General features: G+C 43.4%; 3 protein-coding genes across 3 annotated transcripts; 2 read left to right on the forward strand and 1 right to left on the reverse strand.

Annotated features, from left to right (window-relative positions):
- The first annotated feature begins 6460 nt into the window (after positions 1-6460).
- hk1 (hexokinase 1) lies at positions 6461-39599 on the forward strand. The gene is made up of 18 exons (XM_063191785.1): positions 6461-6921; positions 11492-11654; positions 21240-21388; positions 22791-22910; positions 23264-23359; positions 23782-23881; positions 26328-26511; positions 27600-27755; positions 28419-28652; positions 30124-30428; positions 31525-31673; positions 31840-31959; positions 32255-32350; positions 33216-33315; positions 33637-33820; positions 35190-35345; positions 35628-35861; positions 36534-39599. Exons 1-18 carry the CDS (start codon positions 6859-6861, stop codon positions 36676-36678), a joined length of 2754 nt encoding a protein of 917 aa, XP_063047855.1. The 5' UTR covers positions 6461-6858; the 3' UTR covers positions 36679-39599.
- Positions 39600-42128: 2529 nt separating this feature from the next.
- On the reverse strand, positions 42129-53873 carry tacr2 (tachykinin receptor 2). Its single transcript, XM_063191789.1, has 5 exons — positions 53240-53873; positions 48891-49085; positions 47354-47504; positions 44278-44474; positions 42129-42725 (listed from the first exon to the last, which is right to left on the reverse strand). The coding sequence occupies exons 1-5, from the start codon at positions 53632-53634 to the stop codon at positions 42404-42406; spliced, it is 1260 nt and encodes a 419-aa protein (XP_063047859.1). The 5' UTR covers positions 53635-53873; the 3' UTR covers positions 42129-42403.
- A 5757-nt stretch (positions 53874-59630) lies between these two features.
- Positions 59631-118565, forward strand: tspan15 (tetraspanin 15). The gene is made up of 9 exons (XM_063191788.1): positions 59631-59966; positions 72855-73040; positions 81138-81212; positions 83845-83940; positions 89161-89277; positions 105114-105164; positions 106053-106169; positions 114704-115968; positions 116416-118565. The coding sequence occupies exons 1-8, from the start codon at positions 59886-59888 to the stop codon at positions 114857-114859; spliced, it is 879 nt and encodes a 292-aa protein (XP_063047858.1). The 5' UTR covers positions 59631-59885; the 3' UTR covers positions 114860-115968; positions 116416-118565.
- The last annotated feature ends 24856 nt before the right edge of the window (positions 118566-143421 follow it).

The raw sequence follows: 143421 nt of genomic DNA on the forward strand, positions 1-143421 counted from the left end.
CTGTCTCTGGACACTCACCTTTCTTCCTTCAGTTTCTGTTTGCGTGCACACACACACACACACACACACACACACACACACACACACACACACACACACACACACACACACACACACACACACACACACACACACACACACACACACACACACATATGTTGCCACATGACTTGTTTAGGTCATCAGAGAGTAAAAGAGACCAAGAACATTCTTTCATTGGAGAACTCTCTCTCTCTCCATCTCTCCCTCTCTGTCTCGTTTTTTCTCTCTCATTCTATCTTCTTCTGTCTCTCTCTCTCTCTTCTATATCCACCCATTCATCTCACCCTCCCCTTCTCTCTCTCTCTCTCTCTCTCTCTCTCTCTCTCTCTCTCTCTCTCTCTCTCTCTCTCTCTCTCTCTATCCTCCAGGTATGTGGATGTGCTGCGTGCAGGAGATCAGCTCAGCTATAGGAGGGTGGGGCTGGGGAGGGGAGAGGAGGGGAGAGGAGGGGAGGGGAGGGGCTGGGGAGGGCACATGATGAGTGGAGCTGCTGTGTGGTGGCACGTATGCATCACAGATGCACACTCTTACACATACGTGTACATGCATGTACTCGCACACACGCACGCACGCACACACACACACACACACGCATGCATGCACGTACATGCGTACGCACACACAGTCACACATATATATGTATACACATGCACACACACACACACACACACACACACACACACACACACACACACACACACACACACACACACACACACACACACACACACACATACAGTGTCCTACATAAATTCTCACACACAGCTATGCGTATATACACACGTACATGCACACATACACAGTGGCTGCACTGTGTGCAGTAAGTACTGTCCAGTGCTCTTGAATGGCATAACTGCAGAAACAGTACAGTGCATGCACACAGGCGATGCAACATAACTACACACATGCACAGAGGAAGGCAGCGTGAACCCGGAAGCTCCATATGCCCCACGCACCCCCCTCGAGCACCTGCCCCTCAAAATGTCTGTGCACACCACTGGTCTGAAATGTGCCTTTACTGTACCTGTCTTTATAGTGAATAGGCTAATGACCTGCTATCTATTTTTATCCTTTTGCAACGCATTACCCAGTGACTAATACCTTATCCTATTCACCTGTCCAGCTGCTGTATAATGCACAGTGGCCTAATTCAACTTCCTCAGTAGCATTCGCCTTCTTCTGTCTGTATGCGTACGGGAGCCAGACTGCTGTGCATGAATGAGAAGTACATTGTTTATTCTGACATGTTGAATTGTTATGTCATTGGGTTGAAAGGGGAGAAAAAAAGAATGTTTCTTCAGTAGCATTCTGCAACCTTTTTGTTGTTGACTAACAATAAGAGCTTTCATTCAGACAATATCACAAGGCGCCAGCAGAAGAAAGACTTCTCAAGACACAAGAGAGAGAGAGAGAGAGAGAGAGAGAGAGAGAGAGAGAGAGAGAGAGAGAGAGAAAGAGAAAGAAAAGATCCAAGAACCAACTGTACAAGTATGATGTCCTGGTCACGGTTCCATTACGTAAGCACACTCGTAATTTAAATCCCTAAGGAATCCAATCTGGAAAAGATAACTTGACTGACTTTGGGATTACCTAATCTGCTTGGGGTTGAAGTGGCTGCACAGTCTTCAGCTATGGAGAGCGGCGACGAGGAGGATGTTAAGTTGCTTCCACACGTATGTAAACGTTAAGCTCTAGTAGTGGACTGGTAATGAGATCTGTGTGTGAGTGCGTGTGTGTGTGTGTGTGTGTGTGTGTGTGTGTGTGTGTGTGTGTGTGTGTGTGTGTGTGTGTGTGTGTGTGTGTGTGTGTGTGTGTGTGTGTGTGTGTGTGTGTGTGTGTGTGTGTGTGTGTGATGGGTCGTGTGGAGGGATGACTTGCATGTGTGTGTGTGTGTGTGTGTGTGTGTGTGTGTGTGTGATGGGACATGTGGAGTCATGACTTGCATGTTTAAAAGGGGCTACTTTTAGCACGGAGTGTGTGTGAGAGAGAGGCCTATAATGGGCTATAGTGTTTGCATGGGTGCACACCTCTGCTCAGCTCTGCTCTGCTCGGCATCACGCTGCTTCTTTGAAAGCGGGCCAAGAAGACATCCTCTCGCTGAACTCGCTTAGTAGCTCAGCTGATTTGATTAAATTGGTACAATTAATGAGGATAAATTTAGAATGTGTGTACTACTTGCATAAAAATAAAAATAGAACACTTATTCAAACATTGAAAATGTTGAAAATGTATATTGGGTTATTAAATTAGCCTCTGAGAAATACTTTTGAAAAAAACTATTTTTTTGAATGTATAGCATTCCATTTTTTTGGGTCCCACAAGATGTAGGCCCATAGTTAATTTGTTGGACTAAACTTGTAGGAACAGTAATATTTTCCTAAACTGTCATTTGTGTTGATAAATGCACACGGGGAGAATGTCATCCGACAGTAACGTAATTCATTCCTATGCTGTGAGTCACTGACACCATACAGCTTACTGATTTCCTACGTCATATAATGTTACATTAAAATCCCCAAATGTCTCTCTAACCCTGACTCATTGTTTAGACAATTGCAAAGTGTGTTTTACCTTTCCTACTTCCTGGACAAGGGGAAATTATAATCTTAATGAAGACAAAATACCAACAAGTTCACATGGTTGTTATGGACTTTATTAGTATACAGTTGCTATCTGAAAAACATGTCTCCATGTTTGCTGTGAGGTGATGTTCATGGTTCACTTGCTCATCACATGGGCCCGGGGTGAGAGAATAAATTATAATAATTAATTTTTATTTATAGCCCCATTTTTATGTGACAATACCAAAGGGAACAAGAAAAAATGGGGGAAATGGGGACTGCCAATGGGGATTTACAGAGAATACAATATTATGTTGAAACAAAATGTCTCAAGACCTTTAAAAACAGTCAGCTGATTGTTGTGACACGCTAGCGATGAGATGAGAGATCTGACTGCTCATTCGTCCACAGTGCGTCTCTTCTGACGTTGTCCATTGTGTTTGATGGAAACAATGTGGTGACCACGTCAGTACTGTGGTATGCTGAGAGACACATAATGCTATTTCCTTATTATGCTTTACCATTTCAATGCTAACAGAGAAGGATTAGTGTTACTGTATATACAGCTCCAGGCCTTTTTATTAGAATACCATGAAAAAGTTGATTTATTTCCATAATTCCATCAATACTGTTAAACTGTCATGGATTGTAGATTCATGGCCCAGTTTTTTAACTATTCCAATCATTATTTTTTTTTCTTTTTATATACGTTGGCCTTCCAGCTCAAAAAATCCATGAATTGGGGAATTCGCATTATTAGAATATTGTTATAAAATCACATTTTTCTTCATCAAAATTCGGGTCACATTAAATCAGTTGAAATTTGGTACTTTCTACATAACATGCAATGGTCAATACTTGGTTAGGACATTCTCTGTCTTCATAATGGCCATGATGCGTTTAACATTGAAGTCAATGGCAAAAACAGTGCATGGGAGTTATGGAAGCCCAGATATCCTTGATGCTTTGCTGTCAGCTGTTCTTGTTTGTTGACCTGGTGCCCCACACTTCACTCTTCAATATACCCTGTAGATTTCCATGCCACGTTTTGGTGTTAACTCACCAGTTTAATTCTAACTCAACAGAAATAAAACCCCATTCATTTTCAATGGGGTTTCATTTCTGGTTATTTAGAATTAAACTGGTGAGTTAGCGCCAAAGCGTGGCATGGAAATCTACAGGGTATATTGAAGAGTGAAGTGTGGGACACCAGGTCAGCTATACAAAAACAGCTGACGGCAAAGCATCAAGGATATCTGGCCTTCCATTACTCCCATGCACTGTTTCTGCCATTGACTTCAATGTTAAACGCATCATGGCCGTTATTATTAATAATATTAAGACAGAGAGAGTCCTAACCAAGTATTGAACATTGCATGTTGTGTAGAAAGTACCAAAGTTCAACTGAAATTTTGATGAAGAAAATTGTGATTTTATTACAATATTCTAATGATGTGAATTCCCCAATTCATGTTTTTTTTTGAGCTGGAAGACCAAAATGTGTAAAAATAAACAATTTAATGATTAGAATAGTTTAAAAAAACTGGGCCATGAATTTACAATCCATGAAAATGTAACATTATTGATGGAATTATGGAAATAAATCGACTTTTTCATGGTATTCTAATAAAAAGTAAATAATACTACATGACACAGCATGTAGATATACTGAAAAAAATATATGTTTTTATAGCATTCAGAGTTGTTGCAGTGTATGTATTAATAACTTTCCCCTACTCCACTTTACCAAAGCTGCTGCACGAGCATGCATGTGCGTTTGTGCTTGTGAGTGTGTGTAGGTGTGAGGGTGTGTGTGTGTGTCAACACAGGTGAATAAAGGTGTTAGAGCGTGTGTGTTCGTGCGTGCACATGTGTGCGCGCGTGTGTGTGTGACATGCCCAGCCCGTACATGCGTTGTTGTGTCATCATTGTCACCATGTGGCATGTGCTTGCGATGAATGGAGAAAGAGCACACTGGCGTCAGTGGCAGCTACCACTGTACAGCAGCACAGTACATCTTGCAGTGTTAATTCAACACCCAGAGAGAAAGACCAACTATACCCGTGTTAAATATACTATTCTGAAAGACCAACTATACCAGTGTTAAATACTACGCCTGAAATGTTGAATTATTGCTTTTTGATTTACTGTGCGGCCGTCATTCACACCCTGATGGCAGAAGGAATACATCTTTGCCTCTCTCTCTCTCTCTCTCCGTCTCTCTTATTTCCTCTCACCCTCCCCTTCTCTCTTATTCTCTCTCTCTCTCTCTCTGTCTGTCTGTCTCTCTCCCTCTCACTCTCACACACACCCTGATGACAGAAGGTAGGCCTATACACAATGTGTTTTCCAGTGTTAAATTCAACTCTTCAGGAGTGGAAGGAGTGTTATTTCAACACTTGGAGTTTGGAGAGAATATTGGTTCCTGAGTCTGGAAGGGTTGGATAAACACTGTGAAATGTACTGTGTACGTAGAGACGCTCACTCACGTACAAGTGTAAATGTTTACAATCACATGTCAGAGAGACGACCATGCGCACATTTGCGTCTGTCAGAGAAGTGTGCCACTGCCTCCCTCCCATGACATCATTTCCTCCAAGCTGTGAGTGTTCTGTAGCCCTCTCTAGCTGCTGTGGTGGTGGCTGTGGCAGTGAGGGTGAGGGTGAGGGTGGTGTGTGGATTAACTGTAGGTGACAGGACACACGTACGCCCCATGCCATGTCAGTTGTTCTTTCCTCCTGCTATGAAATTCCATGTCAAAATTGCCTCAGACACTCCAAAGGGTCATTTCCTCGAAGTTACTATCAGAGGGGTCCACTCAGTACAGTACAGTACTACTGAGTCAGAGAGTCAGATGATACATTTCCTGTTTCTTTCTCTCTCTCTCTCTCTCACTCTCTCTCCATCTTTGTATCTCTGTCTGTCTCTTCGTATCTCATTCTCTCTCTCTCTCTTTGTATCTCAGTCTCTCTCTCTCTCTCTCTCTCTCTCTCTCTCTCTCTCTCTCTCTCTCCATCTATGTGAATCTCTCTTCCTCATTCTCCATGTCCTTTTATGACTGTACGTCCTACTGTCCTTCCTTTTTCCGCAGAAGAGAGGAGGTGGGTTTGGCTGTTACTCAGCAGTTTCCCTCCTTTAACCAGCCTGCTCACATTTCTGGGGTAATGCCCTTCGCCGCAGGGGAGTGTGCATGTGCGTGTGCGTGTGCATGTGCGTGCGTGCGTATGTGTGTGTGTGTGTGTATTATATGTGTGTGCATGTGTGTGTGTGTGTGTGTGTGTAGAGAGGGGATAATGCGACATAGCCCCGCTGCCTCTAGAACCCCCCCATCCCAGTTTAACTCCTCCTCTCTCAGCATGTGTGTGTGTGTGTGTGTGTGTGGGGGGGGGGTGGGTTTCATATGGGGGAGGTGCCTGAGAGTAGCATGCCGTACGTGCTTCTCTGCGCATCACCGGCGTAAAACGAGCCGCCGGCACTCTGAATGGCACTGTAACACCACGTGCAGTTCCATGAACCACTCCCCTACCCACACACACACACGCACATAGACACACACACACACACACACACACACACACACACACACACACACACACACACACACACACACACACACACACACACACACACACACTGATGTGGCACACAGACAGGATGAGCATGTGTGTGAATGAGCATGTGAGATAGGGGGGGAGGGAGAGGGAGAGGGAGGGGGGAGTGATTGAGCAGAGGGGGGAGGAGGGGGAGGAGGGGGGAGGGGCAGGAGAGAGATGCCTGAGCGTCATCTGTGCTCAGCCTTCAGGAACCAGCTCGGCCCCTCTGAGCCAATCCGCTTGCAGCTCGGTCCCTCTGAGCCAATCAGCTTGCAGAGAGTGGGCAGGGCCCCAGCCAGTCCCCCGGCCCCTCCCCTTCTGCATCATGCGAGTTTGACTTCCTGAGGCTGGAGAGAGAGGGAGATAGAGAGAGAGAGTGAGAGAGAGAGGGAGATAGAGAGAGAGAGAGAGTCAGAACCAGGAACAGACCTCCAAGTGCTGGCAGTGGAGGCGAAACTTGTGCGCATGCTGGCATCTTCTGACATTAGTTTGTGACCGAGGACAAAGTTGGTGGTTTTCTTTTTTACTCTTTTGCAAATTTTTTTCTGAGAAACGGATTTTAAAAGGAGCTTTTCCTGCCACACTTTTTTTCCCCTTCCTTCTCTATTTTTTTGTGGGGCTTGCTGTTTTCTCTGGCTGGTTGACCACAGCGGCCGAGCAGGATGATAGCCGCTCAGCTCCTGGCGTACTACTTCACAGAGCTGAAGGATGACCAGGTCAAAAAGGTGAGTCCTCCCTCTCACCGCTCTCGTCTCATCTCTTCTCAGCTCATCTCCGGGCCGAGCTCGCCGTTTCCATTTCCCCACTTCGCCAAACCTTGACGAGAAGTAAGAGAGAAAAGAAAAAGGAAATTAGGTGTTAGGTTGGAGAGATCGAGAGGTAGATAGAGAGAGAGAGAAGGGAGAAGGGAGAGGCAGCAACTCACCCTGCACTCCCCTCCCAAAAATAGATAAGCTTTGTGGCTTGAGAGCTCTCAGGCACCCATGTGACAACAGGTACCACGTGCTGTTGTTTAGGGCTTAGAGAGGGGCAGCCAGCCGCAGCCGCGGTGGTGTGGTGTCATCTCTCTCTCTCTCTCTCTCTCTCTCTCTCCGGTGCTCACGTTCAGCCGGCATTTTGGGGGGGGGACTGGGCCCCGGGATTTACAACTCCATGGGCTTGTGTGCGGTGGGTTTTGTGGAGGGAGGGAGGCAAGGTTGTGTGAGGACAGGACAGGACAGGACAGGGCATCCCGGCTTGCCTGCTGGAGGCTTGCTGGAGGTTGGCTGGCTGCTGGCTGCTGCTGCTGCTGCAATGTCCTTGAGAACCAGGAAGAGAACAGAACAGTGTGCGGCATGCGAGGAGGAGTGCCTGTCTGTCTGTGACTCTCAGAGTATTCCTTTCAGTCCTCTGGCTCCTACCTCGACCTCTCTTCTCTCTCTCTCTCTCTCTCTCTCTCTCTCTCTCTCTCTCTCTCTCTCTCTCTCTACTTTATTCAGACTTTCTCCTTTCTCCTTCTGTGTGTAAATCTCTTCCTACCTATTCCTGCCTCTCTCTCTCTCTCTCTCTACCTTATTCATGCTTTCTCCTCAGCGTTGGGGCCACAGCAGGGGAGGTGGCGATGATGCCAGAGGGTAGTAAGCTTGCTGTGTCGGGGGTTGGTGAGGTTGTTTGGGGTGGGTGAGGGGTGGTGGGTGTGTGTGTGGGGGGGTCTTTTTCCAGGGAGCGAGGGAATCAAGTTGCGCTGGCTGGGCTGCCTAGATGGCTAGATGAAAGCCCCGCCCCTTCCCGGTTGTGGGCCTGTTTCTGCTGGTGGAGCTTTTTCTCCAACCGTGTCATCCATATGAAAAGAAGGAATGCAAACAGAGGAGTGTGTTTGAATGTGTGTGTGGATGGGGGGGTGTAATTGGGCAAGCGTGTACATGTGTGTAATTTTATGTTAGGCAAGAGGGAGAGAGAGAGGTGGGTGGGGAGAGAGAGCCGGTTGGCACTTGGCAGTCTTTACAACTTCCTCATGTTTTGCATGCGGTCAACCAGTAGGAACTGGCTAGAGGGATAGTAAGAGCCACAGCAAACGAACAGAACTGGAGACTTACAGGGGAATAGTATAGGCCCTAGGTATAGGTAGCCTGTCTTACTCACCAACTGATCTCTGACTACAATTGATCTACTTGTGTAGCACTGTATATTACCAAATGGTCGTAGGCAAGCCAACAAAATGAAAAAGGAAGACATCATTAAATCAATGTGTGTGTGTGTGTGTGTGTAAAATACCTGTGGTGTGCTCTTACTACGAGACGCACTGTATTCTTGTCATGCCAGCAAGCAACGAATGGTCCCTGCATAACTCTGGCCAAAATCAGACTGTCTAATACATTTGTTAATATTGCACAACGGTTACAACAAAAGGAGAACATTGTGAAACTAATGTTTATTGTGTGTAACAAAAAATACCAGTCACTTACTCTAACTATAGGCTACTCGACATATTGTACTCTTGTCATGCCAAGAAACAACACATTGGCCCCTGAATAACTTTGACCAAAAGCAACTATAGTAAGTTTGTCTATTCCACTATGGTTGTAGGCATGGCTCTAACTTAACAGCAGCCAACCGGCCAAATGCTGGTGAAATCTTAGTTTGGCTGGTAGAAAATACCAACTCACTAGCCACTTTGACCCATGATTGAGTGTATGTTTGGCTAGTGAGATTGACATCTACAAGCCATTTTGGCTGATGGCGAAATAAAGAGTTTATTTACAGCCCTGGTTGTAGGCTACAGAAAGAAAAAAGGATCTTGGCATGCCAGCAACACATGCTCCCTGAATAACTCTGACTATAATATAAGTTACCCCCCCCCCTCTCTTGGCCTCCTCGCGTGACCTCTTTGCCCGCCAGTGGCAGCAGGGGGTCTGCTGCTGCGGATGCTGCTGCGATGGTGGACATGACAGACGTGCCGTAGGTCCCAGCAGGGAACCGACCACGCAGCCACGAGGTGCAGCCGTCAAGAGATGTGACACGTGTGACGTCACCGCCACCGTTGCCGCGGCAGTAGCTGAGGCTGTGGCACACACGCTCCCACACGCAGCACACAGCACACTCATACATACTACACACACTCAGCAGGGAAGAGTCTAGAGGAGTGCAGACGTGCCGGTAGACCACCAATCTCGTTTAGAGCAGATTTAACCTGACGCAGCAGAGACGTGAGAACATCCTAAGCCCAGCCGGGGTCAGACAGGTCCCTCTCAAATGATTGATGAACTTGCTATATGGCTATCTTCAATTTCTCTTTTCTTTTGAGGTTAATACATTGATTCATGTTTAATTTTTGATATCACCCTTGCAATGCTAGCGTCATTGTTGGTTGAAATGTCCACCAAACAGTGTTTGCTGTTACCAAAATCATTAATTACACACCTTTTGTGTAAACATGGTTTTGTCCCTTTGTTTGCCTACCACACAGTAATGAATAGTTGAGAGTGAAGTCTATTCATCGTGAAACAGCAGAAAATCATGATGACCAACCCACAGCACGTCCGCTAAACGTTCCACTTCTTAAACAGACGTTGCTTAAAGCTTTACCCCCTCTATAACCTCCTTGTGTAATGCCTTACATGACACTCCCTCTTAAGCACACAGTGAATTTGAATCAAGGGAGTGATGTTGCGGTGACACAGTGTGGCTAAATGCAATAACCCAGCCAATGGGTGTGTGGTGACTCAAAATGAAATACAACGTCTGGTGCAATACTCAAACATCTTACAGTTCACGAGGACCCATATCTGAAATGAGTTCAGATGAGTGCAGAGGAGGGAAATGCAGCCTACGGGGAACAATGAGTCCTGAAGATATGATGCAAAAGTGTAGAAGTGCAAGTGATGAAATTGTGAAACGTCCAAGCGGCCGCCTTAGCAAACGGTATTTGCACAAAACAGGAAGTACATCCACCCAACAGGATATCTGGCCACTCAAAGCTCATGGCCATGCTATACACACAGTCAGTGTAAATGTTCAATGTCAAAAGTACACAGTCTAGGCATTGAAATCTCTCCTGTTCTTGATTCTGTCTGGACTTTCGTCTTTCTTTTCCCTCAATAGTTCTGTCTTTTTCTCCCTCTCTCCCTCTCCCTTTCTTTTTCTCTTTCTCTTTCTCTGTCTCGATCTCTCTCTCTCTGACTCTCTCTCTCTCTTTCTCTTCATCTTAGTTTCTTTTTTTCCCCTGTCCTCTGTGCCATGTCTGCTCTTGGCCAACATCTCAAGTCACTGCCCCAACCAGAGAACACTTGCCAACCAACTGTTGGAAAAAAGACAAAGTTTCACTTGTTGTTCCCCCTCTCTGCATGGTGACTCTGTGTGAGACAATAGTCCTGGATGGCAGACAGGGCTCCACCGCCAAACTTATGGAGACGTCTGCAATTGTGGCACCGGAAGGACACCAGCCAAAGAATACTGAAGAATCTTTCTATGTTTTCTATCTTTCTTTTCCATCATCTTTTTGTTGTTGAATGAATTGAAGTAGGCCTATCCAGCAGAGTGTTTTGGCTGTCCTCATTGCACCCCTCCTTCTGGATGCTGTTCATGTGTCCGCACTGCTCAGCAGATGGTGAAAGGGGTGTACAGTAGCCTATGCAGCATGGCTCCCTCCCGGCTCACCCCAATCAAAATGTATCATCAGCTGCTGTGCTTATCACCACATTACAGCCATGCTGTGTGGTGTGATGCCCTGTCAAATTAATCCATAGACATTTGGTTTTCTTGGGTTTTGTGTTTTTCTTAAGATTTTTCTTTTCATCTTAAAATATATATCTTAAAAGATACGTTTCATCTTAGAATATGTAATATGGTCTGATTTGAGTAGGCTATGTTATTATTGCATGTGCGATATTGCATGTTGAACACAACGATCACAGTACTGTAGACCACTAACTGAATAGCAAAATACCTTAAATTACAGGGTATGACTCGAGCCATTTACCTGACACTAATGTTGAACACCAAACAAACATGGGACCAAATGCTACAACTTGGCAGTGGCTAGTAACAATTTCAGTCTCACAGTAGTTGTATCAATTGGTTTCATTTAAATGCACGAGTATTGTTAAAAAAAAAAAAATCCTGACAAAATTCTGGTTAGCAGAAAAGGTAAATGGCTAGTGGGGGGGTGGAAACAAGTTTTTCTTGTTTTGTCTCAACTTGTGTTCGTTTCACCTTGTCATGGTTGATCTGTTTCATCTCATATGGTCTCGTCTCCTCTAGTGGTCAGTCAGTGTGTCTCACCTTACCTCTTCTCCTCTCGTGATGGGTGTGTTGCAGATCGACAAGTACCTGTACGCCATGCGCTACTCGGACGAGACGCTGCGGGACATCATGACGCGGTTCGGCCAGGAGATGGACAAGGGTCTAGCCAGAGACACCAACCCCACCGCCACCGTCAAGATGCTGCCCACCTTCGTCAGGTCCATCCCAGACGGATCTGGTAAGTAAGGCCACATCTGCAGCATGATTAGCCAGGGCGCGCCCTCCTAGTGACGCAACACCTTCAGCGTTGCAACTGTCAGGTCAAGAGCAGTGCAAGTACTTTCTGAGTTCCCACAAATACGGCAACTCCTTTCACTTTGTCGGGAAGCAAACAACCATAAGCAAACCAAGAGGGGCAGGTCAACCATGCCGTTAGGGAAATGTTAATTGTTATGCTCTTGGTCAGACCAAGTCTCGAAGAGATTTGAATGTCGATGATAATCAGGCTACTGCATGGGTCCCTTCACTCTGGAGCCAGCTACTAAAGTCTACATAAAACCCCCCAAAATGTTGACAGAAAGTGCTGATGCAAGGTGTTTATACAAAGTGTTTTTTTTATCTTTTGGGATTTCCAGAATTGGGAGTTAGAATCTCCAGAGTAGGCCTGACGTTTGGCACATTCAGTCTGTATATGAGGATCATTAATTAACACCAGCTAACCAGGGCTTGACACTGGCACCAGAAAACCGGCCAAATGCTGGTAAAACTTGGCTGTGGCTAGTAATACTTTCAGTGTCACTAGCCAATTTGGCTGGCAGCTTATTCCTTGGTATGACATACGCATCATAGTAGATATTCTATTGTTCGCCCCTTGTGTATCAATTGTTTGTATTTAAGTTCAAGAAAAATCTCAGTGACTCAGTTTTTACTTGCTTGGCATATACAGTATTTCCATGTAGAATGCTATACACTCCTCTTGCTTCAGCACCTCATCTTCTGAGAGGTTAGACGTACACTATCATGATGGGAAAAAAAACCAATATCAAATCTGTGGCTAGTGGAATACCTGAATGGCTAGTGACTCGGGAGAACCACTTGCCACAGTGGCCGGTGGGTGAAAAAAGTTAATGTCAAGCCCTGCAGCTAACCGGTCAAATGTGACTGCATGGTAGAAAAGAAAACAATAGGACTTGTAATAAGTCCCCGGTTCTTTGAGTGATGTCGAGGTTGTCAGCCAATGAGTGACTCCCATCGAGATGACTAGTGAATCGAATGAAAAAGAACTTACAAGCCTCTTTGACTGATAGTGAGTGTATGTTTGGCTAGTACGTAGACACCTACTCTAGCCAAATTGGCTGTTGATAAGAAAGTTCATTTATTGTCCTGATGAGGACCTATGGAAAAGGTCAAAAGTGTTTAAAAAACACGTTTTTGCCATGTAAAAGGTATTGAAGGCACACAGCCCTGCTCAAGAACAGCCTCAAGAAGAAGGTCAAAGAGGTCATTAACTCATTACAAAGCATGAACAGAAGGTCTGACTGGCCGGACTGGTCTGGTCTGGACTGATATATGATTCAAAGCAGGTATTAATTCCATTCTAGTTGGTGGTGTGTGTGTGTGTGTGTGTGTGTGTGTGTGTGTGTGTGTGTGTGTGTGTGTGTGTGTGTGTGTGTGTGTGTGTGTGTGTGTGTGTGTGTGTGTGTGTGTGTGTGTGTGTGTGTGTGTGTGTGTGTGTGTGTGTGTGTGTGTGTGTGTGTGTGTGTGTGTGTGTTGGGGTGCCAATGCTCTTCTGTCTCCTCCCATGACCAAGGTGGCCTTGAGCAAGCAAGTCACCTGACCTCTAGGGCACTCAACCCTTTACCTAGAAAACTGTGCTTTGATAAGAGCATCAATTAAGTGCTAGAAATGTCTAGAAACACTTTTGAGGTTAATGAGTCATGAAGTCTATAGATGGTTGAATAACTCGGGTGAAATATAGTTCCCTTGACAATTTAAACCAAGATACAAGATACACAGAACCTACAGCACCAGTTAAAATGGGTCTCAATTGGTAATAGTAGCACTTCTTGAAGGTAGTGGAATTAGTTGACAACAGCTCCCATTATCCCAAGAAGGGGCTTTGTTTGTGTCCTAGTCGTGCGTATGCAGGGAACCAGTCTGACTGGCGGAGTGAGGTCTCATGTTATCCTAGTCTTTAGAATACGTAGAATGTCAAAGAGGAGAAGGCCAGGCTGAAACCAGCCCTGCCACAAAAGTAAAGCAAGAGACAGATACAAGCTCTTATCTCGCTAAATGTCTCCATTACCCAATTGTCCCTCTACTCTGCACCAAAGCGTAAATGCCATTGGCTATATTGTGACCAATCGTGCTGAGAGGTTCGCAGATAGTATCTCAGCTACAAGAGAGAGGAGCACAGCTCAGCTCCACTGAAGCTGAGGCAAATGTTTCGAGTGACTGAACTTCCATGAATGACCATGGCGTGTATGTGTACTGTATGTGTGTGCCCAGACTTGCTGGTCTTGCTAGCTGTATGTGTGCAAGCCTCATGGGACTGATCTCTCTGACTTAATCAGGTCACACATGGGGTTGTGGTGGATATCCATCACATGGTCTCTAAGTAATGAGAGTATTGCGGGGCTATATATTGTTCCACAGATGATGATGCACCACATGATTGATGCTATTCATAGCTGTTATGTATTGGAATGTATTGGAACAGGGTTGGCAGGGGGTGAGAGAGGTGGGTGCTATTGAGCGGTGATGCCACTGCTGCTGCTGCTGCTGATGATGATGATGATGATGATGATGGCAGAGGGTGAGAGAGGTGGGCGCTATTGAATAGTGACGCCACTGCTGCTGCTGCTGATGATGATGATGATGATGATGATGCTGATGATGATCACAGATGGGGTTTTTTATCAATAAGCAGAGTAGGCTGTTGCCTAGGACCCCATCAAATTTGTCCTTTGCAGGGGGCCCTTAACCGTGAGCCCCACCATGGTAAATACCAGAGAAAGTAGTTCAAGAGGGCCCCATATCAGTATTTTGCCTAGGGCCCCCAAATGGGTAGAACCACTACTGCTGCTGGTGATGATGATGATGAGGATGATGATGATGATGATGATGAGGAGGAGGAGGATGATGATGATGATGGTGATGGTGAACGCTGCCTTGCGCTTGCCTCGCTGGCGTGTGAGCGAGCAGGCGAGCGGACTCTCGCCCATGTCCTCTGGTATTGCACGGCATGCAGGACACGCGGTTAGTTACGTCACAATTGCTACCCACAATCCCTCACTCTCTTATTGTTGATACAATAGATAACATGCAGTTCAATCAGCAGCCTACTGAGGTTGAACTCAATGCATGTACTCCGTCCACTGTACTCTCCTTATTTTGGGAGGGGAAAAGATGGAAGGGGTGCACGTGCTTTGTGCAATGGGCAATCTGGATGTTTTTGGTTTTACGAGAAGGAGAGGATTAACATTTAGCTCTGGTATCCCGATATAATTTTGTCATTTTACAAACGCACACGAAACACACACAATCATGCACACACATACACAAACGGACACACAAACGGACACACACACACACACACACACACACACACACACACACACACACACACACGCACGCACGCACGCACGCACACACACACACACACACACACATACTGCAGCCTCCACTGTTCCCAAAAGCCATCTGACTCATCTCGATTATCATTTTATCTTTTCTTCCCTCCTCAATGTCTTTCATCCAAAGTGCCACCTCTCTCTCTCTCTCTCTCCTTCTCCTGAGTGTGCCATTGTTTCCTGTGCCCGTCGTTCACCCACAACTGCATCCAAACAATGTGCAGGGGCAGAGGGCCAGCCTGTCAGGGGAGCCACAAAGCCCTCTTTCTGTGGCAGGGTAGAGACACACACACACACACACACACACACACACACACACACACACACACACACACACACACACACACACACACACACACACACACACACACACACACACACACACACACACACACACACACACACACACACACACACACTCCTCCAACAGCATCCCGCTGCCAGTGCGGGGCTGAGGGGCAAGTGCCTGTACTAGAGAAACACTTGTTTTAAAGGGGGCCAACCTGAGAGGCTCTTGTTTTGGTGCATTGGGTTGTGTTGGTGATGGTGACACTCTGGGTTGTGTGCACTCCAAACACCAGTAACCCACCAGTGCATGCACAAGAGAAGCACTTGTTTAGTTTTTTTCACTTGCTAACAAGCGCTTACCCATATTTTGGACACTTTTTTCTAAACTCTTCACACAGACTACCACCTACCAAACACAATTCGCCAAATGGTTTATTTTCTTCTCAAAAACACATGCTGTTAAATGTACACTAAGTGTGCATTTCAAAATGGAACATATCTTTTTCCTGTACATACTTACTTAACCAAAACACTAGAAATATGGCTCAAAATGAAACATGTCTTTTCATTTCACAAGGTACATGGAGTCAAAGTACACAAGATTTGAAAACACTGGCTATTGTCAACATTACAGAAGCTGTATAGACTTGTAGGTTTCACTTTTACAGGTAGCCTATTGCATGCATTCAAATCATGCAATTCACTGTTTGCACTAAATTTCCTTTGTAGGCAACAGGACTATGACCTCATGTGTTGTTGACATTGAAGATGCTTCCAGTAAGAAGCATTACTTTTTTACTGTTGACTACAGGAGGTACAGTACAAATAGGCCTACTGTTTACAGTATGATAGAACATAGAAAGTTTTGCAATATTACTTATTGGGTAGTGTTGGGTGTGACCCTTGTATTGGGCTGTACCCTTGTACTTCCCTTATATTGGGTCGTTTTGGTGGTGACCGTTGTATTGGACTGCACCCTTGTATTACCCTTGTATTGGGTTGTACCCTTGTATTCCCCTTGCATTTGGTCGTGTTGGTGGTGACCCTTGTATTGGGTCGTGTTGATGATGACCCTTGTATTGGGTCGCCTTGGTGGTGACCCTTGTATTGGGTTGTACCCTTGTATTGGGTCGTCTTGGTGGTGACCCTTGTATTGGGTTGTACCCTTGTATTGGGTCGTCTTGGTGGTGACCCTTGTATTGGGTCATTTTGGTGGTGACACTTGTATTGGGTTGTGTTGGTGGTGACCCTTGAGTGGCACGCGTGCATTGCAGACACATGCTGCCGCATGTAACCCACCAAGTGTGTGAGCGAGCGAGCGAGCGAGAGCTATTATTGACCTGACAGCTCTGACTCTTTTACTACCGGCCATGATATCCATCCCCACCCCTACTGCCCCCTCACTCCCTTGCATTGTTCCTCTGGCCCCCATTGTGTTGCCTGCAGCCACACAGTCAGCCAGCCAGCCATGCAGCAAGCTAGCAAGCAAGCAAGGCTGTGCAGTAAATTATGTAGTGTTCATTCAACACTTACACTGTAAAACATTACAAGCCAATGAAACGTAAAATAAATAAGTTCCCCTGCTGCCTCAAGTTTGTAAGTTAACTCAACTCAAGACTTAACTCAATTCGAGGCTTTCTCAAGTTGAGTTAACTTGCAAACTTAAGGCAGCAGGGCAGCTTACTTTTTACGTTGAACTTGCTGCAATGTTTTACAGTGTAGGACCAACTGGAAGAGTTTTAAAGTCGACTCTCGAGTCTAAGTGTTGAATTCACACGGCGAGATTTACTGCGTGGCTGCTAAATAAAGCCCCTGCTGGCCTTTGGGTTCAAGTTAACAAGGTACGGGGTCGGGTCATTAAATACATTAAATGCATGCTGTGGGGAATTACTACAAGTTGACCAGGGAGTCATACCGTATGTACTTGTATATCACGCTAAGACACGGCGTTATAAATTTGCTGTTACCAGAATGGCAATGACAATGAATGGCATTACTAAAGGCCCTGTGTTATGTCATGGTATTGTAGCACTGTGGTAGTTAACTTTTCAATGACTATTACAGCATGCCACTGGAGGTACGGCGTGCATTAAGGGGCTACAGTATAACATAACTTGAAGTACCGTAGTTCAAAAGAAAGAAGTCTACCGCACACTTTCTTGACTTTATGCTCGTTTATTTAGAGCGAACAACGCGTGCCGCCTCAGTGCGTCATCAGGCTCGCTCAGGTAGCGCACGAACATCCACGCACACTCACACACCTCCACGCACTGTCACACTCACCCATGCACACACACACGCACGCATGCACCTGAGCAAACCTGATGACGCACTAAGGCGAAACGCGTTGTGCGCTCTAAATAGACGAGCATAAAGTCTAGAATGTGTGCGGTAGACTTCTTTCTTTTGAAGTATTGAACACTCCTGCGTTTACCAGCACCTAGGCGCTGTGCATGGAGCTTTGAACTGTTGAATATAACTTGAAGTACTTTGTAGCTTCAGGTACTGTGTCCTCAATCAGCTGCATTTTATTTCCCACGTTGTGCATTATGAATTGGCTCTTGGAATTGTTGCCAGGTTTATTTTGGTACAATTGCAGCTCACTCTTTTTTTGGGTATGTTTTCTTTTAATAATTTATACCACCATTGGCCTCAGCTCACCTCTCCCTCTCTCTCTTGTGTGCTGCTGTTTAAAAGGGCTTCGCTGCAGCAGCAGCCTCTGCCCTGTGTCTGTCAGTCTGCCGTTTGTGTGCGCACAGAATAATGCTGTCGTATCAGGTGACAGCCGACTTGCAGAGCAAAAGAGAGGCATGCACACACCCCTGTCCCCACCCCTCTGCGTGCTTGTACACACACACAGACACACATACAAACACACACACACACACACACACACACACACACACACACACACACACACACACACACACACACACACACACACACACACACACACACACACACACACACACACACACGCGTTTGCCAACACAGGCGCACCCTCCCTCCCTCCCTGCCACACATACAGTATGCTGCTGTAATAGCAGCATTTGCGTGCGTGCCCACAGTGACTAGGCATATTTGGATTCTGATAGCCGAGGATTTAGGGCAGGGACATCTGGCAACCCTTACACACTGTGTGGGATTCTTCTTATAATACAATTACTCTTACTAATACAATGGAGGAAATGCTGGATAAGGGGAAAGTACGTACATTTGGCTGTGAGGGATTCACCGTTACACAATCTTGATGCAATCTCTCCTTCCTGCTAGAGCTCTATGGTTGCGTAATCTGTCTCTTCCGTGACCACACTTCAAGAAGAAGGAATTTATTCAGCAGGAATAGCTAACTATATTTCTATATCTTACTGCATGTAAATGTCACAACACACATGACAACACAACACAGTAACTCAGCGCACAATCAATGTCATAATGACAGTAAAAGTCCATTATGAAATACAATTATGATGCTTTGATAAATGATAAAGTTACATTCTGTCAGGAGCTGTCATAATCAACTCAAGGTCATGGCTGTGCAGAATGACCTGTGCATACCATGACCCATGTGCAGAATGACCCATGCTGTGTGATGCAGCGTCATCACCTCATCCTCCTTGCAGAGGTGGCCAACGGGTGACTGTGGCCAACGGGTGATTGTCCTTCAGCTCTTGAGCTGTGATGTGACTGTAAAACGGCTAAATTATAGACTTTGTTGCAGAGCCAGGATGGCTGACGAGAGGGGGTGGCAGAGAGAGGGAGAGAGGGAGAGTCACAGACAGAGTGATAGAGACAACGGGAGAGAGTGAGAGCGAGAGAGAGACAGACAGACAGACAGGCAGACAGGCAGGCAGGAAGGTAGGCGGATAGACAGACAGGCAAGCAGGCAGGTGGATGGACAGACAGACAGGCAGATGACAGACAGACAGACAGGCAGACAGAGAGACAGACAGAGAGACAGATGAACAGACAGGCAAGCAAACGGATGGACAGACAGACAAATGGAAATGCGGACAGACAGATCTGTCTGGCTCGAGCCGCTATGGTCACCGTGTCCTGGTGTGCTGTTTAGGGGGGGCAGTCTCAGGAGAGGGAAGACAGACAGCAGTTCACAGGCACTTAATTACAGCCAAATACAGATTCCAGACATACTGGGGAAGGAAGGGAAGGGCGGTGTGTGCACATAGTAATAGTTAGCCACAAGAATAGGATAGCTATTAGAGCTGAAGAATACAGGAACAACGCCAGGTGTGTGTGTGTGTGTGTGTGTGTGTGTGTGTGTGTGTGTGTGTGTGTGTGTGTGTGTGTGTGTGTGTGTGTGTGTGTGTGTGTGTGTGTGTGTGTGTGTGTGTGTGTGTGTGTGTGTGTGTGTGTGTTTCGCGTGTGTGTTTCGTGTGTGTGTGCGCGCATGTGCGCGTGCGTGCGTGCGTGCATGTGTGGGGGGGAAGTAGGAGAGATAAAGATGTAGACAGATCCTTGTTGTTACATTGTTGAATGGTGAAAGCATCATCCCTCAGACTGACTCTTTTGTCCAGATATCTAACCTTTTCTCTTTGATCACGAGTGCTGCCTCTCTCTCTCTCTCTCTCTCTCTCTCTCTCTCTCTCCCTCTCTCTCTCAGAGGAGGTGACGGTTACTGCTAATGAGAACTCTGTGGCTCCTTGTGTGTGTGAAAAGTCACATGAAGGCATCTCGGTGGCTAGCTCTTTCACACTACCCCTCTGCACTCCCTACAAAGACGTGAAAGTCAAACTCACTTCACTTTACTTGGCAGCTCTCTCTTTCCCCCTCCGACCTGACGAAATAAGGGATAATAATTATGTAATAATTAAATGTAATTGAAGCTGCACAGAATTGCAATAATGAACGAGACGTTGGATGTTTGTGATGTTGTCTCTTTTTCCCTGACTTGTAACACGCCATGCCATGACTTAACATTTCTAGTGGGATGCTTTTAAACATTCTCAATTTATCTCTACTTTCGCATTTGGCTGAGCGGGAACTGGGGAAAAATGTGAAGGCTTTATCAGTTTTTTTCTGTTGTATTATTATGTCACCTTGACCGCCAAACAAACACCGCTGTGTGCAGAGATTACAAATAACAAGGACATCACTGTCAATTTGATTAGGAAGCACTCTGTCAATTCTGCACTTACTCTGTCATTGTCACAAGCTCGCCATTGTGGACAGATTGAAATGGAGGGAGCCATACATGGTGTTCATTTGTGAATTGTCCCGCAGTCATAAACCATCGTGACAGCTCCCCAAGCCAGTTTATGGCACCCAGACAATGGCGGAATAATTGCAAACAGGGCCCCAGAGTAAGGCACTTATACAGCAGGGCCCCCATACTGCCTGCCAAGGTCGCAATTGGGCCCCCAGCATGAATGCGGGAGGGCCCAGGGGCGAATGCCCTGCTCCCCCTCCCTATAGCTCCGGCCCTGCACCCAAAGTATATCACTGCCTCACAAGGAACTCACCAAATTAAGATAACCAGATGAGCCACATCATCACCTTTTATTATAGCTGTTTGATTTCCTCACTCCTTATCAATCCACTCGAAGCAGTAGGAGTAGGAGTAATTACATGTTGTAAAGGTGTGCCAGATAGCTTGTGACTTCTTGGCATCTGAGTGGACGCTAAAATGAATGTCACTTTACCTCCTCATAGAGTGCGGTTCCTGAAAAGAGCTTAATTTATGCATCCCCTGTACAATACATCGGAAGCGCTGAGTGATGATGTTGCACAGTGTTATTTACCTGTTGGACAGGATGGACAGAAACTATAGGCCTAACATATTATAAATTCTGTCATTACATATGCAGAATAGTTCCTTGTGCTATTTATTATATAATCTGCTGTTTAAAATTAAACCTTTGTGTTCCTTTTTTATGTGATTACAGAGAAGGGAGATTTCATCGCGGTGGATCTGGGTGGTTCTAACTTCCGCATCCTGCGTGTGAAGGTGTCCCATGAGAAGAAGCAGACCGTCCAGATCGAGACGCAGAACTACGACACACCGGAGGACATCATGCACGGCAGTGGAACCAGGGTATGCAGTCCTGCTGTTATATTATTAGTTAGTAGTAGAGGTGCACCGTGTAATCATTTTAGTAGTTAATTTCTGGAATTCTTGCTGCCCGTTCACAAATGTTACCTTTTTCATGACTACCTCCCACCATCATCAAATTTTAAATATTCATTATGACTGGGAAATTTGCACTTTTCATACATAAAAGCCAAACTTACCGTCCTTTGGTCATAATAGTAAATATTGGTTTATTATTTATTAACATTCATGAAATGATCAAATTTGGCAATAGGCAGCACATTTCAATGAGCATCGTCGTTGCCATACCTATTCTGGCCACAATCGTACACGGTGCACCTTTTAGTATTTATCATGTCTTACATTTATCATAAAGAACATGCATGTGTGGGGAGCCAGGGTACGCAGTCGTGTAGTCAAATATTATATTAGGAATTTATCATTGATTTGATCTATTATAGCATGATAAAGCATGCGTGGCAGTGGAGCCAGGGTATATAGCACTGAGTCCCCTCTACTCCACACAGCACTTTACATTACACTTAGATGGTCCTCTTATCCAAAGCGACTTGCACTTCTTTAGAGGGTATTGGTTACAGTCCCTGGGGCATTGTGGGGTTAGGTGCCTTGCTCAAGGGCACTTCAGCCATGGGATGGAGGTGTAGGGAGAGGCCAGGTGGGATTCGAACATATCACCCTCTGATCTTAAGACCGTCTTTACCACGGCTGATCACAAACTTTTCAACACAAACATGGGGGGTTGTGGCATTCTACACACAGCACTTTACAGCCCAAAAGGGAGGATTGTGGCAGTACTGGCAATAGTTTAAATATAAACAAATGCACTTTAGTCGTAATGTTATATTAGGAATTTATCGTGTCCTACTCTTAGCTGTCATAAAGAACCCGATTAAGTATCTATTGTTTAAAATGGGAATGAGAGGACGTTTTGTGGCTTGATATTTATCTTATCATTAGCTATCACACATCATGACAGACATGAGTTGATATGCAGTGATTAAAAGTCACAAGACAAATTACGTCAGGTCATGGCGCCGTTCCATGGCGACTCGGCATTACTCCCTTCACTTTAACCTTAATGCACTTTATTATCTCAGCATAAGCTGTACTACTGTGTAACTGTTTACTCTTTGTGTCTTCCAATTGCTATATTTAGTGTATGTGCTTTGCAGCTGTCTGTCTTGTCCATTGTTTCTATTTGATTTGTTTTTGATGTTGGGGGAGATGCTACAAAAAAATCCTATCAACTTTGTTGACTTGACAAATAAACTCTTGAACTTGAACGTATGGGCCTACCATGTATATCATGTATGAAGTTCATCATGTTTTTAAGTACAGTCAGCTGACAACAGCGTATCTACATGACCTTCATGTTGTCTTACAGCTGTTTGACCACGTGGCTGAATGTCTGGGCGACTTCATGGAGAAGCAAAACATCAAGGACAAGAAACTGCCTGTTGGGTTCACCTTCTCCTTTCCTTGTGGACAAACCAAACTAAACGAGGTGAGCGCAATAACAATGCATTCAGCAGTGTAATGTACTGTAAATAAGTCTTGACTTCACCACAGTGACAACACTTCGCTTCTTACACCCTGACCCTACTACCACCGATGATCTGCTACACAATGAATATCAACATGTCTGAGAAAATCCTCAGTTATCTACGTATGTTATCCAAAGAGTTTAGCTGGGCAATTGGACTTCACTTACAAAATTTCAAGCTCAAAGAACAAGCCCAGTTGCCTCCAGTTTGGACACAGTCCCTACTACTGATGATCTGCCACAGTGTAGCCTACTGTAGGCCTATTATATATTTTGCGACGTTCACCGTGCTGCATTGTTTGTTTTTCCGCAAGGCTATTTTGCTGACCTGGACCAAACGATTCAAAGCCAGTGGAGTAGAGGGTCTGGACGTGGTCCAGCTTCTGAACAGGGCCATCAAAAAGCGAGGGGTGAGTAACCTCAATCATCAACATGCACCTCTGTCACATCACCACAGCCCTGAAACGACTGTACAACTGTTTTTCATTCAAAAGGCCACTTCAACTTTGATAAAGCCCTCCAAGGGCCGTACTATGAACACAAACCAAGATCTCCCCCTGCACTTTAGGCCTATGTTCTACAACAGAATCCACCTTAACTAGGTTTCCTGAAATATCTACAGTATATAACTAGGTTTCCTTATTGTATTGCAAATGTAATTTCTAACATTTATGTAAAAAACACGCCATATTTCATGTGAAACTGCATAACATTAAAATTATATCAATCAGGGGCCGGATCCAGCGGCCTCAAGGGCCGTAAATGGCCCTCGAGACATAGGTTCCCCACCCCTACTGTAAGGTAATTTCCTAAACAAGCATGTCATCTGCAGGACTATGAAGCCGATATTATGGCCGTTGTGAACGACACAGTTGGTACCATGATGACCTGTGGATTTGATGACCATCGCTGTGAAGTTGGAATAATCATTGGTAAGAAAGTGCTTGAAGCACTTATGCACGCACGTTTGCACGCGCACACACACACACACACACACACACACACACACACACACACACACACACACACACACACACACACACACACACACACACACACACACACACACACACACACACAAATATAGTATGTCATCACTGATTCTTGAAAGTTTGGCAAAAACATGTCCCTGCAGTAAAATATTAATTCTGTGGAAAATCAACTACATTTTCACAAACAAAATGAACCCAGGTAATGGCCAAGGGGTCTGTCACACGAATACACAGTTGTTTGAAATATTTAAGTGTAATTTTATTACTTTTCATGGCTATAAACCTGTCCACACCCTGTAAAAACGCCTGTCCCAAGGACTGGCATCATCATTTCAATTGACTTAAAATACAAAAATCACTAACAGAATTGAACAATATCACCATGATGTGGAAGACCATATTAAAGTGGTTCTACAGATGTGCACATAGTGGATGTAAAACAATATTTACTATTATTTACTGATTGCTCAAAATGTGTCCAGCATATTGGTCACCACCGTCAGATTTTTTCTAAAAGACAATAAAATCAGGTATGCACAAGGTAATTTTCATTACTGAGGACCCCTTTTCAAACCTTCAGCTCTACTGCCTACTTCACCATCACTGAAGCTCCTGTAAGTTTATTATTTTGTCCTCAATTTGTTAATTTGTTTGGACACTGGTACTGTCCCAACCATAAACTGTCAACACCGTCGGGGGTTTTAATACTATTGTATTACATTAATGTTAATAAATATATTTTTTTTCAGAAAAGGTATGAAGCACCCAAGAAACAGAGCGAAAATGAAATGGCTAATGTGAACAAACAATGCATAATATTTAAAAGAGTGTTTTTTTGTCTCACACCGTCAGATGTCACCACCGTCAGATTTTGTTCTGCTCATCATGTTGTTCCATATTTTGCTAAATTGTGCTGGTTAATGAAACATTACTAGGCATGTTAGTAATAATTGTGATCCAAAATGATACTCTAGCCACCACTGAGGTGCATTTGGAGGTTTTTTTGTCAGAAAACCTGACGGTGGTGACATCTGATGGAGTTCACCAAAAAACACATGTTTTACGTGTTTTTGACATGTTTTAAGAATATGCATACAATAACTATCTACAGTTATGTTGAATTGTTAAAGTAATTCACTTTAATACAGTAAACATGTGTTTTTACTTCTAATTCTGTCTGCCGCTGTTGACAAAACAAGAAAGGGCCCATTTTATAAAAAACGTTAAACATGGGGAGCTTGGCCAATGCATTCACTGCACAGCCAAGACCTACATCTATGATACTACACCTCTATATTTTGGATTTGAACAACTTAAAAGCTGTTTTTACCACGTTTTCAACAACCAGTGGCTTACTTCCTAGATAATCTAACTAATGAAGTAAAAAGACATGCTCATACTGTGCACACACAAAAATAAAGTGTTTATGCAAGATGCCATTGACTTGAGAGGGCTATTTATTTTGCTAAATGCAGGTACTAATTAGGCCACTTTCACCACTCTCAGATTACTGTCACCACCGTCAGTTCTTAAGTCACCACCGTAAGAAGGAGTTTTGGACATTTTAAAGGAATGTGCTTACAACATTTTCCTTAGGAGTTGTTGAAATATCAAAGTAATAGCCAATTTAAGCCTACACGAATATTTGTGAAATTACAAAAAATTGTTTGTTGTATTTAGGCGTTAAGTAAGCATCGTTTGACGGTACATATTTTAAAATTAGAACACATGAAACAGTATTAAAATAGAACAGAAGTGAATTTTCAACATTTAAAGGCATATGTGTGAACCAAAAAATACACATAATCACTTAAAAACTCCAGATACATATGCAACCAAATCAATACAATTTTAATAACTTTTAATTGTGTCTGACGGTGTTGACAAAAAACAAGCTATGGTCGGAGAAAAGCCTGATTTCTGAAGAAAATACATGATGGGGAGATTGGCCTTGTGCATTTCTGAAAAGCCAAGACCTTAGTCTACAAGGATATACCATATAATTTTGTAATTCACTTTGTTTTTTTCTGTCAACATTACAACCTGTTTTAGCCACTTTCTCAAGAATCAGTGATTTACATTCGGGAGTGGAACTTTTCACTTCTTCACTGGCACCAGTGCATCATATTACCTTGAAAGTGAAAGACCATTGGAAAACTCCAACTCCCATTGTCATTGTGACACAGCACTCCACAGCACACAAGTGAACACTGCACACTGCACACAACAAAATTGCATTTATGCCTCACCCGTGCAAGGGGGCAGCCCTCTGGTAGATTACTCTCCCCACCAACCTGGCGGGTCGGGAGTCGAACCGGCAACCTTTGGGCTACAAGTCGCCCTAACCGCTTACCCATGACTGCCCATCCTTCCTTCCTGTCTTCAGGTACTGGTACTAACGCGTGCTACATGGAGGAGTTGCGCCACATCGACCTGGTGGAGGGGGACGAGGGACGCATGTGCATCAACACCGAGTGGGGCGCCTTCGGAGACGACGGGACGCTCGAGGACATACGCACCGAGTTCGACAGAGAGATCGACCGCGGGTCCCTCAACCCCGGCAAGCAACTGTAAGTCCTATTGTACACATGGTCACCCGATCCTTTAATCAAATTGCCAAATAGGGAGACGTGGCCACTTGCCAAAGCGTTGCCTACTCGAACACGGCAAGCACCTGTAAGTCCTATTGTACACATGGTCATCCTTTTATCAAATAGCCAAATAGGGAGACGTGACCATTTGCCTAGGGCTTGTCGACTCAACCACGACGAGAAACTGTAATTCTTTAGCAAAGAGAGATATCCTCCGCGCTCCTGCACTTCACAATCTGGTGCGTCACGGGAAAGGACTTGGTAAATGCTGGGAAAGAAAGGAATCACCGGAGCATCTTCAGATGTGGAAATGAACTTGTTTTATTGGGCAAGCGCCAAGACTAACATTTACTGTAAGTCCTATTGCACGCATGGTCATTATTTTATGAAATAGACAAAAAAAGGGTGGCTAAAGGCACTGGACTAGGGCTTGCCTTCCCACTCTATTAAAAATGCCCACCCAAACAGAAGCTGAAATGTTCAAGGCATACAGTACCAATATGTTCAAATAGGGTTGTATATAGGACTAAAGCATGTGCTTGAGGTAGGCCCACCACACACTGTTTCGAGCTATGCCTCTGTTTAATAGTAATTCATTAATCATTACCATGTTAGATTCAATGTACAAAATGTAGACATGTGAGGGGGATGTATGCCAATGAAATGACTCAGAATCAGCTTAGGCCACATTGCTGTCTAAGTATACTAGTGTACTTTTCCATGTACATTCAGGTACATTTGAAAACTGAAAGAAAAGTCTGTGACACCAAGCTCCCATTTCTCTTATTTTAATGTGACGTTTCGGACCGCATGGCCTTCATCAGACTGATCTGATGAAGGGCATGCTGCCCGCAACGTAACATTAAAATAAGAGAAACAGGAGCTTGGTGTCGCAGACTTTTCTTTCAGTTTTCATGGTATTTTTGCTAGTCCTGCTGCAGGACTCCTGCACCCAAACGTTTTTGAGACTGATGTGCGTGTTTTTCTTTTTTTGACATTCAGGTACATTTATTTCCCATTCATCTAGCTTGGTAAACTAACGCCCTGCTATTATAACTTATTGGCAGCTTTGAGAAGATGGTGAGTGGCATGTACATGGGCGAGCTGGTGAGGCTGATCCTGGTCAAGATGGCCAAGGAGGGGCTGCTGTTCGAGGGACGCATCACCGCCGAGCTGCTGACCCGGGGGACCATCGAAACCAAACACGTCTCAGCCATGGAGAAGTAAGTAACAGGCAGGGCTGGCCTGGGACCACTAAACGGCCCAGGCACTCCCCACCCCCATACTACACCTGTGATGGGCTCAGTCCTCTGTATATTGCTGTAATGATGCACCGATGGGCCACTCCATCTAAATTGTGGTCCTGTTTCTAAGGGAAACTTTGAAACAAAAACAAACAAAAGTATAGGCCCCTGAGGACTTGTTGTCCCACCAAGAAAATGCTCTGTATGCTAGATTACCAGTCCAGCCCTGAGTACAGGCTATCTACAACAGTAGAAAGGAAACACTGCACTATCAGAGATTACTGACCACTGAAGGGTATCATTACACTTAGAGGCATAACCTTTGAAAACATTTTGTAGAAGGTCTGTAGCCTGTTGTTAATGATCTCTCATCTCTGGTTATTGACTTAATAACCTTACTTGCCTTACTCATGGTCCATGGTCTTGAAATCTCTTGAATGTGCATTAGTCAGCAATATTATCACTACAATATATTTGACTAGGCTGAATGATAACTTTGAAGGTATTGTTCCTAGTTTCAATGATTGCTATTCTGCCCTTTGCCTACAATAAGCCTACTATGTAAAGAATGACACTGCTGCTCTTTTTATACTTTCAAAGTGACTAACACAAACACACACGCACACATGTTTGCTTTGTCAGGAGCAAGGAGGGCCTGAGCAAGACCAAAGAGATCCTGAACCGGCTGTGCGTGGAGCCGTCGATGGACGACTGCATCGCGGTGCAGCACGTGTGTGGCATCGTGTCCCACCGCTCGGCCTACCTGGTGGCCGCCACGCTGGGCGCCATCCTGCTGAGGCTGAAGGAGAACAAGCACGTTGCCCGCCTCCGCACCACCGTGGGCATCGACGGATCCCTCTACAAGATGCACCCACAGTGAGTACCAACTTGCGGTAGTTACGGTCAGGGGCGCTGACAGCTTTTGTTGGGCCCAGGACAAAGTCATCTGAAAGGGTCCCCTACCCAATACATATAATGTAATGGGGACCCAATTCTGGGCCCCCTGTCTCCCTGGGCCTGGGGCAACATACCCTTTTGTCCCCTTCTGTCGGCGGGCCTGGTTACGGTAGCTATCGGTAGTTATTGGTAGTTACGGTAGTTATCTGGCCGTTTTGTTACTCTCTAAGGACAGTTTGTGTTTTAGACAGTAGGCTACAGAGTAAATCTTGGTCCTGCTCTCCAGGTGTTGCCTACAAGTGCAAGAAAGTGCAGAATCTAGTCCATTGGTCTGTAGAGGTTGCAGTGTCCCCTGGCCCCCATTACAGCATGGTATGGCAACTCTCTGTGTTTGTGTGTAATCACAGCACTAAAGACTTCCATAGATTGACTAAACAGTACTGAGAGAGAGAGAGAGAGAGAGAGAGAGAGAGAGAGAGAGAGAGAGAGAGAGAGAGAGAGAGAGAGAGAGAGAGAGAGAGAGAGAGAGATGGGAGGCGTGGTGATATGTAGAAGTTCTGGTATTTGACATAACAAGCTGCAATGTACTTTAAAAAGTAAACCGTTTGATGTCATGAGAAATAGTAACATAAACAGTTCCTCTGCACTGTATGGGTGTCTGGACATCTCTGCTATGCAAGAAGCCATCCTTGACTACTTGTTTATAGACACGATGAGCAAAGCCAGAACTGTCTCAGCTTAGTGAATACATTTTCTGGCAGTGGCCTGAACATGATGAGTCATGGATAGTGCAATAGTTTGCTTTTTAGAAGACCAAGGGAGTAATGAAAGTACTGCTTCACATTATTATTTTATAGCTCTCGATAATGTGAATTATTCATAGATGTGCGGTACAATTCTGTTGTGATGGTCCTTCTGTTGTTTGAGTTTTATAAGGTGTATAAGTAAAAATGTTTTGTTTAGGTTCACATATTAAACTGTGACACAGTCCCCAAGGGTTAGGATTATGGGTAGTTAGGGTTCTGAAAAAAAACAAAGTGGAAAGCAATAGTCAAGCACAGAAATAATATTTAACCTTGAAGATGCATTAGGCCTATTGAATCAATTCCATTATGGGAGTTACAGTTATCCCTAACCCTAACCCTAATTCATATTAAAAATACTGAAGTGCTCACCCTCCCTGGTGACAAAGATAGGCCTATTTAATCTAAATACCCCAAGATGTCACAGGATACTGTATCTTGTGTTCAACAGCAGTATCCACTTGCCTACTCATTGCACCACACCATAATATTGAAGTGTAAGGAATTACTTTGAAAAGGCAGTAACATGTAATCAGTAATGCATAATGTAGTAAATATGTAATTAATGTAGTAATTAGTAATGAATTATGCATTACAGTTTTTGAGTAACTCGCCTAACACTCTTCCCTTCGCTGCCCGTAAAACAGGTACTCGCGTCGCCTCCACAAGACCGTGCGGCGGCTGATTCCCGACTCCGACGTGCGCTTCCTGCTCTCGGAGAGCGGCAGCGGCAAGGGGGCCGCCATGGTGACGGCCTGGGCCTACCGGCTGGCGGACCAGACCCGGCAGATCGAGGAGACACTGGAGCTGTTCCGGCTGACCAAGACGCAGCTGCTGGAGGTGAAGAAGAGGATGCGGATCGAGATGGAGGTCGGCCTGGGCAAGGACACGCAGGACAAGGCCACCGTTAAGATGCTGCCCACATACGTGAGGCAGGTCCCCGACGGCACGGGTGAGACAGCAAACGCACCTACAGTATAACATAAATGCACCCAGGGCCACTGACAGCTTTGACTGGGGCCAGGACCAAGTCATCTGAAAGGTCCCCTTCGCCTAATACGGTACATGCAATGTAATGGGGACCCAATTCTGCCTTCCCATGGACTGACACACCATAAAAGCCTAACGGGACTAGAAAGATCCACCGGTTGTTTTTGTAATACAGTACACTCACAATATGAACAAAAACAGAGTTGAGTCCTTTTGCTGTTGGATAACTTTTTGGTCCACTTAAAGAGGACTGAGTTCGGTTCACTTAAAGAGGACTAGGTGTGAAAATGCCCATAGTCATTTTTAGTAGAAATATATTTGTGACACATTGAACATTGTTATTTGGTCGGTAGATGGCACATATGAGGATTTGCTGCGCAAAATATTCTTTGAATCATGGTTTAAATGTTACATGAATATGACACCATATTGTGAGAAATGTTCCCTCCTGAGATTCTGATCAAAGGCCGTTTTAATGCTTCAGCACTCCATTACGTGTGTCTTGCAATCAGCAAGCACCTGTGCAGCTGTGCTGTAGTAGAGCTCACACGAATGGACAGATTTAAAGCTTGCTATTACCGGCTAGTAATCCATGACTTACTCCGCGCTACCAGATGACGTTATGTATTTTAAGACCTCGGGGATTTTTGCTGATGACCCCTGCTTGAGATTATCAGGGATGTCTGCACGCCTCTTTGCTGCCAATAACCCGAATTAAGATGATTCCATTACATTACACGTAGCTGATGCTATTATATAATAACGAAGTTTACAGTTATTGAGATACAGGGTATTGGTTACAGTCCCTGGAGCAATGTTGGGTTAGGTGCCTTGCTCAAGGGCACTTCAGCCATGGAGGAATGGGAGGGATTGGTAAAGGGTGGGGATTTCAGCTGCAACCCTGTAATCTACAATCCAACTCCTAACCATTACCCCACGTCTGATTTAATCATAAAATGGTGTAGAATTCTTTAGATGTCTCCAATGATCTTTGAAAGGGCCACTTATCCCTGATCTGTGCCTAAAGGACTATGGTTCTCTATATGTATACGTTACAGAGAATGGAGACTTCTTGGCTTTGGACCTGGGTGGGACCAACTTCAGGGTGCTGCTGGTGAAGATTCGCAGCGGCAAGAGGAGGACGGTGGAGATGCACAACAAGATCTACGCCATTCCACATGAGATCATGCAGGGCACTGGAGAGGAGGTGAGACATCTTAGACCCGATTCTCCTAACATGCCCATAACACAAACCTGATGTGGAGGAAAAAATGTTGTCATTACAAACAGCGAATCAGTTCTTATGTGTGTCTTGTGTGTTCCTGGATGCACTTGTTAGACAAGTTTTTTTTTTTTCCCCTTGACCTTTCTAGCTTTTCGATCACATTGTTCACTGCATATCTGATTTCCTGGACTACATGGGGATGAAGAATGCCCGCCTCCCACTGGGATTCACATTCTCCTTCCCCTGCCAGCAGAAGAGCCTGGATGCGGTAAGCACACAGCAGCAGTCAGCACTAAGGCCTATTGTTTGGCTGAGCAATACTGAATTATGCGAAGAGAAGAGTACTTTTTTAAAAATTGTAGCCTCTAAGTGTTAACCTAGTTGTAAAACATATGATCCAGTTTTATTGTATGGTCGGTCTCTTTGAAATTGCAATTTACAATTTGGAAGTCCATTTTACCAACTTCTCTGGAGGAGACTTTGACTAGATTGTGGTGTTCAGACAGAGTGTTTGAAATGAGATATTTCTTGAGTTTGTGTGTTTTTTCCCGTGTGGGCCGCAGGGCATCCTGGTGACCTGGACGAAGGGTTTCAAAGCCACAGACTGCGAGGGGGAGGATGTCGTCGGGCTGCTGAGGGAGGGAATTAAGAGGCGAGAGGTGAGGCATTGCACAACACCCTCATTTCCTGAAAATGACAGTGGAAGGGGGCCAAGAGATGGGGGGAAGTGGAGGAGGAGAAGGAAGGGGGAGGCAGTAATCTTCCATTACACTACAGCAGCATAGCTAGCTCCATTCACTGCTAATCTGTTCTCTTGAGAGAGCATGGCTTGGCCAAATATTTCTCTGTCTGTTGAAGTTTCATAGCACTGTAAAACATTGCAGCAAGTTACTGTTAACGTAAAAAGGTAAGTTGCCCTGCTGACTTAAGTTTGTAAGTTAACTCAACTTGAGAAAGCCTTGAGTTGAGTTAGGCCTTGAGTTGAGTTAACTTACAAACTTACGGCAGCAAGGCAACTTACCTTTTTATGTTTAACTAGCTTGCAATGTTTTTACAGTGTAGTCTGGTCTGTTGAGAGAGCATGGCTTGGCCAAATATTGCTGTCTCTTGTGGTTTCGCTATGAGATTTCAATACTGATATATAATACTTTCTGTATCTGTAACTTGAGTTTCTGTATTATCCACTTGTCTTGTTTGAATTAACTTGCTGTCTGGCTGTAAAGCTCATGAACAGTAATCTGGTGATGTTATCAGTATGATACTCCACTAGGCATTTTTTATAGATTACCATGAATTGTAGGACTTCTAAATGTCACTGTAGACAAGATAGATTTTCTCAAGTTAAGATAAGTTGACAAAAGACAAAGGTTGGCAATATGTTTATACTGATATCTTTATATGTTGCATGGTAGAGCCTGCCAAGTGCAAAGTGTGCTCTGCAACTATAATATAACAATTCTCCAGTAGGTTACATTTCCCTCCCCATGTAACAGTATACTCTGCTCTGCTCTGTGTGTTTAACAGGAGTTTGACCTTGATGTGGTGGCCATAGTGAATGACACGGTTGGCACAATGATGACATGCGCATATGAGGAGCCCACGTGCGAAGTCGGACTGATCGCAGGTCAGTTTCATGATATTCTTTCACACAAATATCACTACCAGCTCCCTGTGTAGATCAGTAGGCCAGGTTACTTTTTCGAGTTTTTTTAAAATGTCATGTCCTGTCATTTTTCCAATGTATTAATGATTTAAATGATTGAAAATAATTCTCATAGCTAAAAAAAATATTCACAGCATTTTTTTGTAAAGACACATTTTAAAAAAGAAAACCAATGCCACAATGTTGACTGGCGCCTCGAAGCCACAAGAAACGGATCATATTCCTGGGTGTTGCGCAATCCTGAAAAGTTGTCTGTCTGGTGGTGACATCATGGCATTGCAGGGACTGGCAGCAACGCGTGCTACATGGAGGAGGCGCGGAACATCGACCTGGTGGACGGGGACGAGGGCAAGATGTGCATCAACATGGAGTGGGGCGCCTTCGGAGACAACGGCTGCCTGGACGACATCAGGACGGAGTACGACAGGGCCGTGGATGAGCTGTCCCTCAACCCAGGCCACCAGAGGTCAGTCTGACACCAAGGACGTAGTAGTAGTAAATCCATCTTGCTTTGATGTGTGCATTCCAATATGTGACCTTGCGTCCTCCACTTGTGCATGTGGCCTCACGTTTTGCTGATGCCCCGCCTCCGTGGAGAAAACAATTAAGTTTCGCCGCTGTCAGCCCAGCCACAACAATTTTTGGGGGACTGTTCTTCATTCACCATCCAGTTTGCGAATGAGAAAATGACTTTACAATTGAGCTTTTGCGAGATATTGAAATATAATGCTGTTGTCAGTGATGTCATTACTACGCATTACTTCCTGGTACGAGGCCACAAGCACAAGACGCAAGGTCACATATCGGAACGCACCCTAAGTCTTCAGTCGTGCGGCACATAACGTTCTCCCAACTTGTTTAACCTGAAACCAAAGACGTGTGACGTGTGATGGTTTGATTTGTGACGTGTTCTTACTTGACATTTTGGGATGGGGGAGAGGGAGGAAGGGAGTGGGAGAGAGAGAGAGAGAGAGAGAGAGAGAGAGAGAGAGAGAGAGAGAGAGAGAGAGAGAGAGAGAGAGAGAGAGAGAGAGAGAGAGAGATTTCCTCATCTGACCTTGAAAGAGGGGCCTGTATTTGAAGACTTAAATAAAAGGTCAAGGGTCGCAACCTACTGTATGACCTTTGAGCAGTAAGGACACACTAGTACACTACAGTTTAGTAATACACTAGTAGCCTGCAACTGTACACACATTCACAAAAAGCCACTGCAAGCTTTTTTTTTTGAGGAAGCATGCTCAGGATTAGGGTATTTTTTTGTAAGTTTACTGACAGAATGACAAGGTAGTGTATACACGGGACAGTTATTTAAAAGGAGCCCCCACCCAATGCAATGTAATGGGACCCAATTCTGGGGCCCCATATCTCTGCACCCAGGACAAGTGACCTGTTTGTCACCTCCTGTCACCTTCCCTGCATGCAGTTGTATTCAATATATAGACTCATACTTGTTTATTGTTTGTTTATTTGTTAGGTCCCCATTAGCTGTGACAAATTCCTGGTCGTCCACTTATTCAATAAAATCGGTTCATCAAAGTAATGTCAACACCTTGCTTATCTAATGATGTAATCCAGCTAATCATATATCTGGCATGTGTCTGTAGCTACGTTTACATGGGACATTTAATACCGAATGAACTCACTTTGATTCTGAATAAAGCTTAATTCCGCTTTGAAAACGTCATGTAAACACCTTACACACGTAAATTCGGAATTAAATGAAAGATTAAAGTAAACTCAGTGTAACTATTTAGTTGTGAATAATTCATCGTCATGTAAACGTAGTGTGCGTCTCAGCGCATCATGTTCTAATCGTATCTGTGTGGAACGTGCAGGTATGAGAAGATGTGCAGTGGCATGTACCTGGGGGAGATCGTGCGGAACATCCTGATCGACCTGACCAAGCGCGGCTTCCTCTTCCGAGGCCAAATCTCAGAGACCCTGAAAACGAGAGGAATCTTTGAGACCAAGTTCCTTTCTCAAATTGAGAGGTACGGTAGGCCTTTGTTGTTTTATAAACTGCTGCGTCACTCCCAAGTGCTACAGTATGCCCTCATGTTCCATGCTATTTGTAGGCCTACATGTGCTGTGTCATTGATTCTTCAGGCCGTTATATTTTATACATTTAAGTAATTTCAATTATAGTTAATGCCTAGAATGAATATTGTTTATAGTATTAAGTGGCCACATAGCAAAGCATAACAGTGGAAATGGTAGTAAAAACACCACCTCAGCAGTTTCAGTGTGAAGTAAGGTGCTCTATCCCTCTCTAGTGACCGACTGGCTCTACTGCAAGTGAGGTCCATCCTGCAGCATCTGGGTCTGGACAGCACCTGTGACGACAGTATCATCGTCAAGGAGGTGTGCGGCACGGTGTCCCGTCGCGCCGCTCAGATCTGCGGAGCCGGAATGGCTGCCGTGGTGGATAAGATCCGTGAGAACCGAGGACAGGAACACCTCAACGTCACCGTGGGAGTCGATGGCACTCTCTACAAACTCCACCCACAGTATGTTTTTTTAGTATTTATAATAGTATAGTAGGCCTATTAGTATAAGTATTTTAGGCCTTTTTCAATTTTGATTAGACAGTATGAGAGATGCGGCGCACGTGTACATCACATAGGAAATATTTTGTCATGTTTGGCTAGGTTGAAAATTTGAGAAGGCTTTGGAATAAAGGAACACCAGGTTGGTGAACAGTGTTACTCTGGCAGGTTGAATGTTGTTCAGCACAACAATTTGAGGACTTTTTGAGGTGCAGCCGTGGCCTAGTGGTTAAGGAGACGTGCTTTAGATTAGAGAGTTGCAGGTTCGATTATCCCACCCTTCCACTCCCTATCTCACTCCATTGCGATGACTGAGGTGCCCTTGACCAAGATTACTCTAGGGACTGTAACCAATACCCTGTACTTAAAAACCCCAAAAAACTATAAGTTGCTTTGGATAAAAGTGTCAGCTTAGTGTAATGTAATGTAATGTAATGTTAGATGCCACTATACCACGTTACATTACATTTAGCAGACATTTTTGACCAAAGCAATTTACAAGGAGGACACTCAAGCTAGTACTGAGTGTGGGGTCAGTACAGCAGTATACAGTACAAGTAATGTAAAACAGATAGAGAGCCGAAAAATAGACAGTAACATGTTTTTAATACGCCACCTCCTTTCCCTTTGCAGTTTCTCGCGCATCATGCAGCAGACGGTGAAGGAGCTGGCCCCCAAGTGCAACGTGTCCTTCGTGCTGTCGGAGGACGGCAGTGGTAAGGGGGCCGCGCTCATCACGGCGGTGGGCTGTCGTATGCGCGAGAATGGGCAGAGCTGAGACATCATCACAGCCCAGAGCGCAGAGAGAGGTCACGCCGCGCCGCCACAGCCCTAGAGGTCACGCCAGGATGATGACCTCTGACATTTCCCACCCCTTTCTCCCCTCGGCTGATGACCTTTTGACCTTTAGGCAACCCCTCCTCTCTCCTGTGTCTCTCCCTCGTCCTCACCCCACCTGCTTTTAAAGGGTGTGGCTTCCTGCAGTATTGGATGCCACAGCCTGTGCTCTCCTCTCTGCTTATCTGCTTTATTCCTCCTCCTACTCTTACTATTCATTCTACTACTCCTCTTCCTCCTTCTTCTCTTCTTCCTCTTCCTCCTCCTCTTCCTCCTCCTCCTCTTCTTCCTCCTCCTACTCTCAGTCGTTCTGTTCCCTGCTTGGTCCACACCCAGAGGGTGAGGGAAAGGCGGCTTGAGAACTATAATCCTGAGCTCTCCATTCATTTACTCCATTCATTTGTTTCCCTCACCACCAGCGCCACTTGAAAGCAAAGTTATTTGTCACAAACACCATTATTCCACCTTTAGCAGCCTCTGTCACTTTGTTTATACATTGTGTATTTCTGTTTGACTCTTTGTATGTGTGTTTGTGTGTGTGTGTGTGTGTGTGTGTGTGTGTGTGTGTGTGTGTGTGTGTGTGTGTGTGTGTGTGTGTGTGTGTGTGTGTGTGTGCGTGCGTGCGTGCGTGCGTGCGTGTGTGTGCGTCTGTGCGTGTGTGTTTGTGCGGGGATGTACCTACTGTATGTAGGAGGCGGGCTATCCTATGTGACTTGGTGTCTATTTTCATATAATTTTAAAGTCGTATGTATTGTTTGGCTGCTGTAAACCTGATTGTGTGGCTGTACAGTATACTATATGAAGCAAAAGGGAAAACAAGATGTCTAGACAGAGAGAGAGAGAGAGAAGTGAATATCTTTGACTCAATATGTATATTATTTATTTGATTTATTTTCTCTTTTTTTGTATTTGATGGAAATGTTTGATGTTGTCAGGGTTTAAGTCAGTCATTGCAAAAGGTGTGAGATGGGATTTTGGAGTTTCAACTCAGTAACAAAAATCCCCCTTTTCAGTAATACACGTACAGGCAGTCTCCTTAATTCTACTGAGTTTAGATGAGAAGATATGCCCTGTTAGGCTGGGACTGGGCAGAGTGATACTGTTTCTCCCCTCTTATGATAATCAGCATCCATTTCATTGCATTTCATTACATTCTATTTTATTTCATTTCATTTCGTTTTATTTTTTTACAAGGTGAATGAATGTTCTCGTCCAACAATCCCCCTCCGCACCTGCCCCCCTAACTCCCCATGTAAAATAGCCAAGACCCACTCAGGCTTCCTTGCCTCATTTGCACAAGTGATAATTAAAAAAACACAAAAAGACGCAGCCATGCACCAAAGCAGATAGGATCCAAATACTTTTGGATATATTTCAAGCCTTTGCACACAGCCAGACTCTTATAGTAAAAGTCACTCCTCACTGCAGATCAACGAGTATTTACCACAAGTCTTGACATACCTATATGGTACATAATATATAACATATGCATATATAACATATATGCATATTCATATATATACAGTATAAGATGTGTATTTTGCTACAATTACTTGAGGAAGCACCGTGTGTTTCCTGATGACTGTATGCTACCGATTTCTGTTTTGCAGTGAAGTACTGTAGATGAGAACAGGCCCAGGCTTCCCAGTACTGTAATCCTTCTGCTTTATTTGGGCTTGGCAGTGAAACGGTTAATTTGTACTTTTGATGGGTGTGAGTGTGGCAAAGATACATTTGTGAGTTCTACCACCACGAGAGAAATACCTGTACAGTATATTTTAGCCCCAGATATTAATGATGAATGCATGCCTTATTTGGTAAACAGAGGTTTTAGCAGGCATTTATTTTGTACAATTACATAGATGCTCTATAGTTGCTCCAGAAAGAAATGAACCATGGAGAAAATATGATAAAAACTTTATTTTGGTGAGCAACCAAAGAACATTGTGTCATGTGTGAATTACTTCATTGCACAAGTACAGTATGTTTTTTTAAAAGACTTTCAGTCAAATAACAAGGAAAACAAATTAACACAATGGTATTAACACACACACACACACACACACACACACACACACACACACACACACACACACACACACACTTTATAATTAGCTACATCCAGGCTTGAATGTCCGTCAATTCAGTCACATTCACATGGTGTTCAAACAGCAGTAGCAAACCCTTCACAAAGTGGCTTCATCATGAGTTGCATTTGCAAACCTCAGCATGCCACTAACAACACCCCAGCACCTGGGTGCAACATACTCATATACTGTAATACCATTACCAGCACATGACATGCTATTATGCACATAAATATTTACAGCCTCACATATTTGAAAATGAAGTATATCAAACACAATCACAATATATGATCACACAATCTGATCAAACGTTAAGTTACATCGATAATAAGGATAGCTGTTTGCAGCGGACCAGGGCTCTCTTTTCTCTTAATGGTGTCGTATTAATGTTGATGGATTTTTTTATGACCTATTTCCAATATGACATTAATCAGACAACTACACAATGGCTTTGCATCACAGACACCTAGTGGAACACACATTTAGTAGGTTATGGCCATCAAAGTGGTTTATGGGTAACTACTGCTCTGTGGGTGACTGCATTATTTCCTTTCAAAAGTCAACAATTATTTCACAAAGGGCCATCCGTCAACTCCATAGCAACAAAGATGAACTTATCAAAGTGTAAGCCTGTGTGTTACATGACACTGAAAACCAGCAAGCAGGCTACATTACACAGGTTGGTAGTAGCTGTGTATGAGTCATATGATATTGTGGGTAACAACTTTGTACTTGATTCACTAGATTTGTGAAGCACCACACTATTAACAGTAGAGCACATTTTGTATTCATTTACAATGTTACTTTTGGATCAACATGTAGGCCTACAGATAAAACATAGTGGTGAGTGTTCAGGTAGTGGAAATGATTCAAATGTTATGACTGGATCTTTAGTAACGATGGAACAAAGGAACTCTTCTCTGTCCAAAATCTATTTAAGCAAATGCTATCTGGCTATTCTATCAAAGTTAAAAGTTAAAAATATCAAGACTGTTGTCACCTGCTGCAAATGAAAAAAGTAAATGTTATTGATACCTTGGTATAAAAAAATTGATATGCAGAGAAAAAAATGATTCACAGAGATCACATACCGACTTTAACTAATTTAACAAATTTAAGCTATATTTTCAGCCCATCATGATTATCAGTGAAGGCAGTATAGACCTCCTCTATCTAAAACAATTGTGATGAGGTCTATTTCGTCCAGTGATTTTTGCGTGGAATGTATTCAGCTCCCATCTGTCGTCTGCAGGTGAAGCCTTTCAAACAGATTGGGAGAGGCAATGTTACCAAACTAGTGCAAAAAAACAAAACAATTAACGGTTGACTGGGTTTTGTCTTGCTGGCAAGCAAAGCAGGGTGATGCAGCCTTGTGGCAACAGAAAAAACATGGAAGTGATCACTAGTATTGCAGCGAGGCATGTCTAGTTGCCATCCAGTCCAGTGATTTATGTGGACTTCCTTTATGTCCCACTCCCTCAGACCCCAGCTGCTGCGTCTTCTGCAGGTGAAGCCAATTGCATACAGAGCTGAAAAGCAATGGTACAAAAAGTAGGCTATGTACAAGAAAAACATTCAAGGCTCCAATTAAAGGGTGTATGTACACATGAGACATAGGCCTACATTATGTGCATTATGAACATAATTAACCCAGGCGTACTTTTGGTCTCTGACCTCCAACTAATATACAAGTGATGCCAGTGCACTAGCAGCAAGTGGAAATAGGTGATATCAGTATTATCAAAACAGAATGAATTTGTGGCGTTCTGACTGCAAAGGTCTGTGGCTCTTTCATCAATCTGACACATAGGAATGTTGCTACCAAAACCAATTTCCGTTTGCTACCATATTGGTTGAGCCAGTTTTTTAATCCTGTGGAGGATCTCTGCAAACCCCATCACCATATTCATGCCACCCTGCTGTTTTTTTGTTGTTTTTGTTTTGTTTTTTGAGGTTTGCTGTTCTCAAAATTGAAACATCTTTCTTCCCCCCTCTTGATTCAAATCATCCTCTTCAGAAAAATCCAAAGTGACTTTGGGGTAAAGTCCAATGCACTTTACCTCACCATGTCACAGACAAAAAAAAGGCTTCTGAATCTCTGTGGATATTGTTATATGTAGGTAAGTCAGACAATAATTTTGTCACCACTCAAACTATGTATTACTTCTGCATGTCCATTGACCAGTGGCTTGACTCTTACATCCACAGGACAAACTATACTTTTCCTCTGATAATCACTACCAGGTCCACTTTTCCAAATATCTTCTTCCTTGCCTAAAGCGTTTCAGACCATAGTGCCCAACAGCCCAGGTGATAAAAGCTTAGGAGGAGTATGAGATCACATAGACCTGTGGCTCTCAACATTTTTTGAACAAATGCCCCCTTGACCTCATCATAAGCCTTACACCACCTTGACCTCATCATAAGCCTTCCAACGCCCCCTTGACCTCATCATAAGCCTTCCAACGCCCCCTTGACCTCATCATAGACCTTCCAACACCGCTTTAACACCCCTTATCATACAGTAAGCCTGCCAATGACCCCCTTAGTGTTAAAAGAATAAAAGACTATTGCCCCCCATTTGCAACTGCCCACAGTCTCAAATGTCTCCCTATCTATGCCCCTGGAGGGTGTGATCCCTTGTCTACTTTGGTCTACCTGCTGAGCAGGAAAGTCGTCTTTGTGGGTGAGACCGAATTGTTTTCCCTAGCATTGCAGTCACAGGCGTAGGAGATAGAGAAGCTTGTTAAGTTGCTACAAGCAACGTTTCAGTACTGGATCTATATTTGCCGCAACAATGACTTCCGATGACATTCAATATAATATTACAATATAGTACAAAATGTGGGACTTAAAGCTAAGTAGAGCGAGGGGTGGAAACACACGCACATCACATGGTCATGACTGGCCAGAGAGTAAGGCTTGGTGCATATGCCATTGGGGCACAGGTCAATCCACACCCCGTGTATTGTACACAAACTCAAACTCAACACTGAGGTATACCGCACAACGATTGATGGACATAGCCACTGAAAAACGAGTAATCACTTCACAAAGTTTGGTGAATACAGTCACTGAAAGAGAAATAATCATACAACAATCCATCTTCTACTTTGTCATGTCAACTTTTTGTTTTGTGGGCACGCAAAGGTGCTTCAACCTCCTGACTAGTTTGTAAGTGTCTTGTTTGTTTTGTTTTTTTAAACAGGATCCCAGACAGTGGAGACGATAGTCTAACTCTCCTGCCTAAATAAAGCTTTAACTTTAAAAATAAATAAACAATCCAACAGTTTGTTCCCAGGTGTTGGTGTGGGCATCAGGGGGCATTTTATTTGTTTATCCTTCTGTCTCGAAGATCTGAGATGGTTGCTTGGCAACCCGTACTAACAGAACACTTTCCCCTTTTTAAAGGAAACCTTTATCGGATCCGAGGTAAACGAATGCAGAATCAGTCCATCATGAGTCTGAAAATGGTGTCCTCCATCTTGGCACATCAGTCCTTGATGAGTTTGGAGAGGGAGATGTGGCATCAGCATGACATCCTTCTTTGATGAATTTGGAGATGGTGTCACCATGGCATCAGTCCTTGATGATGAATTTAGAGATGGTGTCTTCCGGTTGGTCCCCATGGCAATGGTTGCGCGGCATGCTGTTGGCGTTATCGTGGTTACGCAGCATGTAGTTGGTGTTGTCGTGGTTACGCAGTATGGTGTTGGTGTTGTCGTGGTTACGCAGCATGGTGTTGGTGTTGTCGTGGTTGCGCAGCGTGGTGTTGGTGGTCTCTGTGCGGTAGCTGCGGGTGGTGCGGAAGGTTCGCATGGCCTGGAGCTCCATGTTGTCCTCCTCCGACACCCTGATGAAGGGACACCAGCGGAACGCCTTGCGGAACCCCGAGCGGAACCTGCCACGAAGAGACAACATGAGGCAGTTGTTTCCAAACTTTTTCAGCGAAGACCCCCTTTTGGACTTTATGACCCCCCCACCCACCATAGTCTTAGCCTAGCAATGGATTTCCAGCAATATTAGAGGACAAACTGTTGTTCATTAATATTGCTAGATATTCCATTATAGTTTGTCCTCTAATATTGCTTGAAATCCGCAGGACAGCAAATATTAACCATGAACCATTGAATACTGTTATTAACTGTTCCTATGGAATTTAGCTGTTAATCTGTGGATTTCCTGTTTTTATGCAATGTCCCTTTTGTTCGTGAGCCCCCTTCAGTACCTCCACAACCCTAAGTTTGGGAACCAATCACATAAGGGAGTCAGAGTCATCAGGGTCACCAAGACTGCTTGACAGGAAGCATAGTAACCCCAGGTGGACAGGATGGAGTTGTGCCCTCCTGCCTGCCAGTCAAGTGAACACAATCGGTTTCATTTGCTATTTTTGCACTGTAGGCCTAAATGACATGTGTATGTGTGTTTGTTTTGAGCTTAACACCTCTGACTTACCACTGGAAGTTTCCTTTGACTGTACACAATGGTTTAAAAAAATATTTTTTAGGGCTTTTTTGCCCTTATTTGATAGGCCACGGCAGGGTCACCTGTATGCAATATTGATTAGATTAGTGATGGATAATGTGATTGTCATCATTGGCTGAATGTCAGTGGTCCTGATATGCTCATTTAGTGTTCTAAAGTTTTGTTGTGGATATTATATACCCATAAAATAATAAAAAGGCACAAAAGTAAATCCAAGACATAACCAAAACTTTAAACATCACATTACTCCAACTCATTACTTTGATCTAACTCATTGCTTTGTTCCACCTCATTGCTTTGTTCCAGCTCAAATATTATTATCATGCAAATTATGTAACTTACAATGTCAATCAAATCTGACAGCATTTAATAGCCTTGTTGATATCCCGTCAAACTAAGGTCATTAATATACGCTACAAATACATGTATAAACAGCTAATGCATTATGCATGCAAATGCAACTAGGCACAGGCTTGTATTGTTTGTCGACAGTAAAAAAAAAAAAAATCTCTTTGGCTGTAATTAAACCATCAATTTACTCATAAATGCTTAATGATTTCATGTTTGACATTGCAGGGGTCGCTGATCTGATGTGGGTTGACAATCTGTCAGTCAACACTGTGAGACATGCGTGCGTGCGCGTGTGTATCGGTACCTCCAGTTGAGACAGCTGTATATGATTGGATTGTACATGGTGGAGCCAGTGGTGTAGTCTACGTAGAACGCGGGTATACGGAGTATACCCACTTCTAAATTTCAGGGATTTCAGTATACCCACTTAAAATTGATTGATCCATTGTTTTGAATAGCACAAATATATACAGTATACCCACTTCAAAAATGCTCAAATATACAGTATACCCACTACAAAAAAGTAGACTACACCACTGGGTGGAGCTCATGGCGAGACAGGTGTGTGGGCGTTTGTGCGTGCGAGCATTTGCGTGCGCGTGTGTGTTTATCAGTACCTCTGGTTGAGACAGCAGTATATGATGGGGTTGTACATGGTGGAGCTCATGGCCAGCCAGAAGATAGCCAAGTAGACCTGTTGGATGAAGCGCTGCTTGTAGATGTCCCTGTTGAAGCTGCCCAGGATGAAGTAGATGTGATAGGGCAGCCAGCAGATAGCAAACGTCACCACCACCACGATCATCATCTTCACCACCTGATGAACGGTAAAATGGTAAATGGACTGCATTATACAGTATATCACTCTTCCACTCCTTCGAGCACTCAAAGCACTTTTCATTTATGCCTTACATTCACACACTTGTGGTGGCCATGGCTTCCACACAGGGTAGCACCCTGCCAACAAGGAGCACTTTGGGGTAAAGTATCTTGCTCAAGGACACATCGAACGGGGTCAGGTACAGCGGGGCTTGAACCGGCAACTTTCTGGTTGCAAAACAGGCTCCTCTACCATCTGAGCCACTACCAGCTACTGATGAAGATATAATGATATAATCATAGATTACTAGACTACATAGATTAGTAGACTACATAATAATATTTAAGTAGATGTGGTATGACAGCCAACAAGTAGCAAAGGTCACCACCACCACAATTTACATCTTCACCACCTGATGAAGATATAATGACATAATCATAAACACACTGTATATAATAATATTTAACTAGATGTGGTACAGAAGCCAGCGGATAGCAAATGTCACCACCACCACGATCATCACTTCACCACCTAATGAACATATAATGATTCGTAAATACACTGTATATAATATGTAATATTTAAGTAAGATGTGGTACGGAAGCCAACAGGTAGCCAATGTCACCACCACCATGGTCATCATCTTCACAGCCTGATAATAATTACATGTAATACATTTATAAACATATACAGTTGAGTGTAATAATATTGAAGCACAAGTAGATGGAAGGCAACCGGTGCGGTGCCAAATATTAAACCACCACAATCATAATATTCCAACCTGATATATACCGTAGGCTATAGGCCCAATAAATAATATATAACAATAAACTATTGACAATATACAGTATATCACGAAAGTGAATACACCCCTCACAGTTTTGCAGATTTTTGAGTATATCTTTTCATAGGAAAGCATTACAGAAATGTAACTTTGACACAATGATTAGTGACCTTTTAACAACATATTTAACCGCTTGAATTTCTTGTTCACTCAGAAAAAAAAACAAAATACAGCCATTAATGTTTGAACATGTACTCACAAAAGTGAGTACACCCCAGATTAAAATCCGGTAGAGAAGGGGCTATGTTGGCTCGAATCGTCTCGAAATGAAACGAAATGAAAAGGGATGACAAGGGAGGTCATCAGTGAGCGTTTCAACCTTTCTTTGCATTGAACTTTTAAATTTTGAGTCTTTATCTGGCTTAAATAGATTGGTGTGAGATTTGAATGCAATCCTATGGAGAATATCATGATCTGCTTCAGTAGTCACAGTGCATGTTGACATGCATGTTTCTTTTAGGTGTATTTCAGATTGCCAATGTTAACAGCATTCATGCATCCCCAAACCATGTCAGTCCCACTACCATGCTTGGCTTATGAGAGGATACACCTTTTTTGTAAAACTCACTTGTTTACCACCACACATGCTTGACACCATCTAAAGCAAATTTGTTTATCTTGGTCTCTTCAGATCACACAACATGGTTCCAGTGATCCATATCCTTGGTCTGTTCATCTCTCCTGAGACCAAGATAAACAAATTTGCTTTAGATGGTGTCAAGCATGTGTGGTGGTAAACAAGTGAGTTTTACAAAAAAGGTGTATCCTCTCATAAGCCAAGCATGGTAGTGGGACTGACATGGTTTCGGGATGCATGAATGCTGTTAACATTGGCAATCTGAAATACACCTAAAAGAAACATACATGTCAACATGCACTGTGACTACTGAAGCAGATCATGACATTCTCCATAGGATTGCATTCAAATCTCACACCAATCTATTTAAGCCAGATGCAGACTCAAAATGTAATAGTTCAATGCAAAGAAAGGTTGAAACGCACACTGATGACCTCCCTTGTCATCCCTTTTCATTTCGTTTCATTTCGAGACGATTCGAGCCAACATAGCCCCTTCTCTACCGGATTTTAATCTGGGGTGTACTCACTTTTGTGAGTACATGTTCAAACATTAATGGCTGTATTTTGTTTTTTTCTGAGTGAACAAGAAATTTAAGCAGTTAAATATGTTGTTAAAAGGTCACTAATCATTGTGTCAAAGTTACATTTCTGTAATGCTTTCCTATGAAAAGATATACTCAAAAATCAGCAAAACTGTGAGGGGTGTATTCACTTTCGTGATATACTGTATAGGCTAATAATGTGATACAGTAAGCAGCAGGTGGCAAAGGTCACAACCACCAGGATCATCATCGTCACTAGCTGCCATGAGAGGAGAAGATATGCCACACTGTAGGCATGTTGAGGCCTTGGTTGGCTGGAGAAGGGAAGGCATATGCCTTTCTTTAAAGTGTATTTTCTTCACATTTTTTCATCCAACAAAAGGCTTCAATAAAACCTTTAAGATTTTGATGAAATGATAGTGACCTCTCCTATCATTCTCTTCATCACATGGGCTGCTTGAAGATGGTAAGATGCAGTAGGCCTATGCACGTTTTAGGTCATTTTAGTGATCTTTCAATGCAGCTACATGAAACTAGGTAAAACTAGTGATAGTGTTGCATATAATGTGTATTAATCAGAGAAGAAATCTGGTAAAAATTGAGAAACCACTGTGTATTCATACTGTATCAGGCCTTGCATTGTTTCTGTGACTAACTGATTTGAATGTAATTCAAATGCCCCACATTTGTTCAGTTCCAATTAAGTTCGAATGTATATAGTTCATCAGCTTGCAAATGCCTTTACATAAATGTGTTGACAATACATTTAAAATAAAGTCCAAATAAAGTGCTCATTTGTATGTATGTTTCTGTGTATGTAGTTCATCAACGCAATGGAGGCCTTCACATATAGCTGTTGACCATACATAATGTGTTTAACACAACTCATAAAGTCGCTGTGCTCTGCTTACCTTGCGCTTGGCCTGAATTTGGTTTTGGTAGTGTTCCGTTGCCTCCCCCGGGATCTCCCCACCCCACAGCCGGTATCCAACCAGACTGTAGGTCACTAACATGACCAGCAGAGGGAGCAAGTAGATCAGCACAATCACAGATGTATGGTATCTGGGAAATGGGAAATAATAATTATTCTGAGGAAAATATATCAACAAGTCAGAATCCAGTGTGACACTCATACTCATCTAACAGCCAATAGAATGTACTGGCTAAATCAGGTTGAATAAATCGTATACATGATTGTATACATGATGTACATACATACACAAAATGTAGGCCTAAGCACGCTCTACTGTAGTGTATATATAGCAGTCTTCTGGGGTGTTGTGGTGCCATGGATGGGCAAGTTGCCTATGGGGTTTGAATCTGGCCTGGGTCATTTCCTTACCCTACTCCATCTCTCTCTTCCACTAAATAAAGGCACAAAATACTCTAAATATACTATGTCTAAAAGAGCAGCTCTCAGCTCAATACACTTCACTCTACCAACAATCTGAACAATACACTGCACATAAACACTGGATATGACATATACAGGGGCTCCGGTAGCTCAGGTGGTAGAGGAGCCATTCGGCAACCCAAAGGTTGCACGTTCGAGCCCTATTCGGCCTGACTCCATTGTTGTGTCCTTGAGCAAGATACTTAACCCCAAGTTGATCCTGGTGGCAGGGTGGTACCCTGCGTGGCAGCCACGGACACCAGTGTGTGAATGTGAGTGTGAATGGGTAAATGTGAGGCAAACAATGTAAAGCGCTTTGAGTGCTCGAAGGAGTGGAAAGGCGCTATATAAATGCAGTCCATTTACCATTTTATACAGTATTAAGCATGCAACACATAGCTAAAATAAACAGTTGACTGAGTCCATAGTGAGTGAGTGAGTGAGTGAGTGAGTGAGTTATCTCGCACCCAAAGACTTTCGGTTTTCCAAGAAGTTGAGCGCGTCCTCTGCCAATACTTGAGTGAGTGAGTGACATTGCCTACTTGAGCTGGTGCAGCCACTGCATTTAGTCGATGTGACATATTCAGCATGCAATAGAACAGTGTTTCTCAAACTTTTTCAGACCGAGGACCACTTTGTCCCCCCAAAAAATGTTCAGGGACCACCTGTCAACTGAATTGACAGTTGACCTGCTAATTGGACACTGCTCATTTTGATGCAGATCACTTACTTTTTATTCACATGACAAGCCTGTCTTATTGTGGTGAAAATATGACATCAGCTAGATTTAGCTTTGCAATGAAATTACAAATATAGCCTACTGCTAGCTCATCTTGGAAAAGTAGAAATCTCCTCACGGACCACCTGAGCTCTGTTGCGGACTCCCAGTGGTCCCCGGACCACACTTTGAGAATCACTGCAATAGGAGCTAATACCGTCCTCCGAATGGCCTACTATACGTACATGAGCTGGGCAGTAATAGAGTCAATATGACATATTCAGCATGCCGTGAAAGGTAATACAGTACAGTGTTCTGAATGGCCTACTACACGTACATGAGCTGGTGTAGCCCCTGTTCCTCCTCGGGCCACTCCACCATGCAGACGGTGCGCGGGGGGTAGAACTTGGTGCTGGCGTAGAAGCACTGGGGGAAGGCCAGCGAGCAGGCCACCACCCAGATCAGCACGATCACCACCCGGGTGGTGGTGGAGGACAGGCGCGGCTTCAGGGGGTGGATGATGGCCAAGTACCTGCACAAATGACAAAAACCAACAAAGGTCGGCGTCTGCGCCTGCACTTTAGACCCGTGTGTTGCTTGATGCGTCCACTCCCAAAAACCTACTGGAGACATTGAGAATGGACAAGGTCCGAAACGTCTGTTGCTCCAGTTAACCTCTGACGTCTGTTGTAAATTTTCAGCTTCAATATACATTTTTCACACAAGCCTTGTGTGCGCCTCCTTTTTTCATTATCTCACATGTACCTGCACAAGCACAACAGTGTTTATCTGCAGTGTTTAGTGAAAGCCCAACTGGAAAACTCCAACTCCCATTGCCATTGTGACTGACACAGCACTCCACAGCACACAACACTGCACACTGCACACAATGAAATTGCATGTATGCCTCACCCGTACAAGGGTGTTTAAACAGTGGAGCCCAGTGGAACAGTATACAGTATACACAGTGTTCTACTAGGGATGCCGGTTTACAATATCATCCGCAGTGTTGAATGATGGCCATGTTCTGTCCCTGCACAAGCACAGCAGTGTTTTAATAGAAGTGCCAGAGCACAACAGTACTGTATCTGCAGTGTTTAAAATGGGGTACATGGAACTGGGTCCACAGGGAACTCCTTTGTGTATCTGCACAAACACAACAGTATACTCAATGTTTTAAACAGGGGTGCCAGGGCCCAACAGCATCTGCAGTGTTTTAATAGGGGGGCAAGGGATGGTTGCACATGGAGGGAGCTATGTATGTACCTGCACAAGCACAACAGCATACACAGTGTTTTAACAGGGGTGCCAGGGCACAACAGCCTCTGCAGTGTTTTAAACAGGGTACATGTAACTGGGTACACAGATCACAGTATTTTAATAGAGGGATGCCAGAACTGGGTACAAAGACAATTATGTTGGCTACATAAGCATGTGAGAAGGCCTATATGCAGAATGCTTTACAATATGTGACCTTGCCTCCTCCACTTGTGCTTGTCTCCTCGTACCAGAAAGTAATATGTCATGATGACATCACTGACAACAGCATTATATTTCAATATCTTGCAAAAGCTCAATTGTAGAGCCTTTTTCTCATTTGCAATTGGGATGGTGAATGAAAAGCAGTCCCTCAAAAGTTGTTGTGGCTAGGCTGACAGCTGGGAAACTTTATCGTTTTCTCCACGGAGGAGGGGCCAGGAGGCGGGACGAGGAGACAAGCACAAGTGGAGGAGGCAAGGTCACATATTGTAACGCACTCGCAGTATTTTAATTGAAGGATGCCAGTGCTGGGTACACAGGGAATATAGCCGACCTTTGCAAGCACAACAGCATACGCAGAGAGAAGTGTACAGGAATTTAGCTATATAGGTATCTATGTGGTGCAGTTGGAGATGGCTATGTGATTTAAGGGGTGTGGCTATGTGATGAAGTGGGGGAGGGGTGTGGCTATGTGATGAAGTGGGGTAGGGGGTGTGGCTATGTGATGAAGGGTAGGGGTGGGAGACAGTAGGTTAAACGGTCAGGGCACAGTATTGTGCAGTGGTGGTTCCAGGCCCGTCCACAGGAGTGGACAACGGGGTTGTCCCAGGCCCAGAGAGATAAGGGGCCCAGAATTGGGTCCTCATTACATTGTATGCCTTGGATAGGGGGCCCTTTCAGATGACTTTGTCCTGGGCCCAGCAAAAGCTGTTGGCGGCCCTGGGTGGTTCTACCTATTTCAGACAGGGCCCTTGGCAAAATGGAAACAGATGGGACCCTTGTTCAATTTCTTTTCTTCTGCTATTTTCCAAGGCAGGGCTGAGTGGTGGGATACAGAGGGTATTTTTTTCTTGGGGCCCTAGAAAATCGCCCAGTCTGCTTGATGGTAAAACCGGCCCTGTATTGTATAGTGGACACGTAGCGCTGACACTGTGCGTAGTGTAGTGATGAGCAAAATGTATTCATTCGTTACAATCCACTTCCACATATTCCAAAAGACTGTCCAATTCAGCCAGGTGATTGGTGGGTTGAATGATCACCTGGTTGAATTGGACAGGTAAAATCAAGATCATTTGGAATATGTGGCCCTAATGACCCCCTTTTGCCCATCACTGACTGTACGGGGCAGGGGGGGGGGGGGGGGGTGCAGCGCAGTGGATAAATTATTATTATTGATTATTATTATTATTATTAGGGCTGCACGATTATGGAAAAAATCATAATCACGATTATTTGGGTCAAAATCATAATCACGATTATGAATCACGATGATTGATTGTTTACTGTTTTTTTTTATTTCAACAAAATAAAATATAACTAAGAATTCATTATATACGGGACGAGCAAAATAAAATGAATTGTTATAATTGTGGAAAGGCAATAGCATGAAACTTAGGTGGACAGATTTCTGACCAGAAACACCAGCCTGTCAGTATGTTCTGGCTTCAAGGGCGCAGGTCACTATTGCCATGATTAAATCCTGACTGAAATCACGATTTCGATATCACGATTTATCAGGATTTTCGATTATTTTCGATTAATTGTGCAGCCCTAATTATTATTATTATTATTATAATGAATTATAAGTAAATAAAGTCTAGTCTACACAGGGAGACTGTGCACAGCACGGGGGGCACTGGAGGCATATGGATAAGCATCCCTGATGAGCGGTACTGTGCCCCCTGCTGACCTGTGATCTGAGCTCCCAAGTTATTTCATTTCAGCTGTTTCATCCAATTATGTCCTGACTTCCGCTCAGTAACAGTCTGGCAGACGTGTGGCTAAAACGCACAACTTTGACCCGAAGCACTTTATGTTCAGAAGACTGCTCTTTCATAATTAAGGGGTGTGAGCAAAGACGTCATCGCAAGACATTGCAGCGTCTGGAGCAATTCATTATGAAACATTAAGAGTGAAATCCTCCAGTTTGTGCAACCCCCTTAAACACCCTCAGGGCATGGCTGGACTGGCCATAAGGCAGACAGGGCATTTGCCCGGTGGACTGTTAATGATTTTAGCCTGGTCCCCCCCTCATTAGGGAGTAGGGGTACCAGTCCTAACAGCTGACCTCTCTGAGCCAGATTAAAATAATCATTTTGGCTGTTGTGGTCAAAATAGCTTGTAAAAGATGACTAAAAATGTTGTCACAGGCGTCATTGTCTCTCTCAATGACTGGTGGACCAGTCTTGGCTGAAAATGCCCGGCCTGATTTTTCATTCCAGTCCAGGCCTGCCTCAGGAATACTGAAGGTCATAGACATGCTAATATATACATGGGTATTTGATAATGATTACTAATGGGATGTGGTTACATGTTTCCTTAGTTTAAATAGACAGACGGGCTGAACAGGTAATCTGGCATACATTTAAATTCAAGGTGGGCGAACAGTCCTTAGAAGCTGATGCTGTTGGCTTTTAGAACATTTTTTAAATTGGTCCAAGATGTGGAGGGGAGGTGCCTTTTTTGTTCCCTGTCCAGTCCTGATGAACAGGTGCCCAAATTTATTTTTCATATCAGAATATGAAATCGTGTAAAATATTGAATTAGCACCATTAATTTTTAATAACTGGCGAAAATGTTTTGTACACCTTTCACGTCATCTTGGAGAGATTTGAAGATCCTTATGTGTATGAATAGATTAGAGCTGAGATGGCATGTTCTAACATGCACACTATGGAGCCCAGCGCATCTAATGTATATTACCACACCTCAGACATCATAAATCCAAATGCCTACACATGACTGAAGCACATTTTTCCTTAGGAAAAAATCTTCTAAAGTACTGAGACCAGAAATAATTGTGGTGTGAACATCATTTGATCAGGCATATATGTACATGGGCAATCTATATTCATTATTGGTGACCAAATATTATATGAATTACGCAAAACGAGTGGCTATAACTGACAGAAGCTGCTCCTTAACTCCACGCGCAACAGAATAGGCGAGGAAGACAAAAGTTGACAGGGATGGTTCAGACTGAAAATAAGATGTCTGCAAATGATCATGGAGTTCATGCCTGAGCCTCCATTCATCGGGGAAACAGACGCGCTCTCCCATCTGGGTTTTCTTTTTGCGCCCAGTGCGCGCACCACATCCTACAACTTCCCCGGTACATAGGTCGCGCCTCAGCGGAATTTTAGATGTTAACATTACATATTTGGACATGTGGAGGAGAGTGAAGTACTTTTGCGTGAGGTGTCTTACCTGTCAACCGCTATCGCAGCCATGGAGTATATACTGGAGAACATCGCAGTGATGGGGAAAAAGTTGTGAAATTTGCAATACCCCAATCCAAAGTACCAGTCGTTGTGTAGAGCGTACACGAAGTTAAACGCAGTGTTAAATGTTGCCATAGATACATCCGAAAACGCCAAGTTGACAATAAAATAGTTGGTCACGGTCCGCATTCTTTTGTGCGCCAAGATTATCCAGATGACAGTGACATTCCCCACGACCGACACGAACACGATTAGAGAGTAGGCAATCGCCCATAGTGCCACTTGCCAGTCTGGCTGTTCAAATAGATTTATAGTGGTGTCATTGCCTTCATCTTCGTAATAAACACTTGTCACCAAGAGTGGGTTCAAAGTTGTATCCATGTCAGCATGTGCCACCGCCTGTGGATATTTCTTTTACGTGCGTAAAGCGTCAACGAATCACATTTTTCACATCAGGTAGCATCCTTTACTTTGTCAAGGTTCCACTCTAATGCCAACGGTCTGATACATGCTCATCATTACAGGGCAGGTCAATACAAGATTCATTGTGTAAATGGCAAAGAAAGGTCACCATCTGTCCGGTCTTAACAGCCTCTCTCTCCAAAGGAATAGATGCAGGACTGTCGCCTGTGCTGCGATGCGCCGTCGGCCAGCCGGAGTGAAGCTCTTTGGCGAGGTTCGGCTGAGCGCGGGCGCGAAATCTATCTGAGGTGTAGGGGGTGTGTCAACTTCGAGGCTATGACGTTAGAATGAGAAATAGCTTGCACTCTTGAGGTGGGGATATCAAAGTGCAAATTTATTTTGCCGCAGCTTTCTCCGTGAAGAGAAAAAAAAACTCTGGTTCAATTGTCTTAGTCCAAAGAGATTCTCTACATTTCAGGATAACCCAGATTAGCAAACTTCAAAAAAGCATTGTTTGTATTAAAGTAGATACACAATTTACGCTTGACTGTATATGACTGGGAAATTATATGTTATACAGAGACCAAATAAATTACACTCAGTAGAATAATAGTAGTAGAATACACACATATAGGTCTTCCATGCCTTTTCCTCAGGATTTTCTTGCAAGTTGATAAGTAATGCCAAGCTGTCTGACTTTTGATCTTTCATCAAAAAAGGAATGAACATACTTACACACACATACACACTGCTTAACGCAGGGATGAGGAACCTTTTTCATTCGAAGGGCCACTTCAAAATTCATCCGAGGGCCGTAAAAGTTCTCAGAGGGCCGTACTATGAACACCAGGATTTCCCCCTTCACTTTAGCCTATGTTGAAGGCAGCCACCTTTTAAACATACATCACCTTCTCTAGGTTCCCTGAATATAACTTAATTGTATTGCAAATGCATTTTCTAAGATTCCTTTACAAAATATGTCATATTTCATGTGAAGCTGAATAACGGCCTCAAGGGCTGCAAACGGGCCCTCGAAACATAGGTTCCCCACCCCTTGGCTTAAAGGAATACCTGGCAGGCTTTGCAATGTCAGTGAGTGCATGTGATGGAAGGAGGAGACATGGGAAATCAACAGGCAGTGAAAACAGCTGCCATGGGCCCCCAGTCCACTAAAGACTGTTGAGAAGCCCCAGTACATGTCTTCCTTCATTTAAATGAGTGCTGAGAAACCATGGGTACATCCTATTACATCAGGGATGGGGAACCTTTTTCATTCAAGGGGCCACTTCAAATTCATCCCAGGGCCGTAAAAGTCCTCTGAGGGCCGTACTATGAACACAAACCAGGATTTCCCCATGCACTTTAGGCCTATATTGAAGACAGCCTTTAAAACAGACCCCACCTTCTCTAGGTCCCCTGAATATAACTTAATTGTATTGCAAATGTATTTTCTAAGATTGCATTACAAAATATGTCCTTGCCTCCTTGATTCCTTGTTTCCTCCGATATTGCCCATCCTCCCATGGAGGAACCAAAGAAGGAATCGAGAGAGACTGGAGATAAGTGTCAATCACCTGCTGCCTTGCTTCCACTGGGCTACCACACCCTAACTCAGTGTTTTTCAACACGGGGGTCGGGACCCCATTTAGGGTCGCCTGGAATTCAAATGGGGTCACCTGAAATGTCTAAAAGTTCGTGAAAAAAAGAATACTGATAAATAGTAGTTAATATAACGTACCTGTTCTTTAATATTCTCGCAATTTACAATCTTAGACTGCCATATATGTCTATAGCTTTAATACCCTTCAACTTATGCAGCTCAGTCATGTTCTCATTTTTGTCGTGAAAAACTGTGCATGGGGTCCCCAGAAATTTGGGATGTCAAAATGGGGTCCCATGCCACAAATGGTTGGGAACCTTATCCTCCTCCATTTTCTTGTATTGAGAAGTTGTGTATGATCCAGAGCCTCCAGGCATAAGGCCAGAGGACGTGAGAAGAACTGAAGGAGGGATATTGAGTAAGTTCCTCTCAATGTCTTACCAGCAAAGACTCTATTTTCACTGTTTTTCATGTCATATGGAGTTATGAGTTGTTTAATACCCCTTGGCGCAGAGCCTCTCTTATAACCTTGTGGTCACCCAGCCGGCCCAAGTCTTTATGGAGCCCTAAGCAAAATGTCATCCATGGGCCCCCCGTTAAAGAGAAGAAAGCTCCCGCACACTGTTCACATTTTTCGACGTTTTCCGTCACAGTAAGCATTGCAGTAAACCTTGCAAATGTGAACAGCGTGCAGAAGCTTTCTTCTCTTTAACGTTGGTGACCCAGGGGTTTCACTCCTACGCACCTGACAAAAGGAGGTGTGCAAGAATTCTACGCAAACAATCCATGCCCCACCTCCCCCCCTCCCCTTACCCCTACTCAGCATCAGATCACGAAGGAGTATCTCAGTTTTGATTCAAAACTATTACTCTTCCTTACATTCTGCATTTATTGTAGGGTTTTACAATTAAAGGTGGTAGGTGAAAATGGTGGAGAGTGAAAGAGTGAATAGGCCAGTCGAATGGCCCGTCTGCAGTTAGAGGCTATGTATATGTACACAAGTCCAATTCCATTTCTGTCCTAGCAAGGCACAAGCTAATGAGTTCTGTAGTGGCCATGTGAGCCTCTCTTTCATCTTCTCAACAACGCCGAGTACCAGGGCCAGATTAACGCACAGGCTGGATATGGCTGCAGCCTAGGGCCCCCCACCTACCAGGGGCCCCCTGATTGCCCAAAAGTGAAAAATTGCAGAATTGGGACATGATGCAATATTGAAAAAATTGATCCACCATGTTGAGAACAGTTGGCAGACATGTTATCCTGAATTTCTAGCTCGTAATCATGACACTGTCTACATACCAAGTTTGCCATCTGGGGGGCCCAACAGCAACCTGTAACCTAGGGCCCCCGGGCCATCTTAATCCGGACCTGCCGAGGACGTTTCCAAGAGCAGCAGGTGCTGTGTAGCCTATTGTCTGGAGGAGTGCAGGAAACTGGCTATGAGTGTGCCGCATCACCTGAGCTATTCTGACTATTCTGAATAAACTGATATCCACACACACACGCACGCATGCACACGCACGCATGCACACGCACGCATGCACACACCCAGACACACACACATATCAGACACACCCAGATACACAGACACACAGACACAGACACAGACACAGACACACACACACACACACACACACACACACACACACACACACACACACAGACACACAGACACACACACACACACACACACACACACACACACACACACACACACACACACACACACACACACAGGGTTATTACCTGTTTAATAATTCAATCTGTTGTCGCACCACCTCTCTACAACACTGCCACTCCAGAATGCAGATGGAAATGGCATTAAGTCAGAAGTGTTAAGAATGTTATGATGGCATATAGGGCTGCTGACAGCTTTGGCTGGGCCCGGGACAAAGTCATCTGAAAGGGCCCCACACCTAATACATACAATGTAATGAGAACCCAATTCTGGGGCCCCTCTGGTCCTGGGCCCGGGACAACAGTTCCCCTTTGTCCACCCCTTTTGGCTTCCCTGATGGCATATAATACGGTGGAAAGGAAACTCTGAAGCATCCGGGATGCATCTGAGATTTACTAAGCTCTCAATATGTGATTAAAGTTTCATATTTCCATCCATACTTATGTTGAATCTCTTTCTATCAATCTAGCTGCACACACACATGTATTCACACACACACACACACACACAGGCGATTCTAGGGTCAGGAGGGGCCCCAAGCGAAAATGCAAAAGAATGCACATTTGAACCAAAACCGCCACTACTGTGGTAAAGTGTGTTATTCACTATCTAGGGGCTTTGGGGGCCCCAAGCGGCTGCCTGCCTTGCCTGGTGGCAAGATGCGCCTCTGCACACACACACACACACACACACACACACACACACACACACACACGCACACGCACACGCACACACACACACACACACACACACACACACACAAAACATATTTTTGGGCTGCTTGAATGGTGTCCTCCAGTAACTTTTCCCAACTTTACTTCCCAACGAATCACAGACAAATTGTCCCAAAAGCCTGAAACAGCCACAGAGAAAAGCACATGTGAAGGTGTGTGGAGGACAACTAAACAGCAGACAGTCATGCACCACAGGATGAGTGTTTGATAAACTGGAAATAGAAACGGACTGAACTGAAATATGACTCATCCCAGTTTTCACACATTTGCATATTGTGCATAATATCAACATATTACACATGTGATGCTTTTTATGTAGCCTAATAAAAAATAGGCCTACCTCATGCTTTGCACGCTATTGCCTGCATTAACATGTATGCCAATTACATATGGTGCTTTTAAAATAAAGAAAGTGTGTCACAATGTACTGGAAGCTTCCAGCTTATGTTTTACAATGCAACATATGGTTAGATCTGTATGCATGTACAGTATACTGTATGTAGGCTATGTATTGGTGCCTCTGGAAAAAAACACATTAGGGAGTGCCCATAAATAAACCCAGCTATGTTCTCTTGAACTCTTCCCTCTCAAAACGATTGCATGTTTGTCAGTTTTTTTGTCCACCAGATGTAGCCTACTGATTGAGCATTTCACATTTTCATCATCCCTTGTATGCAGGCTGGTGCATCTCTGAAAATAAGTAGAATGAAATGCTTGAAATTCAGAAACATAAAAAACCCGTTGGATTGTATACCTCTCATTTGGTTTTATTTTCTGTGAGAATTCAAATGTTTTATCCACAGATAGACAACAGCTCTTTCCAAGACAATGTGCATACTATAGTATATTGTACTGTTTAGCTTAGCCCAGTGGTTTTCAAAGTAGGGACCAGGGACCCCCTGGGGGACACGAGGGGGTGTTAGGGGCCAAGGCAGGTTGGCATGAAAAGTATAGAAAAATTAAATAAATAATTGAATAAATCATATAACCAATACACACCAAAATAAATAAAAAATAAGCTAAACAATGCTCCTATTGTTTGAGAACCTCATAATAATCTATTGCATCACTGAACATTACAACTGAACATTACTACTTTACGTTATCCCAGTGGAGCACTGACTCACAGACCCACAGGTGCTCAAGGGGGGATGGAGGGCATGTGGAATTTCTGGCTTTACTAGTCTATAGAGGCTATATGTTATAGGCTATCTGACCATTATTGTCACCTGAGTAGCCTAACAGTCAAGTATTAGATGATCATGTCAACACATGAACCACACATCGTGACAAAAAAAACGTTCAAAAAGGTTTTTTTTGTCCAGTTGGGCAAAGGGGCAGGTGCTTTAGCACCACCTTGTCCCTATCTATGCGCAGTCTTTGGTACCATGTGTTACCCAATATAGCCCACTGCACAGTATAGATATAGGACCAACAATTAGAATGAACCTCTATCTTTCCCAGTAGGCGACCTTACAAAAAGTATTGTTCAATTTTCTAGCAACTAACCCACATTAAAGCATTGCAGTAATTGGGTGGCATTTTGTTTTAAATGTTTTAAATATTTTGGTAAGTGTTTGGTAGCCTATATTTCTGCTAATTGACACAATTTCCTCGTTATCTCCCTAAACAAAATGTCATCAAAGTGAAGGGCAAGGTGTCCTGGGTCATTGTAGAGATGTGTCATTCTGATATGTGTCTGTCATTGTAGGCCTACATGGCTGTGGTCAACAAAGGGGGCGAGGGCGAGAGAAAGAGGGAGCGGGTCAAGTAGAGCGTTTGAGTTTCTCTTCTCTGTGTGATGTGTTGTTTATCCCCGTCGCTGTGGCGTGTTTACTTTCGCCACTGTGCGTTTACTTTCGTTCTGTCTGTTTGTCAGGAGGATGTGACTGTGGACACTTCCATTGGCCCAATAGAGCAATGTGTTTACAATATGGTTTATTATTAGCACAAACCGAATTATCCCCTCGTGCCACACTCTGATCAGGACTTAAACGAACGTCGCAAAGAGTAGGCTACAAGCCATTTTTTAACCACGGATATTAAGTGAGGCAAACCAGACACCACATCCGAGTCCACAAACTTTTTTTTCCTAAAGCGGCGGTCTTCTTGCGCGAGTGCGTGACCAAAAGCTCCAGGTAAGATCCTGGAACCAGGAAGTGCAGGCTACAGGGGATCTCCGGTGTGGAGTGAGCGCGGCGGTCGGTGCGCATCAGACATGTCTGATGTTAGGTACTGCGAGAGGTGCTCCTACCTCTTTCTGAAGGTCTTTCTCATCATATACGCGACGATTTTTTGGGTGAGTAACTGATTTCTCTCCCAGTTCTGTTGTGTGACTCGCTCTGGTGGAATTGTCTGGTTCCCTCACCGGTGAATTGCGAGCGTGTCGCGAGAGACAGAAGCTTGCTTTGCATGTTGGGCAGAGATAGTTGGGTGTTCACAGTGCGCGCAATGATACTAAGTTCTTTTGCCAAATAATAGTGACCAAAATAAAATTCGTTTCTATCTTTCCTCTGATATTTCGTCTCTCATCGACCTGTTGCTTAGTTTTGCTGTTTTGAAGTGGCCTTCCCACGAAACCACACCCTCATTCCCTGATAAGATAATTGAGCCTGCTACTACTACCTTTGTACTTGTCATTTGTTTTAGGCAATAAATAGGCTCTGTACAATGCGCCTGTGTGCAACCACGATGCAATGTATTCACTCTGTATTGTAGGCTAATACATCAAATTTAAGTGGTCAATACTGTACAGTGTGCTCTGTGTTTGTTAATTCTTCACACTAGTAGGCCTACGTCTGCATGTGCTATTAGAATTTGTTTTTGAACTTTCAGCCTGCCACAATACACTGATAACCCAGCATTACACAATGTGTGTAGTGTGACATTTCAGTATGACTTTACTGAACCTGGCATTGCTCGTCCTCAGAATGTTGAGGTTCATATTCTGAATAGAACAATAGGCCTATAATGAATGAATGAATGAATGAATGAAAAACAACTTCACCAATATCTTTAGTCCTCAAAATGCTTTGGTAATGTCATATGATGGTGGACTAATCAGCACTCACGAGATTGCATGCGTGAGTGTGTGTGGTTTGTTTGGGGAACCATGTTTGGTGCGCCATCATGTAGAGTCGACTACTGTATCATGTGACCACCACCCCTGTGGTAACCCTGGCTGTGGTCTGTGTACACACACCACAAAGGCCTGAAAGATGTTCCAAGACTTGTGGCAGTTTTTCTGCTGATAAGACCAGCTGCACCTGATACAGGAGGCTCGTCTAGTTAGCCATTAACACCAGTCTGTGTCACATACATGTCTGCAGGGGGACTCACTGGAAGAATTCAGGGTGGTGCAGTCAATAGGTACGATTGTGATGAAGCAGTCCTGCATTTGCTAGGCAGTGGGCATGCACACTTTGCCAGTTTGATGCATTGTGGTTAGAAAATTCTTACCAGAATGCATTAAACTAGCAAAGTGTGCATGCCCACTGCCTAGCAAAAGCAGGACTGCTTCATCACAATCGTGCCCAGTGTGTTAAATGTGAATGTCACATATCACATGCCACCTGGACTGTCTAATAACCTGCACAGGTGATGCAAGGAAACTCGACAACGTGATTATTTGGTGGGACGAGTGTCTTGATATGCTCTGTATATTTCGGTGACTTGTTAGTTATAATAATTACTTTGACACTGATGCAGCATACTGTAATAGAGTCTGGACTTGCTTTCATTGGCTGTTTCCTCAGTATCTTGAAGTGTGTGTGTGTGTGTGTGTGTGTGTGTGTGTGTGTGTGTGTGTGTGTGTGTGTGTGTGTGTGTGTGTGTGTGTGTGTGTGTGTGTGTGTGTGTGTGTGTGTGTGTGTGTGTGTGTGTGTGTGTGTGTGTTCTCTCTCCCTAATTCAGTGGTGTGAATTAGAATGCACACTGGTACATTGATAAATGCTTTGTGTGAATGATGTATGGTTTTGTCAAGTAGAACAACAACAGTCTATTGCTCTTAGGGGGGTTGTTGCCTGTCATTCCCGTGAGAAAATCCATTAAATATGCTGTCAACAACAGATTTGTCAGTCATAAGCAAAAAAGATGCATAGTGATACAAAACAGAAGTTTATTTGTTTATTCACTGAACTCAATGCACTTCCATTTCCTCTTGGAAACTGATTTTAATTTTGTTGACATGAAGAGAAGTCAGTTGGCAAGCTTGTCAATATCTCGTCAGTTGTGTCCTTTACCAAAAAATAAACCAAGATGGTTGTACTTAGGGCTGCATGATTTTGGGGAAAAAAATCATAATCACGATTATTTTGGTCAAAATCGTAATCACGATTATTAAGCTTAATCACGATTATTGATTTTTTGCAGATTTTTTTGAAAATTATAACAAGATGAAATATAACCAAGAATGAATTATATACAGCTAAATAAAATGACTTGTAATGATTATGTAAAGGCAATAACATGAAAATTAATTGTGCAGCCCTAGTAGTGATTGTATTGATCACAGTAAAACAGTAGAATATGTGAATGCATTAGATGCCCGTGAGACGTATTAACAAACAGGAGCCACGAGTATGCTGTTACTGAGGGTAACCCTACAGTAGTTGTCCTGGGTCCTACTACAGCAGCGGTTCTCTACCTTTTTTTGAATAAACACCCCCTTGACCTCATCATACGCCTCCCAACACCCCTTTGACCTCATCATACGCCTTCCAGCGCACCCCCCCCCCCTTAGTTTTAGGAAATAAAATAGACTAATGCCCCAATGGCGATTAAGCACCACCTACTCGTAGCTGTATCCTTCTCAACGCCACCCTAGGACTCCCTGATGCCCCAAGTCTTTCAGCAAGTTTGCACCATTAACATACAGTTCAGAAGTTCAGCTCTGCTTCTTTCCTGAAGGCTGAGAAAGTCAGCTGTGTGGTGTTTACAGCTGTTAGGCTCAGGAGGAGACTGCTTCAGTTTAATTTGCATCCATTTGCATGATTGCATACATACACACTCGCTTCTTTCTGTTATTTTGTTCTGTCACTCACTGACTGAATCACTCGTTCCGCCAAAGATTGCCACTCTCTAATGTCAGACTCATCTGTTTGGCTCTTTATCGCTCTTGTTTTCCCATTTTCCCGGAAATGATGATAACGCATCCTGTTTCTGCTTCCTATGCTGTGAGGATGCATCCCGGGGATAATGGGGAGGAGATGCCGGCATTCCTTTTTCCCCATCACAGCAACTCCTGACATCAGTTTGGGCAACAATGTGGATGATTGGATTGAGATCAAACTGTTCATTTTCAACTTTTATGCAGAGTGAGTGGGGGTTATCTTTGTTAGATTCTCTACAGCACATCTCTCCCTTAATAACACACACCCCATCTCTCTCTCTCTCTCTCTCTCCCCCTCTCATTCTGTCTGTCTCTCCTCTCATCTCCCCCATCTCTCTCTCTCTCTCTCTCTCTCTCTCTCTCTCTCTCTCTCTCTCTCTCTCTCTCTCTCTCTCTCGCTCTCTCTCTCTCTCTCTCTCTCTCTCTCTCTCTCTCTCTCTCTCTCTCTCTTTTGCACACTCACTCACTCACTCACTGCCTCCTCACCCACATAGCCACACAGCTCTGAAGAGAAATGACACTCCACATGCCCAGACAGACCCATTGCATGCAATGTAAACAATAGCTCTTAGAGACCTCCCACACACTCCCATTGTCCCTGTAATGAACACTGTGTGAGCAGAATTACTTCGGATTTTTGTGGCCTTGGTCAGAGACACAGAGCACACAATCTTGTGATTTTGTTGACCCTGCACTCCATGTCGATTGCTTTCCGCTCCTTTAATAACTTCACTCATGGCTGACCTCTCACAGATGACACGCCGAGCTTATTTTGTAACACACCCATGCCAATATTCCACCTTAGACCCCATCGCGATCCTCTATGTCTAGCTTTAGCGCTAGCTCAATCTCTATCTCTGTCTCTGTTTCTTTTTTGGGGGCGGGGGTTCACGCCTTTTTTATTTATACGAGATAGGACAGTGAAGGTGGTGATAGGAAGCGAGTTGGGGAAGGGTTGGCAAAGGGCGGGTTGGAATCGAACCCGTGTCGGCCGCGTAGTAGACGTAGTAGCACCACTCTCCTCTCTCTCTCTCTCTCTCTCTCTCTCTCTCTCTCTCTCTCTCTCTCTCTCTCTCTCTCTCTCTCTCTCTCTCTCTCTCTGTGTCTGCTTCTGTCCATTAACTGCCTTGCTCATCTCATCTGCTCATTAGGGAAGTGCCACAGTAATAACTGCACCCGACGCAGGCCCAAGTCAACACATCCAAATCACTTTCTGGAGCATCTTTGCAACTGTTGCATTAACGGCGGCAACGGCTGGCTTAAAAAGGTTCAACATTCATACAGTATTTAGTCCAGGCATTAGCATGAGCATTCTTTCTGCTGCTTTAATGGATCAGTGTTTTTTTACCGCCCACACACACATATCCACACACACATATCTACACACACACACATATCCACATTGTAAGTTGGTCTCCTAGTAAGTAGACATGCAGGAGTAGGGTGGTCACATACAGCAAACCATCCATATTTGGCGAAAAGTCTTTTAAAGCAGTCGGCTCACTGCTGTTTTCTTGTGTGAACCTTTCTTTGACGAATGGCTACCTCTTTGTAGATTAAGAAATAAGTTAAGTGGCTTGAAATAAGAAACAACTCCAGTGGCTTGCCAATGCCGTGGGCATGTGATAAATCTTAGGCCATTTGCTCAGGGTTGTTTTCGTCCGAAAAGACCCCAAATGAAACGGTGTTTCATCTGATTTATCTGATTGGCCTCGGTTTGGAGATTTAATCTTTCCATTAGCAGTGCTGGTTTGTGTAATTTTTTGCAAACAACAGTTTGGACATAAACGCAGAGAAGATAACATTGGCACAATCCTATTAAACATATGGTTTAGATTAGTCTATAGATTTCTTTAGAAGTGATGCCCCCACTTAAAATTCAGGGAACTTGTTATGGTATCGGAGAACACACTCCAACGTAAGCCATATCCAGGCTGCAGTCCAGCCATGAAGTGTATTCATTTAGAGAAGAAAGAAGAAGAAAGCGCAACTGAGAAACTCCAACTCCCATTGTCATTGTGACACAGTACTCCAAAGCACACAAGTGCACATTGCACACAACGCAATTGCATGTATGCCTCAACCGCGCAAGGGGGCAGCCCCTAATGGCGCCTCAAGGGAGTGGTGTGACAGGACGGTACCATGCTCAGGGTACCTCAGTCATGGAGGAGGATGGGAGAGAGCACTGGTTAATTACTGGTTATATCCAGTTTCTGTGCATTCACAGGCCTGTCATACAGGTTCGAACTGGTGACTGTGAAGCTGCTGTGAAGAATACACACAGCCTCAAAATACTGGCCATTATGTTTGCACCACAAAAAAAAAAACTTGCAAAAAATAGCATTCTCTGGCCTTTTAGAAGTGGAGTGGACCAGCCTGAATAACCAAGTCTATAGTCATGGATTGCGACCACAAAGGCTTTGAGAGCGAGCATCCTCCTCATTTCATGCTCCAGTGCTGAACTTAATATAGATCTATTGATTGAGGCAGACACAACAGACACAGAAATGCTCTCATTGAGTTGCCACCCTAAAAAGACCTGCCACCCCGCAACAAAGCACCCAAACTGCAGTCTGCATGGTTGTCCAAGTGAAGAAGTTCCTTAGCTACGAGAATACATTGCATAGGTACCTAATTGATAATTATTCAGTTTTTATGATTGGAAAGAGCCAATTAAAAAAAGCCAGCAACGTCTGTACCACCTCAGACGATTGAGGAAGTTTGGGATGAGACCCAAGATCCTGAGGTCGTTTTACAGAGGCACCATCGAGAGCATTCTGACGGGGACCATTACTGCATGGTATGGGAACTGCTCTCAAGCCAACAGGAGAGCTCTACAGAGGGTTGTGCGTACAGCTCAGAATATATGCGGCTGTGACTTACCCTCCATACTGGAGCTATTTGAGGGAAGGAGCATCAGGAAGGCAAAGAAAATCTTGGTTGATCCTAGTCACCCCAACCATGGACTGTTTACTATGTTACCATCTGGGAAACGGTACAGAAGCCTGAAATCTCATACTACCAGACTCCAAAGTAGTTTCTTCCACCAAGCAATAAGATTACTGAATTCATGCTGAAGACAACAAGGCACTTTCTTTGCACTTTTTTTCCCCCCCCCCCCCCTCTTTTTTATTTTTATTTTTAAAATCTTTTTGAGGACATAAGAAAAACACAACAATTTTTACTCTTTATAGGCTTCAAACCTATAATAAGACGTAATAAACTAATCTTGAATCTTGAATCTTGAATCTTGAGATAAGAATAATTGGAAATATCTGAATAGTTGTTTTTTATAATATAAGTAGAATGGAGGAGGTGGCCTGCACACCTTGAATCTTTGTTTGCAGGTGCAGCTATCTCAATGGAAATCACTTGAGTTATAGAATAAGCACTGCTACAATTACGGTCAAGGTGTTGACGTGAAAGCTGACGTTTTGGTCAGTCAGACCCTCATCAGAGTGAAGGTCTGAGGAAGGTCTAACTGCCCGAAACATCAGCTTTCACATTAAAACCTTGACCGTAATTGTAGCAGTGTTGCGCTTATTCTATAATTTTCATGGTATTTATAATAAGAACAAGTTGATTCCCAGTCCACTGTGCAGTCATAGTTTGGTTATTACTCATTTACATACATTTGTAAATGCTTTGTTAAATGTTATCACACTACGCCTTTGTTATCACACTACGCACACATGTGTTATTGGAGTTGTATTGTATAGGGCGATATGATCACTCAGTACATAAGTGCTATAGTGCTATATAGGTTGCAATGGTGACTATTTGTATGCCGCTGGACATGACGGGTCCTGTCTGCGCACCTAAAAAAAGGCATATGTGAAAAAAAAGCATTTCAGTGCTGTGCCTATCAGGCGCGCGAGCGTTGTATCATTTAAGATTAGCGGTTAACCGGTTAACCACCGCTTAAAGAGGCTTCGTAGCCGGTTAAGATGTTTTTGACATTTTCGCCATCCCTGCCTCCTACCCCATGGTGGATTGCTACTGCACACAAGTCATTGTGCACAATGCAGTCCTGAATGCAAAGCCATTTCTTTAACACCAGGATGGAGGCAATTTGAGGAGTTCGGAAATGAGCTCCGGAAGCAAATCCTGCATCAATCTCTCTCTCTCTCTCTCTCTCTCCCTGGATCACACACACACACACAGGTTCTCTCTCTCTCTCACACACACACACACACACACACACACACACACACACACACACACACACACACACACACACACACACACACACACACACACACACACACACACACAGGCATCATGCTGAATATTCAATTCTTCACTTGTAGTGATTTATCATGCACTTGTTGTTTTCTTTTCTTACTTGCTTGTAATTGAGGATCGACTGTCTGTGTTCAGGAATGTAAGTGATCTTCATTACTTAGACAGAATATATCAGCTTGTTGTGTTTTGGTCCCGGCAGGCGTGCCTCTATAAATCAGATGTTGTGTTGTCTTACGTGGCTCCTCACTCTCTCCCGTTCTTACATGAAATCAAATTACCTCACTAAATAAATCAGAGCCTCCATGACGATACTATTCAATATCGATCTCTTATTATTCAATGCAATGCGATTCGATTATTTTCGATACTTAAAAATGCCCCACAATACAATACGATTCGATTAGATTTTTCCAATAACTTTTCTACTTCTATTATGTTATGGAGCAAGGGCATTGGACAGGGGCCAGCGATTCGATTATTTTCGATACTAAAGAATGCCCACAATACGATGCGAATCTATTCAATTGTCAGATTATCTCGATATATCGATACATTTCGATTATTATTTACACCCCCTCTCACTATCTTGTGAGCACTAGAGCAATAGAACCAGGCAGATGTGGACAACCTTAGGACCCTAACCCTAACCCAAAACCCCAGTCGTTGACATCAATTTCGAAGTTGACACTGATGACAATAAAAGGGTATTCTGAGTCAGCCTGTTCAGCAGATTTAATTGCTGAGCAGAAATTAGCACCAGAAAGGGAAGAGGCTGTGTGTGTGTGTGTGTGTGTGTGTGTGTGTGTGTGTGTGTGTGTGTGTGTGTGTGTGTGTGTGTGTGTGTGTGTGTGTGTGTGTGTGTGTGTGTGTGTGTGTGTGTGTGTGTGTGTGTGTGTGTGTGTGTGTGTGTGTGTGTGTGTGTGTGTGTGTGTGTGTGTGTGTGTGTGTGATCACAGCCTGTAATGTGCTTAACTGTACTGGTAATGAATTCAGAGTCCTCAAGCTGAAATAGAATATAAGTGAGAGTGATACCTCGGTGATGCTCAATAAAGCCCCATCACAGTGTGGTGGCACACCTCCAAATATGTTTCTGGAGGTGCCAAATAGCAAAAAAACATACTGAAGAAAAACACACACACAGAGCGTCTTTGAACGCGCTCTCTACGGTGGAAATTTAGTACATTGTTATAAGAAGTAGCCTTAGGTCAGCCATATAAAAGTTAGTCCTTTTCCCTACATTAACGCTGGCAGTTACAATGGGTGCAGTCGCTCGATGTGCGTGCAGGTAACCCTGACGTGCTCCACCGTGGCCATGTTGCGTGCGCACACACACACCCGCACACACACACTGTGGAAGGAATATTGGCCACAGGTGGCACTGACCGGCTAATGGTTTTCCTTACTTTTAAATAGGCCTACCTTTCTACATTACAAGACAATGTTCCCCTACCTCTGTGGACAGTCATGTGACAGTGAAGGACACAATGACAATGGTTTCTTTCCCAGTAGGATGAAGGACATAGCAGGCAAAATCTACCCATGTATTCCAAAGTCAACCTGTGTACTCGTTTACCTACCGTTATCTTTGGAAAACTATGCTGTCTGGTTCCAGTGATTGTTGTACAAATTGTACAGTATTAATCCTGTTCAAAAGAGGAAGAAAGTTGCTTAAGAGACCAGATGCAGATGTCAATTACCAATTACACACACTGTGTGTGTGTGTGTGTGTGTGTGTGTGTGTGTGTGTGTGTGTGTGTGTGTGTGTGTGTGTGTGTGTGTGTGTGTGTGTGTGTGTGTGTGTGTGTGTGTGTGTGTGTGTGTGTGTGTGTGTGTGTGTGTGTGTGAACTACCAGCTTTATAGGCCTGTTTGCAAAATCACTCAGCGACCAGTTGCTCTTCCTAAAGACTGACCATTATAATAATTAGACCAGTGTTTCTCAACGGGGGCACTACAGCCCCCCAGGGGGCGTTAAGGAGCCCTAGGGGGTATTGAGAAGGATGCAGCTGAGTCGACTTATGATGTGGTGGTCAAGGGGGCGTTGGGGGGCTCATCATGATGTCAAGGGGGCGTTTGTTCAGAAAAGGTTGAGAACCACTGAATTAGAGCCTCTCTGCGTGCCCAGTGGCTAATTGCTGAATTGGGCTCGGTCGGCCATGAGTCAGCTAATGCCTGCTCGTGTCCTAGTTTGAATGAGGGCCTGTTTCCGGCATAAAATTATTTTGCAAAATAATAACAATATACTGCTAAAAGAATTTTCGGATGCCGCCATTACTCAGCTAATGCATCTGACCTAGTGTAGTTTGTGTGTGAAGGACGGTTTCAGGTATAAAATAAAACAAATATTAAGTAAATAAAAAGTTATATAACATCATTCAAAAATTTATTTCAGCATTTTTGGTGTCCATCTGTCCATGTGCTGAGTGAAATGTAAGAGGGTAAGAGAGGCGAGGGGAGGGGCGGGGCGNGGGAGGGGAGGGGAGGGAGTAGAGGAGAGGAGAGGGCAGGAGAGGGGATTGCTGCTGCTGCTGCTGTATAATCTTGGGATTTTGCCCGTCAGCAGACCATATGCTGTCCATATTTAGCTGCTAATAAATGTATGCAGGTCCTTCATTCGGCCAGCCACCACGTCTGTAGTGCATGGGTACCCTTCATTACTTGGCCCACAGTATGCTAATATATTATAGACGCTGGCTTGACCAGTATACAGTATGACCAAATAGCAATACATGTGTTTCACAGATTAAACCTGACTTTATTTATACTTACTTGTATGTTTACACTCCATTAATGTTTGTCTTGAGATGAATGTGCACTTTTATACAAACCCCAACTCCGATGAAGTTGGGACGTTTGGTAAACAGTGAATAAAATCAAAATGCTATCATTTTCAAAACATCCAATCTATTCATTAGATGGAGAATAGTGAAAAGACAACATATTAAGTGTTAAAACCGAGAAAAAATATTGTTTTGGGGGACATATGTACTCATTTCTAATTTGATAAATCCAACACGTCTCAAAAGAGTTGGGACGGGGACAATAAATGGCAGCAAATGTCGAGGAAGACTAAAAACAAAACAAAAGACAACACTTAACAGTTAAATACATTAACCGATGAGATGATTTTATATAAAAAACAGTGTTAATTCCTATATTGGACATGATTTCACCAGCTTAAATGGTCGGTGTATTCCTTGTCATGTTTTGCAATGTTTTTCTTCCTGTAGTGCTTACAGTGTGACAGGTCTTGACCAAAAACCCACCATTTTATCACCTGCTGGTCCTTATGATGGAGCCAAGCTGTTAAAACATAGTAGAGAATGCAATTTGACCTTACTATGTGGCAGTAATCGAAGATCTCCCTTCAAAATATAATGCATGAGTGGCTTTTCATGCTGTTTAAAACCCATTTATACCATTCAGCACTGTATTTAACTCTACAGATGATGCCATCATGGAGGCTGACTTTTGAAGCTAGCACTAACACAAGTTGGATGGTCCATTTTCACTGTAGCACAGGATGTGCAATGCTCTATTATTGTCAAAAAGAATGGACTTCTACAACTTCTGCTGACTTCTGTAAGCAAAGGACAGTTTCCCATGTCTTCTGGGTCTATTTCAAGTGAGCTCAGGTGCTTAGGAGAATGTTACACCCCTGTATCATGTTCATGCATTAAACATTCTTAATATGGTCAATTTTCAATAGCTCTAATTCCTGGAGTGCTAGAGTGAGACTACAGTCAATATATATTTCATGATGTCATGAACCTATACAATGATTTTATTAACAAAAATATGTCTTATATACACTCAATCGTGGTAAATCAAAGGGAATTCAAAAATGTATGTAATAACTATAGTAATTATTCCCTTTGCATCTTTAATTCTGAGTGACTCAGCCTCTCTGTGATGATCTTATACCTGGACACCTATATTGTCCGTCAGTATAATTCATTTTGAAATGTTCTTCTTTGTTTTATCTTATTTGGATGTTTACTAAATTTCACTGATCCCCGTCCCAACTCTTTTGAGACGTGTTGGATTTATCAAATTAGAAATGAGTACACGTCCCCCAAAACAATATTTTTTCTCGGTTTTAACACTTAATATGTTGTCTTTTCACTATTCTCCATCTAATGAATAGATTGGATGTTTTGAAAATGATAGCATTTTGATTTTATTCACTGTTTACCAAACGTCCCAACTTCATCGGAGTTGGGGTTTGTACTATTGTGTGCCATGCCATCACAGACAGCCATTACACACTCATGTCAGTCCTCCGTTACCATGTATCTTACAAATCCAAAAGCGAATTGCCATCCACATTGATCCAGACATACAGTATGCTATCTTTCAGCACTCAGCCCCAGCACTCAGCCCCATGGCGAGTTAGCCAGGCCGGGCCCTTCTAGTGACGCTACACCTTCAGCGTTGCTACTAGTCAGGTCAAGAGCAATGCAAGTACTTTCTGAGCTCCTGGAAAATCGGGAACTCCTCCCACTTTGTCTGGAAGCAAATAACCATAGCAAACCAAGGGAGGCGGGTCAACCATGCCATTTGGGAAATGTTAATTATTATGCTCAGCCTACGGCGAGTAGCCTTTCTGAATAGTCTTAAAGCTGTGCCTGGCAGTCCCCAGGGTGTCTGACAAGATCCCTGTCTAAAAATCCACACTTGTCATAATTTTTCCCCCCTCATGCTTGCAATGTTTTTCATCCCAGGACGTCCAGTACAAGTTGATTAAAAACATCAACATGTCTACTGCGATACATCATGTATGATTTTCAAGTTATGGCAAGTTTATTTTGTGTTCAGAGCTGTCAATCAGATTTTGTAAGGCTTTTTTTTCTGCCCACGGTTAGGAGAATCATCATTTTTCTGTTTAATGAGTCATTTAAGCATCATCTAATGCATAAACAGTGATTGATTCACTTGAAAATATTTTCTAGTTTAGGCCCTCGCCGTGGTTCAAACGGCTAGGGCACTGACTGTTATGCCAGAGCTGTTTCCTGATCCTCCCTGTCCCTCTCTCTGCCATTGCTTTCCTGTCTCTTCTCTATCCTTCCTGTTCAATAAAGGCAAGAAAATCCCAAAAAATAAATGTAAAAGATAAAATATTGCTTTATCTCATGCTTTTCATTTTCTTTGTTTGTCCACTAAACCAGCTGATTGGTGGCCTGATCCTAGCCATTGGCATTTCTGGCCACAGTTGGAAAATAGTCTCTAATGTTTATTTTTTTGGTGATTGCGGTGATTGTCTGTTTGTCCATTAACCCATTGATGCCTGATGTTGCATTTCGCAACATTGGCCCTGGCGCCTGGAGCTGCATTACGCAACATTCAGGCTCACGAGTTTTTAGACAACTTTATTAAAAATCTCTGTTTGTTTGAGATCAATGAACACATTCTAATGAAAGATGAGGGTCTTAGCGTTTAAATGCAACTTAGTGCATATTTGTATGTGCTTCAGAAGCTGAGATATTTAGGTCTTTATTGGCTGAGGGCAGCTTTCCTTAAAAAGGGCTCAGGCATTCAGCACCCTTTTTTGCAGGTGCCTTAGGCGTCAATGGGTTAAAGTAGCTGAGTGGTGGTCTGATGGTCTCTAATGTTTGTTTGTTTGTTTGTTTGTTTGTTTGTTTGTTTGTTTGTTTGTTTGTTTGTTTGTTTGTCCAAAACAGCTGATTGGTAGTCTGATGGTCTGTAATATTTCTTACAATTGTTTGTCTGATAAAGGCAGGAAAAGCCCCCCCCCCCCCAAAAAAAATAAACAAAATAGAGAAAATGCTCTAATTCTCTATTATGTTTTTCATTTGTTTGTTTGTCCATAACAGCTGATCGGAGGTCTAATCCTGGCGATCGGCATCTATGCGGAGGTGGAGCGTCAGCGCTACAAGACCCTGGAGGGTGTCTTCCTGGCCCCCGCCATCATCCTCATCGTGCTGGGGGTCGTCATGTTCATCGTCTCCTTCATAGGGGTACTCGCCTCCCTCAGGGACAACCTGTGCCTCCTCAAAGTGGTGAGACGCTCTCTCTCTCTCTCTCTCTCTCTCTCTCTCTCTCTCTCTCTCTCTCTCTCTCTCTCTCTCTCTCTCTCTCTCTCTCTCTCTCTCTCTCTCTCTCTCTCTCAAAGGGACTTACAGATATTGCAGGGTATTGGTTACAGTCCCTGGAGCAACTTGGGGATAGGTGCCTTGCTCAAGGACACTTCAGCCAGAGAGGGAGGAAGGGATTGGTAAGGGTGGGGATTGAACCTGCAACCCTGTGGCCTCCAGTCCAACTCCCTGACCGTTACTCCACGGCTGCCCATCGTGTTTTTCTCCCTCATTGTGCTGTTGCATGCAGACATGCATTTGCAGGCCCTACCGTGGTTCAGTTGGTAGGGCACTGCTCCGCTATGCTGGCGACCCGGGTTCGACTCTCGACCCAAAGTCATATCTCGATCCTCACCCGACTCTCTCCCACTCATTTCCTGTCGCATACTTCACTGTCCTGTCCAAATAAAGTTGACCCCCCCCCCCCCCAAAATAGACATGCATACAGATACAGAGCTGCTACCTGTGTTTTGTCTCCCTTGTTTTACTGATGCATGCACACGTGCATACATACGCATACGCATACGCATAAGCATACGCATACACAGTAAAAAACACAGTGTAAACACATATGGAGTACTGTGGGACCAATTACACTCTAGAAGATGTTAAAATGCTCTCTCTGAGTGTTGGATTAACAACACAGAATTTACTGTGTATAGGCCTACATACACATACACACACACACACACACACACACACACACACACACACACACACACACACACAGTTTTCTGTGTGATGCATGCTCTATTAGCTCTATTAGGTTGATTATGCAACTGAGGCAGTTGCAAAGTTGCTCAGCCGTGAAGGTGTCAAGGACAACCTCTTCCTCTTCGTCTTCCTCAGCCTCTGCATTTTGTCTCACAGGTTTTACTGGAAAATACTAACACGCGCGCACGCGCGCACACGCACACGTGCACGCACACACACACACACACACACACACACACACACACACACACACACACACACACACACACACACACACACACACACACACACACACACACGTCACCGAGGTAAGACATTCGCAGTATGCAAGTGACTGCTGCTTGTTAGCACATATACAGTCCTAGCGTATAGGTGTTGAGACGAAAGTAACTGGAATTATATCCTGCCTGAAGAGAAATCTTCTCTAGCTGACAGATTTGCAGTGTTCTTTATTGTAATGTTCAGTTCCTCATAGACCATGGCATATTCACTCCAAATAGACAGTCACACCTGCACACTGACCTTAGAACAGTGTTTCTCAACAGGGGTGCCGGGGCACCCTGGGGTGCCGCGGGCCCCCCTCAGGGGTGCCCTGGAAACCTGACTGATAAATAAATTATGTCATATAATACATATTTGTCTAAATTGATAAGTTAATGCTAGTCAGTGGAATCTTTCATCTGCCATTTATGCACAATAAAGTAAATATAGGTCGCCTCAGTCATGTCGTGTGTCATCTCCAAATGTGTTACTTTTCTAAACTTGTGTGGTATCGGATGCGATGTCATGTTACGGCTTGTTGGTTTGGGGTGCCTTGAAACTTTTCATGAATTGAAAGGGTGCCTTGCCTAGAAAAAGGTTGAGAAACACTGCCTTAGAACACACACTAGTGCATTCTGTCTATACTTCCTTAATTCTGTTCTTCCTTAATTCCTTAACTCTCTCTCTCTCTCTCTCTCTCTCTCTCTCTCTCTCTCTCTCTCTCTCTCTCTCTCTCTCTCTCTCTCTCTCTCTCTCTCTCTCTCCCTGTCACTCACTCACACCCTCAAGCTGTCACATGATGAAGACATCTCAGCTCTCATTTTGTCAGTCACCATTTTCTCAGACACGCTACACTACAGTACATTACACTACACTTTTTCACCAACGGGACCGATCAAAATGTCCTCTCAGCAATGTTGAAAATTTCAAGTTGTAGTCTTCACAATGGTGGTCTCCTCCCCTCTCTCTCTCTCCCTGTCACTCACTCACACCCTCAAGCTGTCACATGATGAAGACATCTCAGCTCTCATTTTGTCAGTCACCATTTTCTCAGACACGCTACACTACATTACACTACACTTTTTCACCAACGGGACCGATTAAAATGTCCTCTCAGCAATGTTGAAAATTTCAAGTTGTAGTCTTCACAGTGGTGGTTTAATAGGTATTCCCTCTCTTTTTTTTGAGAAGAAACAGGTTAGCTTGAAGAAACAGGTTAGGCTACTTTCTTTACAAAAGCAAGTCTCAGAATGTTCATGTCTGATGACAGAAATCAGAAATTTAGTGTACAATTCATGAGAGCGAAGTATAAGTCCTTGTTGAAGATCTAAGACATTTTTTTGCAGAGCTAATTTTGCAGATCTAACTTTGGTAAAAAAAAATATTTTGTCAGACAAAAGATTATAACCATTTGTGTTCCATTTGACCACATATGTGGAAAAATACAGGACATGACCTTAGCTTTTAACAGAACAAGTGAAAATCAATAAGAGGCCAGAGGAGAGGAGAGGGAGATTTGCTACTCTGGAACACAGCACACATAGCACAACAGTTGTAGATGGATGGATTTTTTTTAACCCTGCACTTAATAGTTTGTCCTGCGGTATCTGTTGTCTATATGTTGTTGACTTGCTGCACATTTAATTGTCTCTTTTGGGGACAATAAAATTGAAACTTGAAACTTGGAATGTGTAATGAAGGCTTTAGATGTCCTTGCTAAGGCTCAGCCAATTTCACTTTTGCTGTGTTAATTTGGTGTTCCACTTGGAGAGTTGGACCAAAATAAAAGAGTGTTTAATTTTTTTCTCTATGTGCTGAATACAATACAATACAATACAACATGTATTTACCTATATAGGTATCACAGTATATATATAGTATCACAACTATGAAGTTGAATTCAAAGCGCTTTCAAAATAGACATACAATCACATGCACATTCCCACATTCACACATAAGCTCTGGAGGCTGCCGCACGGCGCTAATTGTCCGGGGTTCACGTGACAGTGCACACACATACACAAACGCACGTACATAAACAAAGACAATAGTAAAAGTCCTCGAAAAAAATTAAGCTGGAAATGATCCCAACAATAATCAACAGTGCAGAACGTTCTGGGTGACGCTGATGGCTATAATAAGTCTTCCTCCGACTCATCCAGAGCCTTTTGTTTGCGTGAACATCATTGCTTTTAAGGTGCTCTCACACCAGTCAAGTTCAAAAGGCCAGGCCGTGAACCCTCCACCTGCTGTTTCATTCACACCTCACATCTTGTCAACAGCAAAGGTTTTCATCTGCACTATAACCCTTGAAGGCTCTTGAAGTGCGTCTCTGAGGGGGATTGGGCGGTAAAATGGCCCAGGTAATGGCAGCAGGTGTTAAGACCTTGGTGTCACAGAAGCCTCCGATGATGTCCGTGGCTAGTGGCAGTGCGCACTCCTTCAAAGAGTCAGACAGACAGACTGACTGTCACTGACCTTTTTCTACATGATGATGACGGGGATGGCTGGCTCTCTGCTGCTTTTTTCAAGGGGCCACCTGATGGGGTTTATGCTTGAGTCCACATCTCCGCACTACATCTCTGCCAGGTCCAGGGCTGGACTGCGGGAGGAATAGGGCCCAGGCACTTTTGGCCTAAAGGGGCTCCTCATAATTAGCGGCGCAGAACTAACTCACCCAGTGGGCCCCTATGTTCAGAAATGTTACAATTTTATTTTATTTTTTAGCTGAAAGTAGGGGTCCATGAGGGTGCGGGGCCCACTGGGAAATGCCCGCTGTGCCAGATGGCCAGTCCAGCCCTGTGTAAAGTCCCTCAGTATTCCAGAGAGACTAGCTCTACCCTGCTGGTGTTTAGAGTGACATTAAAGCCTGGCCCGCCGTCTTGATGTTTTTTGTACTTGTGTGACAACATTTTCATGGCCCCTCTCGCTTGATCCTCCATGGGCAGCAGAGTGAAGTGTACACGTCTGGAGTCTGCTGGAGTCTGGAAGGGTTTTTATTTGTTGTGTTTATGTTTTTTTTATATTTGTTTTTGGGTGGGAGACGTGACGCCTTGTTTTTTCGTAACATTGGTTAAAAACCTACAAAACTGTTATTTTTCCTTTAAAAAACATATGTCAATGATGGAAGATGTGGTACATTATGTTTCATATTAGTCTTAGATGAGAAGAAACATTTTTGTTAAGATTTATGTAAAGGTTTATATGTCAAATATCCTGTGGTGTGACTGTAACATTAATGAAACCTGGAATATAATATATAAATAAATTAACCAACAACATTTTGAATAATGTATGAAGCTTTTGGCATGATTGCATAAATATTAACTTTATATTAAGATATGTGAATGTGAAAAAACTCAAGACAGTAATATTAACCACAAGTTAAATTTCGTAACACAAATTGCGTCCTGTGGGGTGACATGGGCAGCTGCAAGGCCAACTACAAGGGTCTTAAAGACTGGCTCCTAACCTGTCAGTACCTCAGTTATTGGAGAGTGCTGTGGAAGTTTAAGGTTACTCTTAACCTCTTAATATGTCTTCATATTGCAATCTTTCTGTCACGCAATGCTTTTATGCATTTTATGGTGTCCTGTGGCGTGACTGCTCTTATAGGAGGATTTTTTTTATATATATAAATGAAAACACATTAAGATTAAACACAATATCATTATCAAGTTAGCATGAGCTCAGATGTCAGTCATGTATACAAAATGATTAGAATGGCAATAATGCAGTGAATTCCCTGTGGTGTGACTCCATTTTCCTGCGGTGTGACATGCCTATGCAATGTGTTGATGCAAGACACATTTTCCCAAAAATGGCAAAAATAAGGTGAAATTCCACAGACCACTAGGTGCTTTTTTTCTATTTTTTCCCAATTTTTATCCATAATTTTTTTAAGGAATTTGAAAAACTTTTTTTTTTTGCGTTACGCCCTTAAACTTCAACCACCCTTTTACTTTGACTGAAAGCTACAGCCAGGGGTGCCGATGGGGGGGACAAAGGGGACAGTTGTCCTGGGCCCAGGGAGAGAGGGGCCCCATAATTGGCATCTCATTACATTTTATGTATTGGGCTGGGGGGCCCTTTCAGACGACTTTGACCTGGGCACAGCCAAAGCTGTCAGCGGCTCTGATTCTTGCAATATAAATAAATGACAGTGGAAGAATTACACTGGGTGCAAGCTAATCGTAATGCATTTAAATCTGATTGTTATCAAAACATTTAATTTAATCCGGTTGATTGGGTTTAACATTATCCTCATTTTGTCTGCATTTGTGTATTTACCTAATTTGATACGGTTGTTAAACATCTATCATTGTTAATCTAATTCATGTCATTTGCAATTACAAAATGTAATTGGTAAATTACCATGGTGACCCATGATTCCATAAATATATATAGAAAAGAGAGAAGTAATTTATTATTTGGCTCCTCATGTAGCTGCACCTGCTTAGTTTAGTTAAAAAAACAAATACCAACTGACTAGTGAAGCATTTCATTGAGGCAAAAGAGCTGATCAGTTGTTAATGAAGCTTTCTGATACAGCATGTCTAAAGGCCAATGTAAGAAGCAAATGGTAGGACAGTGGTTCCCACTTCCCAAAGTGGGGGTCGGGACCCCTAGGGGACTTTGTGGAGGTACTGTGGGCTACAGTTGACCTCTCCGAGTCAGATTTAAATATTCATTTTCGCTGTGAAGTCAAAATAGCTTGTAATAAATTACTAAAGCTGCTGTCACAAGCTTCATTGTCTCTCTCAATGCCTCATGGACTGGTCTTCACTGAAAACCCCCTGCCTGCTTTTCATGCCAGTCCAGTCCTGGTATGCTGTAATGTAGGCAGGCTGAGGGTCAGCTGCACAGCTGGCAGAGTTGTGCCCTCCCTGGGGCCACTTTGAAAGCAGCCGTCGCTAAAGGTCACCTCCATTAGGGACTGTGCCTTTGCTTCAGCGTGTGCCCTCGAAGGCTGTTGATTATGGCCCTTTCAGACCACTGGACCATGTTTTTGAAACTACAGCAAATGTATTTTTTGCAACAAGCAAAAGAGATGTAATGAGTTCTGGTCAGAATGGAATTGTGTTTTACTTCACAAACCTGTGAAAAGCATGTTATTCCATGGATCCGGAAGAAGCTGAGACAATTGTTTGTCTTTTGGCTTGGTGTTATGGTTTACGGTACCTGTCTTTTCCCAAGTGAAAGGTCTAGACATTTGGGATCTGTGTGAGTGGTCACATTCCTTCCAGATCTATCCCCTTAAAACTCTCCTGCCAAAAGGGAACGCTTGGGTTATTATTACTCTTTAACGGTATCCGCTATCCGGTAGATGTTTACCGGAAAGGAATCAAATGCTTACAGCGAGAAATAAATCACTCTGAAGCGTAGCGTGTCTGTTGTGGATATCGTACAGTGGTCACTTTCCACTCACTCTTTTCCCGCTCACCTTTTAGCCTTTGCCCTCTAATCCGTGTTGCCGTCTGTGCGGTGGTGGGTAGGTGGATGAGGTTTCTGTCTTTTTTTGGGGGGGGGGGTGCCTTTAATTGACAGGATAGTGAAGGTTATGACAGGAAGTGAGTGGGGAGGAAGGGTCAGCAAAGGACCCGGGCCCGAAAGGGAGCAGTGTGGCGGGACGATACCATGCTCAGGGTACCTCAGTCATGGAGGAGGATGGCGGCAACCTCTGTACTACAAGTCTGACGCCCTAACTGCTTGCCCATGACTTAATTAATTGCCACTGTTGCCTTTTTGAAATGTGCCAAATCTCTGGAAAGCAGAACAGGAATTAGTGGCTACACATTTACACACTCGATCCCTCAAAAGTCTCATGCCACCAGTTCGCAATTGGCATTTGTTTCCCCTCTCTCTCTCTCTCTCTCTCTCTCTCTCTCTCTCTCTCTCTCTCTCTCTCTCTCTCTCTCTCGCACTCTCTCTCTTGTCTCTCTCTCTCTCTCTCTCTCTCTCTCGCTCTCTCTCTCGCTCTCTCTCTCTCTATCGCATTACATCACCTGTGTAGGATTTCAGTGTTGCATCAAAGTGGCCTGTAATATGTGATCTCTCTGTGACAAGTATAATAGCAGCAAGAACACAAGCCATAGCCTTCAACATGCCTTGCATGACATGTTGTATTAAAATGATGCCTCTGATATGTATTCACCTGTACAATGCACAGTACAATGCCACACTCTTGACATGGCAAGTGGCAATTGTTTAGGAATAGGTTGTGGTCCATCTACAATTGTCTGGCAGCAGGGCGGTACATTAACAAACGCCAACCAGCCAAATGCTAGTGAAAATTCAGTTTCAGATGTAAGAAAAGAAAACTTACTAGCCACTTTGACGGATAGTGAATGTATGTTTTGGATGAAAATTATGAATTCATAACCCTGTCTGACAGGATTGCTGTAGTCTATGAATGAGTGTTTCAAAAACATCAAATGTTATTTTAAATATTCTCTGTCATGCACTGCGTTTGCAGCACTTGAAGACAGGCAGGGGTGCCGACGGGGGAGGGGAACGGACAAAGGGGACCGTTGTCCCCGGCCCCGGGAGAGGGGGAGGCGGAATTCGGTCCTCATTATATTGTATGTATTGGGCTGGGGCCCCATTCAGATGACTTTGTCCTGGGCCCAGCCAAAACAGTCAGTAGGCCTGAAGACAGGCAGGCAAAATGTGCGCTGACTTAATGACCCTTAAGAGCAATGCAGAAGTATGACACCGTCTTGGAGGAAGGCATGCATTAGCCTGAAAGAGATGTCATTAGACTTGCATTGTCCACTCGTTCCATATGGACCTGCTCCATGTATGACCTCTTTGCATTTTAAGAGAATCATTATGGAAATGTTCTGTTACCTCCTATTGTATTTCCATTTTTCCATTGCCATTCCATTTTTTGTAATGACCTATTGTGATCCCACTGCTAGGGACAGAACATTTTGAAAGATAAAATGCATAGATGACAGTTCTATCTTTTAAGATGGCTTTTTAGATGATTGCATAGTTTGACCATATGTGCACTTTTACTGAGATGTGAATATCTTTGCATTTCAGTTTCTCTACATGCTCAGCGTGTGCCTGATCCTGGAGCTCCTGGGAGGAATACTGGCCCTCGTGTTCCGGAACCAGGTAAGACCAACTGTCGGAATACCAAAGATTTCCGTAGTTCTAACATACTGGCCCTGGTGTTCTGGAACCAGGTAAGACCACCTGTTGGAATACTGAATCTCGTGTTCCGGAATCAGGTAAGACCACCTGTTGGAATACTGGCTCTCGTGTTCTGGAATCAGGTAAAACCACCTGTCGGAATACTGGCTCTCGTGTTCCGGAATCAGGTAAGACCACCTGGATCTCCATGTGTTCTGGAACCAGTTAAGATCACCTGGATCTTACATGGAGGGAGACTGTGCGCAAACAGGAAAAAGTCAAAGTTTCTATGAATAAGAAGTTCACTCAGTCCTAAGAAATTCTCTTTTGATTATCTTTTCCTGAGTTTATTTTTCTCATTTGGCATGTAGCTTTGAGACATTTGAAACCTGATATCCCTGCAAAAAGAGAAAATAAAAATGGCTATCTGAAGAGAGCTCTAAGGAGTATTCAAACGAAACGTTCACCTAAAACGGGGGTGTCAAACGTACGGCCCGCGGGCCGCATCCGGCCCGCCAGAGGGTTCCATCCAGCCCGGATGTTAAAAAAATATATATATATTTATTATTATTATTTTTTTTATTTTTTATTTTTTTTTTATGAAATAACCGAAATGCGCAATTACGCCCCTCGGGGCAAAATCGAGACCTGCATGACATTAACCCAATGGTCCCTCTGTTATAGGCCTACTGTATATATGTAGTAAAGTGCACATCACATTTCTATTATAAATGGTGAATTTGTACTGTAACAGGCATTTGATAAAGCTCATATATTATAGACCTCATATATAGAGATAAAATGTTAATACTTCTTATTTGTATTGTATTGGTATAGGTTGTAATTAAATAATAAATATAATTGGATTTGTATTGGTTCCTATTAAGCTGAAACTGGAAATGGGATGTTAGAATGTGTGAAAATGCAGGAAATTACATCTAAGAAATACAACATTTTCTGGGGGAAAACCCCCAGACCCCTGCCTAAATTAACTGTCCAATATTTAATTGATGGTTGGCAATGTATGAATGAAGTCCAGGAAATGTTGCATAGGATTACCAATATTGCATTGCTTTCTACATATTCAACACACTTAAAATGTGATAGTACGGAACACTAATCCTCTGCTTTGCGTTTTTTTTGCAATGATGTTACTAATGCGGCCCACTTGAGGTCCCCATGGGTTGTATGCGGCCCCCGGACTAAAATGAGTTTGACACCCCTGACCTAAAATAAGAAAATAAACTTGCAAAGATTATCGAAAGGCAATTCCAAGGGGTGTGTGAACTCTCAGCATCCTATTTCCCCATACCCCCAGAGTATGTACTTATGAAGCTTCTTAAGATGGAGATTTGAACTAAGATACGATTTCCCAACCTTTTGCAACCAACTTGGGGCCCACTTTAAATTTACAGAAATATTCGGGGCCCGCCTCTGACCCATTAAGCAATACAGCGCAAATGAAAAGTGAACAGTAAACACTAATATTATTTTGACTTTTAGAAAATGATTTCAAGGCCCACTTGGAATACCTTTGCAGGGAGCATTATTTTGCATTCTAATGCTGGTAAAAATGTATTTCTTTATTTTGTTGTGGAATTTTTTGAGAGCATTTCAATTTGCACCTAGCAGTAATTGCTAGTTTTCAGGGCCATGTTATGCACATTTTTGTTTTGGTTAAGGATGTCCCTCAGCATCTCTCTGGGAAATTACATTACATTACATTAGCATTTAGTAGACGCCTTTGGCCAAAGCGACTTCCAACGAGAAATTTAAACAAGAACAGGGTAAGGCACAGTGTACAGTTGCAACACTGATAGCATTGTCCTACACAGAGTAAAGAAGAAGACAATGCATTAAAAAGTGGCAGAAAGTAAACAAAGACATCAAGGTTCCCCCAGCAGTAAGCACTGCCAAGGCCCCAGGGTAAACTGTCTCCTTAATCCTAGGAGTTCAGGGCCCTGGTCAGTTTATCCGTTGTATATGCTTTTGTCAATCCTCCAGTGTCTCTCCCAACTAAGCCCCCCTCGCACTGAGCCCCCTCCTCACACTCGCCTCCTCATCCTCGTCCTCGTCCTACCCTCAAATATTCATGAGGGCAAAGTGGTCCAGACTGCTTCATCCAGCCTCATCCCCTCTCTCTGTCGGCTGTGATCCCGCCACCACTCAAGTCGAGGAGTGGATACATGTCTGTGGTCAGACATAAGCCACGGCCTTTGGGAACTGGCTGGCTAGGCTCATAGTTGAGTGTTTTCTTGAGCTACAAGTGGGGCGGTGAGAGGAAAGGGAAATGTCGGTGTGTATGTTTGCCCGGTGGTGCACAAACAAGGCGCGTCGTTGGTCAAATGTTGCTGGTTGATTTACTTTGGTAGGGCAAAGGGAGGGCAGTCTTGGTGTTTTGGTCATTCACACATCAGAGAAAAACAAACTTTGCCAAGCCAAGTATACATGGGTGCACCGTGTCATCTTGAAAGAAACAACTTTCCTTTTAACACTGATGGACACAAGGCTGTGGCGATGACTCAGCCAAAGTAAATTACAGTACCGTACAAATGATGATTTGAAACATCTCTATCCTCATGTCCTATTCTTGTTTTTCCTCACCCCTGTACAGACAAAAGAGCTGCTGAACAAGAACATTCGAAAGGGCATGGTGAACTATTACGATGATCTAGACTTCAAGAACATCATGGATTTTGTCCAAAGAAAGGTGAGGTGTTTTTTAATGCAGAAATATGATTTTAAGTAAAGCATATTTTAGGCTGTATTTGAAGACGGTGACCACAGCAATCATTCATGTTTATTTCGGTCACAGAACATCTACTGTTGTTGCATCCATTTGTTATGTAATGGTAATGGTGTACTTTTAGGATTAACAAAAAACACATTAACACCTGAATGTGGACTAATATTAATACCAAATCCCTATTTAATCATTGGAGAAACCTTTGGAGCATTTCAGAGAAGGCACTTTGGAAATAAACATGTAAATGTCTTGATGTGCCTAAAGCCATGGAGCCCTATCATGACTAATGACATTTTAAATGCATTTCATTCCAATTGGATAGTCCCTGATTAGACTTGTATATGTGGCATTTCCTGTTATTTTGTTGTCAGGTTGTGAAAATTGGCCTTGACGTTTTTTGAATGTCAGACTAATCGGTTTCTCAAAGTTCACATTTGTGATGGCAACACAAAAAATGAAAATCTCTTCTTCTTTAAGCTCCACTATTCAAGCCATTCTGAAAAAAACCCTGTCTGATGCTTAATTGTGCTTCCTGTTTTAATTCCTCATTAATTATGTAAACATGTGTCAGACGCTAAACACAAAATGGTACTTGGAGCTAGCTGTACAGAATGTGAAATTGGAATGGAACAGTTGGAACACAAGATCCACTTGTTGTGGAACACTAAAATGGCAACAGAGCTGCAATTCCCAGTCAAATGAAAATGGATATTGGACACCCACTGGGAGAAGTAAAGTCCCCCCACACCTCCACATCCACCTCCCATAATTTTGGGCTGTTATCGTGTTGAGTAGTGCCTTGAACATGCATCACTTTTATCCACTCTGAAATGGCTCTGGTGGTAATCAGGTGAAAAGTGGTGCAGGAAATGAAATGACAACAGGCCTCTTTACGCACTCACTCCACCAGCCCTCTCCTACTGTTTCCAAACGCTTTGTCCTTTTCAGGGCTCAGAATACTGCTTTCTTCTTCATCAGACATGACTTGGGTTCTATAGTTCATCGCTTGTTGATATTACAAAAAAATAGTATCAGGACACTGAGGGGCCGCGCTAAGCATAGGCAGACAAGGCGATTGGCTAGGGCACAACATTTCTTGGGGGCACCAGTAATATATATATATAAAAAGTGAAAGTCCCACAGAATTAGAATGTCAAGTGAAATAAGACATGAAACTTTCTTCTTCATCAGACATGACTTGCGTATGTTCTATAGTTCATCATCACTTGTTGATATTACAAAAAAACAGATTTTGAAGGAGAAAGCCAATGCACACCAGAAGTTTTGAGGTGCAGATAGGTGCAGTTCACTTCAGAGGGGAAGATACCGCGCACTCTTGTCCACACACTCAATGCTTGTCCACACACTCAATTTTATCAAACAAACTATGTTTTGGCCTGTGTGGCCTTTCTCAAGTTTTTACAGATTGCAAAAGATTACAAGATTACAAAAGACTGGATCATTGGAGATGCTGTGATGTAGTGCATCAGGACAGGCAGGGCCGGCGCTAAGCATATGGCAGACAAGGCGATTGCCTAGGGTGCTAAATGTATTGGGGTCAGGCCAGGAGCAATACAAATATCGTTTCTGAGCTCCTGAGAAATTGGTAACTCCACCCACTTTGTGAGGAAGCAATCAACGCTGGATAGAGCCGTGTTCAAGGCAGTGATGTGGTTTAAGCAGAGACGTTCTATTGGGACTAAACACATTTTTTTGGTTTAAACTTCGGCACCGCCTTTTCAGGCCTTGACCAGTAGCAAACCGAGGGAGGCGCGTTAACCAGGCCATTTGGGAAATATTATTTGTTATCTTCTTGGTCAGGCGAACATCTCGGTATGAGATTTGAAAGTCGATGATAATCAGGCAACCATGGATGGACAAGTTGCCCATGGGGACCTGGGGTCGAGTCCTTCCTGACCCGGGACATTTCTCAACCCCACATAGTGCAGTGAGTTGGTCATAGAACTCAAAATGAAAAACTAACACCACAGATTTGATCCTTGACGTATTAGTGTGATGATCCCATAGAAGACCTAATCCCATCATTTTGTGAGTGAGTGAGTGAGTGAGTGAGTGAGTGAGTGAGTGAGTGAGTGAGTGAGTGAGTGAGTGAGTGAGTGAGTGAGTGAGTGAGTGAGTGAGTGAGTGAGTGAGTGAGTGAGTGAGTGAGTGAGTGAGTGAGTGAGTGAGTGAGTGAGTGAGTGAGTGAGTGAGTGAGTGAGTGTGCGTGCGTGCCGACATGGCGTCTGTGCTTTGTCAAGCCAAGTGACAACTCTGCTTCCGCACCCGCTGTAGTTGCCGCTGTTAATGCAACAGTTGCAAAGATGCTCCAGAAAGTGATTTGGATGTGTTGACTTGGGCCTGCGTGGGGTGCAGTTGTTACTGTGGCACTTCCCTAATGAGCAGATGAGATGAGCATGGCAGTTAATGGACAGAAGCACGCTGAGATGAGCACTGCATGAGAGAGAGAGAGAGAGAGAGAGAGAGAGAGATACAGTGAGAGAGAGAGAGAGTCGAGAGTAGAGAATGAAAGTGTTTGTGTGCTGACTACCTCTCAATCCTGATCCAAACAGGGACAGAAGAAAGAGCAGGATTTATATGTGCTCGATGGGCTAGTAGGATTTGGCAGCTCTCTAAGCTCTCTGGGACTCCTCTCCTGCCCCTATTTGAACACTGAAACTTCAAAAATGAATGAATAAAGAGGCTCTCATCAGATTTCTTTGTGGTTTTTTGGGAAGAAATACAGTAGAGAGCGCAAGATCTTTCACCAGCATTTTAGCAGACGGGGAGAGATACTTGCCGCCTACCCAAAAGCTACCTGATTAATTGTGTGTGTGCATCTCTGTGTGTTTTTTTGTGTATCTGTGTCTGTACGCCCCTGTGTCTATGTATGAACGAGACAGACAGAGAGAGAAAAAGAGATTGAGATTCCTTCTTTGTCATCTCACACAGAGAAGGGTTGCATCAGTGCATGGTGTGTGGACAATCCCCTCATATCCGTATTTTTGCATTTATCTATTGTTGTGTTGTGTTGTCCTGATGTTCCTTGTTCCTGAGGCAGATGTCTGTTTTGTATTCACAAGGATGCTTTGCATAATGAGACGGTTTAAAGTGGCATCACCCGTGCCTTCATTTTAATGCCATTTACAACAACCCCATTCAGATCGGGTCTAGTACCTTGTTTCTGGCACTCAACATTTGTACATTCATTTCTATGATTGGCAAATTGATTGTTTCTATTTTCCTTTTCAAATTGAGATGGCAGATGTGTGTTCTTATTCGTAAATTATGCATGCGCAAGTGTTGGTTAGTAGAAATGCATGGATGCCTAATCCTTTGCCATTCATTTCATTGGCGTGAATGTTGGCTAATATAAATGCATGACGAATTCCAAGGTTTACAGTGCATTTGTTATGCTTTGTTATGTGCTTAAGTTACAGCAACACCACATCATAATTTTTTGGCCTTAGGTTGCTCTAAAGATTAAAAAAAGGATTTGATGATCACTGGACAAAAATGTTGCTGAGATGCTGTTCACCTGTTTCTTTATGTCATCAGAATCATCATGATTTTACCCCAGCACTTCCAAGTGATGTATCCAAGTATTACCATGGTACTAAAAAAACATCTGCATTGAAAAACACTGTTGACGGCTTCATTTGCAAAATCCCCCTGAGAATTGACGGATGGTTGCTATATTTTTGCTGCTTCAGTACACTTCATGTACTTCTTGAACACTTGAGAATCTCCTTTTCAGATAAATAACTATACGGAAGGAGAAAAAAATCGAAGACATGTCATTCATATGAAGGGCTCTTCTTGACATTTTCTAGCCTCTGCCAATCTCGGTAAAACACCCTCAATATGCATGTGCATGCTGAATGGAATTATTTATGTGCACATTTTACGAACAACAACGTAAATTTGCAACATTTTCACCCATGCTACATACTTGAAGATGCTTGTTGTGGTCGTCTGTCGTGTGAGGCATTGCTATTGCTGCCGCTGTGACATGTGTACTGCATGTTAATGTGAAGACTGGTGCGAAGACTAGAGTCATCTACTGTATTTCACCATTCAAAAAGATAGGAAAGACCCTTCTATATGGCGGTTTTCCTTCATTAATTATAAGTAACTCTGGTCTAATCAGAGTTGTATAGTAACGAAGTAAAAGTAACGAAGTACTGTACTTAAGTACTAAACTGCAGTATCTGTACTTTTTTGAGTAATATTTTTTTCCTCATACTTGTACTTTTACTGCACTACATTTTTCTGATGAAATTAATACTTTTACTCTAATATATTTTCCATGTGCTGCTTTCGTTACTCGTTACTCGGTTCTATGCCCGAGCGCTAGATGGCTCTGTCATCACCAGATATGATGGAACGTGTTCACGGTCAGTGGGCGATGCAATGGTAGGGAAATAAAAGCATTCAAAATGAATTCAAAATGAATGCTCGTCTTGGGCTAAAGACTAATCCTGCAATGCTGAAAAGCCTCTCGCAGGCTGCTGATGCTGGGAGGGGAGTGTTTAATCGGACAGACATCTTACACACAGCTGGAAATGACTTTAGCAAGTCCAAGTTGAACTTGAAGCACAACGAGCTGGTTGGAAGCACTGTTTTAAGCAGTAAAACTACTGCCCTACGTTTTCTTAAAAACTGAACTTGTGTTACAAAGCTGTTTTAATAACAAACCATAATGGTATTTGCACTTCATAAGAGACTTATTGTACAGAGCTCTAATAAACTAAATGGTATTCAAACTTTTGACTGACTTTTTTTTCCCCCATTTTTTTTAATGCAGTACTTTTACTTCTACTTCTACTTTTTACTCAAGTAGCAAAACTTGCAATACATCTACTTGCTTTTCTTAAGTACAACACATTTTGAATACTTTTGTCCTTCTACTTGAGTAAGGTAAGGAAAGGTTACTTTTGACTTTTACTCAAGTCATTTGACACGATGATACTGGTACTTCTACTCCACTACTTTTCTCCAGTACTTTATACATCTCTGGGTCTAATGCACCAGCTCTACTGGCTGTGTACCATATACTCTGCATTTCCCTGCTTACTGTATTCTCTTCTGTTATATCCTCGTCTGTTAGTCCCTTTGGTTAAACTGTCTGCTGTATGTAACGTTACATAACATACAGTAATGTAATTACTTGTGTGTCTCCAGTTCAAGTGCTGTGGGAGCGAGGAGTTCTCGGACTGGAAGGTGAACATGTACCACAACTGCAGCGCTCCCGGACCCCTGGCCTGTGGAGTTCCCTACACCTGCTGCATGGAGCTAGAGGTGAGTGGGCGACACTTCCTCTATACATAGGTTTTTCGTTTACAAATGTTGTGTGGAGGGGCAAGATGCTAAACGGCCACCACGTGAGCTCATTTTTTCACCGACAGCAGTTTCCAACAATCAGAAGTTGAACAGTGCGCAGCCAGGGTCGTGCAGCCAGGGATTGTTTACAAACGGTAAACCCATGTATGGAGACGCAGGTTACTGTGCTGTATGATACACGGGTGACTGTCGTACACCTGCTGTATGGAGACCCAAGTGAGTGGGCTACACCTGCTGTACTGAGGCAGAGGTGATTGGGCTCTATGGCGACCCAGGTGAGTGTTCTGCACCTGCTGTATGGAGTCACAGGTGCACATGGGTGAAAGACATTTTTTGGACTCAGACGTTAGGTGGAGTAACAGCATTTAATGCCCATAAATTAATTCGTAATAGGTGTTTGATATGCTGCAATGAATATGCTTCTTAGACTTTCCAATTTGCTTCCCAATTTGCTTCCACCAGGCAGCAAGTTTCCTCTATTTACATGTGTGTGCCAGTCATGACCAATATTTCTGCTCTCTTCTGGCTCAAGCTGTCAATACACTAACATGGCACTTAAACACGCCTTATTTTGAGAAGTCATTTCCATTTGTCAAGGGTGTGAAAACGAATGGCAGATCAAGTGCTATTGTAATTATAAAGTAGTCAAGTGTGAAAATGGAAACTGAAAGGTTTGTCTGAAACTGTCATCCTATATTAGTCTACTGTATTTTGGAAGCCATAGTTCTGTTCCATATCCCCTTTGCCTTTCTTAAATCATACTATGGAGGGTTATTCTGCGTAGGCTACATGAATAGCCTGCTGCTGTGCTGTAATGCATATCAGTCGGTGAACAGAGACAAGGCAATTCTGCTACAAGGTCTTATCACACAACTAAATCACACTGGTGGCATAAAAAAGCACCAGATAACATTCCCCCATCCCATCTCGGAAGTTACCTTGATGTATAATATGCTCTTGTGGCTCATCCCTTAAAGGTCGAAACATTTGCAGAAACTAAAGGCACCAGAAGGCCTGCAGAATGTCGTTCTGGAATGAGGGTCACCGGAGGTCATGGAGATGGGTAGATAGCCAAAGGACATCATCAGCATTGTGCTGTCCTCAGCAGTGTAGAGTGTACTACCAAACACGGCTGGATTGGCTGGTTTGGCTGCATACTGTAGGGCATACAGGGCATTTGCCCGGTGGACTGTTGATGATTTTGGCCTGGTCCTCTCCTCCCCTGTAGTGGTATCAGTCCTCATGTCGCTACAGCAGACCTCTCTGAGTCAGATATACGCATGCCTTTTAACTGTTCTTGGTGAAAAAGATTGTAATAGATGACTAAAACTGTTGTCAAAGGTTTCATTGGCTACGTTTACACAAGAGTTTAATCTAATTCTGAATTTTATTCAGAATTAACTCAATTTAATTCTGAATAAAGCTTAATTCCGCTTTGAAAAGGCTTAAATAAATACTGTAAATACTTCAAAATTTGGAATTAAATGAAAGATCAAATCAAACTCGGCAGAACTATTTAATTCTGAATGATTAATTCTGAACTAAAAGCCTCATGTAAACATAGCCATAGTCTCTCTCAATGCCTCACGGACTGGTCTTTTGATTTGTTTGCTCTAGTCCAGCCCTGCTACCCAGTGACCCACAGTCCACTATTATTCCTCAGCAGTGTGGAGACTAGAGAGTAGCCCATATCCCACCATTCATCCTCACAAGCGTAAAGTGTTACCTATGTTTAATGTTGCTCTATGTGTTGCTCACAATTTGTTGCATAAAATGACAAGATCTACTTCCTGAATGTTAACTATGCTCTTGGCTGTTTGGATGCTCTTTTTAGGTAGCAAAAGCACTGAGAAGCAGTGATGTCACATGTATGGTCCAAGAAATGTGTGTTCTTTGCAGAAAATAAGCAAAAGCATAGTACAGTTTGATAGAGTACATTTTTATCAGTTATTACAAGTCTCGTAAAAGCCCAAGATTAGGATTTGCAGGAGCGAGGCAAAAACAAGAACTGAAATGTATTGATTTCCATTGAGTTGAATATTTCCAGAAGAATGTCTTAAATGGCCATTTATTGCACCACACAAAGGCACATGATTACTTTACCCCTACTCTCTATACTGAGAGGTACTTCTTCGTTATTCCATCTTCAGCATGTATTTGTTCTTGGACCCAGAGCTTTGAGACAAAGAACTGCATCCGGGACTTTCGTTTTCGTTCCATCTCTGAACTAGTTTTGATATCTGTTCAGACTACCGTTTCATCACATCCAACGGCAGCACTGTCTCTGTGTCGTCATAATAAATACACACCATGGTAATTACAGCGCCTCAAGACATCCATCAGTTTCTTAAAAAATTGAATGTAGTGTGTCAAGACATTCATAGGTTTCTTAAAAATTTGATTTTTAAAAAATTATATTAGCTAATTTTCAAGACACTGATGGATGTCTTGACTCACTGTAATACCACGGTGTTTATCTCAGGGTTAGTAAATGAATGTGTTTTCAGAGTTTTCATTTTTTTGTGATTTCTTCTACTCCCAAATAGAATGTTTTCAAATGGATGCCAAAGTAAAGGGGGCATTTTTAAGAAATTGATGGATGTCTTGACTCACTGTAGTTACCATGGTGTTTATCTCAGAGTTGGTAAATTAATGTGTTTCCAGAGTTCATTTTTTTGTGGTTTCTTCTAATTTACCTACAAATAGAATGTTTTCAAATGTATGCCAAAGTAAAGTGAGTTGCAGAGCCAATCAGTATCATAACCAAGGACCCCTGGGAGCTCTCTGGCGCGCTCAGCGTAGACACACACATCACTTCACACTCCCACACAACAGACGTTGTCCCCGTCCCCGTCCTGGTACCCGTCTATGCTCGCACACTCGCTCAGTGTTTCTCACCACTATTTTCAGCCGTTGTGCGTCTTCATGTCTTGCCAGTTCCGTCGCGGCCGGCCAGAACACCATCGTGCAATTAGCAGTTCTGTGCAGAGTGAGGATGGCATGCGTAATTGCGTGTACAGTGCCGTCAGAGCTCGCACGTGATTTGCGTGCACATATGATGCAGGAGACACGCAGGGGAGGAGCTAGAGGAGGGGCGAGCAGGGCATTTGCCCCGGGGCCCAGGGCCTTCCCGTATTGTTGGTGGGGGCCCTATTATGACTTTGGCAGGCCGTATGGAGGGCCCTGGTAGTATTTTGCCCTGGGGCCCCATGTACAATTGTTCCCCCTCTGGAGACACGGTACCGGTGGGAGCTCGCGTCTGAATCATTCTCTCTAATGAGGTCATCCCTCAGCATGTGTGACATGGAGACTCAACATGTTCTGACGAATTCCCCTTGCATAGTGTATTCTCCCCACGCATTATGCTTTATGTTGTTGTTGTTCTTGTTTATTATTATCTATCTCTTTGGTAATTTAATCTGGATGAAGACGTGTTGCATGCTGTTGATTATTTTCACTGGGTGTAAGTCGATTTGGATATAAGCATCTGCTGAATGTAATGAATGTGCCGCTGATAGGCCCATGAATGGATTTTAGTGCTTCTTTTCAGTGAAATATACAGTTGATAATCACAGTTGTCACAGAAGGGATAATGTTCAACCTCACTGTGGAAGAAATGAGCTGTCTACCTTAGTTCAGCAGGTGCTTTCTTCACCATAATAAAACAGTTAGGAACACACACCGCGGCGCGCTCTTCCGTCTTGTTGGTGCATCTCTGAAGTAATCAAGTAGTTAGGAAATGGATCGCACTCAGTTTTTTCTTCTTTCTTATTCTTTTCTTTTTATTCAAACATTGCAGGGCAATGAATAAGAATAAGAAAGAAGAAAAAACTGAGTGCGATCCATTTCCTAACTACTTGATGACTTCAGAGATGCACCAACAAGACGGAAGAGCGCGCCGCGGTGTGTGGAAGATAACTCTCCATAATAAACCAAAAGCCACCACAGCCCCTGCTTGATATTGAGAAGCAGACACTTCAGATAACCTTTCATATATTTAAATAATAATGTATAATCCTGACTGTCTGAGGTGTATAGAAATCTAAGTCTATGTTCTTTGCAGTCCTTTTTTTCAATTTCAGTGCCATGAGAGCACAGGCTCGGTTTGTTTATTGGATGCAGTGTGACAACCACCAGGTAGACTCGAAATGAAATGAAATCCCCATTGCCAGCTCTCTATTGTCTGTCTGTGCAATGGGAATGTGAATAACACATCATTTCCTGTGGCAATCTCTGTGAGCACTCTGTGAAAACTCTTGTACTGAATGTATTTTTTTTTTTAGATCGATAGTCTTTAACTACACTTTTTCATGCTCTGAGTGTCCAGTCCATGGCTGGACTGGGGGAGAAATAGGGCCCGGGCACTTTTGGCTAAAAGGGCCCCCTCATAATTAGCGGCGCAGAACTGACTCATCGGTGGGCCCCGCACCCTCGTGGGCCCCTATTTTCAGAAATATTAAAAAAAAAACCTTTCTGAAAATAGGGGCCAACGAGGGTGCAGGTCCCACCGGGAAATGCCTGCTGTGCCAGATGGCCAATCCAGCCCTGATAGTCTTGAACCGCAGTTACTTCTTTCACGCTCTGAGTGTCCAGTCTCCAGTGTCATCTCTGAAGAGACAGTATGGTGTACTGATAGAAATACTTTGACCCTAAAGGCCATTGTTGGTGGTGATGAATGGAAAATGTGTATATACCGTATGCTTTATCTGTAAGCTTCAATCCTGGGGGCTTAAGTGCAAATACTCAAAACGGGAATTAATCACCATGATCATAAAAAAATAGATCTTATCTCCATACTATTCATGGAATCTGATGAAAGTGGTTTGACCATCAAAACGTTATTCCCTATATTGTGCACTTGATTAAAAAAAAACAAATAAGAATTGTATCTGCCCTGCTCCGGCTTTTTCTCCTCGGCATACAAAATAGGCCAATACAGAGAACAGAGAAGCAGGCTTGTCAGACTCTGATCTCTTGCTCTCAGCCAGATCCGAAAAAGACACAAAAATCAATTTCCTGTTGAACAGTTTGTCATGTCATCTGTGAGGAAGGGCGAGGCATGAGGTGTTTTATTTCTGCGGTAAGCGTGTTGAAGGGACTGCTGTGCTCAGCACCTGATAAAAGCATATCAGGGATAAGTCACTTGTTGAATTGTTCAACTGTCAACTGTCTTTTATTTTAAAAAATAACGTTCACAAAGTGTCCGGCATTACTAAGGTTAAGGTTCAGGCTCTGAGGAAGAGATTGTTTTGTCGCAACGTGTACACCCATCAAATGAAGACGTTTTTAGTTTACTAATAAATAGTGCGCCTTTGTGACGCTTTGGTAAGACTTGGCCTGTAGTGCCAAGGTTAAGGCTGAATCCCATTTAATTCCTTAGCCCTACGCCTTTCCCCTTCCCCTCCATTTTGCATGTTCACGTGTAGGGGTAGTGGCGTCCCAATTCACGTTAAGACCGAGGGGTAGGGGTAAGGGGAAGGAAGGGCTTTATACCCCTCCAAATGGAGATTTTCCTAGGGCAGACTCCAAACAGAGGGCTACGACAAATAGAAATTAGAAATGGGATTCAGCCTAAGTCATAGTCTAACCAGATGCCCAATATTACAGTAAGAATAATTTCAACCACACATTATTAAATGATCCAATATGAACTACATTGTATAGGGCAGTTCTCAATATGAGCAAGTTTTTTTTCTTTTTCTTTCTGTAATCTATGTGTCAGGTCAGAGATTAGGTCAAGGTCATGGAAGGTTAATGTGGAGTGGCCTGTCAGGAATTGAACAGACCATCTGTAAGTTTGCCCACGGGCAGGCTCAGATCAACCAGATAAATTGTTACCAGTAAACCCATTTCAGATGACCTGCACGAACCCTAAAACAAATCACCGCTCTTTCAGATAAGGGTGTTATTTTTCTGTGAAGTAATTCCGTTCACATTTCTGGATCTCTGGAAGAAAATCCCTCTCGGAGGCACACAGACAGATGCAGTACATCCCTTCAGGGATGATGGGCTGACGCAGTCGGCCATCAAAACCACAGCTGCCCACCGTATACAGGAATGAAAAGATACCTTTGAAACCCAGCGTTGAGGCCTGATTGGGCCGTCGCTTGTTTTTATTATTGTGTCTTGTGAAGGCTTTACTTGAAAGTGGCAGCAGGGGACAAAAGAGCTTACAAGTGACAGCACACCAAACCCCAGATTACTTTTCTGTGCTGTGTGCACTCTTGTTTTTTTAGACTTTTCTTCATGTTTGTTTATTCTTTATTGTTTGTTTTCCTCTGAATTATTTCAAAAGTGTGTTTAGAACTTTGAATGTGGACATATCAATTGCCTGAAATGCTTGCTTGAACTATAAATAGACATTAAAACTTCAACTTCACGTGGAACTTGAAAATAAGAAAACGCATAAACTGAACATGAAATAACGTCGCCAACTCTCAATCTTAATGTTTGCTGTGGCAGAACAAAAGCAAATCTGTCAGTGAGGAGGAACTGCGTCTCCCCAGGGAGATCTGCTGAAATGAACTCAGAACTCACTCATATCTCCAAACTGCATGGGATTTACTTTTGACAATCCTACATCAACAAATCGTGAAGCCGGAGCTGGACTGGCCATCTGGCATAGCGGGCATTTCCCGATGGGCCACGCACCCTCGCCCACAAGGGTGTGTCAGTTCTGCGCCGCTAATTATGAGGGGCCCCTTTGTGCCTGGGCACTATTTCTTTTTTGAGATGAGATGAGATGACGTTTTTATTCAATATCATTGCAGGTGAGAAAGACATTCAGCGATTGATTGCTTTATTTCTCCCCCACCATACAGCCACAATGACTGGATGTCTCCCTCCGGTGATATATCATGTTAGCAGTCTAAATTCAACATGGAGAGAGTAGGAATAACTAGAAGAGCGTTGGGATCTGACTCCGATAGTGTCGAATTAACACAGTAAACTCTACTGTGTACACAGACGTGGGAGCTTTTGGATTAATCTGGCAGAGCTGTGCTATTGGTCTCCTGCTGCCACATCTGGATGCACAGTGTGGAGGGTTGGGGGCTGTTTTTGGGGCCTCCTATTGATACCTGCCCGGCCCCCATGTGATTGTAGATGTGTATATGTGATATCTGTTACAGGTTTTTGTAACCATGTTGGAAATATAAGTGTTTCTCCGCTTTCACATGTAATCCCTTGGATACCCTTTGTCTTCCTATATCCATAAATAAACTAAACCAAACCACACCATCCCTCATCATACAACTCCACATTCAGGGGGACAGATTCATCAGAGCTTTGAGCAGAAAATCAAAATGGCGCAGCATGGGGACAATTATCGACACAGGCTGATTGTCACAGCAGCAATTACTTAAACTCAGCCCCCGCTTAGAGATGCACCGTGAATGCTTGAATGTCCCTTTGAGCGCATGGAGACTACGGCTAGATATTGATGCAAATGACAGAGTTGCATGCCTGCTTTCACCAACTGGTCTTGCGTTCCTTTCATTGAATTTTTCTTGCGTACGCACACCGACTTGAAATGAAATGAAATGAATGGAAATATACTGCAATTGTGTTGTGTTTTGGGGGGCTTTTGATAATGTGAATCCGTTCTAATTTTGCAATGCGGGTTTTTCAGTGTTATTGTTGTGTAATGCAGGTTTTCAGTGTAATGGTTTTGTAATGCGAGATTTAAGTGGGAAGTTTTCTGAATGGGTCGAGTGCCTTTGAGAGCCTGGGGACGTGTTGCAAGAGGGGTTTTGCTGACCTTCACTTGATTTCTTCTTTTCTGTGTTCAATAGCCACCAATGAATATTCAGACCATGTGCACTGTGCACAGTGGCTCAGATCATGTTTTTGATTTGTCTGGTATTTCCCAGAATGCTTTACCAATGTGTTGAGGTGAGGTGTGCAGACTTTCTCTGGCTGCTACACATGGCATCGATTTGTCCTTGACTCTGAAGTAAATTGAGTTGCCTCTTGTGTTGCTAGAAATTTGCATCACAGACAGAGACGGTGTATGCTCACGGTAGTCACTTTAGATTGAAACCTACTGTACCGTAACTAACATCCCATACCGTATATGCAGCGCTTGTTGATGATTGTCCCAGAACTTAGAGAGAAGTGCATCTTCTCACAGTGAGGGTTACGTGTTGTAGTGTAGAGTGTTGGTGTGTTTCTCAGTGAAGGGTACGTGTTGTACTGTAGTGTAGAGTGATAGTGTGTGGCTCAGGAGTGTTGTAGTGTATAGTAGTGATTCTCAACCCGTGGGCCGGGGGTCATTGGTCATACCGGCCTTGGAGGTATTCTAAGTGGGCCTTGAAATCGTTTTCTAAAAATCAAATTAATATTTGCTTTGTAATGGCATTTTAGCATACTACTGTCTTAGCATACTACTGTCTTACTACTGTCTCAATATGATGCATGTATTGGGCATAAACCTTTCTTATTGAGTCTTAATGTGCTCAAAACGATGTTTGCTCTGAAACGGCTACAAATTTAGTAGGCCTAATGCAACTTTACCTGTGTGATTTTTTCATTGAAATAGCTTTTGATTTAATTTCAGACCTCTAAATTTCCTAATTTCATAGATGATGATTTTCAGTTATTTACCAGACGGAAAGGCTTTGAAACTCTGTTTTGCATAATATTCTGGAACAGGCCATTTTAAGGTTTTTTTTTTTGTTAATGGAAGATTCATTCAAAACATTTGATTTGTACTATAATGGTTGATGACTTGAACAAAACATGATGACTGGTTTATATTGAACAATTACTAATTGGGAAAGTCTGTGAAAAAAAAATAATTTGCATAATAACTTGGAACACGGTGTAGAGTGTTGGTGTTTCTAAGTGAGGGTGTAGTGAAGGGGAAACAGCTCGTTGTCAGGACAAAGTGCACCCACAACCCTGGTGATGGTCAGTGTAGAGTGTTTGTGCATGGCTCAGTGAAGGTTACGTGTTGTAGTGCAGAGTGTTGGCGTGTTGTAGTGTAGCTCAGTGAAGGTTTTATGTTGTCGTGCAGAATATTAGTGTGTTGTAGTGTAGAGTGTTGGTGTGTTGTGGCTCAGTGAGGGTTACATGTTGTAGTGTAGAGTGTTGATGTGTTGTGACTCAGTGAGGGTTACATGTTGTAGTGTAGAGTGTTGGTGTGTTGTGGCTCAGTGAGGGTTACATGTTGTAGTGTAGAGTGTTGGTGTGTTGTTCAGTGAGGGTTACATGTTGTAGTGTACAGTGTTGATGTGTTGTAGTGTAGTTTTGGTGTTTCTGCGTGGCTCAGTGAAGGTTACGTGTTGTAGTGTACTGTGTTACTGTGTTGTAGTGTAGAGTGTTGGTGTGTGGCTCAGTGAGGGTTATGTTTTGTAGTTTAGTGTTGGTGTGTTGTAGTGTTGCTCAGTTGAGGGTTACGTGTTGTAGTGTAGGGGAGACCGGGTATGAACGTAACAAAGGGATAGTTGTAACAGCCTCAATTCCAACAATCAGGGATAAGATATGAGTCATGTGACACCATCAGTTCCCTCAGACTGTCATTGTGATAGTCCATGGAAGATTTCAAGCCACAGACATAATTTCTCTTGGAGCTACGGGGAAAAGTCATGTTTTGAGGTATGAAAGTAACATTTTTTTTTAATTTTTGGTCTGGTGCCTTTCCTGTTGTAGATAATGTTGTATGTGTTATATCAGGTGAAACTACAGTTTCTCAAGTCATGAATGGTGTAACTGTCCCTTGCTATTGTTAGTACACCATGCTAAAACAGCTATCTAAACAATGAACGACTGTGCTGGGGTAGGTTGTAACAGGAGTGTCTGAAAATGTCATAACCATCCTTGGGCAGTAACATAAGATGTTTTTTGTGATTCAGTTCCCTCAGACTGTCACTGTGATCGTCCGTGTAAGATTTCAAGCCACAGATATCATTTCTCTTGGAGCTATGGGGAAAAGTCCAGTTTTTGGGGTATGAAAGTAACAAAAAAAATGTATTCTTATTTTTTGACATTGAAAATTAATTTCTATAGGACTACATTAATGTGAGCAATTGTTCTGTTCTCATGATGTTTGTAAGGAGTAAATAAATTGCCATATCGTATTGAGTCCCATTAATTTATATGCTGTTACAACCTACCCCGATAGGCGTTACAACCCACCCCAGTAGGTTTCTATGCTGTTACATCCTACCCCAGTAGTGCACACTTTGCATTTGGCATGATTTCAGATGTTATGTCACGTAATAGAGGACATTTAAATTGTTGTCATTTGTAGTAGACATATGTGTGTGCTTTGCTAAAAGTTATAGAAGTGTAGCGTTTAAATAAATAGTTTTAGAGAGTAATTTAGAGTGCTCTCAAAACAATGTTACTTTCATACCCGGTCTCCCCTACACATGTGTTGGTGTGTTGAAATGTAGAGTGTAGAGTGTTGGTGTTGGTGTGTGTGGCTCAGTGCAGAGCGTTGGTGTTTGTGTTGCCACCCCTGAGTCATCAAGGCAGAGTGAGTTTGACTGAGACGCCACTCCAACTGACTGACTCACTCCCATTACACGGCCCCGCTTCTGCTTTCCGCTCGCCGATATAGCTGGAGAGGATAAAATAAGCTGCCTCAACACCTGTGGTTAAAAAGCTGAAAATGAGGCTTTTAACGAGCTCTTGCCCTCTATCTTTCCCTCTCTCTCTCGCTGTCTTTTTCTCTCCCTCTCACTCGCGCTCTCTACCTCCCTCTCTCTCTTTCCCTCCCTTTTTCTCTCTCACTCTCTTTCCCTCCTCTCTCCCTCTCTCCCTCTCCCTCCCTCTCTGTCTGTCTGTCTCTCTCTCTCTCTCTCTCTCTCTCTCTCAACCCTGCCCTCTCTCACCCTGCCTCTCTCACCCTGCCCCTCCTCTCTCCCTCTCTCCCTCTCCCTCCCTCTCTGTCTGTCTGTCTCTCTCTCTCTCTCTCTCTCTCTCTCTCTCTCTCTCTCTCTCCCCCTGACCTGTGGTGGTAGTAGTGCTGTTTGAAAGGGCCTCATGCTGGGGCAAGTGATGTGGTGATGGCCGCACAGCTCTTCGTCTGCTGTTGTCATTTAAATAAATGATGATGCTCCTGTTGTGCGCTCCACTCAACTGCCTGCTGGCCTCCTCCTCCTCCTCTTCCTCCTCCCCTTCCTCTCCCTCTTCCTCCTCTCCTCCTCCTCTACCCCTACAATCTCCCTTCTCCCCCTCCTCCTCCTCCTCCTCCTCCTTTCCTCTTCTCCTCTACCCCTACAATCTCCCCCTTATCCTCTTCCCCCTTATCCTTCCCCTACTCCTCCTTTCCCTACTCGTCCTCTCCTGTCCTCTCCTGTTCCTGTTCTCCCTCTCTCTTTTCTCCTGCGTGCCTCCTCCTCCTGCTCCTCCTCTTCTCCTCTACAATCTCCCTTCTCCCCCTCATCCTCTTCCCCCTTATCCTATCCCTACTCCTCCTCTACCCCTTCTCCTTTTCCTTGCCATCCTCTTCATAATTGTCATCTCCTGTCGTCCCCTATTCTTGTTCCCTCTCTCCTTTCTCCTCCTCCTCCTCCTTCTTCTTCTACTCCTTCTAAAAAATCAAATTAATATTTGCTTTGTAATGGCATTTTAGCATACTACTGTCTTAGCATACTACTGTCTTACTACTGTCTCAATATGATGCATGTATTGGGCATAAACCTTTCTTATTGAGTCTTAATGTGCTCAAAACGATGTTTGCTCTGAAACGGCTACAAATTTAGTAGGCCTAATGCAACTTTACCTGTGTGATTTTTTCATTGAAATAGCTTTTGATTTAATTTCAGACCTCTAAATTTCCTAATTTCATAGATGATGATTTTCAGTTATTTACCAGACGGAAAGGCTTTGAAACTCTGTTTTGCATAATATTCTGGAACAGGCCATTTTAAGGTTTTTTTTTTTGGTAATGAAAGATTCATTCAAAACATTTGATTTGTACTATAATGGTTGATGACTTGAACAAAGCATGATGACTGGTTTATATTGAACAATTACTAATTGGGAAAATCTGTGAAAAAAAAATAATTTGCATAATAACTTGGAACACGGTGTAGAGTGTTGGTGTTTCTCTAAGTGAGGGTGTAGTGAAGGGGAAACAGCTCGTTGGCAGGACAAAGTGCACCCACAACCCTGGTGATGGTCAGTGTACTAGAGTGTTTGTGCATGGCTCAGTGAAGGTTACGTGTTGTTGTACAGAGTGTTGGCGTGTTGTAGTGTAGCTCAGTGAGAGTTATATGTTGTCGTGCAGAATATTAGTGTGTTGTAGTGTAGAGTGTTGGTGTGTTGTGACTCAGTGAGGGTTACATGTTGTAGTGTAGAGTGTTGGTGTGTTGTGGCTCAGTGAGGGTTACATGTTGTAGTGTAGAGTGTTGGTGTGTTGTGGCTCAGTGAGGGTTACATGTTGTAGTGTAGAGTGTTGGTGTGTTGTTCAGTGAGGGTTACATGTTGTAGTGTACAGTGTTGATGTGTTGTAGTGTAGTTTTGGTGTTTCTGCGTGGCTCAGTGAAGGTTACGTGTTGTAGTGTACTGTGTTACTGTGTTGTAGTGTAGGAGGAGTGTTGGTGTGTGGCTCAGTGAGGGTTATGTTTTGTAGTTTAGTGTTGGTGTGTTGTAGTGTTGCTCAGTTGAGGGTTACGTGTTGTAGTGTAGGGGAGACCGGGTATGAACGTAACAAAGGGATAGTTGTAACAGCCTCAATTCCAACAATCAGGGATAAGATATGAGTCATGTGACACCATCAGTTCCCTCAGACTGTCATTGTGATAGTCCATGGAAGATTTCAAGCCACAGACATAATTTCTCTTGGAGCTACGGGGAAAAGTCTAGTTTTGAGGGATGAAAGTAAAAATTTTTTTTTTTTTAATTTTTGGTCTGGTGCCTTTCCTGTTGTAGATAATGTTGTATGTGTTATATCAGGTGAAACTACAGTTTCTCAAGTCATGAATGGTGTAACTGTCCCTTGCTATTGTTAGTACACCATGCTAAAACAGCTATCTAAACAATGAACGACTGTGCTGGGGTAGGTTGTAACAGGAGTGTGTCTGAAAATGTCACAACCATCCTTGGGCAGTAACATAAGATGTTTTTTGTGATTCAGTTCCCTCAGACGGTCATGTGATAGTCCATGTAAGATTTCAAGCCACAGATATAATTTCTCTTGGAGCTATGGGGAAAAGTCCAGTTTTTGGGGTATGAAAGTAACAAAAAAAAATGTATTCTTATTTTTTGACATTTAAAATTAATCTCTATAGGACTACATTAATGTGAGCAATTGTTCTGTTCTCATGATGTTTGTAAGGAGTAAATAAATTGCCATATCGTATTGAGTCCCATTAATTTATATGCTGTTACAACCTACCCCGATAGGCGTTACAACCCACCCCAGTAGGTTTCTATGCTGTTACATCCTACCCCAGTAGTGCACACTTTGCATTTGGCATGATTTCAGATGTTATGTCACGTAATAGAGGACATTTAAATTGTTGTCATTTGTAGTAGACATATGTGTGTGCTTTGCTAAAAGTTATAGAAGTGTAGCGTTTAAATAAATAGTTTTAGAGAGTAATTTAGAGTGCTCTCAAAACAATGTTACTTTCATACCCGGTCTCCCCTACACAGTGTTAGTGTGTTGAAGTGTAGAGTGTAGAGTGTTGGTGTTGGTGTGTGTGGCTCAGTGCAGAGCGTTGGTGTTTGTGTTGCCACCCCTGAGTCATCAAGGCAGAGTGAGTTTGACTGAGACGCCACTCCAACTGACTGACTCACTCCCATTACACGGCCCCGCTTCTGCTTTCCGCTCGCCGATATAGCTGGAGAGGATAAAATAAGCTGCCTCAACACCTGTGGTTAAAAAGCTGAAAATGAGGCTTTTAACGAGCTCTTGCCCTCTATCTTTCCCTCTCTCTCTCGCTGTCTTTTTCTCTCCCTCTCACTCGCGCTCTCTACCTCCCTCTCTCTCTTTCCCTCCCTTTTTCTCTCTCATGCTCTTTCCCTCCTCTCTCCCTCTCTCCCTCTCCCTCCCTCTCTGTCTGTCTGTCTGTCTATCTCTCACTGTCTCTCTCACCCTGCCTCTCTCACCCTGCCCCTCTCTCTCTCTCTCTCTCTCTCTCTTTCTCTCTCTCTCTCTCTCTCTCTCTCTCTCTCTCTCTCTCTCTCTCTCTCTCTCTCTCTCCTCCCTGACCTGTGGTGGTAGTAGTGCTGTTTGAAAGGGCCTCATGCTGGGGCAAGTGATGTGGTGATGGCCGCACAGCTCTTCGTCTGCTGTTGTCATTTAAATAAATGATGATGCTCCTGTTGTGCGCTCCACTCAACTGCCTGCTGGCCTCCTCCTCCTCCTCTTCCTCCTCCCCTTCCTCTCCCTCTTCCTCCTCTCCTCCTCCTCTACCCCTACAATCTCCCTTCTCCCCCTCCTCCTCCTCCTCCTCCTTTCCTCTTCTCCTCTACCCCTACAATCTCCCCCTTATCCTCTTCCCCCTTATCCTTCCCCTACTCCTCCTTTCCCTACTCGTCCTCTCCTACCCTCTCCTGTTCCTGTTCTCCCTCTCTCTTTTCTCCTCCTCCTCCTCCTCTTCTCCTCTACCCCTCTAAATCTCCCTTCTCCCCGTCATCCTCTTCCCCCTTATCCTATCCCTACTCCTCCTCTACCCCTTCTCCTTTTCCTTGCCATCCTCTTCATAATTGTCATCTCCTGTCGTCTCCTATCCTTGTTCCCTCTCTCCTTTCTCCTCCTCCTCCTCCTTCTTCTTCTACTCCTCCTCCTCTCCCTCCATTCCTTTGCCCTCCTTCCTCCATCATAACCTCCTCATATGATTGCGTTCTGACATCTCTCCAGACGCCTCCGTAGCCAGGATCCGTTGCTCGGATCCGTTGCTCGGATAGGTTGACACCATATTACTGACCCGGTGCCCTTAGTAATGTAATGTAATACCGGAAGGCCAAGTGATGCAGACTGATGCAGACAGTACAAACAGCCCTCCTTGATAATGTCTGTCTGTCCTTCCGCAAGTGCCAATAACCAGCCCAGCTGAGGAGAACCAGACATGCGACACGAGAGGTTGTTGTAGACCAGTGTTTCTCAACCTTTTTTGAGCAAACGCCCCTTGACCTCATCATAAGCATTCCAACGCCCCCTTGACCTCATCATAAGCATGCCAACACCCCCCCCCCTCCCCACCACTCCCCTTATCATTAAACACTAAAATAGACCAATTCCCCACAATGACAACTGAGCCATGCCCACTCTCCCCTTCATCTGTATCCTTATCAGCACCCCCCTAGGGCTTCCTAGTGCCCCCTGGGGGCTGTAGAGCCCCCGCTGAGAAACACTCGAGCGTTGAAGTGAATCTGAAATGCTGCCGGTGGTAGTTGTCTGTGGGAGCAAGTGTGCCATCACTGGAGTAAATAATGAGGCGTGAGAGCGGAGGGAATGTTCTTACTCCAGGGCCCATTACACTTTAAAACATCCACTTCAACTCCGCTGTGGTGCTGCTTTGGATCATGCCATTTTGGGTGATTGCTGAAGATGATGCCAAGAGCCTGCATAAAAATGATGCCTATTGAGTACTTCAGAAGGCATTTTCGGCGAGTTGTCATTTGGACTGCTCTGAAATGTTTCCTCTTAAGTTTTTTTGCAATATTTAGCTCACTTGTTCTTAGCTTACGCCTACAACACTGAACTCATCTGGAAAGTGAATTTCTGTTTGACGTGCAAGCCACTGTATATTTTTGTGAAACTAAAAGCTCTCTCTCTCTCCCTCTCTCTCTCTCTCTCTCCCTCTCTCTCTCTCTCTCTCTCTCCCCTCTTTTAGCCTGGTCAAGTTGTCAATACACTGTGTGGATCTGGAGTGCTGAATAAAGACGTGAGTACCTGTTTGATCTCCCATAAACTATCATGTTAATCATTTAATGGGTGGCAGGCTTGTTTAAAATTAAATGTCAGGCTTAAAGGAATGCACTCTGGACTTGAAACAGTGACATTTTTGGACAATCTCCTCCGAACATCATCAGGAAAACCATCATCCTTAGAGGTGTTTTTTGGGGGTGGGTGGGCACCAAAATAGTTCTTGCATACCCCCCCAGAAATGAGTAGTTGCGCCCCTGCTGCCACTTTTTCAATGCATGAAATGGTTCCAATTACATCAACATTTGCAACCATCCAAGATAATCTGTGCACAGTAATCATTATAATTAAGTGTAGATAAAATAGTGTACCAAGTAACATGCACAGACATTTAACTGTTTACTGAAACTGGGCTGTTTTTACTTCTCAGCATATCAGCTTATGAGCAAAATTAAGTTGTTTTGAGATGATGGCTCTTTCATTCAGATAAGATTGCTGGCTATTACTATTTCCTGAAAAAGCTTACCGGTTACTACATTCAGGGCCGGATTAATGCACAGGGTGGCTGCAGCCTAGGGACCCCCATCTGCCAGGAATTGCAGAATTGTGACAAGATGCAATATTGGTAAAATTCAGCTGGTGTGTTGAGTACAATTGGTAAACATGTTATCCTTAATTCCTAACTCGTAATTATGACACTGTCTATATAAATTTGTCGCAGAACTTGTCTTCCAGGTGGGCCCACAACAACCTGTAGCCTGGAAACCCCAGGCCATCTTAATCCGGCCCTGACTACATCATAACACCATTGCAATGACAATGCAATGCAATGTTTTAACCCCTTAGTGCAGAGCTAAGCAGAGCTGTCTAACCTTTCTCTCACCAAAATTGTTGCAAATTGCAACAGCGGCAGGGAGCCGGGCAGGTGATCCATGCTCGAGGCTGCACCAGTGCCATCCTCATCTGGTTCATGGATAACTACAAGATCATGGCTGGGCTGCTCCTCGGCATCCTGCTGCCACAGGTGAGTGTCCACCATTTGAGATATTTAGATACAAAGCGGATTCCAAAAAAGTTGGGACACTTTGTATTTTGTGAATAAAATCAAAATGCTGTCATTTTCAAAACATCTAATATGTTAATAAGGTAGAGCATTATGTACAGACAACATATCAGTTGTTAAAGTCGAGCAGAATTATTGTTTTGAGGTAATTATGTGATCATTTAAAATTTGACCCATGCAACAAATCTCAAAAAAGTTGGGACAGGGCCAAAACATGTTGTAATAGTTGGATAATTCTAAAAATAACACAAGGAAGAATATTTTAAAAGGAACTATATTGACTGCCAACATTAATGCACAACTAAAATACCATCACAGAAAGGCTGTGGCACTCAGCAGTGAAGATTTTGAGGGACTAATTACTTATCTATTACACAGAAAGATTGAATTATCAAAATTGCAGGCATATAAGGCCTATTTCCGTAATATAGAGTTCTGTGTTATCATTGCATGAGTTATGAGATCATGAAATACTTGTGGTCAATAAGCAAACTATGACACTCCAACAATGACAGCTCTCGAAAAAATGACCATAAACACAACACTTGATTAATGCACATGATGCAGACATTAAACAGTGTTACATGCAGAAAAGCTCATTCTATGGACCTAGGAGACATGTGAAACTGTCCTCTGATTACAGGATGGAAAATAGTTAATCCTGTTTGAAAATTATGGAGTCATGCACCCTCCAGGTTATATAGAAAATGAATACTTCATCTTGATTTAGTGGTCAGTCTGAAAGACAGCATATACGATGGTAAGGGGGTGCAGAGGTGACTTGGTTAGGGTCTTCTTACTCATGTAGAGCATTAAAATGAATGTTAAATGATGCATACAGACTTTAAACAGCAAAACATAGCTACCAAGGCATTATATTTTGGAGCACCGCCTTTAGGTATTGTCCCCTAATGGTGGCAAATTTAAATCTCTACTATGTTCCAACAGTGTGGTTCCATCATAAGAGTAAACAGGTCACAAAATTGTTTTCTTGCAGTCAGGATATGCCCATATTAAGCATAACAAAAAGGTAAACAAGTTGAAGAACACACCTATCAGTTGAGCTGCTGAAATAATGTCTCGCACATCAAAATATCTAATTTTTGAATAAAATTATGCCATCAGTCAAAGTATTTAACTGTTCAGTCTCATCCCTTGTGTTGTGTTTAGTCTTATCTAATATAAAATGCATTTTATTGGCCCTGTCCCAACTTTTTTGGGATTTGTTGCAAGGGTGAAATTTTAAATGATCACATAATTACCTCAAAACAATAATTCTGCTTCACTTTAACAACTGATTTGTTGTCTGTACATAATGTTCTACCTTGTTAACATATTATTTGTTTTGAAAATGCCAGCGTTTTGATTTTATTCACAAAATACAAAGTGTCCCAACTTTTTTGGATTCCGCTTTGTATTTATTTTAGATATTTAATTGGGTAACCGTGGCCTTGTGGTTATGGAGTCGGTTTTGGAATCAGAGTCAGAAGGGTTTTTTTGGCCGTGCCATGGCTCAAGCGGTAGGGCACGGCACTGTTACACCGGGGACCCGGGTTCGATTCCCGACCCGAGGTCATCTCCCGATCCTTCCCTGTTTGTCTCTCCCACTCGTTTCCTGTCCCACTCTTCACTGTCCTGTCCGAGTAAAGGTGAAAAAAATATATATTAAAAAGGTCCTACCATGGCTTTAACTGTCCTGCCCTTAATAAAAGCAAAAAGCCCCAAAAATATATTTTAAAAAGGTTGTTTTTGCTATTATTGTTATTCCACTATACCTAATGTGTAAGTACACTGTAATTAAAGGAGTAGTGTTACCTTAAACTCTACTACTACAGTATTTTAAGCTACACACTACATGCCATACATTAACCCTTACCCTATAAAATCTGTGTAAGTGTGCACTTAACCATTGAAATTTACTGTAGTAGTAGAGTTTAGAGTTTGTTTTATTTTATTTTTTTTAAAGGGACGCATTAAACATTATCCTTACAGTATATCAAGGACCAATGTCTGTACCAGGTTATGTTCAGTTGAAGGTGAAGGTTGTGTACATACCAGGAAAAGGTGCAGGACAAAGGCCGACTTTAGTTTTCGGAGTCACACTTAAAGTCCTATTTTTATACAAAAGAGCGAACCTGATGACGCACTGGGCGAAACGTGTTGTTCGCTTTGAAAAATAAAGTAAGAAAAAGAACAGTAAGCAGTGTGTGGTGTCTTTTGAATTTTGTTCATTGTTCACCTTCTCCTGCCTCACACCTGCACCTGCATTTCTGAGGGCTTGTGCACAAGGACTCTCTTGAACTTTGATGTTCAAAAAGGATTTTAAGTATCTCTGTACCAGGTTATAGCCGTACATGCTAATTCTCACCTGCAGTTCCTTGGCATATAATTTCTAAGGTACACAAAGGTGAAAGAAATCGCAAAGCCAAGTGCTACTGCTATTCTACCTCTCGTTCCTCACTGTCACCAGTCACACATGGCTGCAGGTGAAGGGAAGTGAGTTTGTCTTTTTCTTTTCTCTTCCCTGCTGGTTCCTTTCCTGGCTCCTTTCCTCATTCAGTTTTCCTTATCTCCCCAGAACAGTCTATTCCCGTCCACAGCCACCATTAGTCTTCTTCCAATTGCTTTCATCACTCAAACATACACAGAATCACACACGCAGGCACACATGCACACAAACGCAGGCGCGCGCGCACACACACACACACACACACATACAGTGTGTGCACAAACTCCAGTATACACACACACACACACGCGCGCATACATACGTACACACACACACACATACTGTGCGTGTGTACAAACTCAGGTGTATGCACACGCATGCACACACACAACTTGTTCATTATTTCAGTCTCCTGAGACACACAGAGAGACGCAGACAGAGCAGAAGAGAGCTCAGCTATGTGCACGTTTGTTAAAGATCAAATTGATGCTTTTGGGTGTCTGAACTCCCTTTCCTTTGAGTTTTTTATAGCCTCTATTCAGTACAGTGGCACCAACCAAGCTCAGATAGAAGACTCTTATTATTACCGGGCCAAAACCCCCACCTCACATCTCACAAATGTATAGAGGATACAAGCACTACCGGTATCTCGTATATTGTCCTTAATCATTAATGGCATATTACACCCAATACTGAGATATGTTATCATTGATATGTGGGTCTAACAGGAAAGTGATTATGACTGAGGCAGTTTTTTTTATCTTGGTGTAAAATTAATGTGTTTTTGGTCTTACACAAGGCATTGTCCCTAGACATATCCTGCGCGTCGCTAGGAGGAAGACAGTCACAGTCAAAACAACTCATTCATTTCTCCAACTGTTACCACGGTGAGAGAACAGAAATCCACTGGGAGGGTCAGTTCAATCTCTCTGTGTAGTTTTAACACCCAGTGACTCCATGGGGAGGGCGAGCGAAGTCTCTCTGTGTAGTTTATACTCTGATGGACTTTGTCCAAATGAATTCTTCCTCTAGGAGGCTCGGTCCCACGAGGAGGAAACACAGGTCCGTGGAGAGGGCCGGCTAGCCACACACACTCTGGAGCTTAATTTATACCCACTGACTTCATCCAGCTTATTATTGGAGCCATATGGGAAATGGCCGGTAGTGCCACCATGACAGACGGAACGCAAAGTTTCAGATTTATAGAGCTTAAAAAGTTGAATGGGTGTTGGAGAATGAGGTGGTGTTGTGACATAATCACACACACACACACACACACACACACACACACACACACACACACACACACACACACACACACACACACACACACACACACACACACACACACACACACACACACACACACACACACACACAAACCTTGAAACTGTAATCGTGCACAGACGAAGTAGTTTCATCAAGTTGAGCTTGAGGCTCTTTCTGCTTTGAAAGTGGAACTCTGTGATAAACACATTTAGTCAGTGGTTTTCAAAGTGTGGGACGGGGACCCCTGGGGGGCCGTGAGGGGGTGCTAGGGCGGCCGCGGCAAGTTTGTAGGAAACATTGAAAAGCAAAAAAAAAAGATTAAATAAATCAAATTAAGTACACCAAAATAAATCGAAAATAAGCTTAACAATAATCCCATTTGTTGATATATATACCAGTGGGGCATTGACTCACAGGTTGTGAAAGGGGGTGTACAGGAAAAATAGTGGGGCAAGACCCATGTAAGGGGGGGCTTGGCTGGAATCTACCGGTATATGGGGGGCCTTGGGTGGAATCTACCGGTATATGGGGGGGCCTTGGGTGGAATCTACCGGTATATGGGGGGGCCTTTGCTGGAATCTACCGGTATATGGAGGGCCTTGTAATGTCTAAGTTTGGGAAACCCTGCATTAAGCGCAGTGCATATGCACTACATCACACGTCATCGATGCACCTCCCCAGAGGACACGAGATTCGTAATCAGTAGAAAATATATATAGAAATATAAAGTATATGCATCACTTTCTAAGTCTCTTGCATAACAGTAGCGGACGTATGCGGAGACGTATGCCTGTTTATCAGTGGCAGAACAATTGCACACCGGGCCCCAGGGCAAAACACTGTTAGGGCCCCCATACAGCTTGCCAATGTCACAATAGGGCCCCCACTATCAATATGGGAGGGCCCTGGGCCCTGGGGAAAATGCCCTGCTCGCCCCTCCTATAGCTCTGCTCCTGCTGTTTATGCTGTGTAGTAGTATCCCTCAAACCATTTCAGGCCCTCTGGGTGAGAGGGGAAATGAGCCCGCTGGTTGATGTGCACATATAGGTCTGTGGATGTGCATCACTTCATGCGGATGTTTCGAGGGCAATTTTTCCACATCCCTATCAGCGTGGCATTTCTACATTTAGCGAGGCAGGCACTCGAACACAGCTAATTAGGAATTAGGACCGTGGAGCAACGATCAATTTACAAGCCTAATCAGATTACTGAAAGTTCTCAGATGAAAGTGTGTGAAGAAGAGAACTTCTCACATCGGTAGAGGACATTTGGGGGCTATTTTTCATTATAATTATGACTCACACCTTATAGTGCTGGACAGGCTATAATTTCTATCATGACAGTGGACCTGTGGACCTACATGCCTGGGATTAGTGTTATGGGCCGGCTGGCTAGTTGGCTGGGGTGAGAGGCACGTAATGCCATTTGTCTTGTATTGGGCAAGTCCAGGTATTGATTTGAAGCTGAAGCAGCCATATTATAAATCTTGGTCGGCCGACGTGGTCTTGTGGTTCGGTGCCAAAGAGACGCTTATTTGGAGGCATTTTGTTGTGCCTTGGCACTGGCAGCAGGCGTGCCGGGAAGACGAATCAAGTATGACATTTGTGCCTTTTTTTAAAAAAAGAAACCAATTAAACAATTGCATTTCATGTGGTTAAATTGTTAATATCTTTAATTGTTAATATTTAGATTCAACATTCAATCCATATGGAACATGACAAGCATTGAATGCACGTCTGTTTTTGACACAGAAAAGGCAAGTTATGAGATTCTGTGTTCTGAAACTAAGTTTGTCCAACTTCAAATGATTGAGCAACACAAACTTCTGCAAGTGATATTTTTCATCTGATTTGACGAGTGCGTCCAAACAGGGTGCGCAATTCAGAGCTCAGACTTTTGTCTGTCAGCTCGTTAACAAGATGTGTGTTTATTTTGAAATGCCAGAGGCCACTTTGACAGCCAAATTACATCTAACAAAATAAGTCCCCGCAGCCGAAGTAAGAAACACAATCTGTAAAGTGTCATTTTGGGAATGGAAAATACAAACTATCTTATTGGGCCATACAACTGTAGTTATTATTTACATGTTTTTCCTGCCAATGTGGTGGTACACGGCATTGCTCTTTCATAGATCTAGTTTGTCAGAATCTATCGCAGACCTATGTATTTACGGCATCATGGCACAAAAACACGAGTTATGAAAAAGCAAAACACTTTCAAAATACATATATTGTTGTGTGGTTATAATTAAACATTTACCAGACAGTCTGTCAGAGAGATTGAATTATTTTTTTATCTGAATCAGCAGTGACGATGAAATAAAATTGCTCAGTTTAAGTTGCAGGAATAGAGTACGCTGGAGTTGTCATCTATTACACCGTGGTGGCTCTACCGGTGCAGGGGTATAGGGCTGTAGATAACACAAGGCTTTGGGGGGGTTAGTCCTTGGAGCCTACTAGTGAGACTCTGTCTGCTGTCCAGCAGCACTTCCTCTGTAAAGCCACTGCTGATGAAAGGCCAGGGTAAACACAAGCATACTTTCACTCCTGTCACCCGGCGGGCTGTGGGAGCTGTTTTATGGGAAGCCCTTTGCCGTAGAGTGCACATACACTGACTCTGGTGTACCACTACTGTCTATGACGGTTTGCTATAAGCTTCCCGGTATGTGACTGTCTGAACGTCTTCCAGGGTTTGTCACCAGCCATGAATGCAGAACCCTAGCCAATGTTTTCAGTTGCCAAATTGGAGCATCTTTCCAAGCCTGTTGAGGTTGAGTGCATGGACGCTGACCATAATGCACCTTGTGCTTTAGCTTTCCCGGCATGTGACTGAACGTCTTCCACGGTTTGTCGGACTCTGCAGCCAAGGAGGCCGAACTCAAGCTGGATGTTGCTAGGTGCCAAATAATAGCATATTTCAAAGCTTGTTGATGGATGGATGCTTAGTATGGTGCATTGCCATTACTGGCTAAAAGATGTTTTTTTCCACTTTCTTCATATGTGATTTATCATCTTCCACTGTCTGTCGCTAACCGTGAAGACCAAACCAGAGATTCTTTAAGTATCTTATCTACTCTCTCTGACAGAACCCTGACTGGATGTTGCCAAATTACAGCGTCTTTCCACTTCCCGTTTCGTTTCATTGTTGATTTTTAGTTTTTTTTCTCTGTGTTTTTTGTGCTTGTTTATGGGGCCTCCTGTCATGCTGAAACAAAAAAAGCCGTCAGGCCACAAAAGACTGCGTTGCATGCAAGCATAGAAACAATGGCTTTCTTTTCCTTAGTTGTCAGCATTGGGTATTGTTTTGGAGCCATGTTTAACATGAAGGCTTCAGAGCTCACATGTGGCCTAACTGTCGCATTCCTTGCCATACATGGCTATTCATCATGGTTTGGTTGGAAAAGGGGGGTGGTGGCGGTGGTTCTGGAAGGCATCAATCAGTCGTCAGCACTTACTGTGCCCACCCTGCGAGCACTTACAACAGAGCATATTTATGAGTTTCTAGAAGACATTTTGTTAGGCAGAGGGGTAGACTGTAGACCTTAACATGTTTTGTGTTGTGTCCATTCTTGCATGTTTGTTATTTTATGTGTTGTCTGCTAGGTTGATTTGAAGTTTATGTGAGTTGTCAGACTCTCTGTGCCCAAAACAAATTTCTCTTTAGAAGAGACTATAAAGGCTCATCCTATCCAATCCTATTCCATCCTATTCTAGCCTATCCTAGGCAGATGTGTGGGGGCTATATTCTCCAATCAGGTATAACTTCCATCATGTGCATCCACGGCCGTAACCAGACATTTTCAATAACTATGTCAAATACACCGTGCTGTACTGCATACTGTACATTTAGAATGCTTCAAACACTTCAGTCAAACTTTGTAAGTTTGTTTTCATTAATCACTGCCTTGAGGATAAATGGGGGTGGTGTATACAGACTGAATTTATCATTGTTGATCATATATCGATTTTCATCATAGATACATTTTACATTACTGAAAAAAATGCAGAGGACATGACCTCTGTGTCCTCAATGGTAGTTACGGCCATGTGTGCATCTTGGTCTCAGCAGGAGCCATCAAGGGATTAGACAGCTGTGTAGATCTGTGCAGTATATACGTAAACATGTACTTTCCTTATATTTTATAATGAATATGTGTTCCCCATATCTTAAAATGTGAAATGATTTCCTTTTGCTGCCTGACTGTGCAGTGTATCGTCTCTATGAAATGCATTTGGGAGTGCAGGCTAACACATTTAGATAAAACATTGTAATCCAAGTCAGCACTGTCGGTCTGAATGGGAGATTTTTGAAAATGAAAATGAAATGCTAATTTCATTTTACACTGCAATGAACCCCAACATGATTTGTGAGTTTTGCCGGCTATGATTTGTATTGCCGTGAAATGAGTCAAACACATTTAATATTCTTGCCTAGACTTTGTTTTGCATCATCCTGAGATAGATGGTCCTTAAGATGCAGAGACTTAGGCAAGTACAATATTCAAACTACTGGATGTGTCTTGTTACAGTAAGTGTTTGGGTTTGATTAAGTTGATGATTGCTACTATAATCTGCAGATATTCTAATAATGAGGCCATATAAGAAGTTTCTGTCGTCAGACTGTCCAACCAAAGGGTTCGACGGCTGTGGGCAGCCGTGTCCTATTGGTTAGCGAGGTGGTCTTAAGATCAGAGGGTTGCAGACTCAACTCAGACTCAACACTCGGATGTAATTGATTAAGTTTGTTTGACCTTTTGACCTTCCCCTGTGTGTTCCAGTTCCTGGGTGTGCTGTTCACCTGGCTCTACATCACGCGTGTGGAGGACGCCATAGAGGAGTACAGCCATTATGAGAGAGTGCTGCTGGACAGGAGAGGAGCCAAGCAGCAGGGCAAGGTGTCCAGGTGGTGCCGATGCCTGCCCGAACTGGAATGAGGCAACCAAATGATACAGGCGCCTGCCTGAATTGGACTGAGGCAATGAAGGTCATGACAATCTACTAATACCATCACTGCCTCTCAGGGCTGGACTGGCCATCTGGGAAACTGGGCATTTCCTGGTGGGCCCTGCACCCTCGTGGGCCCCTATTTTCAGAAATGTCACATTTTTACATTTCTGAAAATAGGGGCCCATGAGGGTGCTTGGCCCACCGGTGAGTCAGTTCTGTGCCGCTAATTATGAGGGGCCCTTTTAAGTCAAAAGTCCCCGGGCCCTACTTCTCCTCCTCTCCAGCCCTGATGGCTCTTCAGAGCACACATGTACAGTACAGATATACGGTATGACATATCTATTCTACAGTACATGCCCGAACTGCACTGAGAAAACCAACGGTTTCAGCCCATGACGATCTACAAATACCACAGTACCCCTTGAGAGCATAGACATACTGTACAGTATAGACCATTGACATGTATAAGTATATGGACAGCGGACTTCTACTGTATTCCATTTAATCGTTTTGAAACATCCGCGATTGATCTGCGAAAATACTTCTGCCCCAAAATTTCCGGAAGGGTACCTTAGCAACGCTGAGAACATGTGTTGATTGGCTGACACCTCGTTGCGTTTGACTGTCAATCAATAGAATTCTAAAACAATTCTAACCGTCAATCAACCCAACTAATAATGCTCATTGGTCATTTAAATAATTAGATTAGGCAATGGCGCTCTACTTTCTTGTTCTGCCCCAAAACATTCTCAAGTCCCGCCTCCAGCCGTTGCTTCAGTTATGAATCACAGGTACAATGTCCCCTTTATTCAGGTCAGTGGTATAGACATATGGCATATGTATACACATGCCCGAGCAGGACTGAGCCAGCAAGGTCCATGACAATCCACAAATACCACTAGTACCTCCTTGAGAGCATAGACATGGGTCAATGACATTTTTCATTAGACATCAGGTGATGCAACCACAGCTAATGCCTCTATTGTATTAATTTATTTGATTAGTTGTTAATTGGTAATTAATGCACACACAACGAATATGCTTTTTATATAATCCGTTAAAAACAAACAGAAGAAAAGTTAATGGCAGCATTTAGGTCAGGGGTCCCTAAACTAAGGCCCGGGGGCCCGATGCGGCCCGCTATGCCAGTCATCTCTCTGCTCCTCACCATTTGAACTGGCCCAAAGAAGCAATCCTATCTTGTCTTGATAGTTTCTCATCTCACTGTAATATAAACAGGCCTACCATTTATATTGTATCACTCATAAACTGTAAATCACCAAATGTTTCTAACCTTTCCTTGCTATTTTTACATGGTTATCAGAAATTAAAAGGAATACCTGTGGTATTTCAAATAGAAGAAACATGTGAAGTACTCACTTCTTTTGCAAATCACTTGTGATGAACTATTTTTGCTAGAAATTATGGCTATAACAGGCAGTGGCCTAGTATTAAAGCCCACATGATTGATCCGGCCCCTGATGACAGTCAGGAACGATAATGTGGCCCCCAGAGAAAAAAAGTTTGGTGACGCCTGATTTAGGTCAATGATGGCCTTAGCTGTGGTTTCCTTAGCTGTCGTTGCACCAACCTGAAGCCTACTTCTAAAAAATGCCAATGACCCACATGTTATGACATATACAGTATGTCTATCTATCTATGGTTGAGGTTGCGGGTTGATTTCCTCAGCCTACTAGAAAAACAACATGGATAACGGCACAAGGGGATATGAAGATTAAATGGCTTCCTGGTGTGTCAAACTATATGATTTGATTTCATGACGTGTGTGTGTGTGTGCGAGTGCATGTCTGCACGCATTTTCATGAAGTGTATGTGAGTGCGTGCGTGCGTGCGTGCGTGCGTGCGTGCTAACCTGGCTGCCAATTGAAGGCAGCTATACCCTATCTAGCTAGCGGCTCAGGGAGACTCTCTTCTTTTTCTGATCTTGCCAAAGGTGCGTCAATCAATGGGATTTTGTTTTTGCCATTTTAAGGTTTTGTGTATATTTTGTTTGGGAATAAACATAAAGGGTAAAATGTTCAAAACAACAAAAAATTTGTCACTTCCAACATGGAAAATGACATCTTTTCATTTACGGGATTTGGGAAGATAGTGTGGGATTATTGAATGGTACATTTTTGTCTTTCTTTTTGTGACTGTTGTGACTGGGTCTTAATTTCTGTAGTGATGAACAAAGTGAGTTTGTCCCATCAATGCACACTCCAAGTGCCAAATACCAGAATTAATCTGCACACACAAGATGAACATGTTACTCAGGTTAGAACCCATCCACAACACTTTCACTACCCCGTGTCTTGCCTGCTATTTGCGGTATACAAAACTACTTTTTAGTTTAAAAAAACCCATCCACAACACTTTCACTACCCCGTGTCTTGCCTGCTATTTGCGGTATACAAAACTACTTTTTAGTTTAAAAAAAACCAAAAACAAATGTCAAGAGGGCTCTAAATGTAATGTGTTGCGCATGATCTACTCTGACTATACTAGCACGTTCCATATCTGTGGTATATGACCTTGAAAAGATATTGCAGTATTTTGTACAAGCAACGCATGCTTTTATGGCTTGGGAAATACTACTTGCAACCATGATGTTTGTATTTTGAACTTGGCTTGCCTTCTTCATCTTAATGTATTTCGCGCTGTATACCACTACGCCAAATTACCATGCTGCATTACCATGCTAAATATGAAGAATTAGCTGTGACGACAATTAATCTTTAATTAATTAATCTTTTAAGTCATGTTGTGCTGCACTAAGTTTAAGCTCTTTATAGCCTTTAAAGTGCCACTCCTTCAGCCTATAAATGTAACCTCCGTTTGCCTTGATGGCCTGACATTTAAAAGGATGAATATTTTGTATCTTTTCTATCTTTTTTTGTATCTTTTTAATACATTTTGCTGTCCATGTGAAACAGTTTTCTACATTGACTTGATGCTGGTCAGTAATGGAGCTGTAATTACTCGTCATAGCCACTCTAGTAACTCTGCTGTAATGGTCATAGCCACTGTAGTGATAATGGAGCTTTAATGGAGCTGTAATGGCAGTAACCACTGTAACAGGAACATTTCTCCTTTTCCCTTTAAAAGTGCACTGGACTAATTGAATGAAAAATGTATGCACACTTGAATCCTTTTTAGTTCTTATACTTGCCAAGCTTTTGGTCAAAGATATTCACTACCACCGACCACTACTTCACTCCTACCATCTTGAATGTTGGTCAAAGGATTCAAGTGTGCAGACATTTTTTTCATTCGATATTCACAGGTCTTGCTTATGTGTGGTACCTTTTAGTTGCGAGTGTGGTGTAATCTGTCTACGTACACTGGACTTGGCACCTCTAGGCACTCTCACCAGTCAAAGATGTGTGAAATGCATCATCTACTTTCAGCCAAACTATTACTACTAGTACTACTAGGCATTCGTCAGGACGTGACCTGCACATTGTCTTTTTTCCTAAATGGTTTTCTTGCTTTTAATGTGTTAGTGTTTTGTTATTTGAATCTTTCATTAATTCCATCATGCCATTTATTTTTAATGTGTGTGTGTGCGTGCATGTTTATGTGAATGTTTGTGTGTGTGTGTGTGCTTGCAATCATATTTAGTTGTACCTGGATAGTACGTGTATGTACAGTTTGGCCTGTTGTTGACTAAATAAAAGATGTTTTGCTACATGTGAGATTTCTTTAGTGGCTTTTGTAATACCTCTGGCCGCCCTGCTGGCTTTCTCTGCGTAGTGCCCATGTCTCTGTAAATATTTCACTTGGAGCGCTCTTCCAAATAATCATTGTATCTCTACACATCTCTGTCTCTGTCTCGGCCTCCCTCTCTTTTTCTCTATCTCTTTTTCTCTCTCTCTCTCTCTCTCTCTCTCTCTCTCTCTCTCTCTCTGACACACACACACACTTGACCCTACTTGTCACGTACAGTATGCTGTTCTGCTGTCAGTGTTTTTCTTCCTAAGAACTGCAAGACTCCATAACATGTTTTAAGAATCTATTCATGACAGCTTTTTAAACATAATGATGTCATCAGCTTCATCGTGGGGCAGATCTCTGGTCCAGATAGTATGGCTGAGGCAGACCTGAGAATGATGTTAAGGCGAAGGGCAACTTTCAACAAAACAAATGCGACATCACCCAGTGAAGGAAACAGCACCGGTATACCATAGTCAAAACAAACCTGGTCTTTTTCAACGGTGTTGCACCCAATAAGAGTCAACTCAACAAGGCTCTGCTTATTGGATTGGCTGTGCAGCAGTGTGTGTGGATGGCTAACATGCACACACTCGGCCACTCTGGGAAGAATGTGTTGTTGGCATATTTATGACCTGTCGTCTTGTGTCACCTAACGGTGGACGGGGCAGCTCCTTTATTTCAATGATAGTCCAGCTCCACAGCTCCATGCCATGGCTCAGGATGACTCACGCACTCTGCTTCTGCTTTTTATTTATTTCCAGATCCTCCAGATGCGTTCATACCTGAGTGCAGTCAGTGTTAGTATAGTATATAGAGTACAGTCTCCCACATACAGTAGTACATACGGTACAATAAATAAAATACCAGATTATTTAGGGTTGATGTCGATGCCTGATCTAATATTCCATTTAAAATCAAGTCAAGTCAAGTCGGCTTTATTGTCACTTTCTTTACATGCGCTGGTCATACAAAGAATTGAAATTACGTTTCTTGCTTTCCCATGCAGACATAGATATACTTTATATAGACATAGACAGTATAGGCTACATAGAAGGATACACAAACAGTACACCTAGAGTACACATACAGACATTTTAAGTACAAGACTGGACAACAGAAGACATACAGAGAACATATATTAATAAAAAAAGAGGTATTGTTGTGCAATTTTACTTCAATTATCGAATGGCGGTACGACAGGCTGCATTTCCATGGAAAACATGCATGGAACACAAATCTCCTTTTGCATGTGAAATGGGGAAGTTCTTTGGAGAGTCATGCAGCTGCCATGTTAGTTTTACATCCTTAAGGGACGAGCTTTCCATTTTCCGAAATATCTTGTGTGTGTGCTGCTGTCAGGAAATCCCTGGGCTTTTCTCGGCATCAGAAAGCAATAACAAGTCACCTGCTGCTGCCCCCAATACAGTGGGTAGGAAAAACAGCACTGAGACTTTCTACATTACCCATGTGAATTCAGAGGTTTGAATAAAATGCACACGACACGATCATGTCAAACAATAGAAATGTCACTTGTAGCTGGGAGCAAGCTTCACTCAGTGCTCCTGAAATGTTAAGGGTGCTGACCCAAATGATGGATTCAAATATAACAGGAAAAGGTCACACCTTGCAGCATCAACTGTGTTGTTATTGCCTGTTGCACAGACATGTAGGGTACGCCATGTGCCTTCTTCAGCGTGGCAGGTGCACCCCTTTTTTGTTTTGTTAAACCATAAAAGTGCACTGGCACTAGCAGAGGTGTATGAAGTAGAAGTACTGCCCTACAAAGGCAAAGTGCAGTATCCGTGTCGACATGGAAACTGAGAAAAATGCCTTCAAAGTTGGTCCAGGCAGACAGATGTAGAGACACTCAATGTTGCGAATTTTTTCCTTTTTTATTTGGCTACAATGCCTACGCGTTTCGGCCCTTATGGCCTTCTTCAGGGCGTATCAAGAGTTCCCTTCAAAGTTTTCATACCGTCTAGCCACAACAGGTTCAGAATGTAAAAAGAAAAAACACAAGGGACGTTTTCACCTCTGTTGTACCTGCAATTTGTTTGGCTGGTGGGTTTGAAAACTTTAAAGGCATTTTTAAGTTTCAATGTTGGCGTAGTTACTGCACGTTGCCTCTGTAGGACAGAGTACTGTTACTAATTTACGTACGCAACAATTACTAGTAGGATATTATACAGTTGCAGCTAATGTCATGCTACTAGTGTTGTAATTGCACCTGTAACAGTACTTCTATTTCTAATTTATACACCTCTGGGAACTTCTATTGGAACTGTAAAATACACCGTGTCCCAAAAGTTTGTGCACTCCAATGGGCAACATTGTTGTCTGTTCATCTCCAAAACGGGTTGCACCTGTTCAGCCAGGTGTTGTGAGGTTGTTTAATTAGTTCATCTGTTTGTGATTGGCCTATAAATTTCTTGGTTGACCATGAAGCATGTCACTGAGAGAACCTTTTTGGTAGTCTTGCCACGATGACAAAACAAAAATCTGGAAAAGCTGCACTTTCACAATCTCAAGTCCGTGCTCAAGCCATTGCTTTGCGCAGGGCATGGAAAACTTGCAGGGAGGTAGCTCAGGACCTTGGCAGAAGCATAAGATGGGTGAAGAAGTGGTGGCAGAGATACCAGAGCTGTGGCTCCCTTGAAGACATGCCTCGTGCAGGTCGCCCCTCAGTTCTGAGTTCAAGGGCCAAGGACCTCATTCGCAAGGCCAAGGGAAAAAAGAGACACCAATCCTGCCGCAGACTCAGTCGAAGACTGAAGAATCTTGGGGAAGCAGTCTCTAAGAACACCAATCCATCGTTTTCTGACTGAGAAAATGGGTCTGAGAGCATTCCAAAAGACAGCGGATTCCTCTCCTTACCAAACTGCAAAAGGAGAAGCGACTTGCTTTTGCGAAGAGGTATGTTAAAATGACCCCAAGATAATGGAAATTTTGGGGTTTTTTCTCTGATGAGTGCCCTCTCTACTTATTTCCAATCTCCTAATAGTCAAAATGACCGCATTTATACTGACAATCGAATAAAAGTGCCACCTTCTGAACAGGTCAAGTTCAGCCCCATGTGATGGTTTGGGGGGCAATGTCATCTTCAGGGCTGTCAGAATTGCATGGTGTACCCCAGGGCACCACCATCAATGCTGAGTATTATGTTAAGAGCATTCTCCAGCCAGTGCTACTTCCTATTCTCACCAGAAAGAAGAAATCAGGCCCTGTCACAGGTAGGAAGATGTTCAACAGGCGTTCGGAAATGGTCTTCGTGCAAGATGGTGCCCCTGCACACACTGCTAAAACAACTCAGCAGTGGTGTTCTGAGCAGCTTCCTGGCTTTCTGAGCAAAGTGGAATGGCCACCCAACTCCCCGAACCTCAACCCGATTGAGAACTGCTGGGGTATCCTGAACAGTCGGGTCTTCCACAGCCCACCTCCTACCACCATGAAGCAGCTCACTGCGAGGGCTGTGCGGGAGTGGGGCAACATTGAGCCTTCCATTCTGAAGAACTTAGTGCATTCTATGCCCGACAGGCTGAAGGCAGTAATTAAGATGCGGGGGGGACACACTGGCTTTTGAATAAATGCATTTTGTTGAATATTCACAATCTGAGTTGACTTTTTCTGCGGTGCACAAACTTATGGGACACGGTGTAGACCATTATCAAAAAATGCTCCATCTTGTTTGGATAGACATACGAATACTTTAAAATAATATCTCTAAAACAAATATTTTTAACACAGATAAACATACTGCGTGCAGAGCAAGCTCATCAAAGTAGCCTACCTTTGATTTATTTTTCTGTTACACACATTTCACAGTGACCTTTCTTTAAATAATGTACTCTAAGCCTTTCATTAAATCAAAATAAGGCATAACAGAACTGATGTGTTTTAGGATGGTCTTGACCAGACAGTGGCAAATCAAAGCTAAAATGTTATGCTGGTCTGTGATTTCCCAAGAAGACTCAATTTGGTGAGGAAGGGCAACACTTTTGTCATTATGGACATGACAAAGAAGACCAAGTCTGGCAACAAGTTGTGTACGTAATATGGGCCTAATAATAATATGGTAAATCATCTTCAATCAACTGTGTATTTATGTATATTTAGACTGCTACACCAGCACCCCAGGTTCGGTTCCGGCCGGAGGTCATTTGCCCAACCTTCCCCATCTTTCTCTCCCAAACTCATTTCCTGTCTCTGTGTAACTTTCCTGTCACAATAAAAGTATAAAAAGCCTCCAAAAAATATAATAAAGGAGGTGCATTAGCACATCGCCATAGCTTGATTGAACCAAAAAGGCTGTGTTTATGTCCAGGCTCAAGAGGACCCTGCCATGTTGTCCCCGATGTTTAATGGTCCATATTGTGTACTTTGAGGGGCCAAATACCTTCTTTTCCACTCACAAAAACGACCCTTTAGCTGAGAGCTGATGATGATTTGTAGTTATGGTTCAGTGGATTGCTCTAGCTCCTTTCAAGACTAACGGTGTGGACAAATGTGCTGTACTGCCACATGTTCACAAAACCACAGTGGTGTAGGCTACCTTTGGTGGGTCTTAAAATCGTTTGAGGAGTGTTCTTATGGAAAGCATAACAGATGATGTAGTTCTTTATTGCGCGTGTGCGTGTGTGTGCGTGTGTGTGCGTGTGCGCTCACATGCTAAAATCCAATACATACAGTACAAACACAGCAACATTCCAACATCACACTCACCCTTTTCACAAACCACTACAAATAATATGAATACTACCTCTATAGCCTACATACAGTACAAACACATCGCCACAAATAAACCTCACTGTCAGTGGGGGTCCATTTCTTCTCCAGGTTTCATGCGTGCCCAGGACTGAGGGAGAAATAGGGCCCAGGCACTTTTGGCTTAAAGGGGCCCCTCATAATTAGCGGCGCAGAACTGACTCACCGGTGGGCCGCGCACCCTCCTGGGCCCCTATTTACAGAAATGTAAAAAAAATACAGTATATTAATGTTTAGGTTTTTTTTAATTATGAAAATAGGGGCCCACAAGGCTGCAGTGCAGGGCCCACTGGGAAATGCCCACTATGCCAGATGGCCAGTCCAGCCCTGTGCGTGCCAATTTGCACTGCCTTTCCAATTACCTGGGACCCCAATGGGCTCCACTGTGTAGATCAATGGGAGCCCACTGCACTCTTTGCTTCTCTCTCGCCACGCTCTTCGCTTCTCTCCTCTACCCACTCATTTCTTTTCCTGTCAATTCTAATCTCACGGCCCAGGTGAGATGTTATAGGCCCCGTCCGGGCCCTTTGTGTTTATGATTAGGCTGGCTCGGCTAGACGCACTTGACTTGTTGCCCTCCCTCCCAGCCTCTGAAAAACACGTGCCCTGGTGTGGGTTTTTCTTTCTTAAAAGACTTTGTGTTTGCTTCACCAACAACGGCTGTTTGGTATAGGGCCGCTAGACTAGAGCGTCATATACTGGTCACGCTGTTTGAGCAGCTCCAGTAGATAGTGAGTACTGGTCTGATATGAGGACACAGTGAATGACCAACGTGCTACACAGTTAAATATTCTAACACTTAAAGAGTACTCTGGGGCCAAATACACTCCAGAAGATGTTGGCTCAACTCTCTTAAGTGTTGAATTAACACTGTATTTTCTTTCATTATGTATGAACATGCTTGAATCTCTGAAAATGCAAAATGCTTGGGTGCTGCTATTGTGTACAGCAGAGGTGGGCAAACTCAGGCCCGGGGGGCCACATGCGGCCAGCTGAGCCATTTCATGTGGCCCGCAGAGCCTTTCCCAAGAAAGCGACACTTTTAAAAAGTGTATCTCCCAAGATTCTTAAAGTCAAGTCAAGTCAAGTTGGTTTTATTGTCAATTTCTTTACATGCACTGGTCATACAAAGAATTTGAAATCACATTTCTTGCTTTCCCATGCAGACATAGACTAATCTAGGTAAGGACATAGACAGTATAGACATAGACAGTACTCATACATGGACATAAGACAGTATGGACATAGACAGTGCTCATACAGACATTTAAAGTGCAAGACTGGACAACAGAAGACTTGAAGAGAACATACATTAAGAGGAGGTATTTGTTGTGCTTTTTCTAAAAGTCCTTTATAGCGTTCTGACATAGTAATAGTAGCATTTTGAAGAAAAATAAATATTCAAATAGGTCTATCAAGAACACCAACAGCAGTGTGTGTGTGTGTATGTGTGTGTGTGTGTGTGTGTGTGTGTGTGTGTGTGTGTGTGTGTGTGTGTGTGTGTGTGTGTGTGTGTGTTTAGTGCAGGTAGAAAGTGCGGTTTGCGTCTGTGTGTGTGTGTGTGTGTGTGTGTGTGTGTGTGTGTGTGTGTGTGTGTGTGTGTGTGTGTGTGTGTGTGTGTGTGTGTGTGTGTGTGTGTGTGTGTGTGTGTGTGTGTGTGTGTACAGTATATCACGAAAGTGAATACACCCCTCACAGTTTTGCAGATGTTTGAGTATATCTTTTCATAGGAAAGCATTACAGAAATGTAACTTTGACACAATGATTAGTGACCTTTTAACAACATATTTAACCGCTTAAATTTTTTGTTCACTCAGAAAAAAACAAAATACAGCCATTAATGTTTGAACATGTACTCACAAAAGTGAGTACACCCCAGATTAAAATCCGGTAGAGAAGGGGCTATGTTGGCTCGAATCGTCTCGAAATGAAACGAAATGAAAAGGGATGACAAGGGAGGTCATCAGTGTGCGTTTCAACCTTTCTTTGCATTGAACTTTTACATTTTGAGTCTGCATCTGGCTTAAATAGATTGGTGTGAGATTTGAATGCAATCCTATGGAGAATATCATGATCTGCTTCAGTAGTCACAGTGCATGTTGACATGTATGTTTATTTTAGGTGTATTTCAGATTGCCAATGTTGACAGCATTTATGCATCCCCAAACCATGTCAGTCCCACTACCATGCTTGGCTTATGAGAGGATACACCTTTTTTGTACAACTCACTTGTTTACCACCACACATGCTTGACACCATCTAAAGCAAATTTGTTTATCTTGGTCTCAAGAGAGATGAACAGACCAAGGATATGGATCACTGGAACCATGTTGTGTGATCTGATAAGACCAAGATAAACTAATTTGCTTTAGATGGTGTCAAGCATGTGTGGTGGTAAACAAGTGAGTTTTACAAAAAAGGTGTATCCTCTCATAAGCCAAGCATGGTAGTGGGACTGACATGGTTTGGGGATGCATGAATGCTGTCAACATTGGCAATCTGAAATACACCTAAAAGAAACATGCATGTCAACATGCACTGTGACTACTGAAGCAGATCATGATATTCTCCATAGGATTGCATTCAAATCTCACACCAATCTATTTAAGCCAGATGCAGACTCAAAATTTAAAAGTTCAATGCAAAGAAAGGTTGAAATGCACACTGATGACCTCCCTTGTCATCCCTTTTCATTTCGAGACGATTCGAGCCAACATAGCCCCTTCTCTACCGGATTTTAATCTGGGGTGTACTCACTTTTGTGAGGACATGTTCAAACATTAATGGCTGTATTTTGTTTTTTTCTGAGTGAACAAGAAATTTAAGCAGTTAAATATGTTGTTAAAAGGTCACTAATCATTGTGTCAAAGTTACATTTCTGTAATGCTTTCCTATGAAAAGATATACTCAAAAATCTGCAAAACTGTGAGGGGTGTATTCACTTTCGTGATATACTGTATGTTTGGGTTTAGTGCAGAAAGTGCAGTGTGTGTGTGTGTGTGTGTGTGTGTGTGTGTGTGTGTGTGTGTGTGTGTGTGTGTGTGTGTGTGTGTGTGTGTGTGTGTGTGTGTGTGTGTGTGTGCATGTTTTGAGTTAGTGCAGGTTGAAAGTTCAGTCACAAATATAGTAGTGCAGGTGGAATGTTCAGTTGCAGATATGGTGGTGGGGATGAGGGGGGGGGTGTCAGTGGCCTGGCTGGCTAGAGGCTGACAGTGGAGGGAGAGTGGGTTGAGTGTTCAGTATCTTGATTGCTTGGTGCATTGAGCTGCTTGCAAGCCTGGTGGTACGGGAACGGAGGCGCCTGTACCTCTTTCCAGAGGGCAGGAGGCTGAACAGTTTGTGTGCAGGGTGGCTTGTGTCTTTGATGATCATCAGTGCTTTCCGGGTGAGGCGTGTGGTGTAAATGTCCTGCAGGGAGGGGAGTGGTACTCCAATGATCTTCTTCGCTGTGTTCACAACACGCTGGAGTGTCTTCCTGTTTTTCTCCGTGCAGCTTCCTCCCCACACTGTGATGCAGCTGGACACAACGCTCTCTATGGTTCCTTTGTAGAATGTTGTCATGATGGAGGGTGTAGCACTTGCCTTCTTTAGTTTGCGCAAGAAGTAGAGACGCTGATGGGCCTTCTTCGCCAGTGATGTAGTGATGGTGGTCCAAGAGAGGTCGTCGCTGATGTGCACTCCAAGGAAATTGGTGCTGCTCACTCTCTCCACAGCATCACCGTCGATGGTCAGTGGTGGCAGTTGTTTTTGGACCCTCTGAAAGTTGACAACAATCTCCTTGGTCTTGTTGACATTCAGCAGGAGGTTGTTGTCTTTGCACCATCTGGCCAGCAGGTCTACTTCTTCTCTGTAGTGAGTCTCATCGCCCTTGGTGATGAGGCCCACCAGTGTTGTGTCATCCGCAAACTTCACTAGATGGTTAGTGCTGTGGGTCGTTGTGCAGTCATGTGTCAGCAGCGTGAACAGTAGGGGGCTGAGAACACAACCTTGCGGAGCCCCCGTGCTCAGGGTCAGGGTGCTTGAGGTGTTATTCCCTACCCGTACTGCTTGTGGTCTCTGCATCAGGAAGTCCAGCAGCCAGTTGCAGAGGGATGTGCTGAAACCTTGTTTGTCCAGTTTTCTGATGAGTTGTTGTGGTATTATGGTATTGAATGCTGAACTGAAGTCAATGAACAGCATTCTCACATATGAGTCTTTATTGTCCAAGTGGGTGAGGGCTGGATGGAGGGCAGAGCAAATTGCATCCTCCGTGGATCGCTTGGCTCGGTATGCGAACTGGTAGGGGTCCAGGGTGGGGGGTAGGGTGGCTTTGATGTGTGACAGGACTAGCCGTTCGAAGCACTTCATGATTATGGGCGTCAGTGCTACAGGACGGTAGTCATTGAAGCATGATGGTGATGATTTCTTCGGCACGGGTATGATGGTAGCAGCTTTGAAAAGTGATGGGATGACTGCTTGCTCCAGAGAGATGTTAAAGATGTCTGTGAAGACATCCTTCAGCTCTTCTGCACAATCCTTCAACACTCCAGCCAGGTATGTTGTCTGGGCCAGCTGCTTTGCTTGGGTTGATGGTGGCCAGTGTCCTCTTCACACTGGCAGAGGACAGGTACAGGGGTTGATCATGGGGGGGAGGGGGAGTTTTCTGTGGATGAGTGTCATTTTGTGCTTCAAAACGGGCAAAGAAACTGTTCAGATCGTTTAGCAGAGAGGTGTTGTTGTCACAGCTTCGTGGTGCAGGCTTATAGTCCGTGATGGCCTGTATGCCCTGCCACAGGCTCTGTGCATCTCTGCTGTCTTTGAAGTGTGTTGTTATTTTGTCCGAGTATTCCTTTTTTGCTTTCCTGATGCCCTGGGACAGGTTTGCCCTTGCTGTTTTTTAAATGACAACTTGTGGGTTTGAGATTAATGAAAGATACATTCTGTTGCATGCAACATTGTAAAAATCCATCGTTATGTCAGTGTATATTATTTCTTATTATTGGCACGCAAGTTGCATGTAACATCTGGCCCTTCGGTCAATATTCTAAACCCAATATGGCCCTTGAGCCAAAATACACTGTAATTGTCCACCCCTGGTGTGCAGTGCTACAGTGTACACCAGTGTTTCCCAACCAGGGGTACGTGTACCACTAGGGGTACGCGAGCACACCTCAGGGGGTACGCGGAAAAATGTAATAATAGCAAATATATTGAGTGTAGTCACATTGGAATAGAGGAACAGAGCATGTGTGAGGGCGAGGGGGTACTCATCATATGACAAAATGGCTTAGGGGGTACGCAGGACAAAAAAGGTTGGGAAACACTGGTGTACACTACTGTGTGCAAATGGTGAACCCAAACACAAATGCAAAATCAGAAAGTGAATGTAGGCTAATGACATTCACTATCAGCACTACAATAAACACATGTGGTGGCATAGTCATGCTGCTGAAGTCCAGATAATGAGTGCTGTTATCTGATATTAAGACAGAGCCTTGCCAAGCTGTCAGATAAGAACGTGCTGTTCGGAAGATTAGGAACATTCTTGGACTTCCGAATGTCATTGAAGGTGCAAATGCCCGTCCTGCTGTTGATGCAAGTGCTGTAGAATTCATATTAAATCAATAGCCTATTAATGCTTTTATTGATGCAAATACATTAATATAATAACATTCACGATCGACATTGCTACAAACATACATGATACAGGTTTCATAGTAGTGTGGAGAGAATGCATTCTATCTATCATATGATTTTATATCATGGTGTATTTTGGTGTTTGTATAAATTACATACATTGCTACAGTTGATAATGCATTTCACTTTGGCCAAAATATCAACAAAACAAACCCTGAAACCCTTGAAGATCTCAAAGTTTTCCAGAGTAGGGTAAGACAGCAGTAATATAAAAGTTTTCCAGAGTATAGGGTAAGACAGGGCAGTAATATTTAAAGTTTTCCAGAGTATGGTAAGACAGGGCACTAATATCAACGTTTTCCAGAGTAGGATAAGACAGCAGTAATATAAAAGTTTTGCAGAGTAGGGTAAGACAGGGCAGTAATATAAACATTTCCAGAGTAGGGTAAGACAGGGCAGTAATATTAAAGTTTTCCAGAGTATAGGGTAAGACAGGGCAGTAATATAAAAGTTTTATAGAGTAGGGTAAGACAGGGCAGTAACGTAAAAGGGGGTCAAAAGTGTCTTGCCAGGTCACTGTAATCAGCAGAGCAGACGCACATGCTTTCATCTGATAATGCAAAAACACACTGTGCTCTGGGTTTTCCTCACCAGTGCCCTTGGGGAAATAATATGTGCACATCAAACAGGCTACTGCAAAAAAAGGTTTCAGAGCGTGTGTGTGTGTGTGTGTGTGTGTGTGTGTGTGTGTGTGTGTGTGTGTGTGTGTGTGTGTGTGTGTGTGTGTGTGTGTGTGTGTGTGTGTGTGTGTGTGTGTGTGTGTGTGTGTGTGTGTGTGTGTGTGTGTGTGTGTGTGTGTGTGTGTGTGTGTTTCATTTTTTAATCGACTATAATGTTAGTATAATAATGTTGACGGTCAATAATGCAAAACGTGCAGTCTTAACAAATTGATTTAAAACACAATTTAAAAAAAAAAAACATTTTAGTGCGGAGTACTGCTCTGCCGAAGTTCGATTCCATTGTTTTCCGCGGACATCTGTCGACTGGCGATTAGGGACGAGTTCTATTTTGTCGGAGCCACCCATTGATTATCCATGCTCTGCTGTCGTGAAATTGTCTGTGGGGTTGGAAGTGAAAGTGCTCCGCAGTGCTGTTGGAACCGATGTGTGGAGGGAGGCCCTTAGCAAATGGATTTAAAACACAATTAAAACAAAAAAACTTTTTTTTATGAATTTTAAAGTACATAATCAACAGTGCCCCAGTCTATCGTGTTTGTGGCACTGTGTAAAGTTTAAAAGGGGACTCACAACAGAAATCCTGCAAATGACTTTTGCAAAGGTCATAGCTAAGAGCCACATTAAACTTTAACATTTTTAACATCCAGGTCTTGATATTCCACACATTGCGAATGAACAGTTTCCCGAAATAGCACAGGTGTAATTACCTCTTTGGAGATTTTTAAATTATGAATCAAAGTAGAATTTCCAGACCATTTCACTAATGGGCTTCATGAAGATCATTCTTGTGGTACTGAGCTTTTGAAGACATTTGTACAGGTATGACTAACAATCATCACTCCTGTATTGTGCTGTTTCAATTTTCTTTGACTCCTTTCCTTTCTTTTTACTTTCATTTCTTTGTGAAGCACATTGAATTGCATCTGTGTATGAAATGCGCTATAAAAAATAAATTTGCCATTGCCTTGCATTTGCTGTGTTCTTGTATTATCTGATGTAAAATAAGATGAAGTAAGTTCTTTGTTAGTGGAATTTTGTTATATTGAATAATATTGTTCCATAATGCTATGACTGTATGCATCACCTTGTCAAAAAAGGTTGATTATTTTTCAGTTGGAAGTGCTATGCTGTTGAGAAGTACAAACAATAACAACCCTTTCAAGAGGTGGAAGAGAAAGGGGTAGGCAGTTAGAGCGTCACACTTGTAGCCCAAAGGTTGACAGTTCGACTCCCGACCCGCCAGGTTGGTGCTCTCCCCCATCCTCCATGACTGAGGTACCTTGGCCTGAGCATACCGCGTCCGGACACACTGCTCCCTTGGGGCGCTATTGGGGGCTGCCCCCTTGCATGGGTGAGAAATAAATGCATAAATGCTGTGGAGTGCTGTGTTACGATAACAATGGGAGTTGGAGTTTCCCAGTTGGGCTTCCACTTCACTTCGCTTTCAACAGGTAGAAGAGAGAGAGGAGGGTGATTGTCATGGTTACTCTCATTGTGGAGGCTAATTAGAAGGGCATCAGCAGGGTGTGAGGTCGGTCATTGTGTGAGCAAGGACAAGGTAAATGCTAAAGCAATCAAACAGTCAATGGTCTATTAAAAAGTCATCTGGCAGCAGGATTGGCCTTCCTTGCCCTTATCATTACCTCAGCCGAGTCTCCACATCTGATCCCATCATTACATACCATGATGAGCAGCATATGTGTGCGCACAGATAGGGACGAGGTGGTGCTTACAGTAAGCACCTGCCCCTTTGCCCTATGCTAGACAAAATTGCCCTTTTTGAAAGTTCTTTTCTGAAAGTTTTTTTGTCACAATGTACGGTGGTAAATGTTGAATGATAATCTACAAATGGCGTGTGACATCTGATTTTGGGTTTTTTCCCCCAAGGAAATTATTTCCTGTCTCTCCAATAAGCAATACATTTTAAGCCCCCACCAACATTATATTATAAATTGTTATGAATTTGAATAGCATAGGAAATGAACACATATCCCTCTTTGTTTTATCTCACCAGTCACCTTTCCTTTGATTCTGCGCAGCGCAGCGATCGTGAAATCAGTCTGCGCGAGTACTGCTGTTGCTTGGGGGGGCATCCAGACCCTCCGAAGGGGGGAATGATGGGAAAAGTTTGAGAACCACTGGCCTACTGTATGGGTGTAGCCTAGTAAGGCAGTTGGACGTCCCACATGCCCCCAATTCCCCCCTTTAGCACCTGCCCACCAAAATGTCTGTGCACACCAGTGATGAGCAGCCAGTTCACTCTGCACAAACCGATGTATCAAGCAAGCCGCTGTCACAGATCTGGTGTCCCCATAAGAAGTGCTTACTCCAGGGGGCGCTGTGGCATAGGGCGCCAAGCCCGCTACATTTGGGCTTGCATGCCCACCCACGGGGACCCCGGTTCGAGTCCGGCCGGGGTCATTTCCCAATCCTCCCCTGTCTCTCTGTCCCATTCACTTCCTGTCACCATCTTCGACTGTCCTGTCAAATAAAGGCATAAAAGCCCCTAAAAAAACATTTTAAAAAAAAAAGAAGTGCTTACTCCAGATGTGATAAACACAGCGATAGGTCAAAGCTAAATTGTATTAATCTAAATTAAAGAGTGACATTTACACTTACAATCACCATTGGTTCTGACATCAGGGTCCTGTCCTGTCCAAGGACTACAGATGAAAATGACCCTTGTGGCTATAATCTGCCTCAATTGAATGTTGTGCACTGTCCCTGTCAGATAAACATGAAACTTTGACTTAAATTTAAATAGTTTTTACCGACAGCAGATAGTCTGTCACACCTGTCAGATGTTCAGTTCCTTATATGCTGGTAGACAGGAAAGTTATTACCTCCAGGCTAGACAGCATTATATATCCAGACATGCCAACGCCTTTAGATGCTATCACAACCACAATCTGTAACTGCTTTTGGACTGCTATTTGCAAAAGGCTCGAGTCACATTGACAGATGTAATACTGGTGGTCGATGCCTGCTGGCGCGATGTCCAATGTCTGGCGATGCCGTTGTCTGTCTTGAAGATATTGATCAGTCTGTCTTGTTCTGCAAAAGAAAGTAAAGGCAGGTTGTATTTCACTGGGGGGGTTGAGAAAGTTTTGGTGTCACGCCGATCTAACAGGTGGAAGCCAAGTTCCTTGCTGATTATAGAATAGAATAGAATAGAATAGAATAGAATAGAATATATTTGTAATTGTAACCAGAGGCGGACTTTCCATTAGACAAACCTAGGCAATTGCCTAGGAACCCTGATCAAATTAGTCCTCCATAGGGGCCACAGCTATCACACCAGTCATGGTAGACACACAGAAAAAGTAGTCTTCATCTTAATTTGAGACTTATGTAAGGTAATCGAAAACATATATGAGAGAAAACACTAAAGTAGGACCAAAACACAGAATTCTTTTGATGGCCCTATGTTTTTTATTTCGCCTAGCGTCCCAAAATGACTAGATCCACCCCTGATCGTAGCACATACAAACGAAATTAAGCATTCCTTATTTATTGAAGCAATAAATAATTTAATATATATATATATATATAATGTAGAAATAAAAACTATGCCTTGGAAGCAGAATTTAGTGCAGTAATGACAGCTGGGTAAAAGCTGTTTTTTCAGTCTATTTGTCCTGATTTACATGGATCTGTACCTATACTGCCAGATCAGCAGTTCAAACTGGTTGTGGCCTGGGTGTGGTGAATCTCTTAGAATTGACTTGGCCTTTTTTAGGCAACGGGTGCTGTAAAGGCCCTCCAGAGAGGGAAGAGAAGAAGTACAGCACCGTGCATCCCCTGCAAAAATGCTTCACATTATTCTATTGGTCCACTTACTTGCAGTAGGCCTACTTCATTAGTAGTCAAGGCTCTCAAGCAATGTAGGACCAGACATGAAAAATAGGGAAGAAATCTGGTGCCAGGCGGATGGCACCAGGGGCAGAGCTATAGTGGGGGCGAGCAGGGCATTTGCTCTGGGGCCCAGGGCCCTCCTGTATTGGATGTGGGGGCCCTATTGTGACCTTGGCAGGCCGTATGGGGGGCCCTATCAGTTTCTTGCAGTGGGGCCCTGTATGTAATTGTTCCGCCACTGGATGGGACCAGAAGAAGACATCCGTGTAGCACCAGATTTCTTCCCATTTTTTAACATTCGTTTTAGGACCTTTTATTAACCTTTATTTGGAAAGGACTGTGAAGAGCTTGACAGGAAACAGGTTGGAGAGAGAGATGGGGCAGGGGCAGGGTTGGGAAATTACCCAGGCAGGAGTCGAACCTGGGTTCTCATGGGTATGCAAGCCCATATGTGGGGAGCTTAGCACACTGCACCACAGTGCCCCCAGTAGGGTGTATTTTATATAGAGAGCAAGACACCATGTAGCCAACAGGTGTAAGGTAAAGGAAAAAAGGAAAGCGCTCCCCGCAGTAACATTTTAACAACATGCCTGTCACATTAAGTCAAAGAGCAGGTTTGGGTTGCTTGTGCATGCATTTGGCATCTCTTTATGCATGCACATGCCTTCTAAAGACCCCATGTGTCTTAATTAAGTACCTTGCGATGCCAAAAGAGGCTCCCATTCTTCAGTCAGGTCACCAGGGGCTCTTAAGTAAACTCCACAAACTGTCAGGCATGCGGAGATCCACTTTGGCATGCAGAATAATTAGCACTGGCTTGATCTCTCAGCCAGGAGTGCCATTGTTGTGTTGATATGAGCTGCCCGTTGAGATCAGCTACCAAGCCATTAAAACACATTTCACTACCCAACCTAGGGGTTAGGGTTTTGGTTTGCACTGTGTGTTTTAAAAAAAAAAAATGAAGATAGTTTGGGCTTTCATATCTCTTATTCAGACAGGACGAGAGAGAGAGAGAGAGAGAGGGGGAGAGAGAGAGAGAGAGAGAGAGAGAGAGAGAGAGAGAGAGAGAGAGAGAGAGAGAGAGAGAGAGAGAGAGAGAGAGAGAGAGAAAGATGGTGAATAATCAGGAAATGACCTTTGGTCGGAATCTAGCCCGGGTCCCCACTGTAATGGCACACCACCTCAAACCAGGTTTGGTTCTACGGTATTAACAGCCTATCAGTAGCTCATCTCGATGAACCAGCCCATCCGACACAGCCCCATAACCCCTACTTTGCATGTACAAGTATCGAGAGGTGTCTCATCAGTGCAGATGTAGAGTTTGTGTTTGTGTGTGTGTGTGTGTTTACATCTTATTTACCTGTGCCGCTCATGGCTTATGGCTTATAGTCTGCATTTTTTGTGTCTGCACAGCTGAAGTGCGGTCTTCACCCCAATCCGATTTATACACACACAAGCACATACACCGATGCACACACACATGCTCGTGCATACGCACACGCACACGCACACGCACACACACGCGCACACACACACACGCACACGCACACGCACACACACGCGCACACACACACACACACACGCACATGCACACACACATACACACACTGTGTGTACCTTCCTTCCTTCCATCCATTGCTCAAATATGAGAGCCAGAGGCAAACACGTCAGGTCATTACCCTGATTGATTTCCCGACTGGTCTGTGCTGGTCTGTGCTGGTCTGTGCCAGGGCTGGACTGGGGGAGAAATAGGGCCAGGGCACTTTTGGCTTAAAGGGGGCCCTCATAATTTCGTAATTGCGGCGTAGAACTGATTCACAGATGGGATGACTGATTCGCCGCACCCTCGTGGGCCCCTATGAAAAACACAAGGGTGCAGGGGCCACTGGGAAATGCCCGCAATGCACTTTTGGCGTAAAGGGGCCATTCATAATTACCAGCGCACAACAATTTTTTGTTTACATTTCTGAACATAGGGGCCCACAAGGGTGCGGGGGCCACGGGAAATGCCCGCTATGCCAGGTGGCCAGTCCAGCCCTGGTCTGTGTGATGCTGTGCTGGTTGGGGGAAGGGAAGAAGGGAAGACGGAGGAGGAGGATGCAGGAGTAGAGCACAGGTGGAATGGTAAGGGGCCGAGATGGGGAGGAGGAATCAAAGATGGCTATAGCTGCATGTGCAGGATTGCCTGAGGGACACACACTCAACTCGGCGTGATTGCAGAGCTATTCATATTGTCACCATTGGTTTGCCACCGGGGTTGGTTTACACATATCTAAATTATCGTCGGGTATCCTGCATGCGCCCCAGAGGGTCCAGTGGGGGCATCAGGTGATATGGATGTGCTGGTTTAAGTGTACTCAAAGGGGCTCCAATGTCTGCCAGATATGTAATTTGTAAGGGATGGAGTTACCCACTGCAATTATGGAAGTTTGTGATAAAAATTCAAGAAGCTCTGTACTAGGCCTACCTGTTCAATGCTGTGTTCATTTTTCTGTTACCCAATAGGCAAAACACACAGGTGTGGAGATTCTAGAGGGATAAAACATTTCTGTCAACTGTTTTAGCATCAACACATCAGTTTACAAAAAAACCCTGAAATGATGTTCATGTAGTGAAAGTGTGTTTGCCTCTTTTCACAACCCCTACCCAATTAAAACACAGCTGTCTGTCCACTAGTCTCCCTACGGCATTCCTTTTTTAATTTCCACGCATGACCAAGCCCACAACAATTTTCTATTATTTGGCCCAAAAACAAGAACACAAAATCTCAAAATCTTTCTGCAGATGGGCCCATCAACAAGCCTACTCTTTGAAAACACTCAACTACATCATATCATGTTGCAGAGAGTCTTAAGCAGTGCTGCCAGATTGGTTGATTTCTCGCCTAATTGGGCTGTTTAGGCTTGCCATCGGCGGGTAAAAACGGTCAAAAATGGGCATATAGGGCAGGTTTTTCTGTAGATTTAGAGCCATAAAAATCAATACAATTTGGTTCAAATTGGGCAGGATGCAATGTAATTGTTTTTGTAATACTCACAATATGAACCAAAACAGAACTGGGTCCTTTTGTCGTCTGTTCACTTTTTTGGTCCACTTCAAGAGGACTGAGTTTGGTTCACTTAAAGGGGACTAAAATACCCTTAGTTGGACGGTCCAACTTAAACCCCTTTTAGGCAAAAAAGGGTGAAGCTGATTTCTGCAAATGATGTGCACATTTTCGACACAAATTTTATGCCTTAGTTCAATACTAAGTCAAGACCTTGAGGATCATTTTTTCATGCAAGAAAATGCTTCTCAGAGTATTTTCACACCATGGTCCCCTTTATGGTTATGGTATAACACTGCATGGGGATTTTGGGGATGGCACAGGTGTCTGTCTGCAATCATTGCCTCCATATCCCTACAGAGTGTTTTGACTTTTTATGAACATAATGTCATCCATCATAAACCTTTAGCTTTCCTAAAAGCAAAGTAATATACAGAACATGAGCTGGAGATGATCAATCAACATCGAACCTACCTGAGGGGAACTTGTTTATTTTCAAACATTGGTATGAATAAATGTCTGTAGATGCACAGCAATGCAAGATCTGAAAAGCGTGATACACAAACTGCACGAGTGCACACAATGAGATCAAACATGTTTGCGTTCTTAATACCATGTAATGTGCAGTTATTAGGAATGCACTGCAATTTCCGGCAAGATGGTTGTCTACTATACTGTGCCCCCTCACCCACCCCATACGTGTGGTCCTCAATAAAGCAGAACAACAAGGGCCATGTTGAGAGGTGGACATGGTGGATGAGGGAGATCTTCCCTCACCTTACAATTCTTACATTCCATTCCAGCCTCTGCTATTCTACCCCCATCACTGCGTGCCTAGACAGATTTTGACTCCATGGGCCCCTGGGGCCGGACAGCAAGAAAGGCCCCCCTCGGACCTACCGTGACGCAAATGGTATAGGCACTCGACTGCTACGTGGCTGACCAGGGTTCAATTCCAGCCCGGTTCCTTTGCCGGTCCTTCCCCATCCTCCCTCAAATAGAGGCAAAAGCCCCCCCAAAATATAAAAAAGCTTAAAAAGCCTTCCAATACTGTGTACTTTTGTGTTTGCAGTTGGATTTTTCCACTGTAAGCCAACAATGATCTCATTTAATGTATGCATCACTGGTAGAATATCTGTTATTGTCATCACACACATGCACAATGAGCCCAAGTTTAAGGATCTGAATCGTGTGCAACTCTTCCGAAATGAAAATAGTTTGCAACCAACCCGTCATCCAACCGACCAGTGGGTGGACCAGCACAGCAGCATAGAGTAGCTGCAGGCTACAAATTGCTGTACAATGACATTGACGTGTGTTATTGAATGGCAATAAAGAAAAGTCCAAATTTGAAGCACAAGTCTTGTCTAGCTATTGTAGTGTTTCTCAACGGGGGCTCTACAGTCCCACACAGGGGTGTTAGGGAGCCCTAAGGGGGCGTTGAGAAGGACACAGCTACTGTAAGAGAGGGCTTAGTTGCAAATTGGTAAAATACTTACTTATCCTCTTCGTCACATCTGGGACATAAGGCTGCAATCATAAACTGCCACTGAACCCTTTCTCGTGCATTGGCCTGTGCTTCATCCCAGGACAGCCCCATCCCCTTTAGCTCTGTCATCACGGTCCTTCGCCAGGTGTTCTTTGGCCTTCTCCTCTTTCTTTTCCCGATCGGGGTCCATCTCAAGGCGGTGAAATAGTCAATTTCTATTATTTTTCATACCAAGGGGGGCTTTGGCAGGCTTATGATGATGTCAGGGGGGCATTGGCAGGCCTCTGATGAGGGCAAAGGAGCGTTTGTTTAAAAAAAAGGTTGAGAACCGCTGAGCTATTGGCTTCCATCTCACCAGCACCACCGGAGCTGCAGACAGATATAAATTCCATCCCGTTGCCATGACACCTCCACCTGCCCCCACTGCTGCTGCCACAGGTTGTCTGCAGTCTGTGGTGAAGAGGCTGAAGTTGGCTGTCACCCGATGCGATCTGTCCTGTCAAATGTCGAGACAACAGCCCTCATCTTCTCAGTATTACATCATTGGGAGCATCATCAACCTCAAAGGGGCAGAAGAGAGTGATGACTGTGGCACTTCACTATTGTCACCGTCCTGGCAGGTGCCAACGTTTCAGAGGCTGGCATTATTGTTGTGGGTTCTGGAAGGATCTAGGGAACTTTCTGTGATTACATTGTCTGTTGCTGTGCTCTTATTCTATTTACAGCCCATTTATTTATCTACGTATTTATTCCTTATATGTACTGTTAGAAGTGGGTTTTTTATTAGTGTGTGTGTGTGTGTGTGTGTGTGTGTGTGTGTGTGTGTGTGTGTGTGTGTGTGTGTGTGTGTGTGTGTGTGTGTGTGTGTGTGTGTGTGTGTGTGTGTGTGTGTGTGTGTGTGTGTCTGTGAGAGGGTGATAGAGAGATCTGACCTGTGAATATAGTATGTATGGTGGATATACTGTATGTGCAATGTTGTGTGTGATGTCTTTGTGTCTTCTTCTGTATTCATGTGTGTATGCTACTTGACCCCTCAGGATCAATAAATGATACTCTACTCTACTCTACTCTACTCTACTCTACTCTACTCTACTACTACTAATAATAATTATTATTATTAGCAGCAGTAGTAGTAGTGGTTCTAGTAGTAGTATCTAAAATATATCTGACAGACACTGATAATTACTGTAGCAAAGGGTAGGAAAGTTGCCTTGCCCATCTTCAAACCCAGGCCACCACAAATGTGCTCTGCCCGCAAGACCAAGGAGCAAGCTTTGTTAACAAAGTACTCAGGGCATACAGTACCCAAATCTCAATATTGATTTTCATCCCATCACACCCACATTTAATAAGCTCCTCAGTGCAATACACCTGCCTGTCTCTGAGTGCGTTGCAATATGCGAACTTGCCTCCTCCACTTGCGCTTGTCTCCTCGTCCCGCCTCCTGGCCCCTCCTCCGTGGTGAAAACAATAAAGTTTTCCAGCTGTCAGCCTAGCCACAATAACTTTTGAGGGACTGTTTTTCATTCACCATCCCAATTGCAAATGAGAAAAAGACTCTACAATTGAGCTTTTGCAAGATATTGAAATATAATGCTGTTGTCAGTGATGTCATCATGACATATTACTTCCTGGTACGAGGAGAGAAGCAAGTGGAGGAGGCAAGTGGAGGAGGCAAGGTCGCATATTGCAACGCACTCTTTCATGTCACTCCAATGGTCCCCCTCATGCTCTGGAAATGACAGGCAAGGGCACTGCAGTGCGGAGAGAGTAGACAATTAAAGAGGAATTTCATTTCAAAATGCCCGCAGGGCAAAAACAGCATCAAAAAGCCAGGCAGCATCATATATAGTGATCTTTGTTTCGATTTAATGACACGATTCGGTGATCTTCATGTGAAGAGTGATAAAAAACAGGCCATGTAGCAGCCAAAGGTACCTGAGGCTACATGAAAGCCACAGTAAAATGTTATGTCAATGCCCATTCATCTCTTCGGGCATCTCAGGGCCACTGACAGCTTTGGCTGGGCCTGGGACAAAGTCATCTAAAAGGGCCCCCCACCCAATAGACCTAATGTAATGAAGACCTAATTCTGGTCCCCCTCTCTCCCTGGGCCCGGTACAAGTGACCTGTTTGTCCCCGGTTGTCGGCCTCCTGGAATGTAGCAACCAAAGGTCTGGTATAGGCTACCCGAGGCTACATGGAAGCCACAGTAAAATGTTACATCAATGCCCATTCATCACTTGGGGTATTCTCCCACCTCCTCTAATGTGTCTATACTTGCCTAAGAGCTAAATAGAAGGTGTCCAGTCCACCAGATGAGCAGCAGCTTGCAGACCGTGATCGATAAACAGTTTTTTTTGTATAGAGGGGGAGACCTTCTTTGTGGACAGTGGTCAATATCTCATTCTATAGCATTACCATAAATAGCCTACTGAAGGTAGAGGGAACTCGGCTGTGCAGGCAAAGGGACTCTGGATGGCTTCAGCACATTTTACACTTTGGCTTTAATATTTAAGGTAAGGTTTTATTGTCTCTTCAAGACAGAAATTTTGTCTGGACCTCATTGGTCCTGCTCTCTAAGGGTGAGATTAACACTGCTAAATCTATGTTGTAACCTCACAGCAATGTATTGTTCTGTATTATTACTAACTAGTCCTATGTTGTTGTTGTTGTTGTTGTTGTTGTTGTTGTTGTTGTTGTTGTTGTTGTTGTTGTATGATGATGATGATGATGATGATGATGATGATGATGATGATGATGATGAAAACAACGACAACAACAACCTTTAACATTTGGGATAGGACTAGTAGCAATAATATGACCATCATCATCATCATCATTAGACTACAATCCTCCTCCATTATCATCATCGTCTTCATCGTCTTCATCGTCTTCATCATCATCATCATCATCATGCATTGCAGCCAATTCCATGAGGGCTGCTGAAATAGAAATTTCCGGGCTCCCAACTGGCAGATCAAGCGGCACACAGGTGGCACAAGAAAGGCAGGCCAAAAAAGAAAAAAAAAGTTGGCCCACGGGTCCCCAATTGGCAGCCCTGCTGTATTAGAATGTTGTTCTGCTTGCTTCTGCTCAGCTACAAAATGTGGGAACAAAGTTGGTCTGTCTTCTAAAGCCGGCAGCCATCAAGACTGCTATCGACCCCATTACAGAACAACCTCTTCCTCCCACACACCAGAGTGTCCGTCTATAAAATGCTGTCTGACAGTCATTGTGGTGTCTGCGCTTGTCCGAATATTTTTCAATTCTGTTCAGTTGACTAATATAGATACTCTACTCTAGATACAGTAGCCTATAACAGAACGGGCAGTGGGGTGGTTATCCCACCCCCCCACGTCTGGCTCTTGCAAGCATCAATATTTTTGCTGTGGCAAAATGTGCCTTGAGAACAATCTGTCTTAAGTATGAAAGTCCAATATTTGAACATCATGAAGATAAGGGTCTCCTGTGAAGCTTATCTGGCCAGCTCTTAAAATGTCATTGCATTGCCATTGAAAACAATGTCTTGATTGTGGATTGTAGTCTACAGTAGTTGCTGCAGATAAATGTGTCTGTGCAACAGGAAGTTGTCCTTCACTAAGTCAATTTTCAAATTTACACATGTACGTAACATAAGACCTCAAAAGAACCTTTCATCTGCTCTCTCCTGTCTGCAGGGCCTGCGCTAGGCATAGGCACACCAGGCGGTCGCCTAGGGCGCCAAATATCTTGGGGGGCAGCAGATACGCCCAAAATGTCCCACAGAGTTAGAATGTCAAACAAAAAAAACTCTGTACACGACTTAGCACATTGACAATGATTATGCATGGACACAACGCAGATTAGCTGTGGTCAATCAGATGTATGGCGCTATGTTTACAGATGACAATTTGGAAGGGGGTTTGGAAGGGGGTGCTCGTTGACTAGAACCGACCCTGCCTGTTTGTACTTCACCACATATCTGAGACCAGACATTGTGCAAGTTGTCTGCAAGGCAAGCCCAACCTGTAGTCTGCATTGTTAATGTACACACAGTAGGGAGCGCATGGTGTTTTATGATGCAGAGGTACGGTCCTCATACATTTTTAACAACCAGAGGCAAAGCAGATGGTCTTGGGCTGAAATGTCCATTTGAGGAGTGTATTGCTACAGCTATGTGCTGCTGGACACTAAATATGCTATATATTACAAGTTTTGTTTGACACGCCATGCTTGAGGACAGAGCTTGGTCTGGAAAACCTCCAACAGACATCAGACTGGTGCTGGGATAATCAGGTGTCTAAATCCTCACTTTCCTTATTGATTAATAGAGTATGTGCTCTATCTCTATAGCACTCCCACTACATATCTGCCTCTACTACTACTTCTGTTGCTGTATAAGGTGATTGTCTACTTCAGTGATGTCTTGCGTGGGGAAGATGCTTGTGCGTTTGTGGGACAGACTGCTGAGGGATTCAAAACATGTCAAATGCTGCCCTCTGCTGTAAAAACCATGAACTGCCTGCACAATACACTTACATTATCACGTTCAATAAATGACATGGCTATTTTCTTTTCTCCCAAAGTGATATCAATAGGGTGTGGCTTACATATAATGCCAGGGCCCAGCCGTGGCTTAATTGGCTGGGCACTGGACTGCGGCACAGGCGACCCGGGTTCAATTACCGACCCCGGTCAATTCCAGATACTCCCCCGTCTCTCTCTTCCACTCATTTCCTGTCCCACTCTTCTCTGTCCTGTCTAAATAGAGTAAAAAATCCCAAACAATTATTTTTACTATTTTTAAATATGATGCCAGTGCAAATATGATGTCATTTTATTTTAAATAAATGCAATTCACCACTTTTATTCTGCCAATAATGAACCTCTATCCCCAAAAGGAAACACAAAACAGACTCATTTGAATTCAATTAAATATTAGCAAATGCATTAAAATACTACAAGCAAACAATCTTCAAAAAGCAAGTCTCCTTCTGTCCTGTTTCTGCCATGTCTACTTCCTGCGTTATATTGTACTGTATTGTATTGACTCCTCTGTGGTTATCCTGTTTACATGAGCGTTTGCTGTAATGCAGCTCCACATGAGCATCTGCTGCCGAGGGAAGAGAAGAGAGAAGAGCTGCATTACCACTAGAGAGATGCCCACTTCCTGAATGACTGAGCCTCCATTCTCTGCATCTGAGCCGTGATTGGCTGATTCTTGCAACAGGCCACGCCCGCCCCACTGCTTCTCTGGATCCCGTCCCCATGCAGCTCCTTCCCCACGCCCAACCACCAACTCCTCTCCTCTCCTGCCTCCCTCTCTCTATCTCTCTCCCTCCCTCC

Source organism: Engraulis encrasicolus, chromosome 24 (genome assembly GCF_034702125.1).
Source record: "Engraulis encrasicolus isolate BLACKSEA-1 chromosome 24, IST_EnEncr_1.0, whole genome shotgun sequence".
Lineage (NCBI taxonomy): Eukaryota > Metazoa > Chordata > Actinopteri > Clupeiformes > Engraulidae > Engraulis > Engraulis encrasicolus.

Bases quoted from the DNA above. Each gene is read 5' to 3' on its own strand.
- tacr2 (XM_063191789.1), bottom strand. From the start codon at position 53,634: ATGGATACAACTTTGAACCCACTCTTGGTGACAAGTGTTTATTACGAA. The intron at 49,086-53,239 runs GTAAGACACCTC...TCATTTGTGCAG, and splicing joins GCTGCGATAGCGGTTGACAG to GTACTTGGCCATCATCCACC. The intron at 47,505-48,890 runs GTACGTGTAGTA...CCCATTTCCCAG, and splicing joins CAGGGGCTACACCAGCTCAT to ATACCATACATCTGTGATTG.
- hk1 (XM_063191785.1), top strand. From the start codon at position 6,859: ATGATAGCCGCTCAGCTCCTGGCGTACTACTTCACAGAGCTGAAGGAT. The intron at 26,512-27,599 runs GTAAGTCCTATT...ACTTATTGGCAG, and splicing joins CTCAACCCCGGCAAGCAACT to CTTTGAGAAGATGGTGAGTG. The intron at 30,429-31,524 runs GTGAGACAGCAA...TATACGTTACAG, and splicing joins GCAGGTCCCCGACGGCACGG to AGAATGGAGACTTCTTGGCT.
- tspan15 (XM_063191788.1), top strand. From the start codon at position 59,886: ATGTCTGATGTTAGGTACTGCGAGAGGTGCTCCTACCTCTTTCTGAAG. The intron at 73,041-81,137 runs GTGAGACGCTCT...TTTGCATTTCAG, and splicing joins ACCTGTGCCTCCTCAAAGTG to TTTCTCTACATGCTCAGCGT. The intron at 105,165-106,052 runs GTGAGTACCTGT...AAATTGCAACAG, and splicing joins CTGGAGTGCTGAATAAAGAC to CGGCAGGGAGCCGGGCAGGT.